The sequence below is a fragment of the Sardina pilchardus genome, chromosome 6 (genome assembly GCF_963854185.1).
Source record: "Sardina pilchardus chromosome 6, fSarPil1.1, whole genome shotgun sequence".
Classification (NCBI taxonomy): Eukaryota; Metazoa; Chordata; class Actinopteri; order Clupeiformes; family Clupeidae; genus Sardina; species Sardina pilchardus.
Window position 1 is genome coordinate 28825663 of NC_084999.1, and position 144179 is coordinate 28969841.

At 41.9% G+C, this 144179-nt stretch overlaps 1 long non-coding RNA gene across 1 annotated transcript; it reads left to right on the forward strand.

The window, feature by feature from the left end:
- Positions 1 to 68792: 68792 nt before the first annotated feature.
- On the forward strand, positions 68793 to 70039 carry LOC134082156 (uncharacterized). Its single transcript, XR_009939581.1, has 3 exons — positions 68793 to 68815; positions 69002 to 69092; positions 69772 to 70039. It is a non-coding gene; the product is annotated as an uncharacterized LOC134082156 (long non-coding RNA).
- The last annotated feature ends 74140 nt before the right edge of the window (positions 70040 to 144179 follow it).

Genomic DNA, 144179 nt, shown 5'->3' on the forward strand with positions numbered 1-144179 from the left:
CATTGGCCACATTTCCCAGATTCGTTAAGAAGCTCTAAGAAGTGCTAAGAACTTCTTAGGAGTGCTCTAAGGACGTTCTAAGAACGCTCCTAAGAAGTTCTTAGCACTTACGATCTTCTTAACGAATCTGGGAAACGTGGCCATTAAGAGTGGATCGACAGCATAGAATGGTGCTTTGAAAAGAGTTTTTCTTCTGTCATCTGGCTTGTTTTGTTGTTATAGACCCTTGGTTCCAAAACCAGTATTGACCACTCAAGATTCCCCTGGCCCATCTCTGACCACGATTTCTTTCATAATCCACTTTGCCTATATGAGAGTCATTCATAAATATTTAGATTTTTTTAAAAAATATATTTTCCGTCTCCTCCAGTTACACGAGGTAAATGGTTTTGAATGGATGACATGACGTTTTTCATAATTATATTAAACTATTACATGATTTTGAGATATTTACAAAAATGTTGTGTTTTCTGGCCTATGCAATAGTCTAGGTGTAGTGGTTAAACTTCAGTTTGGCAGAAAATACAGCCTGGCAGCCCAGGACAAAATGTCATCATTACATTTAAAATAAGAACCACACTACAAGGGGAGCAAAGAAAAGGTCAGCTAAGAAACTAACCCCTCTTGCGGCCAGTACCCATATGCGCGGGCGCACACACACACACACACAGAGGCAAACATGCACGCACACACACATACACACATACCACACACAGAGACAAACACACACACACACACACGCACACACACACACACACACACACACACACACACGTACACACAAGAGTCTCTATGTTTCATAACCGATGGGCTCTGTCAAGTTTGTTGAACATTTGCTGAATTGGCTTCAGCTCGACGCTGGAATGATCGCCTTGGGCGACTGCCCTCTCTCTCCTCCTGCAGTCCTGTCGGATCACACACTCCAGAGCAGTGACCACACACACACACACACACACACACACACACACACGTACACCACACACATACACATAAACATGTACACCACACCACACACACATACACATGTACACCACACCCCACACACATACACATAAACATGTACACCACACACACACAGACACAGACACACACACACACACACACACACACACACACACACACACACACACACACACACACACACACACACACACACACACACACACACCTCGCCACTCGTATACCTTCACTGCCAGAGGAGGTACAACACAGCAGGCAAAAGGATGCAGGAATGAAAAGGACAAAAGCAGAAGTCCACCACCAGAAGAGCACAAGTCCCGTTGTAGCACAGCATCACACACAGCAGCGTTGCTGCTGGACGTTGGCTGGACGTCCACCCCTTAGGGAGTACCTGGGGGGAGATGATGCGTCCCCCTGAGCTGCCCAAGCAGAATGCCAAGCCTCATTAGGCATGCTAAGAGGCTGCCTGCCGCACCAACTGACCTGGCCTGCCAGGGGCCTGGCCTGCCTAATTAACGCCTCGTTGCGCAACTCAGAGTTGATTAAAGTTTAAAGATCACAAGAATCTGGTGTGTGTGTGTGTGTGTGTGTGTGTGTGTGTGTGTGCGCGTGCGTGCGTGCGTGCGCGTGTTTGTTTGTGTGAGTGTGTGTGTGTGTGTGTGTGTGTGTGTGGGGGGGGGTTCTCTGTTCGACTCTGATGGGTCAGCTGTTCAGTGGCAAGGGTCACCACCTGTCCTGGTTTACAGGGTTTACTGTATTTATGAAAGCTTGCCATACTGCCCAGGCTGCAGTCTGCTGCAGGCATCCCCATCCTGATCAACTCCATGAGGGTAGTTGGTACTGGATGGTACAGTATGATGTAAATGTAAAAAGGACTAAGGAGGGAAGAGTACGACTTGCTACTGTAGTACATATATAAACAACTGTTACATATTAAACAATATTTGCCCTGGACACAAGAATTCTGATGGGCTATTTATTTTGTACATTTATAAGGTAGATCTGGGAAAAAAGTGTAGTTACCGATCCGTATCAATATTGTTTTGAATGATAACTGTAAAAGCCATAGTATTTTTTTTTTATTGTTGAAGCAGTAAGCAAGCATCAGTGGCATTCAATTCAATTCAATTCAATTTTATTTATAGAGCGCCAAAACATTACACATGTCTCATGGCGCTTTACAGAGTGTTAAACCTTCAAAAAGAGCCCATGAGCAACAGGGGCAAGGAAAAACTCCCTAGAATTGGAGATACATATAGGAAGAAACCTCAGACAGATCCACGACTCAAGGGCCCAACCCATCTGCCTAGGGTCAGTTACAGTAGAGTAAAGGAATCAACTGCAAGCTACAGTACCTACTATTATCATGGTTTAGATAGATAGACAGATACAGTAGATAGATAGATTGTTTAGATAGATAGAGTTTATTGATCCCTAAGGGGAAATTCAAGAATAAACTTTTTATAACCATAAGCATAACAACAAATTGTACAGGTCTGCTTCTTTTGAAAGTAAACTGAACGTCTCCTTTGTGTGCTATAAATGCGTAATGCCTACATAGGCTACATGAGTGGCAACCGGGATCCAAACGGGATAATGACCTCCGAGATATAAAATTAATGAACTTGGGCGAGGAGGCATCACTCTGCTTCACGTTGTGGAGCAATTGCCTCCACCTTGTCCATTAAAGACTGGTTGAAGAACAACATAGGGTCTATATTTGGATGATAATGAGCGCAAAAGTTTGTTGAGGAGGACAAACATGAAGTTAATCGAGGTAGCTTTAGGTAAGATCATAATTTGCATACAACAAAATACCACGCAGACTTTCTTCTCACAAAATGGTAGCAAACGGTATAATAGAGGGGTAATGCTCTGAATGCAAAAATAGTCCTTTTATTTGTAAGAGTACTCTCAAAGTAAACATTGTTGAATTGTTCAGGGACCCTTTCCACAGTACCACAGAAATAGAGGGATTTTTGGAGCCTTGTCAGTGGCAGCAATTTACAAGACATAGCGAGCTTGCCCTAAGGCTACAGTGCTATTTTGGTGTAAATGCATATTCTGCTCTTAATCACAACGACTCGAGATTAACATGGTTTTAGTCTCCAACAGAAATGTACACGTTATCATACAGATATACTGTATACTCTGTTGTTGTTGGCTGTTCTTAGATCAGTGATTTCCATTAATTCTGTAAATCGGGACACTTGGCAGCTGCTTTTCCTTACTGATCTATTAATACCCCCCTCACCCCGCCCCCAACAAAGATAAATAAATCGTCTGAGTGTCCCGGTTTTTCACAAATCGAAGGTGGCAACCCTGACTGTGGCATTGTTTGCCCACAAGATAAACTAAGAACTGGAAGAGGCAGTGCCATGGCAATCCCATTCCAGAAGCTTTCAGCAATTTTCTTACCATGGTTCTTTTGTATTCACGTAGAACCGAATTGTCAGGCGGCTTCCACAAAATGCTGTGGCCACTACTGGAAAGTGCAGCACAGTAGTGCACTCCAATCTTCCTCTTAGTCACCTCATCGCTGGAGCTTGTACATGTAAATATCTATTCAATAGCAGCTCTCCACATTTGCCCTTCATAACTGCCCACACATATTCTCTCTCTCTCTCTATGTGTGTGTTTGTCTCACTCTGGGTCTGTCTTTCTGTCTGTCTCTCTCTCTCTCTGTGTCTGTCTATCTGTCTGCCTCTCTCCCTCCCTCTCTCTCTCTCTCTCGCTGTCTTTCTCTCTCTCAACCCCACAGGCCTTGACTATGGAGGTTCTGCAGGAGAACTGAAAGATCATCACCGATGAACACGGTGGCCCTTTTTCTTGAAGTGGGGAAGAGAGGTCGTTTAAACTAAATTTAAACCGCTCCAACAGTGAGGGAGGAGAGACAGACAAATAACACTGTGGCATAGAGAGCCATGCTTTAACCTTGCTAATTACTGAAGCAGGAAGGAGACCCACAGTGGTGGTACAGTTATAATCACACTCAATTTTTGCCTCTCTGTTGCCAGTGGCAACCAGGCTCATTCGCTAGCTGTGTTCCTCCTGCATGCAAGGAAAGCAAATTGGCTGAAGACAGGAACATACTGTATAGCTACTGTAGTACAGCCGATAACTTCATTTATGTAACAAGTTACTGTTGATTTTGTCATGTCATCTTTCCCTGAGAAGTCCAATAAGGTTTTTGAATGTGTTATACACAATAATCTCCATACTAAACTCTGTTGAATTAGTTTTTCAATAAGGAACATGACTTTGGGCTAAAATGTGCCTTGCAAGGTTACAGACATGCCTTTTCAATTTATAGTTACATTTAGCATGCTTCAGGAAAGAGAGAGGGGGAGAGAGAGAGAGAGAAAGAGAGAGAGAGAGAGAGAGAGAGAGAGAGAGAGAGTGTGTGTGTTCATCTGCAGGCCCTAAATAAACTCAAGTGAACGACAGTCCTTTTGTGGCAGACTGACAAAGCAATTTCCTGCACATAAAGTGACTGGACAAGCCTTCAGTTCACCATCCCTGGTCTTTAGCATAGAGGGGATATGTAGCAGAATGTGCAGGCACATATGGAGATTTATAATCTCTCAGCACAAATCAGTGATCCAGGCCAAACCTTGTCTCCAAACTCTTCAATTCACCTTTCATTCTTGTTCTTATTTGATTGTATTAGGTGAGCGTGATGACTATTGAATCGACAAATTGAAAGTTGTCATCAAAAGAGCGACTAGTCATGTCTGAATAATGATGATGTCCTTTCCCTTATAATAATTCTGCCTAAGCGCTTCTTTTATCTGGCTGACGGTGTCGGGAGCAGATGCTGAAATTGCATTTGGTTAATTTCTCTCAGCTATCCAAGCCCTTTGTACACCACTCCGCAGGTTGCTATTGATCCTGATGGACCTAGTGCACACAATCACATATTCACTGCTCAGTACACAAATACACTGCTTACATACACACACACACACACACACACACACACACAGATGCCCACAAACACACAGAGAGAGAGAAAGAGAGAGAGAGAGAGAGAGAGAGAGAGAGAGAGAGAGAGAGAGAGAGAGAGAGACTACTTCGGTATCATTTGTACTCTGCTTTGACGGCGTGAGAGGCATTTGGATTCAGTAGAGTTGATGGGAAATCAATGTGTGGCCCAAGGTAAGATTAATGAAGGCCCATCTGCATGGAGAATGCTAACCAATGCTTCTCATTATCACATTCTTGGTCAACCGCTCACTACTGTTCTCTCAGAAAAGAAACATGAGATTCTGGGCCAATAATTTTACAACATAGCGTCAACTTCATTTGACTGAGTTGACTGGCTTGACTAGCTTCTGTATTTTATAGAACTTTTCCATTGGCTTTATGATAAACACCTTAACACAGTACATCAAACAAAATAAACAACACCAACAGACAAATTATTCCCGTCACCTTCTAAAAACTGTAAAAATCCGCTTTTGTCGTTTTCTCGGCGCGTCTTCCTCTGTGCCGCCCCTGAAAGCGCCGGGCGTCGGCTGGCCGCAGCTGTGATGGCTGGAGTCCGGCTCTGCGGCACTGACCCCGTCCGCTCCCCGCCTCGCAGTCTTTGAACAGTGGGCGCCTCGCTGTGCCAGTAATCCCGACTCTGGTCGAGCCCCGGAGCGGACATCTGTTGCAGCATTTGCTCTCTGATTATTTATCACTGATGACAGTAATGGTGGAGTAGCCCCAGCCGTGCAGCCAGGCTTTCAGATTCATTTGGGGCCTTTGTTGAACATTCTTCACTGGGTTTCAGTGACAAACATTTTAATGACTTTGTAGAGTCTCGGAATACATTTGCAAGGCTGTTATTTGTCTGAGATCAGACCACCACAAGGCACAGCACAGTCTTTTCTCAGACCTGAACTAACTCCAGAAGCCATTTGCCGATACGGCTGATTAAATAACTATGCCATAGCCACGTCATAGGAAATGCCACAGACTTGCACACATTTTTCATTCATTTTCCAGTTTGATATATCCGTGTTATTGCAGTGTAGTGCAATTTCATCACTAAGAGCTTGTCTTGACAATCTCTCATAATGTTTGATTTTACATTTGGTAGTCTGATAAGTCAGGTGATGATATGAGACAGACTATTGTCGTATGGATATGGCACCATGGTCACACATTCTTATGATAGAGGGTCTGTGGAAATGGTTGCCACCAACCCTGTCTGGCAATAGTGAAAAATATGCAAACCAAAACTAACCCACAAGAGAATGAGAGAGTGGACTCAGAAAAAAAGGCATTTCTGCTACTGAGGACAAAATAAGAAATGAAAGTTTCGCTTGAATGGTCAAATCAATATTGGCACTAAAACTCCTAACCCTGGCACTGATGGAAACGGAGCCAAACTTCTTATCACTTATTGATGTGGCTTCGCATTTGAAAAAAAAAAGGAAAAAAGTAAATTCACACCTTAATTGGGTCATACCTGATGCATGGGGAAGGAGAGCGCAGAGAAATCGCATACCACCAAAAGGCGCGTGTGAAGTTCAGATAAGGCCTGGCAGCATGGATTCTCCATCTTATCGCGTTCCACCAATAGCACAGCGAGATTGAATAATCTGGAGAGGTTTCAGAGCAATGGCCCGGGCATCTGGGGCCCTTAACAGAAATCTGACGACAGAGTGCCCTCTCAAAGGTTTAGAGGCACTGACTGCAAAGCATCTTCTCCACTCCAAAGGAGGCAGAGGGTGACAAGAATACCCCGCTGGTCTTATAATTCATTTCCAGTTGTAATTTGTTCCTGATTATTTCTGTGGTGGTTTGACTTTAATTAAGGAATCTGAAAACATGTCTCGTTGAAACCACGCCATAATGTGAATCAGTCAAACAGACAAGTTCACAGCCAAAATTGGTATTCAATTGAATAATATAGAATTTCAATAGTCACATAGATTATGGCTCCCTCAAGACCGAGAGTTGATATAATTTGTCTGAGGAGAAATAGGCTGCATACCCAGTTAGCAGGGGATCCAAGCAGATCTGGACCTGCTTTCTGTGACACACATGACTTTAAGATATCATTGTGTCAGGGTAAAATGTTTTGGAACACACAGTGTTATTGATTAGCATTGATTAGCATATTAGTTATCACACACACACACACACACACACACACACACACACACACACACGCTCAAACAAAAATAATGGAGAGGCTAATTATTTGGTAAGATATTAATAAATGGTGCATAAGAAAGTAAGATGGTGTGTGTGTGTGTGTGTGTGTGTGTGTGTGTGTGTGTGTGTGTTTGCATTGCGTGAGGGCAGAAGCTTACTTTCTCTCACCTCTCCTTCAACTACACACTGCCATATATGATTTCAGCACAAGGAAACACACATCCACCTGCCTGGGTTGGCGCTCTCGCTCTTCCAAGTCTAGGCTGTCGTATCGGGGGAAACGAAGTAGGCCACCAAACTAAACGGCTTGTCACTTGCCCTCACTGAGATCCTATTGATTTAGTGCTCCTCGCCCGGTCTCTCCCGGAGGGGATCGCAGGCGCTGAGAATCGTGGGAGCGGCTGGCGAGAGCGCGGACTGCGAAAGGTTCCCCGGGCCTGCGTCCCAGGAGCCTCTCCTCGCAGTCCGCCACCGGCCGAATCAGTCATTTAAGGAAACGAGCGGGGACACTGCGGAGCTGGTTCACAGTTTTAGCTCCAGGTGCAGTAGTCCATCTGCTTAGGGAGCTCCTAGGTGCAATAACGGAGAGTGCATTTGAGGTACAGTATGTGTGTGTGTGCGTGTGTGTGCGGAGAGGGGATTGGAGAGCCTGTTAAATCGTCCGGCAGTGTGTTGGCTAATGTGTTGATGTTCGTGTTATGTGTTTCTAACATGTGATGGGGTAATTATAATGTGTTTCATAATCATTTCATGTAATTCATTCTCCGCTTAGTTGGCTTTTCACACCTTTGCCTGTTGTGCAGTGCATTAGTCAAAATATCCAGAACCCCTCAAGTTTTACAGATTTGTCTTCATAAAATGAACATAAAAACATAAATATCACCTCACACACACACACACACACACACACACACACACACAATTTACAGGGAGAAGTGGAGGCTTTCGTCGTTGGCTATCCTGTATGGAATCAGATTAATTCAATTTGCGATTCAGCAATGCAATTTTACTATGTATTGTGAAATACATAAAATACGCTAAACAGCAATGTAATCCTCAATTCAGTTCAATTATTTTGGTTGAAAATTACAATGAATATGAACTGAATTACACTTCATACTGCCATGATGTTCTTCTTCTTAAGTTTTATACTTATTTATTCCCATCCCATTTTTTAAAGACGCCTCTTCTCCTAGAGCGTTTGAGCTATCAACGCCGTTCCAACACTAAAAAATCAGGCCCGATCCGGTGTAGCTTGCTTGTTAATGTCGGATGGCTGCCGGTTGACGTTTTTCTGGTATTCCCGTTTTTCGCCGGTTTTCGGTCCCATTGAAATGAATGGGAAATTATTTTTTTGGTATTTTTTTTTTTGGCAGCCTTTTTTTTAAGCATTGTTGACATAATATAAGTCATTAGCTAAGTTAGCTAATCAACCTGGTTAACATAGCTAGCATGGTTAGCATAGTTAGCATTTTTAACAAAACTGCTAGAAATCATCAGCTAAGTTAGCTAATCAACCTGGTTAGAATTGTTAGGTTAGCTAGCACTGTTAGCATAATTAGCATTTTTAGCATAACTGCTAGAAATCATTAGCCAAATTTGCTGATCAACCTGTTTAGCATAGTTAGCATTGTTAGCATTTTTGCAAGCCCACTCTTGCAGGTCCTTAGACATGCACATTTCTAGTTGAAATAGCACTTCATTGTGCAATATGATACTCAATATGCAACTATGTCTGGCTAGCCTGATGCCATCTTAGTCAGTTCTAGTCAGAATTTGAGTCCTATACGGCTTCATTGGGATGTGACTATGTGTTTCCACCGATACAGGGGGGAATGCCTCTTCGCTCAACTGAATAGACCTAACCAATCAACATATACACAATAGCTGACGGAAGAACACCAGAACCACCCTTACAAATGCCTGTGCGTTCAGACGAAGAGCTGCAAAATCGCCTGAAGTAATTGACTTTGAATGGGGACGAGCGACTACAGCGACCAAAACAACCAGAGCGACCAGCATCAAAACTTGAGTTTGAGTTTATGCAAATTAGTTATGACTCGTTTCGGATGCAAAACACTGACAACCAATCTGAATGCAGGTGTGCTTCGCTTGTGTGGATGTCATAAACGAAATTGAACGTTCTAATCTCTCACGTCATGAGCGACTTGCGCAGCAGAATTTTTTTAGCAGCTGCATTTCACCAGCGTCAAAAGCGACTTTGCAGCTTCGGTCGCTCTTGGCCTGAACGCACAGTTAAAGTTATTGGTGCCACTGCCGGCTAAGGTTGGACCCAAACGGAGGACAAGAGTGCAATATTTGGTTTAAACAAGGCTTTGCTTACAGCACACAGGAGAAGCAGAGCCACCACGTAACATACAACAAAGACCCAGCAAGATAACCACAAGACCTGAAATACACAGGAAGGTGATCAAAGAGCACAGATCACAGGGCAAAAACAAGTCCCAAAACACAAACCCCAAATCATGACAATTGCACTCTAATGACATGATAGATGAGGCACTGTTGCTAATCTGTCCATCGTCGTACAAAGCCCATCCTGAGAATTTGATTGGCCCAAACAGCTCTGGGTGTACTTCAACAGAACAATTCCGTACCGAACTTCCAGAGCTCAAATGTTGTGGGTGAGGCTAAGTTTGGGTGGCTTTCAGGCTAATGTCTTGCATTTTTAACAATATTTTAGCAATTGACAATGCAATATGCAAAGTGGCAATGCAATCCTCACATCATTCTGGATAATTCGGGGTAGAAATTAGGGTGAACAGCATTCAATACATTGCATTTCATTTTGCCAGGTTTTTGGCATCTTTATTCCAATAGATACAGACGGTTAGAAGGTTGCCGCCCATATATCTATGGTTGTCGCCCCCTCTGTGGGGGAAAACATGCTAACATCGCACAGTGAAAGTGAATGGGTGAACTCGCTAACAGTTACACTTTATATTCGTTTTACTTTCAAATGCAGCCCTGCTTGTTTCTGAACACAATGATGTGAAGGAATTGTGTTTACCTAACTGTCCAGTGTATGCTAACAACTTAACTCACTCTCAGTTTCCCAATTTTGATGACAAGCTTCGCTGGAAGCTAATATTCGATGGTAGCTTCATTAGGTTGCTAACTAGCTAACTTTAATATCATCAGTTTAACATAACCAACGTACACATACGTATTAAAACTATTCCCACGGACATTGTAGGAAATGTACATTCATGTGAGAATACATTTAGATGCAACTTATGTGTATGTGGTGTTATGGCATAAGACTTAGCTTGCTAAACCGAGCTACTCAGTCCGGCCATTGACACCAGTTCTACAATGGGTGTACTCGAGACAGTTCTGGCTATTTAACTGGAATTACCAAAATGAGGGAATTTATGTTACTCTTAACCTCGGTGATACAGAGATAACTATCAGTCCAAACGTGGTTTAGCCGTTTATTGATCTTTGTTAAAATATTTAATCTTTTTAAAGGTGTTTTCTGTACTCACACCGTCCACCTCCATTAGATTGCATGCAGTGGAAACGAATGTTTTCCCCCACGGGGATGTTTCAGTCATGGTAACCATGGTAACTGGGGGCGGGAACCATGAGTATGACGAGATGCCGTCTGTATGTATAGCGCCCCAACCAATTACATTACATTTCACTATGCTCGTTGAGCACCAACATTCAATTGAGAATGCAATCTGTTAGTCCTCTCATCAAGGCGGGTCTTCTGAAAGGTGAAGTCACTTCCTCATTCACTGTAGCAAGCTGAAGTTGTCGAAGTGCAGGCAGCAGTTGCAACTGTGTAGAACTCAAAGTGTTTTGTGTTTCATTTGCTTTGTGTTTCGCTTACATGATTTAAGAATAAAGAAATATTGAGCTTTGGAATCATATTTTTGTTGAGCTTTTTTGTAATTTTTTTCAAAATAAAAGGATGGATGGACAAAAAAAGAGAGAAACATCTTGACCCAAATTTTAATGACAAAATATTTTCCTGCATCCGAATCTTACAGATGGGAGAGTGGCTAGAAACCTCACAGAAGACCTGGAACTCACACAGCAATTAGAATTTGTTCGCATCTCTCTAATTCAATCTGTCTGTGATTACAGCACTCGGCCAAGTTGTGTGGGAGTGCACACACTGCATATGATCAGCCTAGCCCTCTATATACTGCCAGGGATGGTTACGGGAGTAGACTTATAACAGTGTTACCTGATGTTGTGGCCCACTGAGACCCAAGCAAAGATTGCGTTCATTTACCAGCCTCCAATTAGCTCTGAGTCTCTATCATCATCAATTCACACACTAATTGTGCCATGCTGCTTGCTCAGGGATAGCCACCATCTGTGTGCTTCAGCACTATACCGTTCATGGTGGTTTATTTATTTTTTTGAGAAAGAAAGTAATGTGGATGTATGATGGATTTTTTTTTTATCATTATGATCTTCAAAAACATTGCTGAGTAGAGTTAGTATGTTATTAAAGTCATTGCAAAAAGCAATTAAAATTCACTTAACAAAAAGGCATTTTATTCAAATAGAGCGAGAGTTTGCCAGTTTTTATTCAAATCTGAATAATGTAGTATTTTAATATCCCAACAACATATACTGCAGCAGTCCACCTTTCTTTTTTGGTATTACAGCTAAATACTTCCAAAATTCAAAATCACCTAATCTTAATATGTCACACTGGGAATGTGGCATCGATAGGATTTCCTTATACTGTAGCTGTGTCATTCAGCTGGTTCACAAGCTACCTCTGCTTCAACTCTTTCAACCAAATGTTCCCAGGGGGTAATCTAATTTCATGGGTTTGTTATTGTTTGACAATATTCCAGTGCATGTAAAATTATTACAGTGCATTGGAAAATCATGCTTGGAACATTTCTCCGAGGCACGGAATATTGTAATTGACGTTATCTAGACACCGGAAAAGGAACTCATTTACTGTGGAAGTGGAAACAACGTGTCGTGCAGGCTCATGCACTGAACATATGCAGGCAGAAAGGCTGCAGCATTTACACAGTGGATTGGTTGGTTTATCATTTTGATGGAATGCTTACAACAGCTCAGTGTCAATGGATGGTTTGCAGTGCTTTATGCTGGAATTCAAGTTAGCATAGAAATCCATTACTGTGTACATTCAGCTGATTTTTACACCATAAGCACAAGAATAGTTACATTTTCATGAGAAAAGAACTTTCTGTACATTGCCAACAATTTGAGGTGTTTGTGTAAAACAAACACCATGGAAAAAAATGCAAGCACTTCTCATTCAAAGGTTGTTTTCCAGATGTGTACAGTACTGGTCCGCATTATATTGATATTGAATATGGCAAACATCTTAGACATTCAGCATATGTAAATGAAAAAGGTGCCATCCTAGTCTAAAACGATGAACTGTTTCTGCGATGTAAACCTATGCACATCTGTCGTAAATAAAACCCTCAAGGTTTGTATTGAACCTCATTCTCATTCTGAGAGCCTTTAGAGACAGTGGCAAAGGATCACAAGACATGCTATGATGTATCCACAACAACAACAACCAAGGCACTTTCTTTTGTTGATAAAAAATATATATTATTATATTATCGCTATATATATATATATATATATATATAATATAAACGACAGGCAATTGGCTTTTATGTCATTTCATGGTCCTTTTTTGCTCTCACGCTTTGTTAGAAGCTCGGTCTTTTATGACAGTACATTAACTGACACTGTGCATTGGACATCACCTATATTAATGAAACGGCATCTTACAGATTTCAGGGGAGGAAACAAATACAAATAAAAAAGCTGATATGCATTCTTTATAAACATGTAATGCAAAGCCCTGGTGCTATAGTATAGGAAGGACTGGGGGTCTGCTGAAACACTGGCACTTCCACTGGCATCTGTGGTCTGCTGGGACATCATCATGAGAACGGAGAAAAAAAATAAATGCTCATTATTTTTATGCAGGCCACATAAATCTCCATTCAAGGGTCATTAATATGATTAAGAGCATCCATTATATTGCATGTATGCCCATGGAAATAATGGTACAAAAAAGGCCATGAACAATTTCAGGAGAAGACTGATCTGTCAGCAGCTACATATTCCAGAGCACCCTGCAGCTAAAGATTATTAATGCAGCTTTTCATAAAGTAATTCTTACTAGCTGTCAATTTGATTGCATATAATGTAAATGATGATGTTATCGTGGTGTCATCTGACCCTACCTTCTACGTCCATCTTGTGTGCAATTACCATGATTGAAGTCTGAAGCCCATGTGGACATATGTTTGCTAGCAGTATACTTTTCTGGATATGAATTGGATATGAAAGAAAGTAAATAATTAAATGTGTACATATTCAAGAAATTACATTTCTATTACTTATCCATGTACAGTGCATTGTAGACATTTGTTGCATTACTTTGTTGGTTACCAGAGCATGCCATGTGAGCAAATGAGGATCAACAGTGTTGAAATTAATTTAAAAAAAATGAACGTTATCAATTTGGACTTTTTTCTATACTGCTCTGCATTCCTATCCTGGCTCTCTCAGGCCTACGGGGCATTATGTGTGCATTATGGCTAGAATGATTCTGTTGTTTGTAAACATCTGATGTGTTGATGATTATTTCCAAAGTAATTATCTACAGGCACATGTCACAAATGCTGATTGGCATGTTGATTATCTCGAGTCCTCCACACAGACACGGTGGCAATCTCTTAGTCTCTTAGAGTGGTGGATCCAGGAGAGAGGTGGATCCAGGAGAGTGGTGGATGCAGGAGAGTGGTGGATTCAGGAGAGTGGTTGATCCAGGAGAGAGGTGGATGCAGGAGAGAGGTGGATCCAGGAGAGTGGTGGATGCAGGAGAGTGGTGGATGCAGGAGAGTGGTGGATCCAGGAGAGTGGTGGATCCAGGAGAGAGGTGGATCCAGGAGAGTGGTGGATGCAGGAGAGTGGTGGATCCAGGAGAGAGGTGGATCCAGGAGAGTGGTGGATGCAGGAGAGAGGTGGATCCAGGAGAGAGGTGGATCCAGGAGAGAGGTGGTGCCTGTAGCAGGAGAGAGGGTGAGATGCTGCCACTGAGAGTGGAGCTTTCATTTGGATCGGTGCAACTTTAGTTTAGAATGTCACTCAAGAGGGTATTCAAGATTAATGCAATTATGTACATTTTGATTGACATTTATTCTGAATGATCATCATTGCAGTGTAAAACCTCTGACAATCACATTTCTAAAATGAAACCTTTCATATAGTAAATGAATCAAGAATGAATAAATGAATGGGCTCTGTGCTGCGTGAAGGAAATAAAATAGGAAACCCTTATTGTGGTCCTGTCCAAATCCTTTTGTTGGTCTCAGAGCCAAATAATTTGATGTATCCAATGAGCCTCCCACTTTCTTTTCATTGCTTTCATTTGAGTCTGGCTGTGTGGTCTGTGCTCGGGTCAGTCAACCCCATTTCAGGGAATCCAACATCAATTTGTTTCCCCTTCTGCCTTCGCCACTGTCTCCACTTTCAAGACCTCAAAGAGAGCATGAAGGAAAGCCTAGCCCTAGCGAAAAGGACACTGCCATGAAATGACACCTCTTAAAGGTATCACAAAGCTTCCCTTATTGTTGTCATAATATGTGAAGTCAAACACAAGAAGACAAACTAGAGGAGTGAGTTGTCATTTGACATCAGTCTGTTGGTCTGTGATTATGTCATTTGACATTATGAGGACAATGTTAAATGGATACCAGAGACGACACAACACTAAGAAATAGCTGAATGCAAAATGTGGGATATACGGTATGTACAGGTCATTCTTCTCATTAACACTGAACAATCCAAAGAGCACAAGGACAAATACTGAAACCTACTGTATGCAAACATTATTGGCATTTTATCTATACGTTGTTGCTTCTCTTGCTCATAATCTCAGCTGTTCATCATTTTCTGGCTGTGTATAGTGTAGTTAGAGTGAAATGCCACCGTCTCCATATTGTGTGGGGACATATTATAAGGGGAATCTGTTCCCTCCCCTCTGGGACGTTGCAGACGGCGTGCTAGAGTCGGCTCGTTCAGGGCTCCCGTGCTTCAGCTCCAGAGGACGTGATTAGAGTTTGTCATGAGTCAGCACTTGTCACCAACTCTTTTGAAGACAAGGGTGCTACTCACTTTTTATCTAATGACCCAAAACCACTCGCACTGATGTGTCAACATCAAACAGATTCATTTAATGGGCCCTTGCACAGTTATCTTTTTCCACAGACAATGATGCCAGCACGGCGAAGCAGTTATGTTCCTCCATTAACAGTATATTCTCTTGGGCTAAATCTCTTTTGTTTTGAGGCAAAGCTCATCGTTAACTGAATTCTTTCACATAAACAATCAGTTGGGGGAAACATTATAGAAGAGGCAATTAGACAATTAAGAACAGTGTTATAAAATAATTATCAGTGATCATGAAACATTGGAAAGTCTTCACTTCTTAGGTCTTTGGAAACACTTCTTGCTCTTCTGACATTTAACCTTAACCATAAGGCAGCTCTGGTCAAAGAACAACCGCTATTTTAATACACAGACATTGACGGAACTACTGCTAAGTCACTGACAGTAGTTTGTGCACCATTTGCTAATTGACGGTGACCAGAAGAATAATTAAGGTAATTTATTGACTGCACAAACAGTCCCTTTTATATCCTGTCTTCATCACCGAAGTTAAAATTGTCTGTATAGGGACCCTCTCCACTGAGCGTTACTTTGACTTTTGAGGCTATCGCTATACAGTATGCTATGTTGTTGTTAATGCATATTCCGGTCTTATCTATCTATCTATCTATCTATCTATCTTTATCCATCTATTTATCTATCTGAGGCCACATCCAACAATCAGTGCCCCCCCCTCCCCCCACACACACACACACACACACACACACACACACACACACAAAAGGAAAGCATATAGAAAGTACTGAAACAAACCTACAACACGATACGTGGAGGACTCTCCTGTTGCTGTGTCAGCAGAGGAGAAGGGCCTCAGCGTACCACTGACGTGACGTACAGTAGCTAGGCTCAGGTTGGTGAAGGAGAATGCTCAATTATAGCCAGCTAGTTGAGCATTGTGACCTCAAAAGATTTAGCTTGGTGTGGTGATAGCCAGGATACATTTACTTCACGCTGTATTTTTGGCTAAGTCCTGAATGTTTTGAACTGATTGCAGGTCAGAAGGTCTGCATGCTAACCAGGCTAACAAAGCGTGGTATCTATCCACAGTAAATTATACTCTAAGTACTCAGTCATTTTCTAGTACTGTTAATCATTGTATATGTGTATGTGGAACATGCATGTGTGTGTAATGTGTGTGTAGGTATGTGGAAACAGTCATTTTAATAATTACTGTTATTATGGGACTGATGTTTCTCCTCCACTTTAGCCGTAATCCTTGGACTAAACCCTGCGCTCAGTGAAAAGCTACTGGGAGCTCAGCTGAATCCAGCACACATGTGGTCCTTTAGTTTACATTCTTCTTCAAAGACAATTACCGAGCAGCAACACGGGGCTAATCCTTTTAACCCACCTCTCAGTGGGCTTCCCGTCCCTACCTTGGTCAAGAGTATTGATCAGTGGCTTTCTATACCCGCAACAAAATTGGGTATTGATTTCCCCTTTTGACAGTTGTTAGCTGGAAACTTAATCAACTCGACTTACATTGTTTGTATGTGGTACTCTGTTGTTAAACATGAGCTGCTGGTTGCCTATACTTTTAGGGATGGCACTTGTATTGTGTGTGGCTGGGGAAATCAATATTACATCATTGACAGTGTCTTCTTAGCACTCTTTAAACATGACGAAAATCCCCATATGAATAGAATACAACTAGAACAAAAAACAGATTGAATAGAACATATCTGAATATTAGAAAAAAAATAGCTGTATGGAAAGGCAACACATGATTCAATATACTGTACTCGCTAATCGCTATAAGTTGTGAAACATGGATATTGTTACCCTGTTCCAATAAGAAACGTAATGGAGGCATCATCATGTAACTAAACTATACTTTTCCAAGCTCAGTACCACAAGGCTTTCTCTCTCCCTGTGTGCAGTGTGAACAATGGATTATACTAGAATAGCACAAACAAATATGTTAGACTGCTTTCAGTGTCAAAACTGTCCTAGTTTTCAGAAAACCAGCAGAGATACAACATAGAAAACATCAGCTCACAAAAGGCACAGTGGTGCAGCCACTGGTGAATAATATCTGCATATTTCCAAACAATGCTAGTTTGACTTTTGTTTCATGAAATGACTCCAGTCAAATACAGACAGGTCTTTATGATTCGAGAAGTTTTTTCTGATAATACAATTTTATATGTCTCTGATACTGCACCAACCAATCCTGCCTTACCTAACCTAGCATGCCACCTATAGTAGCCTAGGTCTAGGTAGGTCAAAAATGATGATTTTTACATAATTGAAAGCAGGAAGTCCAACATTGAAATCCGTATTTCTCCCATCTCAAGGCAAACTGAGGGAATGATGCATGACCATTCAAAAACATGACTGGTTTTCTAAAGATACAAAGCTTAATGCTAATCGGTGAAGTGTCCCTTTAATTCAACTGTGCTTGATGGAAGTATGGCATTCAGTTCTGAATGTTAGCAAGTTGCGGCAGGGGTCAGAGAAAAGCACTGATTAGCCGATGAACTGCAGGTTTGATAAATACATTAACTGAAGAATCAGTGTGTGCTTTCTGTGGGTTGGCCATGGCACTGAGAATGCTACGTTTGCAATTGTACGGACATCTGGCCCTGAGTCTCGCAAGCAAGCTGGCTAGTTTAAGGCACCAGAACTTAGCTGTTGTCAAATTGTTAAGGAAGAAATTAAGATCTCTTTTCCATAATGCTATCAATCCATTTTTAAAAAATAATAATAAGTCATGTTATTTAATTGTGTATTTCACTTCAAATCAATAACAGTGCAGTTGTGTCTTGACAGAGTAGGCCTCAAATGGTCAGTCAAATAATAACAACCCAATTACAGTTTCACTGAAAGTACTTGAAAAACTGAAAACTCATTAAAATTGTAGATACATATATATTTTTTTCCAAATTGACACGTCACATAAACTGTTGTTGATAGACAATAGGTAAATTGTGTTGTTGGACCTCAATCTGACAGCAGCTCAAGTTTTGAAGATACTAGGCAACAAGTGGGTACATAATTGGCAGCCAGCGTAGCTCTTTTGGTAAGGTAAAAGTAACAGCCGAAATGCAGTGTTGCAAAGAAGGGAGTTTAGCCTAGGCTAAAGTATATGATAAATATGCAAACACTGATCATTTGCAAACACTGGCACACCCCTGTGAATGAAGAAATCTCACACATTTTGAAAGCTAAATGCTAACGCCATGTGTGCGTTATTCACACAGAGCTGAACATACAGTATGTGTTAACCGTTTGGTTGTGCTTTATACTGGACATGTAGGGTAAGGCTGCACATGTTAGCGCAAAGAAAAATGTTAAGAATCTATAACACCTGCTCATTACAACTGTTTTATCTTAGATAACATTTCAGGAAAAGCAGCATATAGTCTGACAGTAACTACAGATGAGGAAGACCAGGGATGGAGAATGCACTGGGATCATAAGCGTCAACTGTGTATGTGGAAATTGTCAATGCTCTTTGAGATAATCTAAGAATAATACCAACACTGTACCGGATAGAATTGAAAAAAAAAATTAATAATAATAATAATAGAATAGAATATGAAATGATTTTATAGATTTCTTTATGCAATTCTGATGTTTACCTGAGAGAGCCAATTCTACAGGATCGTCTCTGAACACATTCACGTTCATTCACACTGACACAGTTACGTTTTGTGTTTCTTTCATGCCAGAAGGGTTTCTCTCGACTCAGTCCGTTTTCAGTCCGTTTATGAGAGCAAAATGGAGATGCAGATATTTCTCTAACCTTCCTGGGAGCCAAAGGAAGGCTGGTTGCAGGGAAGCAGCGGGTGGGTGGGAAAACATTATCTGAGCATCTAAAAAAACCCTGCGGTGTTTGCTGGCCACGTCAGGGCTAGTGCCTATTGCTATGCCAGGCTTACAGCTTACAGGAGTGCCCCTGCCAATGATGAAGCTGATAAAATAAATTACCTGTGCGCCAGGCACCATGCAGCCTAGGCACACGGTGACTCATTCAGGCCTCGGTGTGCACTTTACAAGAGAAGGGCCTGGATCCATTTTGAAAGCATACCGGTCCAAAGAGATTATCTGACATGTGCTCCATTACTCTCTGCTCACAATAATAACGCGCGCGCGGTTACCATGATGATGGCTAACTGGATTAACAGAACGACCAGATACTGTACCTCAGAGTGTGTGCCGCCAAACTCTTTTTAATTACCGGAACAGCGACACATACGATACAACAATGTTTTCTCGGTCGCTGCCGTTCTGCCGGTTGTCTAATGACAGTGTAGCGCAAACGCTGGTGCGACACCAGCGCCAACTCTGCCCAACTGTGCGTGCTTCGCGACTGTCACTGTAATATTTTGAAACAAATCTTTTTAAATAGACGGCAAAGACAATCCCAGGCTCACAGTTTGGCGAGGATCTCAAACACACATATTGTTAGGAACTCGCTGTGCGGCTATCTTTTTTTTTTTTTTTTTTTCCAAGCAGGCGTGTGCAGAATATAATTAACACGACTTTGCCCCAGTTCCACAGTTGTTCGGGCTCCTGCATGTGCCTCTAGCTTTGTAGTCTGGTGTCATTTCATTTTTTTCCCCCCACCTGAGGCCTCCTCTCACTGTCCCCCTGTGAAATTTGCTTAATTGACAGCATAGCCAACCTGCCACAAATGATGAGGGCATCACCCCCCCTCCCGCATTCCCTCGCCTCACCTCCGGCCATTTGACTGTTCTTGACCCCTACGGAGTAGGACACCTCGAGAGTGGGGAGAGGAGAGAGAGGAAATCATTTGGAAGGGATCCATTTAGGCATTCTCCACTCCTTGCCTTGACTGTGGGTTGTGGGGATGGTGTATATTATGCTGCCATCCACAGTGCGCTAAGCCTGTGGACCAGGAGGAGAAAGGAGAGCCCTTATCAGTTGCAACCAGGTCTGGATTTTGCTCTGTACTGTAGTTCAGTGCTGTGTGTGTGTGTGTGTGTGTGTGTGTGTGGATTTGAGAGAGATGGAGTGAGGGAGAGTATGAGGAGGAAAAGAAGGAGACTCAGAGTAAAGGAAAAAGGATCAACCCTTGGTGTGTTGACATGATTTTCCGTTATTTTCTAAGAAGTCAGTTACAGTATAATCACCTGGTCATCTTAGGCACAATTTGCACCGAGGACTTGTTCAAACATACAGAGGAACAAAGTCGCTTCACCTGTAATGAAGTTTGCTTTGGGGGCACTAGTTGTGGGAGTGGTACGAGTATTTGTGTGTGTGCAGGTGCGGCACTGTTGGTGACAAGGCATGCGCAGAACCATGCATGCAACACAATATGATCCAAGAGGCATTTCACTTTAATGATGTGAGGGACACATATATGGAAAAGGTCTCACCTCACCTCGGGGGTATTAAGTATTTGTGTGTCTTTCAGAGACTCTCCTAACACATGTTATTCTGTCCAAACCGTCACCACAAAACTCATTGGGACAACTCTCTCCTGGACCTGCTGTGGCTGCCCCTAATACTATTTGCAAGCCAGCGACACAGGAATGCGGCCCAGATGCCAGGTGTATGTAAGAAAATAAATGAAATCACTTCCCTCGCTGTCCTCCAGCAGACAATGTGATGACTGCAGTGAGGCTGACAAGGTTCAGCTCCCTGCGAATGAGAAGAGGTGCAGGAGTAGATGGTGGGGGTGGGTGGGTGATAAGGTGTGGGGCTGACGGAGAGGGATGGAGGGGTGGGTGGAGGCGGGAGGTAGGCTCCCTAGCCCTGAGGTGACCACTATGGGCTGGGCAGGAGAGACACTCACACCATCCCCCATCCTCCAACCCGCCCTTCTCCGCTATCCCATACCTACCCACTCCACCCCACCCCCCCACCTCCCCATCTTCCAAGCCCCACCTTCTCTGCTATCCCACGTGTCCTACTGCTGATTCGAAGACAGTATGGGTCATGTAAGCCACATTCTCATTTAAAAATCTCTCCAGGCGAAGATTAGTGAGGAAACCACGTCAGCAATGCCTCGCTCTCTCTTTTTTTGGGGTCGATGTACCTCAGCCTGCCTTTGTTTTCACATTGAACGGCCGCAAATATCTCTGCCTTTCTGCACGGATGGCTGAACCCATGCGGAGGCCCAGCGTGCTGATAATGAGCGTATTTATGGAACCGTAGGAGAACAGCATCACCTCTGACCAAAAGAGGTTTCATACAATTTGAGCCTCATCCTCCACCGCAACCTTAATGCCATCCTGTTTTTGTCTTTGATTTGTGAAGCACTTCTTAATCAAACTAGTTTAACTTTCAGAACGCGACTGATCGGTTGCGACCAAATCAAAGGGAAATATCTTCAGAGCAAACAGACAACGGTTCTGAATGCATAACCACACTGTGGCATTCATCTTGGCTTAGCCATTCTTACGGTCCCATGCTTTGAGTTTTCAGCAGTTATAGAGATTTGAACAACAGGGGCCTTAATCTTTTTAAATACATGTATTTTTTATTATTATTACAAAGAGGGAAGTAATTATTGCTTCCATTTCATTATTTGTTAAATTACCTCCCTCTTAGCTATGACTTCAATAAATGAGTCTTCAAATGAACTGATAAGAAGGACAGGATATGAAAATACACTCAGGCAATGGCAATAATAGACCTCAGAATGTATGAAAACATAAAACAAAAAAAACATCAAACATGATAACATTCTTGAAATACAAAAATACTGTTGAAAACTGCAGAGATTTGCTCTGCATTACTATGCGAATTTTGGTAATTATCATGCCATTTAAAACTTTTATTTTTTAACACCAATTGCTCAACCCTCTGCACTCTGTCATCTTCTCAAAGCATGGTTGTGACAAAAGCTCTAATCTACAGATCCTCACTCTTCCAGGTCCATCTAGGTGTATAAAGATGCACACATTTCATGACAGTTTTATAGAGAGGCCTTTCGATATCAACACAACACCAATAGCTTAGGTCACTAAATGCCTTATCTTATCTGAACTGCACTTTAAACTTAACAATAAACCTAAACATCTATTTTGGATGTGACCAGGGATGCAAAGCACTCCAATCAAATATATTGGACCATCAGCCACAGTAGCTAGTGTGATACGATACAATTGTCAAATTTTACTAGCCAGTAGATTTTTTAACAGCCACTTGATAATGGTAACAGTGACTACATTTGTTCTACAATTCTCACATTATTCTTGCATTATTATACACTAACTAGTTTATGGCTATTCATTTATTGATATTTACTGTATGGAACACATGACATGTTGTCTCAGATGACACAAGTGGATATAGTACATCTTTACCCTACTGTACATCTGGTGCTGCTGCCTCACACACGTCTTAACACAATGCTGCTTGGTGGCTTGGTCTTGGCCGCCCATAATCCCTTCCATGCCTCACAAACACCAAGTGTCTGAGGTGACTTTCAGGCAAGCTTGGCTCGCACCCATAATTGCAGGCTTTTTTATGACAGTGCGAAGCTGCCATTTTTAAAGAGCCTCTTTATGGCAGCGGACCCAATGAGGGATGTGTCCTCCATTGCTGGGAGGCTCATGTTTATTTCTGTCCATCGACTATATTGTTCGGGACGTACGGCATGGTGGTCATTTATTAAAAGTTGAGACTGTTTCCATTCAATTAGACCATGCCACCCCCCCCCCCCCCCCCCCCCCCATGCCATGTGAAATTAAGTGTACTGGTATATTAGACGAAACTGGCCTCCCCTGCTTTCTATTCTGCTCTAAGACACATCTCGGGTGTAATTTTGGACTTGGCCTGGGTGCCTCTGTGCCTGTTAATTTGCTGGGGGAAGTGTTTTCCAGTGCTGGTGTCATTCTCTAATGCCATTAGCTCCCAGGCCGTGACTACACTCTCCAACACAGTCCACGTTTCAGTGTGTCTCTGTCCAAAACTATTTTTATCGGGAGACAACAATGCTTCATTAAATTCCCTGGCTCGTCCCTTTTGCTTCACAGTCTCTCAAAAGTGTCTGTCAGTAACAGTTTTTTAGCACGACACAATCCCGCCAGCGGGGGAGTTGCTTTGGCTTTTCATATACCGCTATAGTGCTAACCAAGGTATTTTTTGATATTTGGATTTTCCTGTAGTCATTGCAATTGCAGCCTAGACGAGCCAGTGGACAGCAGGGTGTAAATCAGTCTCTCATGGGCAGGGGTGTGTGTGTGTGTGTGTGTGTGGGTGGGGGGTCGAGTCTCTTATACCTACCTCCCCTTGAAATGACAAAGCAGGGAGTGTGACTCATCATACTGCAGTCGCAGGTGAACCAAATCATTAGATTAGGCAGATTTATAGGTTCATGAAAGTTGTTATTACCCTCATCGTCCTCCACTGCCGCTTTGCCTGATGTCTTTATGAGCCTCTCGATGTTCCCCTCGCCCCTAAAAAGAGCCCACGCGGAATGGGGCGCTCTGACTAGATCATGACACGCAGCGGAGCTCAGGAGACAACGCCAGACAGACGGAAGGCCCAAGTCCTTTGGCTTTTAGATGTCATCTCCATCTGAAAGAGTTTTGGATTTTGTATTAATCAATTAAGAGGTGTTGTTGTTTTTTGCATCTATGGTTAAAGTTAGGATGCAAAGGACTAATAGATCAGAATAGTATAAACAGGCCAATGTAAAGTAGGCTATGCTACACAGAGATGCTGCCAATGTTAATCCTCAGATGCCACAACTGCCATATTTTATGCCACTTTTGTGGAATCTACAAAAAAAAGGTCATTCTAACATCATCTCCCATGTCCATTTTATTTGGCAGTAAAATGCTATCAGTACGGCTCATTAAAAATATGGTTTCTTGTAAAACTGTCAAATAATGACTAATTCATATTATGCCATAACTAAACAGCTGTTCACATTCATCTTGCACATATTGAGTCATTTAAAACAGACATATCATAGAAGATATGAAAGCATTGCTGAATCTTGTAGTATGATTAATACCTTATTGTCTAACTGTACCAGTGTGTGACAATAGCATGTTATGCCCATTTCCATATGATAATATAATGACATATCACATGCAAATCACAAGGTCCTGCTATGGTTCGTTTTGTGGACATAGATGTTAACGGTCAAATGGTTTGGTAAAAGTCTACAGCCTTCACAAAGCAGTGATCACACTTTACTTGAGAAGTCCTCAGGCTGTCTTAAGACTCCCAGATTATCAATACTTCTCTGTTAACACTATGCTCTAAGTAGTTCTTCAACAACCAGTTTGCATACTGAAATTTAAATCTTAATAACAGATCTGCTGAGTATCTGTGGATGGGCTATATTTAAAGTGTAGAGTGCTAGCCTTGTGTCAAACCAGCCATTGTGCAGACATCACAGGGGGTCAGCATTAGGGGCTCTACTATAACACTGGAGCGAAAGCTGCAGCAGGATGGCTCCTGAGAGAGAGAGTGAGAGAGAGAGAGAGAGAGAGAGAGAGAGAGAGCAATGATGACCAACTCAGAGCATCATAAGATATGTTCATTCACCATTAGAAATGAGGAACCCACGGGATGCAGGACTGGAACACAAACGGAGAACTGAACACAAAACTGAACGCAAGTGTGAACACACAATACAACACAACAACAACAACACATTTATTTAGTTATGCGAGTGCAATCAATCCCCCCGCGCCACATTTTTACATGATTGGCCTTGCCACTTTATTTATAGTTTGCCCAGGGAACAGTTTACCCTTCAACATGACGCCAGCGCTCTGACACATATGGCTTAGCATGCTTTGTGACCGCCACCTCCCCACTCTCTCGCTACGACACCTGGTATAGTTTAATGGCTTTATGGAAATGGCCCAGAGAACAGCAGTGCAGGGGATTCTGGGTCATGCTGGGATTTGTTACCTTATTACAGTGTCTGGAGTGAGGCCCTTATCGGCACCTGCCAAGTGTTCGGCGGACCCAGTGGGACTGCACTGACCCCAGAGGAAGTAATGGATATTAGAAAATCTGCCCCGCTGCGATGGCACCGGATTGGGTGACAAAGCGAAGGGAGCCGGTATATGGAACAGCGATGGATCTGGCCGGGAAGGACACAGCGGTCGAAGAGTCACAGAGGACGAAACGCGCCGCCGCCGCGTTAAATAAACAAGCCTGTCGGCTCGAACTCCAGCAGGCAGCTTTATTTACTTGCATTCTTAATGGACTAGTTAAAGAAGATCCGAGTTAAAGTCCATTTAAAGTCCTGGGATCGAGAAAAAAGAGGTTGTGCTTTGGAACCATTTTTTTTACGAGGTAGATCTCAGATTAGGGATCTGAAGGAGAAAGTGAAAGTGGAAAGACGAAAAAAAAGTCCTAAAGACTAAACGTTTGTTCATGCAGAAGAACTTATATAGATAGACTTTGGGCTCGATTTAAATTAGGGCCCTTAATCTAGTATAGACTACATACACTCACTTGAGAAATGTGTTGGCCTCAGGTGTCAGGTTAAGTTGATTTGGAATTGCCTACTCAGCGTATCCCCGTGCACTATTCACTCTCGAACTGGTTAGAGAGCATGGAGGCCTATACCACAACTAGACAACATGCGTTTCCACTGGCTTCTGTCAAAGCACACAGCAATGATGGAGTCTTGTATTATAAATGACAGCTACTGGTAGCGACGTGAGAGAAAGTTTCCACATAGCATCTGACTGAGTGGCAGGCGTATCACTGCCATCCAGTTGATCTGCAGTGCACTGCATACCGTGTGCCGCAAGCGAAGCTGAGAGAGAGGCCACAGCCATAAGGTCTGGACTAGAGCCATGCGGCTTGCTCTGACATGTAGAGTCTGCGCGATGTTTTGCTAAGTGAAAAAGACATGCAGTCGTCAGGCAGAACTAGCGATACATGTTCCCTTCCCCCTAGAGTTCTGCCAGTCTGATGTCCTCTGTGCTGACAACTAAGATGTCCTAGGTTAAGCTGATGGACTAGAGGAGTTGGCTCACCCTTTGACAGTTTGCAGATGATGATTGCATTAAACATGTCAAGCATAGACAAAGGAGGCTGTTTAGACTAGAGTATTTGGAAGAATGGTTGTTGAGAGATATTTCAGTTCAAAAGCAGCATAAGACTGTATTGAGATGTAAAAGTGATACAAACCAGAGAGATTGTGAAAATAATAGGTGAAGTGATTCTAAGCAATTTCTAACCTGTAACATTCTTTGTCACAGTCTAAATATCTCGACATGGTTCACTAGTTCTCTATTTTGTGAGTACGCTGTACAAAAAAAAAAACAATCTTTGTACACAGCACTGGCTTTGTGAACTGGAGGTAGAGCAAACATTTCCCTCAAACATGACCAAATCTTCCAACCAAACACCGAAAGGGGTAGGCGGGAGTTGGGGCAGCCGATTGGTGAGATCGCTCTCCTATGTTTTGTTGGTGTTCAGATATCAACCGATGTGACCTCGTCCAGAATGGCTGACGGTACCTTTAAAGTTGGCGAGTGATGTAGTGCGATGTGACGCAGATCCATTCGACTGGATCCTTATTGGCAGGTCTGTAATCGCAATGACACTGGCCCTTTCCGAAACCAGCCCCTAAATCCTAACACTACACACTTCCACTTCGTTTGCGCGTTCACGCGAGGGTCCGCCACATTAAGTATCATCCGAAACGAATTTTGAGTCGAGTGAAGTGCCTAGGGAGAGGGGCTACCACGCCTCCAGGAGCAAGTCAGCATCGATGCTGACTTGAAACGCAGGTGCAACCGTTTTCAAGTGTTCGTGCAGCTCGTGTATCTCCCTGCCAGTTGTTTTTTGGTCCGTATGACGGCATTTACAGACAAAAGCGTGATTTAAGCTACATTGTAACAACTCATGTTCAGTTTGATACTCAGTAAAATGTGCAAGATCGTACAGAAGTAGGCTGTAATATTTGAACAAATGGGCAGGTCGCATTTACAGCACTTTTATAATTTGATGTTAAATAAAGCACAAAATGCAACTCCTCACTTATAGTAATGAAAGGAGAGAAGAGGGATGTATATCCTAATACACAGGGGTGTCCAGAACATCTTAATTGGCGATTTAATATATATTGCCTTCATAATTTCTATGAAAACGAATATGACGTCAACTTCCTTCTCCCTTCAAGCGCATCCGAAATGTAGCGCTGTTTTAACCCCCTAACCCTTCAAATGCGAGTGTTCTCCGCACCCACGAGTGGACTTGAAAAGGAAGTTCACTCGCTAACCGAGTCGAAGTGAGTAGGGACTGGTTTCGGAAAGGGCCACTATGGTCAAAATGTCTCATTAGACTTGCTGTCCTTGGCTGAAGGTCATATTGCCAGAATCCAATAGGAAATGTGTAAATAACCTTTTTTTATATTAGTGGTGGGCCGTTATCGGCGTTAACGTGCTGCGTTATCGTGCAACTCTTATCGGGCGATAAAAAAAATATCGGCGTTAATCTATTCTCAAAGTTGGGCTGGGAGCTGGGTCTATTCATGGGTTTCATCAGGTCCCTTTCCACAGGTGTATAAAATCAAGCACCTTGATTATCAATGCAGACTTCATGGTGCTTGATTAATACATCTGTGGAAAGGGACCTGATGAAACCCATGAATACCACGCAAGCTATGATCACTTTCACCTTGATATCTTAGCGCGAACGCCAATGTTTAGGAGTGCGCCTGAAAAAAGTCTAGGTCGCACTGGTGCACCTGACGCTGCTCGGCTGTTTTCTTTCACAAGTTGTCATTGTAGACTATGCGTGCAACTTTACCAAACAGTAACCAATGATACATCCTCCCAACATGGACGATAAGCTCAGACCCCTCCCGAATGGCACCTGATCGCTCATTCCTAATAGAAGTAACCCCCCTCTCCTTGGCCCGCTTTCTCTCCCTCTCCCTCTCCCTCACTCTCCCGTGCGCGCTCAATGGACACTCGCAAGTCGCGACCCGCCCCTCGACATGCACATTTAATCCAAATAAAACATTCACTATCGTGAAAGCAATGATGCATATAGAAGACGTTAGCTAAATTAATATAAATTCCGGTTAGCATCATTGCTGCAGAAAGTTGATTAAAACTCTTACATTCAAGTCACTCTTGCATGAGTTGGAGGATGATCTCAATACCAATGTTTTCCAACTCCAAAACTCGAAAGGAGAAAAAGTATTAGCCCACATTGAAACTTAAGTAAACACACGTGGGGAAACTGAGCAGTCCAACTAGTAAACTATGATAAACTAGCCAACTATGCTAGGCTTTGTTTACATTTTGAGGTTTCAAGCAGACAGCTGAATTAAAGAGGCAGAGTTGTAATATAGCCTAGTAGGCTGCAATATGCATAAAGTGTGCCGTCATGAATATCAGACATTTCAGTATGTAGAATAGGCTTATATAAATAATTTTGTAAAGAAAAAAATCTTTTATTGTGTTTCAAGCTTTTTCTAGACTTTTTGTTGTTAAAAAATCATTATATGAAAGGACAGCAATAAAAAGGGGACCTTTTAGCGTTAAAGGCGATGCAATGAAAAATGTAGGTGCATCTAAATTTTGCGCTGGTGCACCTAAAATTAATCTAGATTAATCTAGATTAATTTCAAGATTACAGTGAGATTAATCTAGATTAACAAAATTAATCTATGCCCACCTCTATTTTATATATATATATACAGTCTCTTTTGTTTTAATCATGATATTATATATTATGATGGGATTTCATTTTTGTGCTCCCTTAAAACAATATCACAGGTTTTGCTCTGCAAATCGACGGTTTTGTTGCTGGTGATATTACAATCCCCATGACATAGGACTCTCATTCAGTACATAAAAGCTAAGACCAGGGCCTTTTCTATACCGGTGAGAATGGAGGCGGCAAACAGGCTGCCTTTTGATTCTAATCCTTTGGCCAGACACAGAAATGGCATCGCTGGATTGGGTGTCGGAGAAGAAAAGGCTGGAAGATAAAGTGACACCAAACTGTGATGCAAAAAAAAAAATAAAGCCCCCAAAAGAGTTCTTTGAGATGTGGACACTTTAATGGGGCCTTTCCTGATGTGCGAGGATAGGGTTCGTTGGAAAGGAGAAGGGAGAGAAGCTCTCAACGTTCTGGTCTTTTTGAAAGGGTTTAGCAGATATCCTCTACTCAACTGTTTCTTCTACGGCACTGCTTCAGGGACTTAAATCAAGTCAGAGATCCTCTGGAAAAAAACTCATTACCTTTTTTTTCCAACGTTGCTAAGAATCTGGATGTGCCCCAGGTGCATAGATTGAAGCTGAGAATGTACAATTCTACTTGTAAATCCTTGTAATTCTTTATTTACACACCTCACTGGTACTCTTAGTAACTAATACTTTCCTTTAAACAACAGGATAACAGGGTAAAACTCCCATGATGCTCTCCTCCATATTCCAAGTGTTCCGATCCACCCCCTCTTCTCCTTCGTGTGTCTGTCATCCCACTAGCCATTAATCACCAGTGAGCCTGTCTTGGATCCTGCCGTCAGATACGGTCTCTCCCGTCACAGGGCCTGAAGTAATGGCACGGAGAGGGAGAGAAAGACGGCGACAACGACGACGACAATGTTGCACAGATTGGATTCGTACATGTGAGATCTGGGCCCACAATGACCTGACCGGCCCCGGTAACATAGAGTTCCTGTCAGGGTGCTTGAGTGATAGTGGCTGTGCAGTGTGTTATAGGGAAAGAGACCAGGCAGGCACAGAGAAGCTCCTACCCACACTTTCTTTGGATGGTAAGATGACATTATTTGCCTGTTTTGGCCTTGCTTTTGAAAATAAGATATAGAACACTAAATAATAATATCTAATGAGTGTGCTCGAGTCAGTGATTGCTGGCTTTTATAATGCAAAAAAAACCTTGGGAAAATTATGTCTTTAACATGTCTAGTTTTTCATCCACAGGTTTTCTCTCTTTTTTTGTTTTTGTTTTAAAAGATTGAATACCGTGGGGCTGAAATGAGTTTGCTCTACTGAAGTCTTCAAAGGGCTCATCTAACAAACTGGAGACAGAATTTACATTTGCATGCTTGCTTAAACCACCCACACAATTTACCAAACTACAAGGGTGATCAAAGGTTGATTTAATGGAGGAGCGGCACCGGGAAGGAGTTTCATCACAAGCCCAAAATACTAACAAATGTTAGCAGGAGAGCTGCCGCCAGGAATTTGGGCCATCTGAGCTAACGAGAGAGTGGCATGCGTTTATTTGTATTTCTCTGGCTTTAGAGAAGTGAGAGCAGAGGCAAGTTGAGGATTGTGGTGGTGTGTGTGTGTGTGTGTGTGTGGGGGGGGGGGGGGGGGGGGGGTGCAGTAAGCTTCTCCAGACGCCTTCAAATCAATAAGATGTAATAGGGTCTGAGAATGGAGAGAAGGCGAGGTCCCCGGATGTCAATGAATTTGCTTATCTGTGTCTACCAAGCTGCAGCCGGCCAGTGCCGACGCGGGCCCAGCCACCTGTAGATCTCTGATACCGGACGCCCACTTGCCCAGTGCCAGACAAAAGAGCCGGGGAGCCAGAGCCAAGCTGAAGGCCCCCACCACCCCCATCCCACCCCACCCCACCCCACCCCACTACTGCCTCTCCAACCCCCGAATATACAGTGATATTGATAGGGTGAGGGTCATTGCAAGGAGAAAGACCAAGGCATGTGGGGATGGGTGTAGTTGTAGAGAGAGGGTGAAACACAACCACTTTACCATCTAGTGTGTATGTTTGTGCTCAAGCAGGCAGTCATGATATGTGTACATGTGTGTGTGCATGCCTGTGCGTTTGTGTGTGTGTTTGCCTGTGTGTGTGTGTGTGTGTGTGTGTGTGTGTGTGTTTGCCTGTGCCTATGCTTGCTCACACATGCAGAAAAGATTGACGAAAAAGGGTTTATGAATCTTGAACGACGGCCAAATGATCAAACTTAATTACTGCGCTAAGGTGGATGGTTTTTGGTCTGCTAATCAGTCGGGCATCGTTCCAGGAGAGTCCTATCTGGAGCTGATACATGGTAATAAATAGGCATTTCTTCACAGCCCCGCGCGTCCTCCCTGGCCCTCGCCTGGCCCAGAGAACAATCACGGGCTGACTTTTCCGTCTTCGTGCCGCCGTTTGTTAAAAGAGGGCGCAAACACACTCCTGCCGAGGTGTGATAAGGAGCGCGAACATGCGCCCTGCTATTTCGTTATCACACTGACATGCTCAGAACGCCCCCATGCCAGCAGCTCGCGCTACACGCGGCGAGCAGCATTATCGCCACGCAGAGAAACACGCCTTTATCCCGGGACGTGACACACATGCCGAAGGACGACAGCCTTTAATTGACTTTTTAGACTGATTTTTTTTTCTCTCCCTCCTTTCACAAAGAACCATATGCGGGTCTTTTTTTGTCTGTCTCTCTGTCCGTGCATGCATTCGTCTGTCTGTGTGTCCGACTGCTTCCAGCCAACCACACCAATCAGACGGAGTGAGTGACAGTTTGATGCTCCCTTAGCCCTGGTTCAGGAGCAGGGGGTTGGTCCAGGCGGCCATCGCCTCTTGAAGCGCTGCTGATTGGAAAGTGCCTGAGTTCAAGCTGAACTGATTGCCCCTTGCGCTGGCAGAGGAGTGTGTGCCTGGTGGGAGATACGGGTCCTCTGCTCCATCACCTCCAAGCTCTCTACTGGAACATGGTAAAAGTGGCACTCCTGCCATCAAAAAAAATCCAATTCATCAATGTTGAGTCTGTGCTTGGTTAAGAAATTTCACCTAACAAAAAAAAAAAAAAAAAAAAGAAAAGAAATTGTACTGTGCTGTGTTGATGTTTCATCATAACAAAGCCTTGCTTATAGTATACTCAACAGAAATGGAACTTTAAGATTCAATATTACCATTTTGAATACCTTCTTCTGAAACTGATGCCTGAAAATTCACTTGAAAGTATAAATGTTGGGATCGAATGAGTTTCAAGTTGTGTAACTAGCTCGCAAACGTGTGCTTGAATAAGGAGCATCATCAAAATGAGCTATTTCATATGTGATTTTGCCAAAAGTGATATTGATACACAAATTCGCAAGCTATAAGTATGTAATAAGCTCTAAATTCTCATTGATGAAGAGGGATTGCAATATGGATTGAATCCCTTTCACATGACAGATACAGAAAAGATAACCACATCAGGGTACTTGCCATCTTCTCCTTTGCATAAATATAATAACATTTCATTATTTCTTGTTCTTGAGGATTAATTTGTAAAATATATTGTCCCAGTGTTTACATGAGGAATTTTTTAGGGATTTAGTGAACAAAAAAAATATATATATATATTTCCATAGCCAGACAATAAAGTAATTTGACTGGCACACATTTGGGTGCTTAGTGTTATCCTTTATGCATATTGAATTGCCTTATGCTCCTCTAGGTAGATTATCTTGGAAATGCTTCAGCCTCGGAGTCCAGAAGCAGACTGTCACAGTGTCACATCTCACTCAAGGACACGTCCACATAAGGGCAGGAGGGGATGGACCCCGACCAGGAAGTCTCTGGCTGAAGGATGATTACTGCCACGACTGCCCAATCAAATCATCTCACTTGTGACAGGAGCTGATGGGAGATGACAGGTGGCTGGATTTTGTGTTTCAATTTGTTTGGTGCGGCATTGACTGGGGTCACTGTGTGCATGCTCGTACTCATTTTGGGAATTTGCCAAACTAACATCTACAGTAGTTGTATCACATGAAACCAAGCATGACCCTTAGAGAAAGCTTTTCAGTCGTAGTGTTGTCTGAGTCTCCCTCTCCTCTCTTGCTTAATGTCACATGCATAGTCAAAACATGTGCATGCTGGGCACACTCACATACACACACACAGGCACACACACACAGACACACACACACACACACACACACACACACACACACACACACACACACACACACACACACACACACAGACTGGCTTTAAGGTTATTTAGGGGACAATGATCAATAAGTTTCCCGTAACTCCTACTTAATCTCCATAATGAGCCTCATTGCTTCAATTAATCAAGGCCTAATGTGAACAACCTCCACTCCCTCTTTAGCACTACTCTGGCCATCCCCATACACCCTGTGCCCCCCCATCTCCACCCCCTCTTTAGCACTACTCTGGCCATCCCCATACACCCTGTGCCCCCCCCCCCCCACACACACACACCCCTCCACACCTGCTGCCCACTCACCACTCTTACCCCCCACCTCAACCCCTGCATCTCCCCTACACTCTTACCCCCCACCTCAACCCCTGTGCTTCGCCTACGCGCTTACCCCCCCACCTCCACCCCTGTCCACTGTCCACCCACTCGTCCATTCTCAACGCCCCCAGAGGGTCGGCTCTGCCCCGCCAGCGTCACCCACTCTACTCCACGAGCGCATGTGAATTTGCAATCTGATCTGTTCCCGTAAAACAACAACAACTATGCACATGGAATGATCTTATAATGGAATTAGTGCTGATTCATTCAGTGGGCACTTTAATTCGAGGCGAATCCGCAATTTATGTTACATACTGACATGTGCCAGTTATATTTAAAAGGCCATTCTCCCCAGAGCAACTCGAGGTTAAGTGCCTTGCTCAAGGGTACAACAGTGGAAGCTGGGAAGTGAACCCACAACTTTTCAGGCTACTGCACGCTAGCTTCACTCCTTAGCCACTGCACTACCACCGCCAAATTTTGGTCGTATCATTGAAAAAAGTGGTAACACACATATGTGGAGACTGCACCAGCTGTGTGTTATGGGTTAGTGGGTTAATAACCCTGTGACCCGGACGTCTTGATCATGCCGTGTGTATTCCCACCTGGTTGTGTAGCAAACACTTCTCAACTAAACCTGTCCCGTTTGTGATTCATTGACCTCCTTCCTTCACCCAAACTGGAGCTACGGTAGACACAAAGTTGTGTATTTATGCGACCACACCGCGTCCATTTGAGAGTTTCACTGCCTGTTTTAGTTTTAGTATCAATTGATTCCAGTATCCTCGTAGGCTACATGTAATACAATACATCACTAAGTGAACAGAGAGTGAAAAACAGAATGGATTTAAGAACAAACAGATGAACCACCAATGGCAAGTTGTCTCAGCTGTTGTTTCCAACTCCTCTGAACTACACTGTGGAAAAAAAGTGGCACTTTGAAGAAGACACATTTTCAACAACATTTCTGAAGATAAAAGCATTCTAATACATTCAACTAAAAAGTACATGTAACACATTAATTAAGCCGAAAAGCTTATTCAAATCAGATTTCTCTTTGATTAGTAAATCCATGTACATGCAGCGTTTATCTTCTCTCCTAATTTCCCTGCATGGCGTTAATAACTTATCTCAGCCAGACACATTTTCTCAGAGGGAAGGTGGCATGTGTATTCAGGATGCTCTATTTTAATTTGGCTAACAGGATCTGAATGGGTGTCAGTTAAGATTAAAAGCCAATCAGACATCCCTCTGGACATTTTGAAGATCTGCACCCATCGCTGAGGTTTGGGTGCGCTAGATATCTAAACCGCTCAGGGGGTGAGAAAATGTGAAACTGATGCAAAGTCTATGGCACCCACCTTTTACCAAGCAAGATTTTTTTTGCATGAAAAGGAGTCTCTATCGTTTTTGAGCCGTCTGAATTTATTTGGAGAGCGGAACAGATAGTTCAGGTGGATGAGGAGGGGCGACAGGCAACGTTAAAGCACCGGGCCTATTATGATGAACGATTCTGCCGCATTTAGAAAACTATCGATTCCGTTCCAGGCTCGTAACGCAGGGCGATGATCACACAGAGGCAAGGCCATTATGGCGAGGCAGACACTCGGACGACGCGGCAGGATAATGCACGTCCTTTTTGATTTGTCTCCTTTAGTGCTGGCCGTGCCTGGAAGAGGAGAGGAGGGCAGAGGAGAGAAGAAGAGGAGAGGAGGGGATAGGAGGGGAGGAGAGAAGAAGAGGGGAGGAAAGGACAGGATAGAGAGGAGGGGATAGAAGGAGAGGAGGGTAGAAAAGGACAGGAGGGGAGGAGAGACGAAGAGGAGAGAACAGGATAGAGAGGAGGAGATAGAAGAAGATGATGGTAGGGAACAGAGGACAGGAGAGGAGTATAGAAGAAGAGAAGAGGAGGGGGGAGAGGGCAGGATAGAGAGGCAGAGGAGGTGCGAGGTGAGTGAAGGAGTGTGTGTGTGCGTGGGGGGGGGGGTGTGGTTGGGTTGGGAGGTGGCGGCGACAACAGGAATTGTCCATTAATCTCCACAGTCCTCCCAAAGGGCAAAACACACGGCCGTGCATGGCCCATCCTCTGCTGCAGTCGCACACTGGGAGCCGGGTCCTTTCAACACACTAACACACAGGAGAAATGAAATTTTCCGCAGGTGAGACATAATATACAGTAGCGTCACAGCTTTAGCTGTTTTCTTTTCTCGAACGTGTCTCAAGATGGCCAGATCTGTCTGGCCTGTCCTGGCCTGAGAGTTGACATTTTCTCAGCTGTTTGTTTTTTGGGTGTGCCATTAATTTGCACAGCCAAACGCCAAGCTGCTGTGTCCACCATAAAGGTTTATGGACTGCAGTTAATAACCGCTCATGTAGTCCATTCCGTTTACAAGCAGGGGTAGAGGCTGGCTGTGTGGACTGAATGTTTGCTGATTGCTCTCGGTTATTCAAATCAAGGCATCATATGACTCAAGAACAGCATTACCCAGAGTACCTGTGTTGCGTTATACGCTTTAAATACTTTCATGTTTGTACATTTTCTTGATACAAGAGCAGGGAAATGTATTGGGGCAATTGCTCTGTTGCTAGTTTGGAGTTTAAACGGTTTTAACTCCCAACTCAAAATCCAGTTTAAAAACGTGTTAAACTCCAAACTAGCAGAGCAATTGCCCCGTAAAGTTAAAAAAATATATTGACCAAGCAGCCATTACATAATGCTGCAGAAACCTGGAGGCACTTTTGGATGCAATCATTTTACAAGCACATTTGTGAAATGGTAAACTGAATGCCACAAACAAAACAAAACAACAACAAAAAAACTCCTTGCGCCTGTCTGGTGGCGCAAAACAAATATTGTTTTGTCTATTGATTGAATCTGTGAAATCAAAAGATCTGTAAATCTAAATCCAGAGCATGTCCATTTGCCTGACAGCTTGTCAGCTCATGACAAAATGTCATCCCACAACTAGACAAAGCAGATGTCTAGACAAAACTGTGCAGCTCAGATGAAGGCCTTTTCCTATTATGTTTGCTCTCAGTGGTAACCAGACCAGACAACCACCTGGTGACAGCATACATTATGCACCTAGTATCAGTGATTGTATTTGCTATATGTCCTTCTAAATCGGCTCAACAGGTTTTAAGCTTACCAGGACATGTCAAGCTCCAATGAGAGAGGGGAATTGAGAAAAAACATCTGAGCACTTTAATACCACTTGTCTCTGCCGTCGTTATTAGCATTTGCTGCTATTCTTTCTCCAAGTCTAAATTAAAATTCCCCGGCTTTTTGTACACGCCGTTCTCTCTTCTTTATCTCGCCACGCAGCCTTTTGCTCGAGGGCGCGTTATTTTTAGCCCCTGAAAAAATGTACATGGCTTATTTACCGCCATCATAATCATCACAGCTGTCAAACAAGCATCCTTTCACAGCCTAGACCTTGCGCATATCTGTGTATTCATAATTGATTCTATGTTCTATCGCCACGGAAAATGCCGTGGAGATAACTCGGCTGGCACGTGGAGCAGACTGAAGGCGCCGTGGAAGTTGGATAGATTGTCATGTTTTTTATCAGGACTTTGAAATGCAGCGGGCGAGGATCAAAAGGCGATAGGAGTGGAGCAAAGCCTCACTGCAGTGTTCTAGATCCTTCCCTTATTTACAGGCACAACATGGCCCGTGAACGGTGCCCCATATTCATAAACACGTCTATATTTGGTCTCTCTAAGTGTTCATAGGGAATGACTGATATATTATTTTAATAAATAAAGCCATATTTGGCCTCTCTGACTGATTACGTGTTTTTAATTCAGAATAAATCTATAAGCCGGAGACGTTTTGCTGATTCTAAACTGTCATTAATATCTACACATTATCAACTACATTAAGTTGACATATAAATGAGTATAGTCTGCAAATAAAAAAAACCCTGATAATTATTAGGAGCACATTTTTCAGTCAGATAAGACCAAAATAAATTGTTTGGCTTATATAGCGTGAACCAACACGTGAGCCTCGTCAGGACAGTCATGATGAATGCATAGTCCTGGCCAAAGACGTTAGAGCGGAGCAAGATAGCTAGGTAGCCATGGACAGGAAGTGAGCCTCAGGCACCTTAGAGCTCTTTCGTCAATGTTGCGATGCAGAGGCCTGTGTGAACACACGATGAATTCATCATGAAATCACCTTTACTTCCCGCTTTGTGGACCCTGAAGTAGTCACACATGATACTCATTTGTTCATGCGTATTTAACTTATACACTGTATAAGCATTATATTATACATTATACAATATAATCATTTGTTAAATTGTAGTTCATCACTACTTACCATTATTGTGTACCCTGAAGTAAAGTCAAGCCCTGACACTCATTTGTTAATGCTTAGTTAACATACTTTCACTAGTAATAAGCATTTTTTTTTCAATAATTTATTATATGATAAACATAAGAAAACACGTTAGTTTTAGCATCACACTCAACACCTATCTTATTAGATGCATCATTGCACTCTGTCTTCTCCTTGTCAGCTGACCTGGGTGAATAGGCTAATCGTAGCTGAGAGAACGGAGACAAACAGAAAAAAAACAGAATTATGTCCTTTATCCCAATATCTGGTTTCAGGTGCTATATTTCTCATAAGTAGGAAGTTGTTACACGGATTGTCGCTGTATCCTCATACGTGTGTGTGTGTGTGTGTGTGTGTGTGTGTGTGTGTGTGTGTGTGTGTGTGTGTGTGTCTGTCTATTCTTGGGATGATGATGGAAGGCACCTGAGTTTGTATCATACTGATTAAATATGGGGTAATAATATAATATTCTAATGGGGTCATGTACAGTGCAACCGAAAAGTATTCAGACCCTTTCAAGTTTTCCACATTTTGTTACTGTATGTTTCAGACTCATCTTAAAATGGATTAAATTACTTTTTCCCCTCATCAATCTACACACAATATTCCAACATTCCACAAAAAAGGAGGTGTTTGGAGAGTTTTGTAAATGTATGAAAAATAAAAGATTTTTAGAAAAATGAAATTAACATAAGTATTCATACCCTTTGTTATGACACTTGCAATTGAGCTCTGGTGCATCCTACTTCAATCAGTGGTCCTAGAGATGCTTCTACAACTTGACTGGAGCCCACCTGTGCCTAAATTAATTCTAATTAATTTAGGCAATTAATTAGGAGAGGCACACATCTTATTATATCACAGTTAATGATGGTGTATCTCAAAGTTAAAACCAAGTCACAAGGTCGTAGACAGGGTTATGTGAAGACCTGGATCTGGGGAAGGATGGAAAAAAAACAATTTCTGCAACATTAAAAATGCCCAAGAGCATGGTAGCCTCCATCATTTTCAAATGGAAAATGTTTGGAACAGCCAACAGTCTTCCTAAATCTGACCGCTCAACCAAACTAATCTGGGACAAAGGGCCTTGGTCAGAGAGGTAACCAAGGACCCAATGGTCGCTATGAATGAGATCCAGAATTTCTCTAGAAAAGATCTGAAAAGTGTCCAGAAGGACAAACATCAGTGCAGCTCAGTGCCTGGTTCCTCTCACAAACGCCATTTGGGAATTGTGGCCAAATAGTTCAGTCTTCATTTCATGATTTTACTTCTCACGGTCTGAGAGTCGTTCAGGTGCTTGTTGGCAAACTCCCGGCAAAAAATGGCTTCCATCTGTCCACTCTACCATCAAGGCCTAATTGCTGGAGTGCTGCTCATGTTTGTCCTTCTTTACGCTTTTCTCATCCTCTCAAAGGAACTCTGGATCTCATTCATAGTGACCATTGGGTCCTTGGTTACCTGTCAGAGCTATGCATCCAATTAGAGCAGCATCTTTTTTGTACACAAATTCAACCCAAGCGCTGTTTGGTGACGTGGTTGATTATGTTACCGTAGATCATCTGTCCATCATCATATAAAGCCCGCCCTGAAAATTTGATTGGTCCGAATAGCTCTGGTTCGAGCATTGTTGCGCCACAACGGAGCATTGACAGACTGAACTTCCAGACCTCAAATGTTAAGTTCGGCAGGCACCCAGGCTAACTGTAAGGTGACTGAATAATGTGATATTTCTTTTTTTTTTTTTAAAGATTATTTTTTGGGCTTTTTATGCCTTTATTTGGACAGGACAGTAGAGAGAATGACAGGAAGTGAGTGGGAGAGAGTCGGGGTGGGATCTGGAAAGGACCACGGGGCGGGAATCGAACCCGGGTCGCCAGCGTACGGTGCAGGTGCCCCAGCCAGTTGTGCCACTGCCGGGGCCAATAATGTGATATTTCAGCGATATTTCACAGGGGTGTGCTCCCATCCTTCGTATAGTATATGGTAGTGAATATACTAAATAAGTCAAGTAAGCATAAGTATGCATATTACAGAAAACAAAACACTCATGTTAAGGGTAGATAATGTTCTCGCATCTGAGCTCATTCATGTTCTTTTTCATTTACCCAATTGCTCTGTGAATACATATAGCAAATAGAGATTTGTACTTTCTAAGGGTCTGGCAATTTAATGCAAAAGTTGTTTTTTCTTCAAGAGCTTGGCTGGCTTTGAACACTGAAACGTCATTAATCAGAAAGGTTATGATTTGAGCGAGTACACTTTGAAGTTTCTTCAAGACAAGAGGTTTAAAAGAAAGGAAAAAAAAAAGACATTTTGAAAGTGAACATCCTGTCATCCTGCCGGGCATTGCCCAAACAAACAATCTGAAATGAAAAGCCTGGTCCCTGGCTTCAGCAGGTGCTCAGTGCCTGGGGCTCTCTGTAGCCTTGTGTTGGAGAGCCCTGAGTCAGGTGGCACCCACTACCAACCCTCTTCAGACGCTGCCTTACGTGGAAAATATGATTTTCCTTAAAATAATGTTAAATTGATATACTTACATAAATAGCCTTCACAGACAGATACACACACACACTCACTCACACACACACGCACACACACACCTTCTCTCTCTCTCTCTCTCTCTCTCTCTCTCTCTCTCTCTCTCTCTCTCTCTCTCTCTCTCTCTCTCTCTCTCTCTCTCTCTCTCTCTCACACACACACACACACACACACAGGAAATAAACTAATGTGTGTGTGTTTGTGTTTAAAATGGATATGCATTAGTGTCAGTACAGTACTGAGTACATAGGTGTCAGTGTCATATAAATCCAGTTTCACTTCACTTTACTCGTGCAAGCAAATCTGTGTGTGCACTGTGTGTCCGCTCCTCATCCAGGTCACTGATAGTAGCAAACGCAGAATCCTGTGTAAGATGTCAGCTGTCTCTGACCCCCATCTGATTTCCCACGGCCTGACTCACAGTGAGCCACAATGTCCCTTGTCAAAAAAGCTTAGATTTACAGTGGCTATGTAACCAGCCGACACCATTGGACACCAAAGGCTGCTCTTGTCAAAAATACTTCAAGGGCCCAAAATATACATGCTTGCCATTTTTTTTTTTTTGCTTATTGACTTAAAATACTGCAAGCATGGTATATAGTGCACTCATGGTATTTACTTTTATTTTATGATGAATAATTTCATCTCACAACTCCAAATTCAGCACTAGCGGGTCATTCTAATGCAGAATGCAATGCTATTTATGGTCTCCACCCCCAGCCACTTTTATTTGTGATGCGCAGGCCTTAAGTATTTAAAGCACTAAAAGCATGACTATGCATAATACAGCACAGGCATCTCTGGATTGGGAAATGGTTGGCCTATTGACCCTTACCGTATTACAGTACATCCAGCACTAATTTACTGTGAAGACTTTAGTATTGCGATTTGCACAGTATTACTGTACCTGAGCCCAGGTGCATATCCAATGTACTGTATTCCTATGGGTTAAATGGTGAGGCATTGGGATTATTCACTTGACAGCCCGGCAAATAATTAAAAACACCAAATGAAGTACAAATGACATAATCACCCCAATCGCTTCCTTGTACACATAATAGTGTATTTTTTTTGTTTCATATTATTGTTACAATTTATACTGTACATCAATAATCTCTACACAAACATGGTTCCATGAACAGAGCTTAATCATTAGCATAGCGTGTGTTAGTTAATGCTATGTCAGGCAGCTATAGCAGGAATATGATCATCATGATCAAATGGAACTGACATTGGATGACAAGTTCTGATTTTTGTCTTCTTTAGAAACAAAGTGGCATGGATGTTTTGTTCACAAATATTGTTATTCACACATACAGTATGCTATTTCCATCCAAATACACTCAATTTGTATCTATGCACCCACCTGCAGTCTTTCATGTCCAGTGGCACAGGACAGTCTGACAGGCTATCCAGTCTGGTCACAACCAGAAACAACCTATACAAGCACAAACATGTTCTGTATCTCATATCAGATTCCAAGGCCAGATCACTCACTCACATATCAATGCAGCATTGGAGATAACTGTAACTGACATACCCACCATAATTATTGGCACCTCTGCTAAAGTGGATTGAAAACCGATATTTTTTTTTGTAATCTCACAATGAAAACAATGAAGGAAAATCCAGCCTTCAAGGGAGGACAATTTATTTTGAGAAAAGGGGAAATCCCATAAAGAAACAAATATATATATATACAGTATATATATATATATATATATATATATATATATACTGTATAGAGAGAGAGAGAAAACAGGCAATATAATATAACTGCATAATATTCTCCTCACCACACTGTTATTTACTGTCTAGATCAGAGGACTGAGATGACAATGGTAGAAGCTTGATTTTTGTTCAGAATAAATGTGCTTCCCTTCAAGGTTAGATTTCTCTTAATGGAAGTCAACTTTACCAGCGGTGCCAATAATTATGGAGGGCACTTTACTGTACATCCAGTTCCACCATATAGCTAAATCTGGCCTGACAGCAGAGTGAGAGAAGGAGAGAGCGAGAAAGGGAGAGAGAGAGAGAGAGAGAGAGAGCGAGAGAGAGATTTTGAGGTGTGTGTGTGGGGGGGGGGGGGGGCATGATTGAGACCTGATTGCTGTGACCCAGCGGGGCCTGGTGCATGAGTCTCCTCTCATACTTCCTCGCTTAATCAAGTCAAGTCATTACGAGTGGGGTGCTAATCACTTCCATTGTTTGCCATGCAAGTATGTAATCTCACCGCCACCTCTGCGCCGCATCCACGCCAAGCCTGGCCCGGCACTCCCCCCCGCTCCCCTAGACATTTTTGACATTACACCAAAGGGCTCCTGATTAGCTAGCGGGTTATTAATATGGATGGAAACCCACAGTGAGAGGAGCGCATGCACTCCCCCTCAGCAAGGGGTTTGTTATTGTATAGAAAGTGCCGGGTCAAGACACAGGAAATAAACAAATAAGAGCTGTTTTGATCAATCCAGAGCAGAGGAAGCGCAAACGGCAAAGCTGGTCTTCCATATATGGTGGGAGGGAGCTCGTCGGTGAAGCATCCTGATAGCACCGAATGTGCCTCTCAATGCCCCCATACATGCAGCCTACCTGGAGTGGATCAAATTAGCATGTAAGGGTGCATGCCCTGCCTAGCGGCTTTTGCCACATTTCAACCCCAGCTGGAGGATAATGAGAAAGGAGAAGGTCTGGGCTTGTTGAGTGACACCAACGGCAGGCAGAGAGACGTAAGTGATCCAGTCACCAGCAGAAGGTTTTTTTTTCTCTTTTTTTTTTTTAAAAGGACATCAATTTAACACTAGAATCATCAGCATGACGCACATAGTTCCCTTCCACGGCTCTCCCATTTGATAACGGAGACAGATTCTGTATGAAAGTACTGACAGCTTCTCTCTGTATTCACAATTAAGGCAATATATCTGAACTACGCATGGGCGACCAGAATTTCATTTCATCGTCGAGCCATTTAATTTCATCCAAATTTTACACCTGCAAATAAAGAGGAAATTATTCGCAGGACACAAGAAGAGCATATTGTAACAAGATTTACCCACACACTCAAGGGCAACGGTGAAGTTAATTGTTGAGTAAAAAAAATAAAATAAAAAAAAAATCAGTGTGTGAGAATGCATCTGCCTATTACCCCATGCCTGAATTGACACAGTTAATGAGCAAATTAAGAGAATATTAATTCAGCCAGAGGACCAGGCACACGGGAGAGAGAGAAAGACAGAGGAAGAGAGAGAGAGAGAGAGAGAGAGAGAGATGGAGGGAGAGAGAGGGAGGGAGGGAGGGAGAGAAATAGAGGGAGACAGATAGAAAGAGAGGGAAAGATAGAGAGTACTAGGGAAAGATAGATAGAGAGAGAGAGAAAGACAGAGGAGGAGAGATAGAGAGAGAGAGAGAAATATGGAGGGAGAGATATGGAGGGAGGGAGAGAAATAGAGGGAGACAGATAGAAAGAGAGGGAAAGATAGAGAGAGAGAGAGAGAGAGAGAGTGGGTGAACAATACGAGGCCCCACTCTGATTTAAAGGTTAATTTGGAGATGGAGAGAGACAAGGAGAAGTGTCCCCGATAATGTTTTGACGCACCTGGATTGATGCCAGCTGTTCTCTAAGATGGGGGTACCTTGGTGTCAGTGTGTGTGTGTGGGTGGGGTGGGGGGGGTGGTGGAAAAACAGAGCCAAAAGCCGGACCCACGTCGAGGCAATTATGAGTACTGGCCTCATCAATAATGCCGCGGGGCTAGACTGCCTTATGTCACGACTCAATGAGAGAGGCAGAAGCACTGAGGTGCATGCCAGTAGAGGGAAAGAGAGAGGGAGGGAGGGAGAGAGAGAGACGGAGGGAGGGGGGGAGAGAGAGAGGGAGAAGGAGAGAGAGAGGGAGGGAGGGAGCGGCAGTACTCAGAGGATGACTTTGACAAGGTCGGCCCGCAGAGCAGCAGGGGAAAGCCAGCATGTCACTGATGACCTAACGTCGACCTTCTGCTGACCTTGCCCCACCGTGCACCAACGCTGTTTCGGGGGCCCCATTGTGTCGCGTCTGATTGATGGGTTTCATCAACGCTGGACACACTAGTTTGACGGTTTGATTGTCTTTATTTAATTTGATCAACCATTTGGCGCCAAGCACAAAAAAAGCGAAGAAGCACGTGATCAGGGGTTGTATGTTGGGGGGGGGGATGTTGTTGTTGCTGCTGCTGTGGTATTGCTGGAGAATTGAACTGACATCTCTTGTCCACCTCACTGGGGAAGTGGCCCAAAAGAGTGTAAATTTACAGGGTTGGTGACAGGCACTGAAATGGATATGTCAGGAGGCTTTGTTTAATTACACTGAACTAGGCCCTAGTCCTTTCTTTAAGTTAATTAAATATGTACTTTGACTAATTAAAGTCCTATCCCTTGACATTTAACAAGCAAAATGGCACTGCACGTAATGGAACTTTATGATCCGTGAACAAGTTGTGGGGGGGAAGAAAAAAAGAAAACATGATTGCTTTAGACAAGCCTCAGAGTCTCCACAGTAAAACCAGCAATCGCTGTAACTTTGTTCACATGTAATTATACTGTTGTAAATAAATGGCTTAGGGCCTCCATAGACAGCAATTTATTATCAAGCCCAAATCAATAAACACCTAAGCATTTATGGACCTCACAATAATAATTCATTGCCATGACAAAACTAAGTAGGGTTGTGTTGCCCAAAACAGCATCTATTCTCATAATAGTTACATTACAGCATGTTTGGGCAGTTTTCTTGTTGATGACCTTTTCTGTGTTAAAGAATTGGAGAGAACATTCTGAGGTAAAAGCTAGTATACTGTCTGCGTCATAACTTGAAGCACTGAAACCATGAACAAAAATGAGTGTAATAGTGTTATCGGTAGTATCATATGAGTTTCTCCAAGATTGGGATGTCTGAATTGACTATCATAAACTCACTTTTGCCTCAAGGGACGTCTTTACTTGCTGACTAGATTCAAGCAATCAACATCCTTGGCTTTTCTCTGGATTCAGAGATGTGATAAAAAAATATTGTTCATCAGCAGCAGTCAACACACACACAAGGACTGCACACACACACACACACACATTCTGGTATCTTTCTCTGTGGTGGACTCCAGGACTTCCACTCAATTTACTGCCACACCTGCACTTAGTGGAAACCTCTGTGAGGTGGTTACCCAATGAGGGGAAAAGCTTTCCCGCCGCAGTGCAGTGCACGCTCACACATAGTGCAGTACAGGTTCACACAGTGCAGTCATGCTCTCTACTACTTAAATTGTTAAGCGAGTCAGCATTCTGACCATGACTTGAGAGAAATACCCACCAGTCACGTAGGGAACATCTACAGCACAACCTCGAGTAGCACAACAAGACCCAAACTGATATCATGGCAGTACAGTACAGTATAGTACGGTATGTACAGGTATTGCTTATGGCTGACCCTGCACATGTCAGATGTGGCTATTCGCAGCACTTCTTCCTCACAACATCGCTTGCCAGAAGACATTTCCAATTAGCACCACGCTGCAGTCAACTGTATTTAACAAAATGAACATTCAAGTACAAAGACAGACCATAAAATGGTGCGCATATAACAGAGTAACGCTGCAAGAAAGCAAATGTCAAGTAAAAGACATGCTTTCCTCCCAGAGGCCAGGAGACAGGCTTTGTAATGTGTGTGTGTGTGTGTGTGTGTGTGTGTGTGTGTGTGTGTGTGTGTGTGTGTGTAAAAGCCCATGGGATCCTGTTCCCTGCCCTGCAGCAGAGACCACCCGCAGACCAGCGCCAGGCAGAAAGATTACAGCGATAATTCATATTTATGCACCTTGTTAAATAACACAGATTCATATTAATGGGTCGAGTTAAATAATTCACTACCATCCCGTGCCGTGTAAGGCTTGTTTAATTGGGCTCCGAGAGGAAAGACCATTACTGACACACGAGGCGTCAACCAACAGCTAGGCCACCGCGTGGATGGCCTCCCTTGACTAAGCGTAGGAGATCAACGCAGACCTAAAACGGCATTTGTCTCTGCTCCCCACTGTGCTGGGAGCAGGCGCGAGCAGGGATGCTGGCTAGCAGCAAACACGGCGTCGGTAACAGCATCATTCCCAAATGAGTTTCCTCTTTTCTTCTGTCTTTATTGTGGCGTTCAGAATGATGAATGACTCCAACTGAATGCATGGCAGAAAAGCTCATTTTTATACTGGATAAAAAGTGTGGTTCTTTTCAGTAAGTGCGTCAAGTAGTAAATAGGTAACATTACAAGCTTTTATGTTCTTTTAATTCCATTTGATGTTCTATCTTTTAATTTGAACAGGTTCTTTTTGCCGTTATTTATGTAAAACACAGTGAATTGCCACTGTATTGCTACATGATATGGTACACAATCAGACCTGCAATGCTTTTGCTTTCACATCTGTGAAGTATTCTATATTCTATGACCACAACAACAAGGACAACAATGATAACAGAAAGCTTTTGCCTCTTAGTGAATAGACTGGCGGGGTGTGTGTGTGTGTGTGTGTGTTGGGGGGGGGGGAGGTGCTTTGGCCAGAGGTCAGGCTAAATCCTGCACTTTGATCTGTGAGAAGGAATGATTCTGATGCATCAGCAGGGGGCAACCTCCACTCCCCTGACCCTGCGCTAACGGACCTGGATTAGGTGTCCTCTCCTCTCCTCTCCCCCCTCTCCTCTCCTCTGTTCTGCTCTCCTCTCCTCTCCCCCTCTCCTCTCCTCTGTTCTGCTCTCCTCTCCTCTCCCCCTCTCCTCTCCTCTGTTCTGCTCTCCTCTCCTCTCCCCCTCTCATCTCCTCTGTTCTGCTCTGCTCTCCTCTCCCCCTTCTCCTCTGCTCTCCTCTCCCCCTCCTCTGCTCTCCTCTGCTCTCATCTCCTCTCCCTTTCTCCTCTCCTCTCCTCTGCTCTCCTCTTCTCTCCTCCTCTCTCTCTGGCCCAGATCCGGCGCTGACGTGGCCCAGGCGTGGGGGGCCTGTCCCAATTCTGGTCCTGATCCGCTCCCAGCTGCCGCCATGGGGTGGATGCATGCTCTCGGGCCGGCTGGCCGGCAGGCAGGCAGTGACACGATGTTCTGTGGTCACAGAGGCGGAGAGAGAAGCTGGATGGCTTCATTCGGTGCGTGCCGGATAAGACACACCCCACTGCTGTCTTATTACATAGCCAGCCACGACACACACACACACACACACACACACACACACACACACACAACCAACCCCCTCCCCACCCCCACCCAGCATGCCAGCCCTGAGAGCGTATTAAAACAGGAAAGTCAATTTTAGCTCCAGCTGACTGGACTGATCCATCCAGGCAAAGAAGGCAAACCCCCGACCTGCTCGGAGAAGAAAAATCAGCTCCGTGCTCCTCGGATCTGTCCAGCTCTTCTTTCTTTCTCCGCAGAAATATTGTGTTTTAGAGGATTTTATAAACACAAGGCTTGTTTAACTTTCTTGTCTTACTAAACAGAGCCTTATAACCATGCCTTTATGGTTTATGATTCCCAGACAGGTCCTTGCATTACATTTGCAAATAGCACGCATCTCAAATTTAACCTTGATATGGGTTATATCAGCCTAAATTAACCTAAGCAGTGTGTGGTCTCTATTCTCGAAAATATATTGTTCTTAAAGTCATGAATAATTTGCCAATATGCTCATCTTGAGAGAGCTGCCTCTTTTCAGACAAAACCTTTTCAGACTGTTATTTCTGCAGAAGATGATTTGTTTGCATTTAGTGACGCTTGTTTTCTATCCATTGTAAATACACCCATATTAGTTTTCAAATGGGGTTTTAGAAACCCATTCATATTTAATGAAGGTATATGTGGGGTGAATTTGGGGTACTCTGATGATAGCAGCACAAAGGAGAGTAGTTTATTTGGATTAACAACAAACAAGAAAACTCTGAAGCTTAATGCAGGGTCCTCCATTTTACAGCTTCTGGTTTAATACTGCCATCTAAAGATGTGACACAGGCAGGAGATTCAAATTGAGAATCTGTGAATCAAACTAAAGGCTTTTTAATGAGGTTGAATTAATTCTACCGATGACTGGTCTCCGAGTTCCTGTTTATTTATTTCATTTTCTTTTATTATTTTCTATGGAAAGGTGCTGTAAACCCAAACCCTCACATGAACACTGTTTTTTGTGTGAAACAGCAAAAGCAGCTCAATAGACTGACTGAAAGCTTATTAAAGATAGACTGATACTATTATTCATCCCGAGGGAAATTCTCTCTACATTTGACCCATCCGTGGTTAGTGAACATGAACATGAACATACACACACACACACACACACACACACACACACACACACACACACACACACAAACTAGCAGTGAGAACACACACGCTAGCAGTGAGCACACACACAAACACAGTGAGCAATACGATATTATGTGAAACAAAAAAATCCACAATTAACATTTGCGTCACATGCAGTCTCAAGCTTAGTCTTCTTACAAACCCTTCATTCACCCACACATGTGAGTCAAACCACCTCCATGTCAATGGTGTTTTGACTGCCTTTTACTTAGATGAATGACTTTGATATACGAGTGCAGGCTAGAGAGGAATAATAATAATAATGAAAAATGTCACAAAAGAAAATGCACACCTAACATTGTAGGCAGTGGGGACGGTCATGATCTGTGCTAACTACTGTTTTTTTCAGTATTTGAGTGCAGCTGTCCGCAGTTGTCAGTCTCATTATTCATACCCGTGCCCAAAGCCATCGCCTGCCTGTAGAAACAGTGCTGCGTGTGTCCACACTTGCTTTTAGCACAGCCGCCCAGTGCACCAAGGTGATCTTGCTGTTAACCAGTGGGGGAAATATGCCTAATTAAGACACTATTCCCCCTGGTGTTCACAAGATGTAAACAATGTTGGCATGTAATAGATGACTTGTTAGTTCCCTCCTTTGGGGACCTTAGCGTAGGCAGTGGCAGGAAGTCCAAAAATGTCATGGCGACCTTGCCAAACATTTCAGTCCCACCACTGCCACAGAAATCCGTCAGATATGATCCCTTTTGAGTCTGATCCAAAAGGTTTTTACCATGACGAGTACGAAAGGGTTTACTTTCAATCTGCGGGCCTAATAGAATTTCAAAAGGAAAACAGAATAAAATAATAAAACAAGTGGCACTACTTTCATGTCACCCGAAATATCTTTATTCCAGTTGAGCATTCACCAGGGGGATTGAAGTCTCGCACAGGACTCTCACAGGACAATCTTACTGAACAACTCAAGAGTCGTCTCAGCTTCTTCACGTGTAACTCCTCAAGAAACTCCCAACTCCACTCGATGTTTAGAGCTTTGTGTAGCAGTGCAAAAAAAAATCATACAGACTGTGGAGTGGCTTGAGAGTCTAGACACTGTGTAAAATACTCCACAGCACAGGCATCACTCAGCTCCAACAGCACACACTACAGCACCCCCCACCCCAGACATCCTTAAAAAATCTCCTTGGGTAAAAAAAAGTGAAGAGAAATAGAAGTTGAATGTCAGAGTAATTAATCAGCTCGCAGCTTGCGCTGAACGCTGCGCTGGGAGTCAAGAAACATCTGGTAAGTGCAGCAAGGTGCTGATTGTATCAAAGCCACGAGGAGAGACTCTCCATAAGACGCCGCAGTGCCATCATCTACACGGTAAACACTTATCATGCAACCGGCATTGATTAGGACGAGTTTCTCAATCAATCGTTAGAGCTCATTTCAATCCTCTAATAACATTGCCATCTGTACTCAGTGGGTAGCGGGAGGGAAACAGAAAAGGTGGAATTTCAAGCCAGCTTCTGATTTTTGGCATCAGCCTGAGTCTGATCTGCTCGTCACACCACCGCTTCAGTGCTACATCGCTAGTACGACAAAGATAGGGTGACCACACGTCCCCGGTTCCAGGAGACGGTCCCCGTTTTTGGTTGCCTTTCCCCGAAAAAATGCAGAAAAATTACCCATGTCCCCATTTTTGGAAGATAAAGCGTCTATTTCAATCAGATTGAGAGTCAAACTGAAAATATCCCAGGTTTTCCCACATTTTTGGGCTTATGTCCCCAATTTTGGTTTCGGACATCTGGTCACCTTAGTCAAAGAGCGCAGGTCTAAGAGCAGTGTCGGAATTTTTAGTTTGAAAAAGCACAATAAAATCAATTTCAATTTCAATAGTTATGTGTATATTGTCCAAAGAGATGTATAGGAATACTGTGGTAAGAAATCAAGAAATGTTATTGATGGTGCCTAGGTTTGGTTTTTGGGAATATGTATGTTTTCTCAGGACATGGAATGACTGAATGGTGTACCGCATTGCAATTACATAAAGAGACGCATTGAGTTTCACTGAAATCACTGACCTTAGTAAGCTTTACTGACTCCTTGGCTTCTCTTTTGAATGAACTGTAATGGGTTTCCATTCATCACACATGTTCAGGACTACCACCCCCCACCCCACCACACACACAAACATACCTCACCTCACCTCACCCCACCCAACCTCACCTCACATCACATCACATCTTGGTCTGGAAAAAAACATCAATTTTTGCGCTGCCTCTTGCTGTAAAAGAGGACTCCCTTTCAGTTTAGCATTTTACAACACTCCCAGTAAGCGCAGACTGTCACTTTCTCTTCAGCAGTGAGAATGAATGCTGCTCTTTCTTAGACACTCAGTGAGTGCACTTATCTGGCAAATATTAAATATAGATTAGGGGGCCATTGGGAGGTAAGCGGTGCCATAAGAAGGATTGATGGCCAGAGGAAGTGTGGCTCACACTGCAGCCATCACCTTGAAGGTCCCATCCACTTAATGATGTCATGAGCCATGTGCTTCCTTCCCTGAGGGATGGCAGCCATTTTGAAAAAGATTCTGACATCCTTCTTAAATGGCAATTGTGAGCAGTTAATGGCACTTTACTCAGCCCACGGAGGTTAGGCAGAAGATAGACATAGTAGGCTACAAGGTAGAGGAATAATACAAGTTCACCCATAACATTCACTTAGAAATGACACATATCTGGTGTTTTGCTTTTAGACAGTGGTACCAGTATTGATGTTCATTAATTTATTCTTATATCTAACTGAAGTATTAAACAAGGCTGCAGAAGGATTGTCTGGAGTCATATGCACACCATTGGTTGATATAGACAAAAGATCAGTGCAACTGGCCATTCAGTATAAGCACTCTGTAGTATAAGTGCCGCTGACTAATGCAGGCACGTTACACGGCCACTAAAACTTTTCAGCAAGTTAGTGATCTTGAAAAGGTGACAAAATACATAAAAAGTCTTCTGTCAGTACTCTAATTTGCATAGGCCTGGAATATTCCCATGAGCCTTTGGGAGCGCGCCGAGCGAGGTGGACGCGTGCCAGTTACGAGGCCGCTGTGGAGACGGCGTGTGCAATTAGGCTCCTCCACTGTAAAGAGGCGTCCGCAGTGGCACTGCCAGAGCGTTCGCCCAGACCCTGATCTCTGCGCGGTGCCAGGCCGTCAGCTCATGGTTTGAAAGGTGGCGTCTGACAGGGGAGACGAGGGGATGGGGATGGGGATTGGGGGGGGGGGGAAGGGGGGGCAGCATCCCTGCCAGTGGGCTTCTGAGCGGATTTGGAGGTGTGCGCGTCTGCGGATGGGAAAATCTCCCCCCATCCAGAAAGTCGATTAAAGGCGGCAGCTGTGTTTCAGGCCCTGCCAGGCCTGCTGCATCCCTCTCTCCTCTCTCTCTTTCCCTCTCTCTTGCTCTCTCGCTCTCTTTTTCTTTCTTCCTTTCTCTTTCTCCATTACTTTCTCTGTTCTAGGCCTCTTTTTCCGTCTTGACTTCAAGGAGCCGAGGGACACATCCTTTGAGGGGAGGGGGGAAAAAAAGAAGAGAGATGCTGGAGAGAAGCAGCCCAGCCATCTTGTGTGGAGGGGAACTTTGGTTAATCACCCTTCAAAATCGGCCCTCGACTGGCTCCGCTGGCCTGTCCCATCAATTAGTACAGGCGAGTCGGTGGTTCACTAACGTTCAATGCGTCTGTGAACTTAATGGCTCATTAAGGAGGCACACCTGGTTTGCCTGAGTAAATTATCATCAACGAGATCAAAAGAGAGTAAGACGACTGAGATGATCAGCGTCTGAAGCCAAAGGGACCCTTCTTGGTTAAGAAGAAGAAGAAGAACAGAGAGAATTTCCTGTGGAATATCCAGCAGAAAAGATTCAATTTGCTTCCCATAGAGGCTTGCGGCGCTACACATGGCAAGACTGAAATGATGATAGATGATAAAACATGAAGCTTTTTTCCATATTATTCTGTAGGGCTAACCTGCCTTTTATTTGAGTGTCTGTCACAGTGTTTGAACCACTGTTAGCTCACCTTTGCTTGCCCTTACCCCCAGCTTACAGTAACTAATGTATTTACTTTTACCCAGCTTACAAGGGTCCCTTTTCCTCTGCTGAGAAATCTAGTGGAGCCTACAGACTGCATTTGAGTGGAACTGCATTTGAGAGGACTTTCCTCGCTCAGTCTCTCCTTCCTCCGCAGGCACCAGATAAATTTCCAGCGGGGATTTGAAATCGATACCCACACTTTGTCTTCGGCCCGTTTTAGGGCCCTTGCGGCCTCTCCTCAGTGACTTTGAAAGTATGTTAATGTAATTTATTGAACCTCTTTCCTTAATCACATACATTGCCCATAATTGCATACCTAGACGGCTGCGGGACTTCTAATTGCTAATGCTTTTCCTGGAATTTGTCCTCTAATCCTTGTATGTACTTACTCCTAAAAAGAAAAGAAAAAGTGCTTCATGGGTAGTTTAAGATAGATACTTGCTCTGGGGCCACTGTGCCTGGTCATCTACATTTGCGTTTCCTTTGTTTTGATTTTTCCACTTGAGCAATCTCTTGTGAATAGCTTAGCTGCAAACAGTGATTTAACAAGGAGTTTGGATGAAGTGGCACATGTAGAAAAAACAGTTTGACTATTTGACAACATTCAACATGTGAAAAAAGGTACCTGCAGTGTAGGAAAAGTGAGAAAATTGTATCAAGCATCGCCAGACCAAATTTCCTGTTTAGGTTGCAGTTTTTCAGACACCCTCGAGCTCCCATTTAGACAGTTTTTTAAGGTAAAGGCTGGCTTACATTGCACGATTTTGGTCTGTTTTAACAGTCGCCGACTACTTTTCCAAAATTTTACCAGTTGTACTAGAATCTCGGCGCGCTCCCGTCATCTAAATCGTTTAGTGTAAGGTGCCAATCTTAGCGGTTTTAAGTCCGTCGGAGTCAGTCTTTTTCTAGTTTTGCCGTTACGACAATATCAAACATGTTTGATATTATCGTAAGTCTTTTCAGTCGTGGCTCATGCAAATAGTGACGTGAACATTAAAAACCAATAGTGACCTCGGTCGACGAACACGAAAACGGAAGGGGCAAAATAGGCGACAGCTGTAGCCTGTATGATTATTTGTTATTTAATTTCTTATAATTTATTAGTCGGCTATTCTACGTGACAGAACAACTCTATATCTGTTAGTGATGTCACACTATCAAACAATGCTGCAGAAACGCGAAAAAGTTACTTTGATATGAGTAGCCTATCATGTGAGTTCCTGTTGATGATGACGTATAGCCTAGTGCACGATGGAAATAATTTGAAGGAATCTAGCAGCAGTCTTGTAAATAGTGACCACAGTCTTTGCAAAATCCTAATCTGAGACTGGCCTGTGACTAGTCTGTGACTAAAAACTCAATGAATTGTCTTTAGATGTGAGAGGGTCTGAGACTGTAGTCTTTCAAAAATCTTTTCCAAATCTTTGCAAAGTCTGGCAATGTAAGGTAGGCTTAAGGTAAGGTAATTTTATTTATATAGCGCATTTAACTTGCACTGAGTGCAACCCAAATTGTATTGTATAATTGTATCATATCTGCAGCATACTGTAGCTTCTCTGTGTTATTATGATTATGTTAAGTTCCATGAGGATCACCCATTTACAATGGAATAGATTGACAGCTGAAAATTGATTGGCTGTTAGTGACCATTTTGATGAGTGAGCCAATTGGTACTTCAGGAAATGTAATCAATGGAAGCTGGCTTTAAGTACCAAATTTCACATCTTTACGTGAAGCGGTTCTTGAGATAGTGACATAAGACAGTTGTAGCACCCCTAACTGATGATGGGTGTGTGCATCCAGACAATGCTCTGATGATTTCATGTACCATGTATGATTGTATGATTATGTATGATTGTGCCTTTATACAGTAATCAAATAAATTAGCAGTATTAAAATTCCAGGTCATGCCCTAAAATTTGATTGAGGTGTAACTTCGGAAAGGAGTAACAAGTCAAAATCAAAAAAGCCAAGTAAGTCAGCATGATTTGTAGATTATGTATATAAAGTTCTGTGAGAATCAGGTCTGGCCTCAGATGAGAAAACAACACCTACAGCAATTAATTGTGATAGTTACAGACTGTTATGTTCAATGATCAATCATAGGCTACACCCCAGAAACATGTGTGGCGTACTCATCAATTTTCTCTGAGCAACTGAACATGTTTGAGGTGTCCTCCATTTCTGCCCCTTTGTCTTTCTCGCCACAAGTTTCCTCCTTTTCAGAGCCTCACCAGTGATCATCCTACTTGCAATGTCTTGCTATGGTCACTCTTGCTGTAAGGTCATGTATGCATCTCTAGTGTCGTCTGTAATCAACTGCAAAGTGTATCACAACAAGTACAGTATGGTGAGTGGCAGTCCTGACTCTCTTGTTCTTCAAGGTGAACGGAGAGAGGGTCACTTTATGTCTGGCAGAGAGGGCAGGGCATACAGTATATGCCTTAAGCAACTGAACTGCCAGTTGTGACTAATGCCGCAAACTGCCACTTTGTGTTCTTTCTGTTGATGTGTATTGCTCACGTCAATACATGTTACAATCGGCTGATAGGGTCTTGACCCATGCCACTGTTTGTTCTTGCCCACTGATGTATTTCTGCTGTCAGTGGACTATTCAGTTAGATGAAGGGTAGAGAAATAGTAGTCAATCACAGAGAGATCTGGACAAGACTTTGCTGGAAGGTACACTTATCCAAGAGCAGCAACCGCAATGGGGCGATCGTACCTTAATGGAAAACATTGACTTGAAATATATGGATGAGATGGAACTAACCGCTGAAAAACATAGTCTGATGTTGAGTCATGTTGGTTTGTGATGTGGAATGGAGATCACTCTTTCATTGCACATTGTTTAGAAAATTCAATTCAATTAGGTTATTTTCAATAAATTCCCTTCTTTTCGAGAGAAATTACCACCTTACCTAGACATTTTCAGTCTTACCTAAAACTAACCTATTATTCTCTGTGTAATACCTTGCAAAGATAAAGAGATAGCATAGGCTACTTGTTCAGATGCTCTTCACTGAATTTCAACAGCGTCCAATGTCAGCCTGTTCCCCATATCTTTTAGTGGCAGACTCTTCTTTTCCCTCTCTTTCTAAGACTGAAAGGGACATTTCCAATTTCCTGTTAACTACAGCTAATTCTTTGCATGGTCATTGATCCTCAAAGAGGAAACCTGGACCAAGAGAGACAAATTGATTTTAAAAACCTCTCTCTCCCCCTCTCTCTCTTCCCTGCCTCAATGACATCACACATGTTTGATCTCAAATGGCTCTTTTTTATGTTTTTTTTTTTTTTGTCAGATCCTTTTTTGTCATTGTCATATGTGTTATTGGGATATACCTAATATCAATGTGCTCATAACAGCACGGTGAGCCTCTGGGTTGATGTTTAAAACAACATATTCTTAGTTGTTAATATGAAAGAACAACACACACACACACACACACACACACACACACACAAATACTGATTGTATTAAAAAAGAAAGACTAAAATATGACAAGAAGGAGAGGAAGTAAAAAGAAAAGGAAGGGGAAAAAACATCTGCACCATTAGCTAAATTACCACTTTATGCGAACAGTGGGACACTTGCACATTACCACTGCTAAGCGGCAACCAACAGTGAGGCTAACAGTCTGTTTCTGATGTCAAATGAAACCCCCAAGAACCTCCAAGCTCTCAATAAGAAGCTCTCTGGAGGCATTCGCCTCATGGGTTAGCAATAGCTCATCTCAGCATTCAAGCAAGAAAACTTAACTGCTAATGAACTGAGCGTTAGCATAGCTGTCAGCATGGGTATATCTACATTAAAGCAGCATCTTGGGACTCAACTCCATTGTGAAAAAAAAACAAGTTTGAAGTTCGAATGAATTTTTAATGGAGTGATTATGAATTTGATGTGTGTGTGTGTTTGTGTGTGTGTGTGTATGTGTGTGTGTGTGTGTGTGTGTGTGTGTGTGTGTGTGTGCAAACTCAACCCATCATTACTTCATTTCTAAGAAGAGACAAGTTTAAAACATCACCATCATGTATTTGGAAGTTTTTTGATAATTGACTTCATGGTCCTCACAACCATTTTGGGATTAAACTGCTGGTGAGTTAACCTGCAGTGATAAAAAAAAAAAGATGACTATGAAAAACACAAAAGCCATGAGCTTCTATCATAGATAAATAAACATACTGTAGAATATTACTGTGGCCCCCGATCACCATGCCTACCTCTGCAGGAGATTACAGGCCTCGGACTGACAATGCGATCGTGCTTTCAAGCTTGTTTCAAAAATAACACATTGCACATCAAGGGGATGTGCTTGGCTTTGTAGATAAATGATAACAATATGGAGACATTTGGTCTCCTCCTGTCCAGCCTTTCCAGCCACTACCTCCTGCAGAGAGGCGGATGCAGTAATCACCGCTCTCTTATATATCCCTAGCCTGGGTGCTCAGCAGGGTAGTATTAGGACAACTGTGTGACTGGAGCTTTAATGTAATGAACAATGGGGAGAGCCTGCTGTCAAACAATACCAGCAAAATCAGAATGGATGTAGCCTACACACTACTTAGGGGACCTTTTGCTGAACAAAGCACTGTGTAAATATTGCGGTGGAAAAGTGGATACTTTGGATACTTTAGTTGGAGAGCAATCTGCTCTTCGCTCCCCTTTTCACTCTTTGTTCATTAAATATTTTCCCAGCGTGTTGAATCTCTCTCTCTCTAAAAAAATAAATAAATAATGATATAAAAAAAATACAGCGTATTGAATCTTCCTCTAAAGGAAAAAAAAAACAAGAGCTGACTGGAAGTTGCATGGAGTATTGACATGAACTTGCACCATGTCTTTTAAGATGCACAGAGAGGCAACTCCCTATAACCTTGAGAAACTGAGAAAAGGCTGGTTGTGTCTGGGTCAAAAGGCCTGTAGGGATTAAAAACAGCTCACAGATGAATTCCACCGCCTTCCTTCACAGTGATTAATTGCATGGATAAATTTAGCACAGCATTCACTTAATAATAGTGAACTGCATTTTAAATGTGAGAAATATATAATGACCCTTGAGCCTTTAATTGGTTGATAATGATAAGAGCAGCTGATGCTAAATCTAACAGGTTTCAGTTTCACTGTATAAACCTGCACCTGTGTATGACAGTCAAGACTATTTCCCATCATTGCACCAGCATGTATTTGGTGACATTGTAGGTGGCACCGAACACATGAATATACATTATGTTCATTCCCAGTGAATGACTGATGTGCTCTCTCTCTGATATCAGCTACACACTGTGTCACGACAGCGTAGATGAAAGACATTTGAATGATTTTAGCAACTCCTCACCAAATCCATAACACTGATTTGAGAAGAGTATCGATTATTAACTTTAGGCAACTACTCTAACCGGCATACAGACGATATATGCCAGCTAAACATTACTGTTCTTGGATCCTCTGGGATGCTGAAGACATTTCTAGTCGGAATATAACCTGAAAACATCACTTTTTTTGTCAATCATTATTCTGATATTAGGGTCGATATTATTTGCCATGACATTTTGGTATTACACATTATAAATATGGTAATCTGCTGATAATTTGATGTTACACATTCATATAACCTCACAGGTCAGGGTCTGTGACAAAATTGCATAACCACAACTCAAACAAGACAAGAAAAGAAAAACCGGCAGTAAAACACCAGCCTGTACCTTTGTGTTATTGTCAAACATTCAGAGCCTCAACCTCGACACACACACACACACACACACACACACACACACACACACACACACACAGACACACACACACACACACACACACACACACACACACACACACACACACACACACACACACACACACACACACACACACCCTGCAGATGTGACACAGATCGATGGCGTCCTCTCGGCGGTGTCTCAGAGCCGCCAGATGGCCGCTGGGCTCCAGCCCGAAGGCATCCATCAGCAGCGCTCCGTCAGATGCTCCCGCCGAGGTGGTCTGACCCCGGGCTCTGAGCTGGGGCTTCCCCCCGCCGCTGGCCCCTCAGCGGGGTGAGCGCGCCGGACACTAATGAAGCCTGGGCCCAGGGCCTGGGGCCGAGGCTGGCGCCCATCGCATGGGAGGGCTACTGGGACGTGACCAGTTTTAGCTGTGGCTGTTATCAGCCGAGTGTAAAGTGCATGTCTGTGTGTGTGTGTGTGTAGTTTGGTATGTGTGTCTGTGTGTATGTGTGTTTGTATGCTGTATGTGTGTGTGTGTGTGTGTGTGTGTGTGTGTGTGTACAGTATGTGTGTAGTCTTATGTGTGTGTGCAGAAAGACATGGGTGTGGGGCACGTACTCTGACACATGACTGAGGCCAGACAGACCCTACTCTCCATGAAGCAAGATGAGAAATACCAACTTTACACACGTTTTGTTTTCATGGCTTTGTTCCTGGGCAAGATCAGGTCCACTGGTTGCCAACACTGGGGGATCCAGTAGACCCTGTCAGTTCCTTGCATGCAATACCTTTGCACTCGGTGTTGTGCAATGTACTGTACTGTATAGCCTATACCATATGAGACACACTGAAACATTTACTCTTAAGCGGGGACAGTCACATCCTACTGGATACTCTCATAAAACATCATTCTGCTAAAACTATAGCCATGCAGACATACTAAGATAGATACACCACACAGGGTGGTGATGCAGGGTGAAAAACTGATGCACATTGAGGGCTGGAGCTGTGTGGTCCCTTAACTGCACAGCAATTCAGATGCGATGGTGACAAGCTTGCTCCTTTCGCCCGGCAGAGGGAATATAAAGTGTTTCTAATGGACCTTGGTGATAGTGTGACCATCTCCCAACAAGCCCCTCAGCGTTATAAAATGGGCTAGAAGAAACTCCCGTGGAGGCACATAAATGTCACAAAAATGCAATTCTCCCGCTCAAGCTAAGGGCTCTCTCGACTCTCTCGGCTCTGCTAGCGGTGGCCGCCTGCTCGTTTGCCATTTCTGGTAAGACAGGCATGACTGGAATCCCTCTGTCTGGAAGTGTTTCCCTTGGCATTTGCTCTCTCTGTGTCCAGCTAATCTCAACTATAGTCTGCACACATTGCCCTCCTCAGATTAACCCTGGAATATCAAACGAGGCAGCTGGTGGCAGTCAGATTAACTGATGTGACACGTCCAAGCTCCATCACAGATAGAGACTGTGTTTTTTGCTTTCGTCTAGTCAGTCATCGTTTTTGTTTTGTTGAGTTTTACATTGCTTTGTTTTATGGGATGTCTTTTCTCCCTTGTAGCCTAATAGGCCAACTGTGTGTCTTTTTAGAGTCTGCTCTCTTCTTGTCTACAGTATTGTCTATTTGTCTGCACCAGACAACACCAAGGACCATGCTGGAAATAAGTAGGCTATTGCACTTTTGCATGTCACCCTTTGGATTTGTCTTTTTGTCTTAATCCAGAATCAATCAATCAATCATAATCAATACATAATTCTTTGACTTAACAAAAAGACAGGCAATGCAACAGTCACACACAAAATTCAGTGTATTATTAGGCATAAGGAATTATGAAGGGACGAATGGCCAGTCTGGCATAACCGTGTTGTGTTTAACTGCTTTTTAAAAGCAATTTACATCACTTTCACCAGGCTCAGGGGGCAATTCAAACAAATTCCAAAAGCTTTTGTCTATCATGAGGACACCAGGTGAAAACATTGCTTTTCAAATATGCACACGCGCACACACACACTTGCACACACACACATACAGCAAATATGTGCAGGTAAAACTACTCTGTTAATTGATTTCATTTTTTGTATACATTATCAAACCTTTCTGTTTTTTCCCCCTCTCTTTCTCTTCCCCGTAGCTCCCAAACACTGAAGCCTATTCAGCAGCAGAGCTGTTCCCTCCAGATAAACAGGATTTTTTTGTTTGTTGCAATTATTGCCTGAGGATTGTTTCCAATGTGACTGGACTGTCAATGAGCAGGCAGATGGCGCAGGGAGGGAAGTGACGAGAGGGAATTCAGAGCAGGGCGACCACCAGGCAGCAGCGGTGTGAGCGCACACTCTCTGCCCGCTCGGAGCCACACCACATTGGGATTGGACTGCGCCGGGTCCAGCATGCTGCTAGCTGCTACTAACTCCAGATTGGAGGCTTTCACTGCCATACTCATATGAGAGCCAAGACAAGTTTTTTTGTTTGTTTTTTTTGTTTAATATTGGCTAATATTTGTATTAACTATGAAATGGAACACCAGAATGCTGCTCCTACTGCAGGTGTCCATGGTTTCCACTATGCAGAGCATCTATTTGCACCTGGGTACTTACAGCACGTACCAGACCGTGAGGTTACCGTAATTTCCCGACTATTAGCCGAGGTTCATACATTGATTTTGCTAAATGTCTTCAGCTAGGTTAACACATCGGGGCATTACAGTAATATGGTATGATATGGTTTCATTGTAATGTTTGTTGACTGCTGTATGTGTTGAGCGTGTGAAATGAAACAGTTACCTTTCGAAATTGGGTAGCGCCATGGCTATTTGATGGCAGCATAATGATGGTTTGTGTGGGTGGAAATCCACAGAGTACTGTGTCAAGTAAGTGGTCATCACCTCAGATTCTATTTTGCTCTTTCAGGCCTAAGCCATGGAAGACGCAACACACTGACACAACACGCATGGAAGACACAACACACTGTTCAGCAGTTTACACACAATGCTAATACACTACACTACAGGAAATAAATTTAGCTGCACCGATTACATAAAGAAAAGACTGCAAACACAACACAAGTGCAGATCTTCAAGTCTACCTATGACCGTGAAGCAGACACTCATGATTTCAGAAATTCTACAGTGATCACTGGGAGATGGTCTAGAATATGAACATAAAAAGACGGAGTAGCGTAGTAGGAGTATGAGTGGGTGGGGTGGTGCTGGGGTGTGTGTAAGGTGGTGTGGGTGGGGTGGTGCTGGGGTGTATAAGATGGAGTGGGGTGTGTGTAAGGTGGTGTGGATGGGGTGGTGCTGGGGTGTGTGTAAGGTGGAGTTGGGTGTGTGTAGGGTGGAGTGGGGTGTGTGTAAGGTGGTGTGGGGTGTGTGTAAGGTGGGGTGGAGTGGGGTGTGTGTAAGGTGGAGTGGGTGGGGTGGGGTGTGTGTAAGGTGGGTGGGGTGGTGTGGGGTGTGTGTAAGGTGGGGTGGGGTGGGTAGGGTGGTGTGGTGTGGGGTGTGTGTAAGGTGGTGTGGGTAGGGTGGTGTGTGTGTGTGGGGTGGGGTGGGTAGGGTGGTGTGGTGTGGGGTGTGTGTAAGGTGGTGTGGGTAGGGTGGTGTGGGTGGGGTGGGGTGGGGTGTGGGTGTCAGTACCCTGCAGAGCAACAAAGGGCCTGGTGGTCACACTGTCTCCAGGCTGTGACCAGCAATGTGGAGACGTGTTGCCATAAAGAATTTAATAAAGAAAACATGTCCAGTGCCAGCTGTGGCTGAAGCTAACTCCATTTTTTATAAAAACATATTTATACAGCTTGGTAAAAAAAAAAAACACATTCCCTGCAGTGCAAACAAATATAGCATGGGGAGACTTGACAAATGACATGTTTGTAACAACATTTAGGTTAGAAGACAGTTGACAGTTTCAATGTGGTCATCCAGGTAAGACCCCTCCCCCCCCCCCCCCCCCCCCCCTCCACACACACACACACACACACACACACACACACACACACACACACACACACACACCACCCTCTGTACACACACACACACACACACCCTACCTCGGTGTGTGCACTGTATGGCGGTCCTCACAAACTGTAATTATTTTGACATCCATGTTATATGCCTCTCTCCTCCAGCTCTTTTTTCCATTACAACTAATTCACTGAAACCCCATTATTTGTCAAATTTCTATCTCCATGGCAACCTGTTATCTCTCGGCAGTGCTTGAGATCAATACCAGTTTATGCTCAGAAAAGAAAATGATTGCAAAGCCCATGGTGTCTCTGGGAGGGGAAAGGGAACTGCATTAGTAATGTGGTTTCCAGTGCTTGGCATTTTAAGTTTCTCACATGTGTATGCTTTTTGTGTTGTGTCAGCATGGACTGTGTGTATCTCCATCTCATGACACAGGACCATGGATGCGTCCCACACGTCAGATGAATGGGATATGAGGATATGTGCTTTTAATGCATTTTTCAACCTTATTAAGATTACAATGCTCCAGTCATGGTGCTGCTGCATAGTGTATGTGTGTTCCACAAATACATAAAAATGAATCTTCTCTCTGCGTATCTTGTGTGCCTTAACCCTTGGAGACAGACAAATGCAAATTGCGTCCAAATTCACACCCATTCTTCTCTGTTAAGAGCATGGATGCTAATGATACATAAGGTACAACAATTCAGTGTTATCGTTACAGTCATTATTGTGCCCAAGCTGCAATGCATTTAAGTGCTCAAAAAACAGAACAAAATCTGCTTGTGGGCTGCTATAGAAATAATGCAGCATTCAAAACAAATGTTAAAAACTGCAGGTAGGGGGCACTGTGGTGCAACATCCATACCATGCTCAGATCCAAGTGCTCATGGAGACCCGGGTTCGAGTCATTTCCTGATCCTAACTCACCTACTCTCTCCCACTTGCTTCCTGTCACTCTTCACTGTCTTGTCTCAATATATGCAAAAAAAAAGCCCAAAGATATGCCTAAAAATGACCTGCACTAGGTGACTTTGCTTACCGAAGGCTAATGAAATGGCATGCTGGCTCAAATTGCTTGAATATCACGCAGTGCGTATCTCTTGCATAAATCCTTGCCAGGGTCGCATCTCAGTCAGATCTCCCAGACAAGTTACTGCAGAGCAAGGCAGAGATGCTTATTTTTGTGAAAAAAGAGCCACATGGTTATTTGTGCAAATAACAGCAATGGCTGTTAGAAAAAAAGGTAGCCCCATTCTCATTATTTCAGTTGAGAAGTCGTGTTCTGTGACTTATCAAGAACAAAACATGTGACGACCACATAACAATCTTATACGATTATTTATATCATGTGGCTGTGGGCTTATATTTCTCTTAGAGTTAAAAGCTCTGCATAAACTCAGTATTCCAGCAGCTCAATTAAGCTTCTAAATCTGCAACACCTAGGTCTGTTTGGGAATATGTGGGCAAGGCTGAGTGAATGTTGCATTATGGGAAAAAGGATAAAAGTGCTGCCGTAATTATCTGTGTTTTAGTGTTACTTAGCTGTCTGTGGGAAATGAGGGGACTGCGCTGAAAGTTTGTAATTACTGTGACAACTCGGCGAGTAAATTAGCTGGACTTGTCGAAGGCCTCACTTTTAGCTTTTCTTTGTTCTTCCTTTTTTTCCTGTTTTTTTTTTTCTTCTTCTTCTTCTTTTTGGAACCTTTTCTCCCAGTAATAGGCGGGTGGTAAATTGTTGTTTTGCTGCAACGTCAAAGTCATTTTCTGCTCGGCTATAAATAGGCGCTCTCAGTGTGCCCGAGGTCGCTGCGCGGGTGCGTGAGTGAGAGAAACCGCCGACGGGAGTCAGCTCAGCCAAGGTCGGGGAGGGGAGCTGAGCCGAGTCTTCCCGTGGAGGCATACGGCAGTCGAGGTGGTGGGGGTGGGGGTTGTAGTGGCAGTGGCGCGCGAGAGGGCCTCTTATCAGCATTTGCATGCATTACCTGGGCTGCGGCATCACCGGTGTGGGCCGTGAGAGCTTAATGCTTCACTGTCTTGGGCCAAGGCTGCAGGGCCATGCCCGCTGAGTCCAGAGGCCGCGCAATACACAGACCCGGAGTGCAGGCAGCAAAGATGTCAGCTCAAGTCGTGCACTGCACACACGCACACAAACACACACACACACACACACACACACACACACACACACACACACACACACACACACACATATGCGAGCACGCACACACACACTCACACTGAAACAAACCACAGCAAGCGGTATCACACGCATCGATTTTGACGGTTCAGCAAATATGAAAGTGCCTTTATGACTTCTGATGTTCCAAATAATCCAAATATGGGCTACTGACTTTGAAGCCAACTTCAGACACTTTTATATGCTATAATCAACATTTTGATTAAACTAAGCAAGAACAAGTATAAACAAAAAATAACTTTGGTATGTATTGTACACATAAGAGAGTCACATAAACATAATTATACATTTTTTTTGTATTGTTAACCATTATGAACAATTTTAGGATATGACAACTACATTCAATTACGATGTTATGTGGTTTTGTGAAAGATTACAGCATTTGTGACACATTCTTTTGCTTTTCATCTAAATAGATCTCTGTGAAATCTAGCAATGGTATTACAGTGATACCTTAATAGAAGGAAAAACACCCTCTTGCATTGCTCAGGGTCACTCTATTGAATAAGACATTCATATCTATGGTATCTAATATAAGCAATGTCAATATCAATGATACTGGAGGGTTACCTTGTACTATCAATTATAGACACTATTAATCGTTCATACCATTGATATAAAAGGTCTGTGAAGATGACTTATTAATGTAATAACATATTATGATGATATTGTGCACAACACACTAGTCCTTTTCCTGAAGAGGAACAAGGTTTATATTTGTCCAAGTGAAAATGGCAGTACTTCTTTGTCAATTAAAATCATTCGTAAAACATGTTCGAGATGTTTTATAGACTGGGGTTCTCCGCACACAAGCAATAATAGCAACAATTAGATACAAGAAGACAAATAAAAGCTGCACGTGTCTGAGACATTCATCAAGCTCCCAGTGCACTGGCTGCGACAGCTTTAACACGGAGAACCTTTTCAGACGCAGCATCCATGAAAGGATGACGGAGTGCAGGAGCAGAGACAACATTGTAGCCCCTATTATGGGCTAAATCATTTGTATCTGCACATACTGACGCACCCGAAAAACAAACAAACAAAACAGTACATTGCATCATTTTGGTAGCAGTGGCGAGGAGGCTGTTATTGTTTAGAATAATGGTGCACTACAAGAACTTCTTCCTGATAATGAGAGAAAACGTAAGCTGCAAACGCAAGATTTTGGAATCATCTACTGTATCTGTTAGTGACTGAAATGGACAGCAGAGAGAAGTTGAAGGCAAACTAAGGTATCATGAGGCATCAGATATCCATTAACAACTTGCAAACATCATCGACTAGCTGTACAAACATATGGGTGGAGCTGCAGGAACATCACAGACAATCGATTCGGCTCAGATTCGATTCCCAAACCCGACTTTGGAGTCCATCCTGCTTTAGATAAAAGAGTGCCTACTAGGCTACATACCAGTCACCTTTAACTTGCCAACTTTAACATGCCAGATTCAGCAGCCCAGCGCCCAATGATCAAAGACAAATGATAGCAGGATAAGATTTCTCGAGGATTCCAAATCTTGAATTAGACCCACATTAGCATTTGGGTTAGAGAGAGCATTGAGAACATCCATACATACGTTAAGCAAATGGGTTAAGTTGCGATTACTGCACTGCATATTTTTTCTTGTTTAACATGCGCATACTTTTTCTCGTATTTGAGGCATGGTTTACGAAAGCCCACAACCGTTTATATTGGGCGCTACGGATGTCTGTGCAAAGGCAAAGGCGTCTGTGCGTAGCTCATTGGCTAGCCAGTTGTATCAATTAACTTATACCAGATGACATACAGTATGTAAAGCATTTTAAAAATTCAAAATAACATTTGATGAACCTTACATTTTTCAGTATTTATAGGTGTGTAGATTTGAACAAAAGCTGGTTTGGTTCTTAACCAAATTACAAGCTTCTGTGTGTTGCTTAGACGTCGTCATCAACTTGCTGTCACCCCCATTCTGCAATTGGTTCCCTAGCTGATTTGAAACCGCTGACAAAGTTCAAACAGCCTTACATAGTGTCCATCTGGTTCCTACAGATAAATTAAAATACTGGAGAGACTATAACAAGGAGGGTTTCATGCCTTCTGCTCTTGCATCAAATCAGTGGGCACGTTCTACTTCTTCTAGCGTTGTGCAGATCTTGCGGAACATGACACATGTTTGCACTGTAAGATTCAGCCAGATGAGCTCAGTGCAGCAAGATGTCTATTCTTCAGAAACACTACACTGCAGAAATGCAATATCTGCTCTGTGCCTCCTTTGTTGACTATTTGACAGCTACTTTTGAAGTTGATAACGGTTGGCTACTAAAATGTGTTTCTTGGAAGCAGTGGAATATCATTCATCATCTTATCATGAGACAGGTTTTGATTCTGTAACATGACACGCTCTTGGCCAGACTCTCTGCAGCCCACCACTCTCTACCCCCAGATGCGTTGGAAGATGTATGTAGCAACTTCAGTGATGAAAATCAGGGGAGCATATTTAACCCTCATCTTGTCCTTGGGGTCAATTTGACCCCAAGCCATGTTTAGCATCATAAAATATATGGTTCACTTTTTTTGTTTTGCTTCAAGTTTCATGACTTTTCCTCATTTGAAGGGTACAACAGAGTAAACATGAAATTTGCACAAAAATATGTTTCCAATGTCCTGTAAAAAAAATAGTTACGTTGGTGTTCTTGGGGTCAATTTGACCCCATTTTTATGAAACATGAGGTAAATGAATATTTGACACAATATGAATATTATTATTGTAATAGTATGAGAACATGTACTTATTATCATTATCACATAAACAAGTACATATTACATATAAGTTTTTATGGCAGGTCTGAAAAAGGCCAAAAACTCAGCCTTTGGGCTGTTGACACTGGATTGGCCATATTGCCAGCCAGGGTTCCACACTGTAAAAAGTTTCTGTGAATTTACAGCCAGATTCCAACATTATTCACCTGTTATTTTGAATAAACATGACTTTCCTGTCATTGGTAAAATGAGTGGGTTAAATCTCACTAAAATACTGTTATTTAACATAGGCTAATGTTTTCCCCGGAACACAGACACTTCCTGTTATCCTACAACCGGACCTGTGTCATACCAGTGTCACACAGACACCACGCCACTTTTGGATTTAATGTTTGAATAACGTTATTCTGAAAGATAGCATAGCACACAATGTCTATCTTTAAATTCACTGTTGTTTCAAATTGTCGGGTTATATGTTAATTGTCAATTGTCGGGTTCACATCTGACGACATTAGCCTAGCAGCTACGTCGTCAGATGTCTCTGGAGTGAAGCCAGTGAAGTCCCCGGAGAACAATGGCTGCCTGTCAACGGTTGTCTGACTTCGGCAAACGGTAAGATTGACAATGTAAGATGTAGTTTGTCCGAATAGTTACTAGAGTAACTTAATCATTCCTGTCGTCTATGTCTAAACTTAACGTTTGTGCTGAGGATACTGTATAGCACTGGATTAACGAGGTGTCGGGGCAGCTAGCTGGTAACGTTATCGTTAGCACACTAGCTAGCAACTTTTAGCATGCCATATCAAAGCTGGCCAAACTCTTTTTTCTGTTAAATGTTGGGATTCGCCGGTCATGATTGAATTAGGAAATATAAGCGTTGGACATGTTTTACTTTTCTGTAAGAGACTGGGTTGATGAAGAAGCTAGCCTACTGTGAAGTTTCTGATAGCACGCTAGCATAACGTCAATGGTTAGCAATCTCGTTTAAAAGTCAACGAACTTTTCTGTTCAAAGTTAGCGTTCGCCCCCACCATCACTACGTTAATTTGAACGTCACATTTCGAAGGTTGTGTTGCCAATACAGGTGAATATATCCGCTGATCAGGTTTTAGCTTGCCGTTTGCAGGAATGTTTCATTGTTGTTGTTGTTTTTTATGTGTTAACGTCCTTATTTTTTTCCAATAAGGTTATCAAGGAACGTAGTGGTGTACTGGATGGAGCTGCAAAGCCTAGCACTACCTTACACTGACAGACTTTGACTAGATTTGGGAAAGAGTCTTGACAAGATTGTAGTCTTTTAACTAATATAATGCCCCTCATTCAAGTTTTAGGCTACTCAAAAGACTACAATCTTTCAAGAATCTTTCCCAAATCTTGTCAAAGTTTGTCAGTGTAAGGTAGGCTTAATTAATCAGGATTTCTGGAGCAAGGTAAGGTCCTAAATTATATGAATATCTACAATTAAAATTTGATATAGTTTTATTTTTCCCAGTCAAAGAATCAAGAATTCCAAGAGGTGAAACAATGCATTTTCTACAGCAGCCATTAATGTAGACGTGTAGGCTATATTATAACATTTTAAACGATTAAATGATCTATAAAACCTTTTCTTGCAGGAAGCTGAAAGAAACATTCCATGACAAATTGATTGATTGGTGCCAGGGACAGGGGTGGCAATTGCCTCTCAAGGCAGACACCACGTTTGAGGTAAGTGTCAAGTACATGTAGCACCACAGTCAAAGGTTTGGAGACGCATAGATTTTTTTTTTTATTCCACTCCATTATAGACAGAATACTAACTGATATCATTTGCATTGCTTTTTTACCCAGGGCAGCAGTTTTCAGATTACATTCTGTGCTTACATAATTGCACAAGGGTTTTTCAATGTTTTCTCAGTTAGCCTTTTAAAATGATGTTAGAGTAGTAAACAGAATGTGCTTTTGCAGCATTGGATGAATAGTTGTTAATAGTGGGCCATTTCTTTCTGCAACAGCCTAACACTTTTGCAAGTATGTAAGCACACAATGTAGTCTGAATCTGCTGTCCAGAACTATTTTTTGAGGTGGAGGATGAACGAACAGAAATAAACACTTAACAGTGAAAAATACTATTTTGTGTCTTAAAAGTATGTTAGTTGGCAATGGGACTGTTGTATAAAAGGAATATAGCGTAGTGTATTTTGCAAGGCTGTGGTTACTTATCCGCTATCAAGGCCGCGACCATGAGTGTTATATTGCTTTAAGAACACACCTCCAAGACACAACTGCCTTCCTTAGGAAGCTGAAATTTTTCCCTGCTTGAATCCTAATATACTCCATCAGTCTTAGTAACTCTCTCTCTCCCCCTCTCTCTCTCCCCCTCTCTCTCTCTCCCTCTCTCATGCAGAAAAAAGGCCCAGAAGAGATGTACAATCAGAAAGTACAGTAAAGTGAATGTTACTTGATGGGTTCTTCTTTAGGATTGCATACAGAACCACATAGCACACAATAGCCACAAGCCTAATGCAATGTTTTTGTTTTCTGTAATTATTCTTTTTCTAATAATACATACTGTACGTACACATACATTCTGTACATACACTATATTGCCAAAAGTATTTGGTCACCTGCCTTGACCCCCATATGAACTTCAGTCACATCCTATTCTTAATTCATAGGGTTTGATATGACGCCGGTCCACTCTTCAGGGAAGGCTTTCCACAAGGTTTAGGAGTGTGTTTTTGGGCATTTTTGACCATTCTTCCAGAAGTGCATTTGTGAGGTCACACACTGATGTTGGACAGGCTCTCAGTCTGTGCTCTAATTCATTCGTAAACACACTTCTAAACCTTGTGGAAAGCCTTCCCTGAAGAGTTGAAGATGTTATAGCTGCAAAGGGTGGACCAATGTCATATTAAACCCTATGGATTAAGAATAGGATGTGACTGAAGTTCATATGGGGCTCAAAGCAGGTGACAAAATACTTTTGGCAATATACTGTATATGAGCCTAATGCGATGTTTTCTATAATAATAATAATAATTATTATTTTATACACATACATACTGTTCATTCATACATGAGCCTAATGCAATGTTTTTGTTTTTAATTACCTACCTCTGTGCTTTATTCACTGATACTAAAAATATCATTATAGTAAATCTACATTTGCTTTAATCACTATGTACTACTAGATTTGCTGTTTGTGATGTGAAATAAAATACTTGTTAAATTTGTTATTCAGTTAAATAACAAATAAACAATTAAACAACAAACAATGATAACTGATGTGGAAAAAATGGATTTGTATCTTTGACATGTAATAAAATGAGTTAAATGTTTAATTAGTTATGCTTTGTCTATTATTCTTGGCATATGCTTCAGATATTCCCTTAACATTTCTTTACTATTTTCAGCTTTGGCACCGTTGTGCAAGAGCACAATTATGCAAGAGCTGGACCTTTATTTTAGGCTATAATGTCAGGTTGATGTTTCTAAATCCAGCTTTATTGTGAACATAGTCTAATATTGCTAAACCAACTTGTATTCTTCAAGGTTACAATAGTAAAGACACCTTTTAATATGCTGATTTGACAGTAGTCAAATGGCACTTATTTCCTGTAATTTTACAAATTCCGCAAGAAAGTTGTTAAATAACAGGAAGCTCCTGTAAATCTTAACAGTTGTTTCCTGATAATTTACATTAAGTTAATGTTGTTATTTTACAGGAACTTAATGTTATACCAGGCCACCGTTAAATAACAGGAATTGCCTGGAAACCCTGCTGCCAGTTGATTCCTGTTTTTTAACGGGATTTTTTTTTACAGTGCAGGGTTCATAAAGGGGTGTAGAGGGGTGGGATTGTTTTTTAGGGCTGTTGATGGTGGTTATTACACTCTTGTTAAGTACCTACCACAAAAAAAACTGGGTAAAAAAAATAATGTCAATCATTTTTTGAGAGTTTTGTTAGCTGGGGTCAAATTGACCCCAAGGATAACGAACGTCAGTAAGATTTGAGGACAACATGAGGGTTAAAGGTAGGGTATGGAATTAGCTTTGTTGGCCATTTTTGCAAAATCACTTGAAATCCTATTCCTAACCCACTTAGCCACTAAGTTGGAAGCACTGAAATGGAAATTAAACACGTCAATCATCTGCGGAACGGGCAGGGCTCGAAAAACTCCAGCCAATAGTATTCCTCACCCCATACCATCATTTCACAGCTCGTTCGTCAATCTAAGGTCTTACTCCTCTTCCTCCTCCCCCTCCCCACCGCGCGTGACCCTTTCGAAAGCTGGTGACCGCGAGTCAGTGCTGAAACGAAACCAACTGCCTGCTGCTGCACGTCCATGTTCCCCTCTTGTTGTATGTGTCACTTCATTTCTATACAAACTAACTAAGGCAGCGGATACCTACGGAAACTCAATCACCCACGCAATAAATAAGCTATGTAGCAAAAATTACATTTTACCGTGACACGAAGAGTGTTGTAAACATGAAATCGAAACTTAACAGCTTGGAGCTACAGTGGAATAGGCGAACCAACGGGCCAGCACTAAACTCGGATATTTCAGGAGATAATCGCCCTGGTAAGAACAAACCAGATTCTGTTCAAATATACACACCTATGGCTACTGAACCATATGTACTACAACCCTTTGGAGGTGAATAAAGAATGTAATTGGGGAAGTTGATGTGAGTGATTGTATGGAGACTAGAGCTCATAGTGCTGTAGACGCCAGGCTGGCATTTCATTTAGCCTGGCTCGCTCTCGCCCTGCACATTTGAATTGTCGCTCGTGCATGGAGGGCGGGACTTGAGGTTGTATATGTTCAAACTCTGCCGTCCGTTTTGCGAATTCCGTACCCAACCTTTAACCCTGCCACACCTTGCAAAGATGCTCAAAAGTCAGTGATGAAAGCTTGCTAGCATGTGACTGGTCTTATGGTTATAATGTAGTTGCCAGTGCCTTAATTGCTTTGAAGCTTTTGTCACATTTTGGTGGGATGTTATGTCCTGCCCCACAGCACAATATTGATAGTCTGGATGGGTTGTGGTGGGAAAGACCGGCATGTTATGTCGGTTAAACTAGTTCTCGACTAAACTATTTCTCAATGTAACAGACTGCTGCAGGGTGTTGCTTTGAGAACCAAGAACATGGGCCCAGTGAGTTGTAAGCTTATTGCATGATCGGCGCTCCACGCTGTGTTGGATGCTCTCTCTGTTGTGTCCAGTGAGTGTCCAGTGCCACAGGGGTCAGAGGCTTTGACTCTGCACATTGAATAAACTGTTTCTTTAATGCAGATTGACAGAGCGTGATACACCCAGACACAGAAGTGGAAAGGGGACAGTCTGATCTCAGCACAAAGTGTGTATGTGTGTGTGTGTGTGTGTGTGTGTGTGTGTGTGTGTGTCTGTGTGTCTGTGTGTGTGTGCGTGTGTGTGTGTGTGTGTGTGTGTGTGTGTGTGTGTGTGTGTGTGTGTGCATGTGTGTGTGTGTGTGTGTGTGTGTGTGTGAGAGAGAGGCTGCTGCAGGCTAAGAGGGAGTAGAGCGATTGTTTGGTTTCAGTCCTGGTGGTGAAACAGCAATCGGGGGAGAAGATTAGGAGACTATGCTAGTTTCACTTCCTCTGCGTGATCAAAGGGTGGAAGAGCTAGACGCTGACACGTTTGATTAGTGTTAGACGCGGATGGCTGGGGTGGTGTAAAGGAGAGCCATGTCCAGCAAATTGTTCTCCAGGGGCATGTCATCCTTTTATAGCCTAGTAAATAAGTTAATCACTGGATAACAAAACTAGTTTTAAATTTGATGACGGACAACTTGTTTCAGTTTCAATATTATGGTCCTCTTGTAATAATGAAACCATGTAAGGAGAACTCCTATACAAATAAAGCATATTTCTGTCTGCAGTCTCCATATTTATGTTCATGATTATATGAGTGCATGTTTTGCTCATCATATAGAGAAATAAAACTCATGGACAACATGACTTCTGATGACTTCCATTTTCTGATATATAAATATTTTTTTTCTTTCCCACAGCGTGAACCACCATTATCCTGCACTCAATAGCTTACAGAATGTCACATTGTTGGATAAATGGTGTTGCTAATATGCCCACCAGTGACTATGGATTGTGAATTTAATCCTGCATTACCTCTTTCCCCCCTTCTCTGCCTCATTCTGAATGAACATAATATGACCGCATTTATTCTGTGACATTTAATCATCGGGGGACACCCTGCCTCGTGAATTGGATTAGAGCAGCCTGAATTGAATGCAACAACACTGGGAGAATTCTATTCCTCTAGCAAACCTAGCAAAACAGCAGATGCATTCACTTACGCATTGTGCTGCAACTGTATTTCCGCAGTATATTATGCAAAGGCGGGAGGGAGAGGCAGCAGAGACAGAAAACAAATCCATACTCGCGTGGAAGCGTGACTACAACAGTGAGAAAATGTTTGTCTCCGGAGGCACTCTGAGAGACAAGGCTCCAACCAACATGTACAAACACACTGATATGCGCAGTGCGCACACTCATACATACACACACACACACACACACACACACACACACACACACACACACACACACACACACACAGACAAGCACACACTTCTGCTGAGGCTCGCATGCAGATGACATCTTCTCACTGGAAAAGATCCAATGGTGAGATCTTCTATTGAGTACTAGTTTACTCATCAGTGTACGTGGCAGACTATTTCCCCAAATGCTGGCTGTGAACAAGCAGCAATTGTTTGTTATTTGTTTGGTCGGTCTCGTAATGTCTAATTTGTGTGTAATTCAGAGCTGTGACAATGCTAGCAGAAGTCAGACAGCTTTTTTCTTTTGTTTCAGTTCCCTCTCTCTCTCTCTCTCTCTCTCTCTCTCTCTCTCTCTCTCTCGCTGTCTCTCATTTTGTGTGCAAGTGAAGTATATTTGTGGTTCCAAGGGACCAGTGCAGATCCCGGCTGCAAAGCTGCTGTGATTTCATCAGCGGTGAAGGCACAAAATTCTATCAGACAGCTCAGTGAAGAGCGAGGAGTCGGCCGCCTCAGCCGCGAGACTGGGAGATAATGAACTGAGGTGAGGGCGGCCAATAGCAGAGAGCCAGAGTAACAGCAACCACCACACCAGCAAGCAGGAGAGCATGGGACTGAGGAGGAGAGTTAGCCTAGCCATGAGCGCTGGTTAGCGCTTAAACAGGCCATGTGAGACACTATAGCATCTGGACTCCCTCATGAAACACTATGGCCTGACTCCTGTTTGCAGACTTGCCCTCAGCACTCCGAGGCAACACATTTTTTCTTTTTTTTGCTGAGAAAACTCACCACTTGTGTCCTGCTAGATGGCCGACTAATCCTGTGGATAATGGACTTTCTTCCCAAAAGGTCACAGAGAGTGGCGGTCAATATCACCTCCTCCAGCCTCCTACGCAGTTCAGCTGGGCCTCCACAGGGCTGTCACCTTTGACCTTTGCACTTCCTCCTCTTCCCCTGATGTCTGCAGGTCCACCCAGACAAACTGTCACTTAGTCAAGCTCTCTGATGACACAGTCGTCTTATCTCTGCTCGCAAGCCCCTCAAAGCACCATGCCACAGCGTTTGATGTGTCTATAGAGCGGTGCCTGCAATTTGAGAAACAAAATACAGGTGATAGTGCATGGTGACCTTCTCCAACAAGTGGAGGCGACTGGCAATACAGAGGAGATCCTCAGAAAATGGCAGCGGAAGAAGGATCCTGAGGAAGCTCAACATGGGGTCTGTAGGGGCAATGCCTCATTACCACCCCCCCCCCCCCCCCCCCCCACACACACACACACACACACACACACACACACACACAGTGAATGGCACATACTTTCTGCCCTGGGCTGCCACCTTGTCCATATGCTTTAAGGCAGACTAGTGTCACTGAATTATGCCTCAATATCGAGCATATAATATTGAGCTAATAATTGAATGTTAAGCCTTCATGTTCATGTTGCCTTAAAGATAGGCTTACATTTCCTGACCTGAAATTCATATTTTTTTCAGAGTATAATGCTGAAGAATAGTGCCTTGCAGAATGTTGATTGCTTGTGTTTGCTCAAAGAAAGGACTCAGCAGACAAACGATCAACTATCACAATACTATGCTAAAAAGTGGTATCATGCTAACAGCCTGTTAACACTGCTAGCCATTCTCTGTAGTCAGTTTTCGGGAGATGTTAGTGAGTATGTTGAGTATATTCCAGGTGGTTCTCAGATTCTTTTTGTCTGTTACACGAAAATGAGTGAAACAACATGATTGTTTGTCACTTGACAGAAACACTACCTCCGTGCAGTCCACCAGCGTGTCCAACCTGTCACAGTCCCATTCAGGCTGCCTGCTTCCTCCTGCAGAGAGACTGGAGTGTGTGTGTGTGTGTGTGTGTGTGTGTGTGTGTGTGTGTGTGAGAGGGGAGGGGGGTGGGTATAGACTTGGCACCGAACGTCCAGCCATTGTAATGTTTAATGCAGCCAGGTGGCCATGAATGCCCCATACGGAGTGAGATGAGTGGGCAGGCGTCTCGGCACCCTCCATTTCTCCATCTTGGCGCCCATATGTCTGCGCTGTGTCTCTGAGGCGGGGGTGAGATTGATCTATAATTGTGGCTCCGTGGGATGCCAGGATGTCTTTTAAGGAGCAAAATGCATTTGGAGTTGAGTTCAGTAATGACGGATTGAGATATCTCCTCCACAGAGAGGCATCGTGTGGTCCAATGAGGAATGAATGCTGAGAGCCTGCTTCGACATTGTATCCCACCACAGAAAAAAACATTGTCGACTATGAACAATGCATGTTGCTATTACATGAGGTTTTGCAAACGGGAAAGGCACAAAAAAATATGGTTGCCATTGTTTACCCATTGAGTCTAGAGTTCGCATCCCTCCATGTTGTTCCTTATTCAGCATTCTACTGCCATCTGTGGGAGGCTTGTGTGCGGCCGTGGATCCTGCGCCCCCAAGTCCTCCCGCGGAGAGAGACCATCATGAAAAAAAAAAAGCTCAGCTCACACTGTTCCATCACCGTTGCTTTGGGAGCAACTGTGCGTTCTCTCCCCCCCCCCCACGTCTCCTCTGATGTCATTACATCGATATCTCTGCACCATGAACCGCCTCAGGGGGGGTCCCAGGCGTGATTTATTCACATCCATTTCATATCACACACTCAGAAGACTGGGGGCGGGGGGGGGGGGGGGGGGGGGGGTGTTCCTTGGCCCCACTGCGCTCAGGTGAATTTCTTGTCCATGAAAATATCAAGTGAACTGGTACAATCACAAGCCGTATTGATCCATTATGCATGAGTAGATAGTAGACTGAGCCAGTCAATAATCATTGGGAAAAGAAAATTATGCTGAAGTGGTAAGTTTTTTTTTTTTTTTTTTTTTTTTTCACACAGCATTATTTCTCTGCCTCTTTCATTGAGATTTTAAAATGCACGCATGCCTGAGTATGGTGACAGCCACCACCATCACAATATCACACCAAAGTCAAATGAAACACCCCGCTCTTCCTGTTCATTTACTTGTCAAGCAGAACAAGTCAAGCTTTCGCTTATCTTTGCCTCTGATGATCCCCTACCCAGATACATATGCATGTCGTTTCCCTGGGCAGCTAAAGGAGGTTATCAGAGGCTCGTGTCTGACTTACTCGCTGGTCAATAAACCACAGGCTGAGCGTGTTCAGCAACGGTCCGTTATAACCGAAGGGGCAAGCCGATAAGCGCAGGTGTGTATTCATTCACACACTGGACGTGAACATGCTCTCCTCCTCTCTCCTCTCCCGTCTGTCAGAGTGGAGGGATCGGATGGGAGGCTCAGGCGTCAGCCCCTAGTGAACCCCCGCGGGCTGGCGGATCAATGGGGAAAGCAGTGGGATTGGCGTGAGGATGTGCTGATGGTTTCCTGAGCCACTCGTGTTGCATGCCCTCGGACACCCCCCCCCCCCCCCCCCCCAGCTTCCTGTTAGCTGCTGACACGCTCTGCGTGTTGCGAGGGCTTTACTAAGCATATGGGTGTACACAAACAGTGAAATGTACACACACACATGCACAAAAACACACACACACACACACACACACACACACACACACACACAAATATACACAGCACACACAGCTACATACACTCAGCACTATGCAAAAACCTCTACAGACATAAAAAACACACACACACACACAGAGAGAGAGATACAAAGATATCCTCACCCACAACAAACACACAGATACACACACACACACACACACACACACACACACACACACACACATACTGCCCCTTTCAATAAAAGGTGCATCATTGAGTGGCAGTGCAACTAATGACTAGTGCTTTTCTTCTGCCCTGCCTTCAGCACAGACGGGCCCGACTGGAAAATCTCACAGCTTGTGAAGATAGCAAAATCAATAATCTATTCCATTTAATGGGCTCAAGTGTCTGGGACTGGATGAGGAGAACTGTTCAGAGGTAAACCTTGCGAAAGGTTCACTGTTTCTCTCTACCTCTCACTCTCTGTCACTGTTTTTCTATTTTCATATTTTTTTGTCTTTGTTGTCAGGACTCTCTTGACTGCTCTGGGGGAAAAAAAAGGTGTAATTGAAGGCCTTTTTTCCATGCCTCATCTATAAGGAGGCTTGTGTTATGTATGAGAGCAAGGTAGAGTTGCCCTAGCAGATCCTCGGTTCCTCGGTGCCTGCGACGTTTCAAGCGTGTCTCTTCTCAGCTGGGTATCGTAGAGGAATTCTTGCACTACGTCTTCCTCGTTCTTCTTCAAAAACGGTGACACGTCCTCTTTTTTCTGGTCTCTGTAACGCTCAGCTCAAACGACACAACACAGGAATTTCATTTTTTCCTCTTTAACTTGAAGCTGGAAACTCATGCATGGTAAATCAAGTTGAAGGCTACATTTTGATTCCTGACACCCTCTGCTCTCTCTCCCTCTCCCTCTCTCTCTGTCTGTCTGCATACAGCCTCACATACCTATTTCAACCTGTCTGTCTTCGGGTATGTGCGTACACATTAATACCTGTGATTAAGCTATTCAACAGATGCACCATTTGCATGCTCTGTAGTGCCAACCTGGCGAATCAGAGGCAGTGTTTCTCGCTTCCTCAAAGGCAGACGCTATTGGCAGCTCAATGCTTTTTGCGCTGAGCTGATGGAAATTGGAAATCATTTCTCGAAACGGCGGTATCATCTGCTACACTTTTTGACTGCAACTGACGACGATGCACCGTGATGTGGGTTACCAATGAAGCTCTCCTCCCTCCCTCCCTCTCTCTGCCTTTTACACAGACACACAAGCACACACACACACACACTCACACCTGACAGCCCAGCAGCAGAAACCTGACCTTTCCTCTGCTCTCAGGCTTAATCCATTGTGTGATGGTTGTGTTAAAGTCTCTTCTCAACCCAGTTCTAAGTGCTGCAACATGTGCCCTGAGCAGCACACTGTAAGGATGCCGAGCGCCATTTGTACCAGGACGCTAAGGCTCACACCCTCTTCGGAGAGCAATTCGGTCCATATGCTTGCTGGCATGCACGGGCACCAACACATACGCACACAGGACACCTAACACGTAAGGAGTGTAAAACGCCCACATGCCTTTAGTTTACTCAATATGTTCGCACCGCTCATACGCACAACCAAATGGACCGATACACACACACAGACACACACACACACACACACACACACACACACACACACACACACACACACACACACACACACACACACACACACACACACACTCACACACTCTCTCTCACACACACACACACACACACAGACACACACACTCACACACACTCTCTCTCACACACACACAGACACACACACACACACACACTCACACTCCACAATTCCTGCTCTCTCCACAGCCCATAATGGGCTTTATTTTGTGCTACCCTCCCTGCCCCACTCAGGGCTCCCAGGGCCCAGCCGAAGCCTGCCAGGGCATCCACGGCCAGAGAGCTAGAGAGGCCCTCCAGCAGAGTCTATACCCTCCAAGAGTGCCATGCTGCCAGCTCGCCACCGCCGCCGCCGCTGCTGGTGTCCCGCATCACTGCCCACTTTGGCCGTTCTGTCTGGGCCGGCGAGGTCAGGAAAGGTCAGCTTCCAATCTGCTAGCCTTTGATGTGGCTGAGAAAGGTGAGTCTGGTCAGCACGGCGTTGTTCTCCTCACCTGCGGAGAGAGTTATTGATATTGTGAGGGTTATAACGAGGACATGGATTCACCCTTGTGGAGCCATCTCTTTCTCACGGTGATTTGGTGGTTCTTTTTTAAATCTCTTTCTCTCTCCCTCTCTCTCTCTCTTTCTCTTCTCTCTCTCTCCTCACGTTGTCTTCCTTGAATTGGAGAGGTCAATCTGTGTTGGCCTATTTCTGTGCATATCTGAGGCTAATTTTTGTGCTTTTGGCAAGAGATCAATAGGAATTTGCTCAGCAGATCATAAGGTTAGTGAAATATTAATGCACAGGTGGTCATTATTTTCTGCACAATTGAAATGAATTGACCCCATGTTATACCCTGGGAATTGCCGATATCTGAGTCTTTAATGTACCCGTTAAGTGATTTGAGGAATGATAACTCTTTTCTATTTGCCCAAATCTGACGTTAGGGCTCTGTTCCGCCTCCAAACTCACCTGTTCACAAACATACCGGTAGGGTGAAACACAGAGGGAGTACATACAGTGACTTCCTGTGTATAGCTGTATTGTGCATAAGCCGTAGACCAGTGCAAGAATGCAAGAATGCAAGTTACAGTAAAAGAAACAAAAAAATTACCGTATTAAAGAGACCCTATGCAACTTTTTCATAGTCATAAAATCGCTTAGAAATCGTTGTTTTGCTTGACTGACCAGTTTTATCGAAAACAGTCACATTCCTCCCGCCCCTGGTGTCCCTATCCGGTATTACAACCTTGCAACGATCGTTTGCTGTTTACATCTGGAAGTCAGAGACGCGTAAGGAACAAGAAGAACCACGCTTGCAATTTATATATTTATATATATAGCCTATATATGTAGAAATATACACGCTAAAGCTGTCGGGGAAGCTCTGCAGAGAAATATGCAAGCATAAAACGAGCGAAAACGAAAAACGAAACCGAAACCAGAGATGAAATCGCCAATCCTGCATTGTTCCTCTTTAACTGCCCCCGTGTATTAATCTCATAGCTGAAGAAATTTTGCAAAATCAATGTATAAGCCACAGCTACTTTTCTAGATGGAACGGCCCTCAGCTTCACGTCGGGCCGTTTTACCATCTAAAACATGTATTACAGTAACTTTGTACAATCAAACAACATGTCGTCCATTATCCCTTATGTGTATGGCTAATGCTTGTTGTCCATTCAGAAAGCCTGGACTGTCTTCGATTGAAAACACTGGACAGACAGTTAAAGCACCAAGAGGACCAATTCAACAACAAAAAAAAATTGCGGGAATAGAATTGCTGGCTGAATGTAGGAAATACAATTACAAACAATAAGCCCGAAGGTGTGACAGGTTAAACCTCTTCATCTGTTTTTGTAGTTGAGGGAGGTTTATGTGAAGGTCTTTTTATTGTCTAAGTTGATTAAATTGCCAGTGGCCAGTTAGGGGACTGTATAATTTGATTGGAGTGCTTTGTTCTCAGTGTAATTGGAATAATGGATTTGATGTTCATTTACTTACCAAACATAACATATCCACCAGTGATGACAGCGCTGCTACTCAGGAATGTCACACAGTAGAGGAAGAAAGACGGTGCTTTCCTAACACTACACACACACTTTATCTGATGTACAGTAGTGCAGATGGCCATTACACTTTCCTTAAATGTAATCTTTGCATTATGACGTGGTTTTCACAGAGACATGTACAGTAAATGTAGAAGTTGTGCTGTCTGTCATAATGTTGTTGTAGCTGGTTAATAGCACATGAAATTGACGGATCCCACTTGCCTCGTTTGTTTTACAATCCTGTCACAGTAGTTGATAAAAAAAAGTCCTATTTATTTCGACAGCGTTGTCACAAGCCTATGTTTCCAACATGCTCACAGACCGAAGGGGAAAAATCTCTGAAGTGTGTTACCATCAAAAGAATGCTTTTTACTTCCCATAACAAGGGATATATTGATTGAAAATGTGTCTTTGTTCCCATGTTGAAAGAGTTTCCTTCCTCAGGGAAGTAAAAGGGTCTCCAAACCATGAGCACAGAGAATCTTCAGCACCCTCCTCAGATCTCAAGCATCTACTGCGTCTCATCGGAAAGGGATAATACAGAGCGCAGGAGAGCGAGCGTCCACGCGAGAGGGTGCATGCATGCACAAGGACTGCATATTTGATGGCATAGCATGACAATGTCTTTTTTTGACTCCTTTTTCAAAGGGTAGAAAGACATCACATGCATATATTTTGAATTTAAAGTGGAGAACATTAGGCTGCTTCAAAACCCTTTGGCCTGGTAAAGTGAAAGGAAGGGAAGACTACTCTGCTGATGCCATCTCATAAAATAAACTCATACCAAACAAGCTTATTTGAATACATGCTAATAAGCAAATAGCAAATTATCTGGCTGGACAGAACATGGCATGAGATGTTAATGGACTTATTGATTGATTTTGTGCCCTTTTATGAATTAATCTAAAGTGTAGTTACAACAGAGAACTGCTGTGCATCTGTTCTACTGCCATATTCGAATGTGCTCTACCTCAAAGGACAGAAAATTGTGCTAATCCAACATTCGCTCAGTGCTAATTGTTTACAACAGCACAACAAACTTTTGCCAACACGCCGAGAGTGAGTCTCACTCCCAAAGGGGCCAGCGATTATCTCTGAGGAATCTGCCAATGCTCTGCGAGGCTGCATCCAAAGACAGCCGGAGACAGCCCACGATCTCAGGATGCAGACAGAAGACAGTGGCATCTGCAGTCTGCTCTGTGAGAAATAGGCACGGCCTCTCTTGAAAAAGCTCGCTTTTTGAGGAGTGCCTACATTAAGATGATGTTCTTGTTGTTGCTGTTGCTGCTACTTACTTGCCATATCCATTTCAGCTTTTTACAGGAAATAAACAGGTATTTTACATGGTGTTATTTGAATTAGCAGATATAACACGCCAACTATTTCTGTTATATTTTTAGCATATGCAATTCTGACCATTGTGGCATACATCAAAGGGCACACCTGTTTGTACAAATTCACTTTTTTTATCACAGATAAAATGACACACTTACCAATCAAGTCGAGATGCTGAACAGTACTGAAAAAAAAAAAAAATGTTCACTTCAATTTAACTTTGTCAACGTCATCGTGTTGCTTGACTGAGTTAAGTGCAGTATGCATAGTATAGTGAAATACAGTATATTTAGTGAAACACACACATAGCACACATGCTATTACTTAACTCAGTCCAAGCAAAGAGATTACTTGAATGAGTAACAGTGTATTGTGAAATACATTTTATACCGTACTGTGTGTGTGTGTGTGTGTGTGTGTCTATACTAAGTGTCTATACTTAAATATAAGACTGATATATCTGCAGGTGCTGTGATGAGTTAATGGGTGTGTTGCATAGTCCATTCGCCCCACCCTCCTCCCTCTCACCCATGTCCCCTGCTCCGTGGTGGGCTTCCTGTTTCTAAGACCACAGATGATGGTGTGAAGTGTAAAGTGCTTTGAAAAGTCCAACGCCAACTCCCCCCCCCCCCCCCCCCCCGTCTGTGGCTGGCCTAGTTTGCGGTGCCTCGCCCGATCTCCTCACATCTCACATTACACTGGGATGACGGGACTAATAGCCTTAAAACTCTCACACACACACTCACACACTGCCTTAAATCTATCTCTCACACACACGTACACACACACACACACACGTACACACACACACACACACACAAACACACACACACACACACACTGCCTTAAAACTATCTCTCACACACACACTCACACACACACACTGCCTTCTAACTCGCCCCAGAGTTCTCCATCTCCATCTGTCTCGGGGCGCGCAGGGCTGCCGTGTTTCATACATCTTTTAAAGAGCCAGCCTCTTACTAGGGGTGAAGGATCACTCCGCATTAAGAAGGCTCCACACATGTCTTTTGTTGTTTCATTGTTGTGTGTGTGTGTATGTGTGTGTGTGTAAGTATGTGTATTTTCATGTATACTAGTGGAGACTCACTGGTTCTTACACTCATTCTACTGTGATAGCGCTAACTTTTTTCTACTTTGTTTTGTGCATTTTGTTTGTGTCAGTGTAGCGCCTATAGACCTGGACCAGTAAATTCAGCACTAAACATCAACCTAGGCTCGAGAGAGGGGTAGGCATAAACCAAAACAACGAATGAATAAGTTGAACAATAGACAGTTTTATTGCCTCAACAGCAATGCAAATGTACCACATTGAATGGCAAACAGAGAATGAATTGTTAAAGAAGACAATTGAATGATAAAGAAGAGCTCTTCAAATAAAATAGAAATAAAGGAAACTTAGAATTCAAGATACTGGAATGTGTTCAGTCCTTGTATGAAATGTATTGATTCCGAAAGTTCAGTTCCTGTATGAAATGAGTGTATATTGATTCCAAAAGTTCAGTTCCTTGAACGTATGTGTGCGTATTGATCCCAAAAGTTCCGTTCCTTGAACGTGTGTGTGTGTATTTTGACTACAGTGTGGAAAAGCTTATCTGGTCGATGAACGAAAGAACAATCTTGGAGTTCTCTGAGACAAATCGTACGGTTGGCCACACCGCTTCCACGATCGTCCTTAGTCTCACTGGGCTGGGCTCGCCATCTATGATCCAATTCTGATCTGGTCGTTCAAAAAAACCAATCTACACAAAGTGCAGAATAATAAGAATTGTGTTCTACTTCTATTCTTAACATGAGACTCATTAACTTCTTTCTATTTCTCTTAGAACATCTTGTACTGTGTAACCAATAGCTAAGGATGCACTTATACTACAATGAGATGAATGACTTACATCACAATAAACAATAGTAATGAAAATATAAGTAAATACATTACTTATAAACATGTACTTTCCGTACAAATTCAATGAATTGCATAAATGAAATTACTATCATGTTTTTGACATCATTAACCAATGTACTTAATTATCTTTCATACACTTGTCTTTTTACTATAACATTCATTTTTAACCTTTTCAAATATCATGAATTACATTTTACCATTTAACTTATTCAAACCACGTGTGAAACTCAAAAGATATGCATTCGTAATGCATCTGCATTAAACTTATTAGCACTCGCTATTACTCTCAGCTGCGAGGCTAAAATGTAAACAAATGAAGCGCCAAGGATCTGGCATGGCTTACAACTCTTTTGTCTTATTTGTGTTGTGTTGTCTCTTTTTGTGTTGTGTTGTGTGATTTGCCGTTGTGTTTTCTCTTTTTGTGTTGTGTTGTGTGATTTGCCGTTGTGTTTTCTCTTTTTGTGTTGTGTTGTCTCTTTTTGTGTTGTGTTGTGTGATTTGCCGTTGTGTTGTGCACTTCGAGGCCGTTTTTTCTCTTTTTTGTGTTGTGTTGTCTCTTTTTGTGTTGTGTTGTGCACTTTGGGGCCGTGATTTCTCTCTTTGTGTTGTGTTGTCTTATTTGTGTTGTGTTTTGCACTTCAGGGCCACCGTACATCAGGTATACTGCAAGTGCTTTAAATGCAAGTTCATGGCATGGTAATGAATACACAGCTCTTTTCGGAGGCCTCAGGACTCAGGGGGGGCAAAAGGGCCTTTAAAGACCTTTATTCTCTCCTCTCATCCTTAAATTCGGTTGTTATCAGCTCCAGAGAATCAGTGCATCTGCACGCGCTCTCAAGCGTTACGCCAGTCAGCCGTCACTCAGCTTGCTGTCACAAACAAACACGGAGCTCCGCCAGCTGCCAAAACCCATCACGTCGCTCCTTCAGATGTCTGAGTTGACATTACAGCATGCTCTGTGATCGTCTGCCGGCTTCAGTCGAGGGAGGAAAATGTCATGGACACGTCGTGATTGCTTTCGTCTAGTGATGGAAAAGTGTTAGTACACTTGTGTGTGTGCAGTACACTGCAGCTGTGGACATCTGTGAGTACAGGACTACAGAGCAGGGAAAGCTGGATACACCTCTTGTGCATGCAACTGTCAATATGAAGTGTGTTGACATATACCAGCAGCATTAAGAAAAGTGCCAGTAGGAGAGTTTCATGTTCTGTAACAAGAAATGTGTTATTGCATATGCCGTGTTCAACATCTGTTTTTTATGATTTCATCCTGATGATTTGTGACAGCATGATGAATTCCCTTCTGAATACTGATGCCATATGAGCACGGATGCTCGAGTACAGGCTCCTGTAGCATTTTATCTTTCAAAAGGTGAAATTACTGTGATATTTTTTAAATGTTCACTGCCATGGTTAATTATTTTAGCACAGTATATAATGGCATGTTAATAACAGTTAAGTCAATCTTTATGTTGCTCGTTTACAGAGGGAGGTACTCGGGCAGCCAATCATACCACCTGGTCCCTTCATCTCTTTGTTTATCATTCTACCATGTTCACCAGTTTGTGTTATGGAACAAAAACATTATTCATGCTTCTCCTTCTTGACACAGTGACTTCCCTGAATCATGAAGCCATGCCACATTACACCTGCAACGAATACACAAGTCCTTGGACACTTGTGTTCTAGCTCCACATTCACCAGAAAAAGACCTGACCAGCACAGGCACAAACATACACACACACACACACACACACTTGTGCTAACATGCATGCTAACATTTCCGCTCAGCAGGCTCTCAGACGCTGTGTCACAGCCTCGATCCCCAGGTTGTATGCCTCCAACATCTGCAACTCTTTGGGGAGATAATTGGCAGTCACTAATTAGATAGTCAGCAAGGCGTGAAGCTCACTCAAAATACGGCAAGTTTAAAAAAATAAATAAATAAAGGTACGCAGCCAGAGCATGTAAATTGCTTCTGTTCATTTACCGTGTCTTCAGGGGTCAATGTGTGTGTGTGTGTGTGTGTGTGTGTGTGTGTGTGTGTGTGCTTCTCTCTCTCTCTCTGTGTGAGTGTGTGTGTGTGTCTTTCTCTCTCTTTCTCTCTGTGTGTGTGTGTGTGTGTTTCTCTCTCTCTCTCTCTCTCTCTCTATGTCTGTGTGTGCGTTTGAGTCTCTCTCTCTCTATGTGTGTGTGTGTGTGTGTGTGTATGTGTGCTTGAGTGTGTGTGTGTGTGTGTGTGCGTGGTATTGTTTTAAGTGGTCCCTGTGCCGGATTAGCCTGGTTGTAAAGCGGAGTAAAGAGAAGGCCAAGGCTGAGCGCTCCTGTCCATTAAGCCTCATTAGGAGCTGAGGGCTCTGAGGAGCAGCGCTCGGCGTCTTTTAGCCGCGATCCTGCAGCCTCGAGCCCTCCTCAGGTGTCACCGCACATCTCATTAGCAAACCAAATGCTGTCACTGTGCAACTACAGACTACACACACACACACACACACTATTCTCTCTCTCCCGCTCGCTCTCCGAAACCCAATAATGTCACTGGGAAACATCTTAAAATACTCAGATGCTTGGTCTCTGTGCCTTTCACAGTGTGTGTGTGTGTGTGTGTGTTTGTGTGTGTGTACATTTTCTACAAACGGCAAAATACATAGGCTACAGCACACTCACAGTGATAGCAACTGTATTCAGAAACAGACTTCAACAACATTAGAACAACAGTACTTAACCCATTTTTTGCAGGTTTTTGCATATTTTAATGACTTTAAGGCCTCAGGAAAGTCTTCTCAGGATCTTGTATCCTTGTCCCATGGTCAATTTACTTCCTGGTTGGTTTGTTGGTCAGACATGATAAAACGATGTTGTGTGAGTTTCCCCACGTTTTTATATCTATCTATTAATGCAAGGAACGTCTGTCTGTGTGTCACTCTGTCTGTGTGTTCCACTCATCCGACTGACCTAAAATTTGACACATGTATTGCTAATGACATGCGTGAGTGCAGTGCAAAGTTTGGTCGTTTTTGGACAAAAAAGATACAGATAAATTAAACAAAACACAACTTTACCGCAATCCCACAATTCTACCCCTCTCCACACTCTAGCCACTCCCCAGTTCTCACTCTGAGTTACTCCAGCATAGAAAAAAAAAGCCCATTTCGCTGACAAACTCACGTGTTGCCATTCATGGAAATTATGTCTCTCTTAAACAACGGACCATTTCAAGATTGTTGATCTTGGATAGACATGCTGAGTCTGACACATGCACCCATGTTGGTAAGCAGGCTGTCAATAACGTAACGTTGCATAGGCTTCTTCAAAAACCACGGTTGCCTAATGCCGGTTCTTGCCTGATCAGGTTGCTGAACAATTATGCCGACACACACACGTCGGTAGCATTCTATTAAAATTGGCATTTAAAACAGCCACTCTTGACTCTATCTGGACATCGACTATGGGCATAACATTCAAACATCACTTCCGAGTTAATAGCACTGGCATGGCCATGCTCATGCGGTTATTTCATCATTTCCCAAACAAAAGTAACAACGCACGGGTATTGTACAAAAGTCCATCAGCCGTGCTGTATTTTCCTTTTTATATCTGTTTTCTTGCACTTCTATTTTGTGTCAGGCTTTATTATTGAATAGGTCCTTCTATTATTTGATCAGGCACTGAGTTGGCCACTTAACAGTATAAAGTCTGAAGCATGGTTCAGGACCCTCCTTTTCCAGGGTCATTCCCCACAGTGAAGGGCAACCCCTATAGCTGCAGGTTGCCTCCTCAGAGCTAGTTTATTTTGTGTGCGTGCATCTAATGGTGAGTCTAATGACTTGTTGTATGTTTAGTTTTAATATTACTTCTGTTTGTCAGAATCACTACATTTAGACTTAGCTTATCTGCTACATTGTCCAAATGTATCATTGTCTAGCGAGCTAGTTCGCTAATGCTAGCTTGCTGTATCACTGTCTAGCGAGCTAGTTCGCTAATGCTAGCTTGCTGTAAATATAATCTAGCTAGTTTGCTAGTTTTGCTACTTGTTTTCATTGTTAGCCATATTAGCCTCTGGCTGTTTATTAGCTTAACAGTTCAGGGTACCATGTACGTTATGCTAGCTGCATAGCTTAATAAGACATTGACAGAAATTGTCTCATTGTTTTATTACAGAACCACACACACACATTCACACAGACACGAATACACATACATACATCCACAATCATATACATTCCATATAATTCCTCATCATTCAGCTGTGTTGTGGGTGTGAAGAAACAATAAAAACAACTCTTTGACCAACAATCTGGTTTCCGTGTTCTGACTGGACACCCTGTAGAGGTTGCTACCGGAAACTGCATCCCTCATCACCCAGAATCCTTTTCATGGTCCTTCGAGCCGGAGCAGCAAGTTCTACAGCCCAACCATGTCGGCCAAAGAGAAGAGTCAGTCACCCACAACACCCGAAGTCTCAGATGGAGGAAGATCAGCTGTTCCAGGCCTTGAGAGGTGTATACTCCTCCTTGCTGAAGAAAACACTGGTTTAAGACGCTGTCTAGAGGAAATGAAGGCGCAGCAAGAGTCTTTCTATCATCAGAGTTCCTACTACTCACTTCCAAGGCGTCATAGTACAGGGGCCAGGGCCTCACCCTCTAGATCGAGCTCGCCGATTTCACAGTGCATGGAGACGTCTCCAAGAGATCAACAGGATCCGCGTCCTCCAATGTATCGATCCGAATCGACAGCTACTGAGGGCAAGCTACGCCATGCAATGGAAAGAGAGGATGTTGATGACATTGCCCGTGGTCTGGAAAGGATGGGACGGTCATTCAGCCGGGATAGAGTATCCCCCTCTCGAGACCACAATAGCGGAGAGACAAGTAGCCGCCGTGGATTTCCTCTTCACCACAGCTACTCTTCACGTGAGTACCCTCTCCCTGACTCAACCTGGTATCATCGCTCTCGCAGATCTTCACCATCCCATGGATATCAGAATGCAAGTACACCTGCTGACCATCATCATGATTATTCGAGCAAATACAGAGATGACTCCTCAAGAGCTTACAACAGGAGTCGACATCCTAGCCCCAAACGCCGTGAACCTTCTTACTCACCTGAACGCCGTCCTCATGGAAATCTTGCAGGGGAAAAGGAGCTCACATACAGGGGCCCAAAGCCAAAGATTCCCGACTTTGTCAATGAAGATCCACGCGAGTTTGCAAGGCTCAAAGTGGCTCTTGACAACCTTCTCCCTCCTGACGCTACCGAGCGCTTCAAGTTCCAGATTCTACAGGATCACCTGAAACTGGAAGAAGCATTGCTCATCGCTGATTCCTACAGTCACAGCCGAGATCCATATACTGAGACAATGGAGGCATTGACTGAGATATATGGCCAACCTCACCAGCTTGCACTTCAGCGCATCTCGAAGCTAATGGAGGAGCCAAATATCAGGACAGGGGACACAAAGGCCTTTCGACAATTTGCTCTTAAAGTGCGTGCCTTGGTAGGCATGTTGGAACAACTTGGCAGCAGTGGACGGACGGAGCTGTGGTGCGGATCCCATGTTTCACGACTCCTAGGCAAGTTGCCTCATGATTTAAGAGCTAGTTTCAGGAGGTATGTGAATCCCATCAGAACTCCCATCCCTACTCTTCTTGACCTAGCTGAATGGCTAGAGTATGAGGTAGGGGTCCAGGTAGATGGTTCACAGTTCAATGTTGACCACAGCAAAGAACGCCAGGGCTCCAAAGAACAACGCAAGGACTATAAATCAAAGCCCAAGTCCACAACAGTTCTTCACAGCAGTCAGTCAAAAGCATCCCCGCCGGAAGCACAACCAAGTGGTTCAGATCAGCACAGGGAACCGCCAAAGAAGTTCTGTCCCTTTTGCAACACCACTCAACACTATCTGAATCAGTGTGTGAATTTCCAGATCCTCACCACAGAGCAGATCGTAAAATGGATCCGGTCCAATCAGAGATGCTGGAAGTGCGGAAGGGAACACCTGTCAGCCGAATGCACTTTGAAGGCCAAATGTAAGAAATGTGATAAGCGGCATCTGGAGATCCTTCATGAGGTGAACACACGTGGAGGTAAGGCTGCTACTTCCATGAAGTCAACTACCAGACCATCAGAGAGTGCCAAACCAACCTGCTCCACTGCTGAAACCCTCTATGTGGATAGACCCACTGGCAGCTGCAAAGTGCTACTGAAGATGAGCCGGGTCATCTTGAGGAACGGTGACAACTCTTTGGACACATATGCTCTACTAGATGACGGTTCAGAGCGCACCATCTTGCTGCATGATGCCGCTCAACAGCTTGGCCTCCAAGGAACACCCGAAGAGCTGTCCTTGCGCACAGTGCGCCAAGATGTGCGGGTTATCCAGGGAGCCACAGTGTCACTCACAGTTTCACCTGCCAACCAACCCAATCAGACCTTCCACATTCGAAGGGCATTCACTGCCAAAGAGCTCGGTCTGGCACCACACACTTACCCTGTCGCCGTGTTGAAGAAGTTATATCGGCACCTCAAGAACTTACCTCTCCAGCCTATTGACTGTGCACAACCCTTGCTCCTCATAGGATCGGACCATCCACATCTCATAACGCCAACTGAGCCTGTTCGCCTGGGCCCCCCAGGAGGGCCAGCCGCAGTCAAGACGCAGTTGGGATGGTCACTTCAGGGTCCCTCTAAGCTGCTGAAACACAGCCTGACCACTCAGCAATGCCTTCTGACATCCATTGACCTGGACACCTCAGAGTTACTCAGCCATGTAGAAAAATTGTGGCAATTAGATACTTTGCCCTACCGAAGTGAAAAACTTGTAACACGCTCAAGGCAAGACACAGAGGCCATCCGGATTCTGGAGGAGAAGACCATTCGCGTGGAAGTAGAAGGAATCCTGCGGTATGCTACTCCATTGCCGTGGAAAAGAGACCTACCTCCTCTGGTTGCGCCAAAGGAATCAGTTATGGCTCACCTGCGTGGTACCGAGAAGAGGCTTGCTAGTGATCCTGAGAAAGCTGCCACCTACAACATGGAGATAAGCAAGTTGGTAGAAGCCGGTTACGTTAAGAAGATCCCCATGGTGGAAGTAGCCACAAGTCCTGGGTGGTACATCCCGCACCATATGGTCCAACACAATGGGAAGAATAGAATCGTCTTCAACTGTTCCTTCTCTCACAAGGGCATCAGTTTGAACGATCACCTCCTGCCTGGACCTGTGTTGGGTGCTACACTGCTCGGTGTTCTTCGTTTCCGTGAACATCCCTTTGTGATCAGTTCAGATATAAAGGGCATGTTCCATCAGGTCCGCCTTCTCCCAGAGGACCAGCCACTCCTGCGGTTCCTTTGGAGAGAGATGAGGAGGAATGACCCTCCAGATATCTATCAGTGGCAAGTCCTGCCTTTTGGCACAACCTCAAGCCCCTGCTGTGCCACCTTCGCTCTCCAGAAACATGTGACCAACCACACGGAGGCTGGAGACAAGTTGCGTACCACAGTCGAACAGTGCTTCTATGTAGACAACTGTCTACAGAGTCTAAGCACCGCTGAGGAAGCAAAGCAACTGGTGGATGATCTTAGGCATCTCCTTGCGGAAGGTGGGTTCGATTTGCGGCAATGGGCCAGCAACTGCCCAAGCATTATCAGCCATCTGCCCTCAGAGTCCATATCTGAAAGTAGTGAACTCTGGTTCAACCAAGACACGACCGATCCAGAGGAGCGCACTCTCGGATTGATATGGCACTGGCAGTCAGACACACTTGGCTACAAGCATGGCCAGTTGGAGACGGACGCTCAGCCCACAATGCGCAGCATTTACAGGATCCTTGCCAAGCAGTACGATCCACTTGGATTCATTGTGCCATTTACCACCAGGGCCAAGATCTTGGTACAGAGGCTCTGGGATCGGAAGCGTGAATGGGATGATCCAGACTTACCTCATGACCTCCTTCAAGCATGGTTCTCCTGGGTAGAGGAACTCCCGCAGCTGGCACGCATCACACTGCCGAGATGCTACACCACAGCAGAGCTAGATGCCAACACCTACCACCGTAGCATCCACATCTTTTGTGACGCATCGGAAAGAGCATACGGTGCCGTTGCGTATCTACGCACTGAAGACAACAGTGGATGCATCCATGTTGCTTTCATTGCGGCACGCTCTAGAGTGGCTCCCAAACGGCAACTGTCTATCCCAAGGCTGGAGCTGTCTGCTGCCTTAACAGGTGCCCAGTTGGCATCAGTCCTGAAGAGAGAGCTAACCGTTTACGTCCACAGCTACATCTACTGGACAGATTCTATGACGGTCCTTACATGGTTGCAATCCGAATCTTGCAAATACAAAGTCTTTGTGGGTACTAGGATTGCGGAAATTCAGGAATTGTCTGATGCTGGAACCTGGCGCTATGTTGACTCACAAAGAAACCCTGCTGATGACATCACCAGAGGGAAAACTCTGACACAGCTGGTAGAACAACCCCATTGGTTCCAAGGCCCATCCTTCCTTTGGCAGCCTGAGACCTATTGGCCTGAAAAGCCATCTGGACGCTCAGCAGATGATCCTGAGGAGCTGCGGAAACTAACCTTTTGTGGAGCCACAACTGTCAACAGTGGTCCACCCCAGCTTGATGTTAGTCAGTACAGCACATTTCAGGAACTCCTTGAAGCTGTAGCCTGTCCACTACACGGGGCGGCTTCAGATACCCACAACCTGTCAGTAGACGACCTCAGGAAAGCTGAATTAGATGTTCTTTGTCAATCTCAGCTGGAGAGCTTTCCAGATGACATGGCCCAGTTACAGGCGGCGAATCCAGTCTCCACAAACAGTAGACTAGTCACACTAGCCCCTGAGCTTGACGGCAATACCCAGCTCATTCGGGTTGGAGGCCGCCTTCGTAGATGTGATCAACTAGATCCGGAAGTGCAACACCCAATTGTGCTTGATCCTGCTCATCCCATTACTAAGCTGATCATCAAACGCTACGACAACGACCTACACCACCCCGGTCCAGAAAGGGTATTTGCAGAGATTAGACGGCGTTTTTGGATCTTGAGAGGCAGGCAGGCAATTCGCAAGTTCCAACACGGCTGCCCTGAGTGCCGCAAGTGGCGTGGAACACCTGACATCCCACGAATGGCTGACCTGCCCCCCTCCAGTCTAAGGCTCTACAAGCCAGCCTTTTACTCCACCGGAATAGACTGTTTTGGCCCAATTCAGATCAGAGTAGGGAGGCGCAATGAAAAGCGCTGGGGTATCTTGTACAAGTGTCTTACAACCCGAGCAGTCTACATAGACCTTCTTTCAAGCATCGACTCAGACTCCTTCCTCATGTCACTCCGTCGTTTCGTGTCCAGAAGAGGCAAACCACATGAGATCCTTTGTGACCGAGGAACAAACTTCAGGGGTGGAGACAAAGAACTGAAAGAGGCATTCCAAGCCCTCCAGCCAGCCCTGAAAGAGCAATTGACTGCCCAACAGATCGATTTCCGCTACAACCCACCAAGTGCTCCTCACTTTGGCGGCTCGTGGGAACGGGAAATACGATCCATTAAGGCATCATTGTACACAGTTCTCGGAGCACAGACTGTGCCAGAAGAGGTGCTCAGAACAGTCTTGGTAGAGATTGAAGGCATACTTAATTCCAAACCTTTGGGTTACATGTCCTCGGATGTCTCAGATCCAGACCCGGTGACTCCAAACTCTCTTCTCATGGGGCGGCCGGACACTTCTCTGCCACAAGTGATCTATCCAGAGTCTGAGTTACTGACACGCAAGAGATGGAGGCACAGTCAAGTCCTGGCCGATCAGTTTTGGGCCAGATTCGTCCGCCAGTACCTGCCAATGCTACAGACCCGTCAGAAGTGGCAAAAGGAGAAAGAGAATCTGACCAATGGCACAGTGGTGATGATTCTGGACCCTCAGGTACCGAGAGCACTCTGGCTTGTTGGAACCGTCAAGGCAGTCCATCCCGGCCCTGATGGAAGAGTGAGGACCGCTGAAGTGCTGGTCAAGGACCGTACCTACCTCCGACCAGTGGCCAGACTCGTCAGTCTTCCAGCACTTCCAAACGACCATGGATAGATGGACTTTCGGAAGCAAATCTGCACAACATATTTGGGGGCGGCTGTACAAAAGTCCATCAGCCGTGCTGTATTTTCCTTTTTATATCTGTTTTCTTGCACTTCTATTTTGTGTCAGGCTTTATTATTGAATAGGTCCTTCTATTATTTGATCAGGCACTGAGTTGGCCACTTAACAGTATAAAGTCTGAAGCATGGTTCAGGACCCTCCTTTTCCAGGGTCATTCCCCACAGTGAAGGGCAACCCCTATAGCTGCAGGTTGCCTCCTCAGAGCTAGTTTATTTTGTGTGCGTGCATCTAATGGTGAGTCTAATGACTTGTTGTATGTTTAGTTTTAATATTACTTCTGTTTGTCAGAATCACTACATTTAGACTTAGCTTATCTGCTACATTGTCCAAATGTATCATTGTCTAGCGAGCTAGTTCGCTAATGCTAGCTTGCTGTATCACTGTCTAGCGAGCTAGTTCGCTAATGCTAGCTTGCTGTAAATATAATCTAGCTAGTTTGCTAGTTTTGCTACTTGTTTTCATTGTTAGCCATATTAGCCTCTGGCTGTTTATTAGCTTAACAGTTCAGGGTACCATGTACGTTATGCTAGCTGCATAGCTTAATAGGACATTGACAGAAATTGTCTCATTGTTTTATTACAGAACCACACACACACATTCACACAGACACGAATACACATACATACATCCACAATCATATACGTACATTCCATATAATTCCTCATCATTCAGCTGTGTTGTGGGTGTGAAGAAACAATAAAAACAACTCTTTGACCAACAATCTGGTTTCCGTGTTCTGACTGGACACCCTGTAGAGGTTGCTACCGGAAATTAAGAACTGCATCCCTCATCACCCAGAATCCTTTTCAGGTATGTAATGTGTCTAATATTGCCATTAGCTGCAAGTCAAACGCCTTTCCCCTTCACTCTTTTACTTTGCAAAGTCAGTAAAAAGTGCTAACTGCACGGGCCTGATTGTAGGCCTACATCATCGCCAATCTAACAAGCTCTACCTGCATCACCGTAATTGGGCAACAAGTTTCTTGGAAAACATTGTTTGTACGGGCACTGCACTAGTTTTCTTAATGTATTGAAAAAAAACAAATATTTTTAAAAAATGACAACATATTGGTTCTAGTTCATGGATCAGAAAACCAATTATAGCTTAGTAAAGGCTCGTCCAGACAAAGAGGATAAGACTATCAAAGTTAACCATATCCCAAAGTTGTCTGTTCTAAGGGTTAAAGGCACTCTAAAGGATGTTGGGAAACGTCACTTCGGTTGTCGTTCAAACAAAACAGAGAGCTATCTTGCTACTCCCTCCCCCTCTCTCCTGTGAGATTGAAACTCTCCTAAATGTGCATCTTGTCTGTGATTTCCTGGAACAGTTTGTCAGGTTTTTATGATACAGGTTGGACCAAGTTATTCTTGTTGCCATTTTTGGAGTCCTGTCCTCAGAGACTGTTTTTTTACCGTGTATTCAGGGCATAGACAGCTAGCGGATGGTGATGTTACTAAAAAAATAAAAAATATCTTAGAAACCGCTTAGAGCACCTTTAACAACAACAACTCAATTGATAGTAAAACATAATATAGTACTGTGGTGTGGATAAATGTATGCCATGAGTTTGGAAGGAGAGTAGCCTTCGTCAGGTTCTTAGTTAAGTATTGGTCACTCCAATTCATTTACATGTATCCATTTAGCAGACAATTTTTCCAAAAGAAAAGCAACTTGGGGTTAAGTGCCTTCCTCAAGGGCACAACGGAGGAAGCTGGGAATTGAACCCATATGTTTTCTGATTACTGCAAGCTAGCCCAGCCCACTTAACCACTACACTACCAAAACCCAACTACTGTACACTATCGTCGGCCTGTTCCTATACCCCATCCCCACCGTGTTCATGTGCTGTGCTCCTGCAGTGCTGTGACTGTTGTTGTTCTTACAGTATGTGTCTGTCGCTTGCTACGCTACGCAAAGTAAATCAGCAGTTCATGCGTGTTCATTTGATACCCCCGTCACAGTACCATGCAACTTCTGCCTCGGTCTCTGTCTGTCTTTATTCTCCGCAACTCTCTCTCCACTATTCGCTCGTGCTTATCTGAGTTAATGTATGAAGAATAAAACTAAATGCCAATGATCTGATTTCAGTTTCAATTCAAAGGCAATGTCTTGGTACTCTTTTCCTCAATGCCAATGTTTTGTCACTCTTGTATTAATCAAATTAACCAGATAAACGCAACCCAGACAGCATAAATAAATACAAAAGATTGAGTGCTAAATATAGATCCAGTCATCTCAAGGTCATCTCTCCCAGCCCTGCCACAGTGCCATTGGGAGTTTGGGACCATTTGAGAGCACTGTGGTGCATCTCCAATACTGTGCAGCTCGGGGACCATTGGACGGATATCCACCCAGGCTTCTGCATCTCTGATGAGGCCTCTGGCCTTTCAGGACCCTCCTTCCCTCCCCTCCCCTTCGCCACGGAGACCGTCCTGAATCACTGTCCATGTATATTTTTAGTCGGGCAACACAGCAGATTTCCCATAATAGCTGACCTGTGCTTCAGAGACTGACCTGAGGCTGTGGAGGTTTGTTGACAACAGTGCACCCCAAGACAGTTCAGTAATGGACTTTGTTGATCTGCTTTGTTGTATAGACTGCAACACACACTACTGGCTAAAAGTGTGTAGATCAAAGTAAGAATAAAATGTGATTTTTATACAAGTCATCTCCTTGACATTTTAGTCAAAATTGAGTTATTGACCAATTATTATTCTGTGATAACATTTTTTTATATATATATATATAACTTTTATTTTTGGTATTTATTAATGCATATACAAATACATTTCAAAGTAGACCATAGCCCTCCCACCCCCCACCCATTCTGTGATAACTTAATGAGATGAGGTGAGTTGTTTCTTGAAGTTGTGAGATTTTGGACATTATACCTAAAGAGCCTTGTTCCACTTATCAATATGGAATTCTAGACTGTGAAGCGCAATATCATAGAAGTGCGCAGAATTCAGATAGAGCCTTACAATTCCAAGGGGATGATATGTAAACACACACACACACACACACACACACACACACACTGTAGCATGCCCATTTATTTCTCTTGTCCCTCTATAACCTCACACCAATGCTGGAGGAGACAAAGCTCCCCTTTGCATTCAGGTCACAATGTCTTCTGGCGCCTTCTCTGTCTTTACCCACGCTGCTTTGTAATTTCCCATCCCCTGCCTGGAATTAGCCCGTGTACTCTGTGGCCTCCAGCAACCCCTCCAGCCCAAGGCACACACACTCCTGGCCACAGGGAGGCCACGGATCAGATGCCCTATCGCAGCGGGCCGCCCAGCCAGGGCTGGGAAATGGGGACGTGAGAGCAGTACAGAGAGAGAGAGAGAGAGGGAGAGAGAGAGAGAGAGGGAGGAGAAAATGGAACGAGTCAGTGAGCAAGACATCAGCATAAAAGATTCCAGTTATGAAGGACTAATGAGGAGAGAGGTATGGGTAGAGGTGTGTGTGTGTGTGTGTGTGTGTGTGTGTGTGTGTGTGTGTGTGTGTGTGTGTGTGTGTGTGTGTGTGTGTGTGTGTGTGTGTATGTGCGTGTGTGTGTGTGTGTGTGTGTCTCGGTGTGTGTGTGTGTGTGTGTGTGTTGTGCACGTTTGTAAGAGCGTAGCTTGACTCCTCTGCGGCGGAGCGAGCCTCATCTGGGGTTTGCGGTCGAGGTGAGGAGCGGCATTACACGCCGCGCTGACATCATTGTCTCCGGCTCCGCTTTTCCATAATTATAGAGTAACGCGTGAAGACCCCAGCCCCGGCCCACCCTCCCCACACACACACACACACACACACACAGACACACACACACACACACACCCCAGTGGATTGCTACTGATTATTCTGAGTAGGGGTCTCACCAGCCGTGTCTTCGAGGGAAAGAATACCCGCCGAGCGAGTGCTGGGGGACCCTGTCTGAAGACAGGAAACTGATAATTACACATTGTTTCTGTCTTTTTTAATATCCTTCCCTAGCGTGAGCGCTGGGCATTTGCAAGTGACTAATAGATAAACAATATGTAATTGCATAGACCTCTCTCTCTCTCTCTCTCTCTCTCTCTCTCTCTTTCTCTCTCTCTCTCTACCCCTCTCCTTACTCATCCTTTCCAAATGCCATATGCTTGAAAATTCCCTCTTGGCCTCATCTCGGCGAAGAGAAGAGCCACATCAGAGTTCAATTATTTCCTGAGGAATTGACAATGCGGAGAGCATCACCGTGTTGACAACGCGGCAAAACCTGCCACAGTCCTCCAGGGGCCTCCCCCTCTTATTTACAATACTGCAAATTATTTCCATCACTTCCACCAAAGTGACATTTACAAATGAGGCTGGCGAAGGTGTGCCAGTGGGGCTGAAACTGGAAAAGCACTGGACTGGAGATGATTTCCTAGGTCCACATTATCAAACTGAATAACTGAAAATGTCAGTCATGATGCAATATTTACACATGCCACAAGTGGATGATGTCAACCTCTCTTCATTAATTTTACATGTAGTGTTAGCCACAGGTTAATTCACTCTCTCTAGTAATAGATTAACTTACACAACAGTGTATGTGAAGGTACAGGTTGTTACAGTTTTATAAGGTTAAAGAAAAAAAAAACTCACCTAAGAATTTTGGTCTGAGCATCTTTGGATGTGTGATGTGAGGACTATACTGTAGGTCTACAGAATGTTGAGTGTAGTTTCCATACAAAGAATCTAAATGTCAGAAATGTGTATCCATTAAGTGCCATACATTCCACTTAGCTATTTTACAATGTCAAATGCTTGGCTGGTTTAGAGAATCCACTCCACAGTCTGTATAGTGGAATGGCAGCCATATAAGTAATGGCTGATGTGTGTTGCCTTGTCAGATTGGGAAGCCATGAATATATTGAATTTAAATAGAAGCAGTTGACGTTACCCATCACCTCGCTATTTTAAACATCACCTTGTGGCACACTCTTCTAATTCCTGTGCTACAGGTTGACGTTGACTGCTGACTGACTTGATATTCAGCCGTATTTTGGGGGCGAGCCATGTTCTAAAACGAGGAACATTTTTACATTCAGTTTCAGTGATTCGACAGACAAAATGTATAAATAAAAAGGCGATAAAGCAGCACAGTAACTGCTGCTTCATGTCCTTCAGCCGCTTTCAGTGTCCCCATGGAAGAGCTCACCTGTTTGTAATGCCAAGCCTCTCCCGCCATCATTTTTTTCTGTATCAGAACATTCATGCTTCAGCAAACCCCAATTTCACTTTTGATTTTTTTCCCCCCTCCCCCCCGACTGATATATTTCACATTAATCCGTGAGTTTGTAATTCAAGATGCTGTGCTGGTTGGGTAATGTATCCCCACAGTCGAATGTTAAAACACTATGACACACAAAATTATACTCAACGGGGACAAAAATCCAACAGAACTTGTGGTGATTTGAAGAAAAGAAGGCCAACCTGATTTTCTCTCTTTCTCTTTACGCAAACTCATGAATGCTCTATTTGACTGAGAACATGAAACAATAAGGCAGGGTCACACTAGCCAGCGGCAAGCGGCAGGTTTCCTATTGTTCTCTATGGTTCGCCAGCGGACCGGTGACAACACTGGTGTAACGCTAGCGTTGAACAAACTGGGAGTTGACTTGGTTCAACTTTGAAGCGCAACGCTCGGCTCATCACAATCAGATTTAGAATATTTAGGTATTTTGACCAATCAGATTCGTCAAAGAACGTAGCAACAAAGATTTAACTAAGGAATGAGATAGAATGTTATGGATTTATTCTTATGGTCTGAACGTTGCGTTACGCTTGCTGCTGCCACTTGCAGCTGGCTAATGTGATCCCCGCCTAAATGTCTAGAACAGGCTCTACAATGCAGTCATCACCAAACATGATGCCTCACACCTTCCAGTTTTGATCGAGTCGGATGTAAATCGATGTGAGTTCTTAACCCATGCATGCCCCATATATTTCCACATACACAACCACAAATACATACACACGAACACTTACATGCGCACACAATCACAATCTCACACAAACTTTTCGCACATTTGGCCACAGACCCCCCCTGCACACGTCACCACACACAACTCCGTATACTCGGATGTGGTTTACTCCAGAGTGGTTTACCGCCTTTTTTGATGTGAGATTTGTACTACTGTAGCTTAGCACGCCGGTGCACGAGGAGGAGGGCTGTTGAGTGGCAGCGCTGCCTGGTGTACTTCCACGTGGGGCCTGAGGCAGGCGAAGCAGATGCTTCATTAGGCTTCTTCTGCTCTGCCAGGTTCAACACACTCCACAAACAAGGGGGGCGAGGGAGCGCTCGAGAGCCAGCGCGAGCGCAGAGTGCTCACACATCACTACAAATCAACAAATGGAGATTCACGTTGTGCCCCGCGCCGAAGCATCTCTGGCGACTGATGGCAGCTGCTGTTGCCGAGGCCATCACGTTCAGGGCCCCTGCTCACACACACACGCCATGTCGCATTCAAAGTTCTTTAAGAAACGCGCTCCGTTATTCCATTTCCATGGCTGTTGGGAGTGCCACGGTCACCACTTACTGTAATGTAATGTAGACATAAGTTGTTTTGTTTGTATAAGTTCATGACGGATGTCACAACATCGTATAGCTCAAGTTTCCTCTGAAGCCAAATGCACGAAGCAGACAAAACAAGACGAAGTATGAACGGAAAGAGAATCTTCACTTGCGGGTAAAACAAACAGCACAGTGACAGGAAAAAAAAAAAAAAAGCCTGGCTCCGAATCTAGAAGGAGACGAGCCAGGTTGTGATAGCATATTACTGTATCACTGACTATAATTTATAGTTTTATAATACATTTTAGCAGACACTTTTATTCAAATGTGATCATAAATGTAGCCTACACCAGAATTTCGGTAAAGTGTTGCAGGTGCTAAATCATCTCCACATGTGTCTAACTCTTTCCTGAAATAACAGCCCATGCACCTCTAGAAATGACAATATGACATGTGTGCCCTATCTGCCACACACACAGTAATAAGTAGCATTTGCCTCTATCGCTCTCACCTGCTGTCTGGGCCACGGCTGGAGAGGGTGACATTTGTGAGAGGCCTCAGCTGCCCTCCATCAGATAGGAGGTGGTGTGTGTGTGTGTGTGTGTGTGTGTGTGTGTGTGTGTGTGTGTGTGTGTGTGCGTGTGTGTGTGTTGGTGTGTGTGTGTGTGTGTGTGGTGTGTGTGTGTGTGTGTGTGTGTGTGTGTGTGTGTGTGTGGATCCCATGAAGACTGCCTGCATGCGTCAGTGGTGGGGTTAGTCAGACACGATAAGAGTGAAGTGAGACAGTGAGTGGCCAATAGCCCCAGATGTCTATACGCACCGGCTGCCTCCTCCACCCCTGCATGCTCTAGCAGGGAGATCACGTCGCCAGGAACACATACTCGTGCTCCAGTTTCAGCTTCAGCAATGAACACAAGCACTGTGTGGGTAAAATATACCACTGTGATATACTTTGTAGCCTATATGTTTTACTTCTGTTGGACACATGCAAAAGTAAAACAGACACAAGTAGACACAAAGAATTCAGCTGCATTTGGAAAAGTTGGAAAAGAAGCATGCCATCTACCTCAGTCTCTAGCTATAATGGAGCAACAACTATGGGGAAAGCTGGCAGCAATGTTGATTTTATTGATAGAAATCATCATCATTTTGACCCCATCCCTTTCCTGCCTTGCTTTTGAGTAAATTCTATGTTGCGAGCTCAGCGTGTGTTTGGGTTCAGTCCTTTGGACTGAGTATCAGCCTTGACAGAATTAACCAAAATGAATCTCAACTGACTACATATACAACCCCCCCCCCCCCCCCCCCCCCTCACACACACACACACACACACACACACACAGTCACACACACACACAGATCCAATTATTTTTTCTTGTCTTGCATCTTTCTGTCTTCCTCATGCAGGTCTTTGGCAGTCATGACATCCCTATTGTAAGACGTCACTTTTCTGAACCAATGAGGGAACAGGAAGTGGTCGAAGGAAAATCCGTGAAGCAGCCGCGCGCTGTTTGAGACATTAAATGATAACCCCTGTTGAATCCTAATAAAGCTGACTCCGCCAAATATAAGAAGGTCTAGTTCAAAGTAACATTATTCTCAGGGGTCAGGCTGGTGAGCCTGGTGGTGCCTTCGAAAGTAACATTGTGAATTCTCCGGGATCAGGCTTATGTGGGCTATAAGCGCGTGATCAACTATTTACTGTGCAATGCCACCAGTCATTCTTACCGACCCCGTATCGTCAGGAATATGCTGAGGGTCCTATTCTCCTCCACTGCCGATTAATTCGGGCGGTTCCCGTACGTTATCATTGTTACTAGTTTCTAGAAAGGATTCAGTGTCTGCCCCGGTGACCTGGACTATTAATACTGTGATACGTGCTGCTCCACAACCACATACTAGCACAGAGGGTTCTGGCTGTGCTAGGACGCGATTACTCGATACAGATCACCATAGACATTTCTATGGCAGCCCCCGTAAAACATAACGGCCCATCGCTTCATAATATTAGTCAATTTCGAAGACAGTTTGCCCTTTCCAGATGGTTAACTCCTACGGCGGCGGTAGTTAGACCCTAGCCATCCATAACGCTAGCACGTTACCTGGGACCGGACACAGCCGCATAAGTACATAATGGCTACGCGGATCAGCATAACAAATTTATTGGACAGGTACAAGCTAGTCATCCAACACATTACAGAAGTACATCTAAATGCAAAGCGTGAAAGTTACTTAAACAGGTTCAAGAAATACTTAGGCTAAGATACAAAAACAGACAGAGAATGAAACATACTTTACCAGCTCAGAGGAAGATGACTACACACCGAAGTGTGGGAGTTCATAGCTAATAGAGACTCCATGAATAATGTTTTGTCTACGCTTTTATAGGCTACAAAGTTTGTGATTGGTTCACACAGTGACAGGGGTTACATGAATGGAGATCACATGATGAGTACTGTAGGTGAAACTGAGACCATTGTTGTAGTGAAACCACTTGAGTAAATCAATCAAGACATGACAATACATTTGGTTACATTTCCTGGTCCAAGTTAACTTCTGAGGACTTTGGACAAACGTGTGACAGGAGGTCCACAATAGGCCCACACTCAGTAGCTAATCAAGAGTCCATATATGATTGAAAGGAATGTCATCAGCCTGGGAACTTAGATCCTTACAGACCTCCCTTTGACCCCTCTGGGTCATCATAGGATTGGACCAAGTGGGGTTATCAGAGTAGGATCGTTAAGGGCTGATGATTGCAGTTTCTGGAGAACCAAGGTCAGCTCTTCTGAAGTTGGAGGATGGGGTGTCTGAAGTAGCAGCTCTGTGCCAGGTTCAGGAGTAATCCATTTGTTGAATGACCTAGCAGGATTGTGCCAGGTCCAGGTAATAGTCCAGTGTTGAATGTTTCATGAGACTCATGGTGTCCTAGAAGGTCTGTATCTTGTTCGGGGTGTCCTCCCACCAGGGAGAAACATCAAAGTCCAGCAGATGTTGTACTGAGTAGATCAACCCCCCAAGAGTTAATCTTTCTCAGGATACTCCATTGTGTGCTCGACACCTGGATGGCATCAGCATATCCACGTAGTGATTGAACATTGATGAGCTTTGTGTTATTATGGGAGAAAGGTTACCAGATATTACAGATATAACATATTTATATGTTTCATGACAACAAGGTAAAATAGAAAACAAGGTCTCAGTCTCTTTTACAAGTACTTTAAAGATAATGTGATTCCATTTGAGAACTTGATTATTTACCACTATGCCGTGTGGGCGAATAGTGGTGGAATTGAGAAAATTCTGTTTAGAGTGGATTAAGGGATAAGAGGTTAGTGTAGTTGGAACATACATAGATACATCATGAATACTGTTAATAACTGAATATTTTTTCTAACGCCAGTCACCTATTGGGATAAAAGATTTCTATAAGATCACGTAAAGCATTTCTAGGTGACTTGCGTAGGCACAAATTTAATATGTCTTGTCTAGAGGCAGTAAATAAATCTGATGCATAATACTTTACAAACTAAGGCATGTTCGATGGCATTGATATCTTTGGAAATGGTGTGACTAGTGGTTAGAAACGCCTGCGCTTCAAATGTAACCACTTTGATAATATTCTTATTACTAATAATGAAGTGTTGAAAAACCAGTGGCGCCCTGATTTACCAACCATATTGAAAATTAACACAAAATCAACACAAGCCTATCTCTATAGTTTTCATCACATTTGTTACAGTGCTATACATATAATGACAATACATTGGAGATGTTTAAAGTAATTCAAACATAAAAACACAGGATAGCTTACATGTGGAAAATAAAACTGGTTAGAATAAAAGTTCATTTGATATCCAAATTGTTTAGTTTTGAGGCTGAGAAAATCAGTTATGTTAAGGCAATGCATTCTTGTTTTTGGACATTAAGCTGGAAAGGCTACACAGATTACAATTCAGCTTTAGGACAATTGTACTACCAACATCTGTACAGTCTATGCTTTGTATCAGAAGTAATTTACAGAGTCTATGCACTATAACTTTTCAGACAGCAGCATGCAACAAAGTCAGCTTGAAACAAATTGTCTTTAGCTAAACGTATCTTTGGCAATGTGCTTGGAATTAATTTTACAATGATGGCTAGGTACATATGTAAGGTTACAAAACTGTAAAGTTGCAAAACTGAGTTTGTATTGTACTGTTCGCACTATGTGTCTGCCATTCACGTAATCAACCATGTGTGGATGTCCGCCCCTTGGCAGACTATTGTGCATTTAAAAAAGAAGAAAAAAAAAAAAAATAGGCTATATAATCAGATGGAAACGTCTGTGTTTCCGAATGTAATTTTATATTTTATCAATTAAAAAAGTAAATCAAAGTATCTTACTATGTTGTTGAATGGTGGAATAATGTCAGTCGCATTGTCCGTCTTACTATGTTGTTGAATGGTGGAATAATGTCAGTCGCATTGTCCGTCAGTGAAAGCATGGATCAAACTGGTTAAAGTAGGCTATTTGTAAACAGGAATTCTTAAGGTAAAACAAACAACTGGGCTATAAAGCTACCTGGTATACATTTACAAAGGTTATTGAATAGATGGTTCACTCTGAGCATAGGCAACTATATGATCATATCTCTGTCTGTTAAGGATCTCACCAAAGCTTTCTCTTACCAGATTTCTAAAGTTTCCGGAATAACAGAGGGTATGTTGACCCATACTACAAATATGTCCAACTATAAATGGATTGGCTTGTCGTAACTTGCCCTCAAGAACAAGAACAAAATAGAAAACAAACAACAAAAAGATAAACTCACCACAGTGGCTGTAGACAGGAAAAACTAAAAAAAAAATACTGCTACTCTCACTCAGCTGTCACTGCGTGAAACTGAAGGTTGCGCGGTGCTTACGTCTTTGCACGTGATTGGTTGTTAAGAGGTCACGTGTCCTCACGCCGGGGCACCACCTGTAAGACGTCACTTTTCTGAACCAATGAGGGAACAGGAAGTGGTCGAAGGAAAATCCGTGAAGCAGCCGCGCGCTGTTTGAGACATTAAATGATAACCCCTGTTGAATCCTAATAAAGCTGACTCCGCCAAATATAAGAAGGTCTAGTTCAAAGTAACATTATTCTCAGGGGTCAGGCTGGTGAGCCTGGTGGTGCCTTCGAAAGTAACATTGTGAATTCTCCGGGATCAGGCTTATGTGGGCTATAAGCGCGTGATCAACTATTTACTGTGCAATGCCACCAGTCATTCTTACCGACCCCGTATCGTCAGGAATATGCTGAGGGTCCTATTCTCCTCCACTGCCGATTAATTCGGGCGGTTCCCGTACGTTATCATTGTTACTAGTTTCTAGAAAGGATTCAGTGTCTGCCCCGGTGACCTGGACTATTAATACTGTGATACGTGCTGCTCCACAACCACATACTAGCACAGAGGGTTCTGGCTGTGCTAGGACGCGATTACTCGATACAGATCACCATAGACATTTCTATGGCAGCCCCCGTAAAACATAACGGCCCATCGCTTCATAATATTAGTCAATTTCGAAGACAGTTTGCCCTTTCCAGATGGTTAACTCCTACGGCGGCGGTAGTTAGACCCTAGCCATCCATAACGCTAGCACGTTACCTGGGACCGGACACAGCCGCATAAGTACATAATGGCTACGCGGATCAGCATAACAAATTTATTGGACAGGTACAAGCTAGTCATCCAACACATTACAGAAGTACATCTAAATGCAAAGCGTGAAAGTTACTTAAACAGGTTCAAGAAATACTTAGGCTAAGATACAAAAACAGACAGAGAATGAAACATACTTTACCAGCTCAGAGGAAGATGACTACACACCGAAGTGTGGGAGTTCATAGCTAATAGAGACTCCATGAATAATGTTTTGTCTACGCTTTTATAGGCTACAAAGTTTGTGATTGGTTCACACAGTGACAGGGGTTACATGAATGGAGATCACATGATGAGTACTGTAGGTGAAACTGAGACCATTGTTGTAGTGAAACCACTTGAGTAAATCAATCAAGACATGACAATACATTTGGTTACATTTCCTGGTCCAAGTTAACTTCTGAGGACTTTGGACAAACGTGTGACAGGAGGTCCACAATAGGCCCACACTCAGTAGCTAATCAAGAGTCCATATATGATTGAAAGGAATGTCATCAGCCTGGGAACTTAGATCCTTACACTATTGAGTCTTCTCCACTCATGCCAGCCTTCAATATCGGATGGGTGAGACGCTGCACATCCGCCCATAATTCATTCCCCTTGAGAGGATTAGTGGGTTGCCCTCCACCTAACACTAGTGTCCTAGCTCCATCACCCTGCGTGCTGCCACAGCACCATGTCTGTTTTTAGATGGAGGTTTGTTTGTGTCGCCTCGCATTATCCTCCATCCATGTGTTTCCGTGGCACCGTGTGAACGCCATGCAAAGAAGCGAGCCCTCCGTTTCACCCGACCGTTATTATTTCACGGCGACTGCGGCCCTTGTTTGCCCTCTGCAACCCCAGGCCCAAGGTGATTCGGTTCCCATGGGAACAGAGAGTACACACGCTTCGGAAGGCAAAAGGGTAGGCTTTGAGAGCAAAAGCAGCCAGTGAAGTCTTTATACCGACAAACCAGAGCCCATCTCCCCCAAAACACACACACACACACACACACACACACACACACACACACACACACACACACACACACGTGTGTGTCCTCAATTTTGAGTAGGTGAGTGGAGTGAGATGAATGGGAAGAGCAGGTAAAAGGTTCACTGAAGAGCAATATTAATGATAGTGTGCTGAATACAGCGGGCACATCCACACCAACACAGAGCCATGTTTTTCAGGATGAGCATCCTTCGTGCTTGTGTGTGTGTGTGTGTGTGCGTGCGTGTGGTAATGTTGATGTACAGACAGTGTAGCCTTGCTTCCTGTTTTGCTCTGAGTGTTTGTTTGTTGGTGTATCCGGCTCTGAGTCCCTCCATTAAGGGAAGGGTGCAGTCGAGGAGCCACTGCTAATATAATTTCAATTGTTTTCTCCTTGTTTTCCAAGAGATGTGTGTCTGCTCCCCAAACCACATACAAACATGTACACACACACACACACACACACACACACACACACACACACACACACACACACACACACACACACACACACACACACACTCACACACACACACACACACACACACACACACACATTTTTCCTTTCCATTAATGTATTAGGAGGTTTAACCAAATCAATTGTCATGGAGGAATGTTTCATTGGTTGTTTATCACTAGCCTGGCCATGCCCTCCTAGATCTTCTCTCGGAGAGATATTAGTCTGGAGCTGCACAATTCACTAACGTTTCCATCAGACTGGTGTTAACACCTCCACCTGAACATTTGTGTTGGGTTCCTGTAGCTGAATGAGGAGAACTGATAGCTGTTGGCATACTGTAAACAACTTGCTAGGAGCTATGGCTGATACAATAAATTGCATCGCTCTTACTTACCCAGTGCTTAGCACACCAACATGGAATTCATCAGCTTGCCTCAGTTTATGTTTTAGAGTTTGAACTTTCCATAATGTATTCTGGAGTTGCTCCAATCAATACCTTGAGGATCAATTAGGCAGCTATGTGGAAATCAATACACTCTGATCTTTGATATTTGGAAGAAAATAAGCAAATAAAAGTTTCAGAACAAGCTCCAAGGTTTCATTGTATTCTTGCCCTGTGGTTCGCTACGATACTTGTTTTGCCATCATTACTAATGATTTTCTCATTTGCTTCTTTTTATGCCAAGCGGCGGAGGCGACTCCCACAACTGTGAGCTGTGAGCACTTACGGCTGTCAGTGATAAAACCCTCAGGTTAAACAGAACTTCTCAGGTAAGCAGAGAATTCTGTGTATTACGTGCTACTTGTCATTTCCTGGAGACCTGTGTCAAAAGCTCTGCATAACCACAGTATGTCATAATCTTATTGTGTCATTCGCTGTTTTAAGTAGGTTTGACTGTCAGTGTCTAGATATGAATGGGTTATAAGTCATATTATTATAGTTATATTGTAATATAATCATAATATATTCCAACTGTATAGGAAATTGTAATGATAGTGTGATGTTATAACACCTTAGTAACATGTGACACAAGATGTAATGGCAAATACAACTAGAAATGCAATTCCAAGGAATTACCAGTGCATGAAAATGCAAAAATAGATAGATAATGTAGATATGGTTACTAAGGTGTAGCTAGGGTAAACATGGTGGTTGCATAGTTTACAGAGAGTTGATAGTGTGAAGGTAGACAGTTTAAAGATGAAACATTCCAGTTCTAACTTAACTAATGATTTCTATTCATGTTAAAATGTTGATTAGCTAACTTAGCTAATGATTTCTAGCAGTTACGTTAAAAATGCTAATTATGTTAGCAATGCTAACTTTACTAACAATGCTAACCAGGTTGATTAGCTAACTGAACCGATGATTTCTAGCAGTAATGCTAAAAATGCTAACTATGTTAACAATGCTAAATTTGTTAACAATGCTAACCAGGTTGATTAGCTGACTTAGTTGATGATTTTTTGCAGTTATGCTAAAAATGCTAACTATGCTAACAATGCTAACTATGCTAACCATGCTAACTAGCTAACTTGCTAGTGAGGACTTTTATTTTGAAACATTTGTTGCTAGGGTATCCATGGTGGCCACTATCAGGAAACAAGAAGTTACTGCAGTATAATCATGTTGGTTGCTATGGAAACGGTCATAAACACTTAATTTTAATGGTTGCTATGTTGGTTGCTAGGTACATGGAGGTTTCATGTAGTTGACTGGAGGCATAGTGGATGATAACTGACAGTTGGAATGGTTGAACAGTTCAATAGTTGAGTAGTTTCAATGGTTAAATGATTTAATAGTGTATTATTGCAGTGAGGACTTTTATTTTGAAACAGTTGTGGACAGAGGAAACAGTTTAACAGGATATGTGTAGTCTTCTGAGAGAATGTATGCTTAAAGCCAGAGAAACTGACAGTTGGTGCCCAGGTGGCCGGCCACCTGGCCTAAGATTCTAACTGCTGCCGTGATGTCATAATGAGCAATGTTAAGTCGATGGGGGAAATTGTAATAGTTTTTAACTAATAGTTTAAAAAGTATAAAAGTTACAAAGTTGAAAAATACAAAGCACACATGGCATAAGCAAGACCTACGCAACAACGTTTAAATGAAGTTTCTACGTTAAACGGTTGAAGCTGAATTGCGAGCGTTAGAAGAAGAAGTTTAACTAGAAATGCAATTCCAAGGAATTACCAGTGCATGAAAATGCAAAAATGTATAGATACAGTAGATAATGTAGATATAGTTACTAAGGTGTAGCTAGGGTAAACATGGTGGTTGCATAGTTTAAAGAAAGCTGATAGTGTGAAGGTAGACAGTTTAAAGCTTAATTTCTAGCAGTTATGGTAAAAATGCTAACAAAGCTAACTATGTTAACAATGCTAACCAGGTTGATCAGCTAACTTCACTAATTTCTAACAGAAATGGTAAAAATTTTAACAATGCTAACTATGCTAATGTTAACTAGGTTGATTAGCTAACCTAGCTAATGATTTCTATCAGTTATGTTAACTATGCTAACAATGCTTACTGTGTTAACAATACTAACCAGGTTGATTAGCTAACTTAGCTAATCATTTCTAAAAGTTATGTTAAAAATGCTAACTATGCTAAAAATGCTAACTATGCTAACAATGCTAACCAGGTTGATAAGCTAACTAAGCTAATCATTTCTAGCAGTTACGTTAAAAATGCTAACAATGCTAACCATGCTAACTTGCTAGTGAGGACTTTTATTTTGAAACATTTGTTGCTAGGGTATCCATGGTGGCCACTATCAGGAAACAAGAAGTTACTGCAGTATAGAAATTCTAATCATGTCGGTTGCTATAGAAATGGTCATAAACGCTTAATTTTAATGGTTGCTAGGTACATGGAGGTTTCATGTAGTTGACTGGAGGCATAGTGGATGATAACTGACAGTTGGAATGGTTGAACAGTTCAATAGTTGAGTAGTTTCAATGGTTAAATGATTTAATAGTGTATTATTGCAGTGGGGACTTTTATTTTGAAACAGTTGTGGACAGAGGAAACAGTTTAACAGGATATGTGTAGTCTTCAGAGAGATTGTATGCAGCCTGAGAGAAACTGACAGTTGGTGCCCAGGTGGCTGACCAGCTGGGGTAACATTCTAATTGCTGCCGTGATGTCATAATGAGCAATGTTAAGTCTATGGGGGAAATGGTAATAGTTTTTAACTCATAGTTTAAAAAGTATAAAAGTTACAAAGTTGAAAAATACAAAGCACATATGGCATAAGCAAGACCTACGCAACAAATTTTGAATGAAGTTTCTACGTTAAACGGTTCAAGCTGAATTGCGAGCGTTAGAAGAAGAAAAATAATAAGAAGAATACTAGGAAGAACAGTACAGTGCATTTTCATGCACTGTAATAACTAGAAATGCAATTCCAAGGAATTACCAGTGCATGAAAATGCAAAAAAGTACAGATAGATAATGGTTACTAAGGTGTAGCTAGGGTAAACATGGTGGTTGCATAGTTTAATGAAAGTTCATAGTGTGAAGGTAGATACTTTAAAGCTTAAACATTCCAGTTCTAACTTAACTAATGATTTCTAACAAGTATGTTAAAATGTCAACTATGTTAACAATGATAACCAGGTTGATTGGTTTACTTAGCTAATGATTTCTAATAGTAATGCTAAAAATAATAACAATGCTAACAATGCTAACCAGGTTGACTAGCTAACTTAGCTATGATTTCGAACAGTAATGTTAAAAATGCTAACTATGTTAACAATGCTAACTATGCCAACCAGGTTGATTAGCTAACTTAGTTGATGATTTCTAACAGTTACGTTAAAAATGCTAACTATGCTAATTATGCTAACAATGCTAACCAGCTTGATTAGCTAGCTTAGTTGATGATTTCTAGCAGTTATGCTAACAATGCTAACTATGCTAACCATGCTAACTAGCTAACTTGCTACTGAGGACTTCTATTTTGAAACATTTGTCGATAGGGTATCCAAGGCTGCCGCTATCAGGAGTAAAGAAGTTACTGTAGTAAAATCATGTTGGTTGCTATGGAAACGGTCATAAACGCTTAATTTTAATGGTTGCTATGTTGGTTGCTAGGTACATGGAGGTCTCATGTAGTTGACTGGAGACATAGTTGATGATAACTGACAGTTGGAATGGTTGAACAGTTAAATAGTTGAGTAGTTTCAATGGTTAAATGATTTAATAGTGTATTATTGCAGTGAGGACTTTTATTTTGAAACAGTTGTGGAAAGAGGAAACAGTTAACAGGATATGTAGTCTTCACAGAGAGATTGTATGCTTAAAGCCTGAGAGAGAGAGAGCTGCTGCAGCTGGCCTGGCCACCTGGCATAAGATTCTAATTGCCCTATTATGATGTCATAATCGCAATGTTAAGTCTATGGGGAAATTGTCATTTTAATTAATTAATAGTTCAAAAAGTATAAAAGTTACAAAGTTGAAAAATACAAAGCCCGGATGGCCTAAGTAAGACCTACGCAGCGCAGTTTGAATGAAGTTTCTACGTTAAACGGTTGAAGCTCCATTAAGTGCGTTAGAAGAAGAATAATAACTAGAAATGCAATTCCAAGGAATTACCAGTGCATGAAAATGCAAAAATAGATAGATAATGTAGATATGGTTACTAAGGTGTAGCTAGGGTAAACATGGTGGTTGCATAGTTTACAGAATGTTGATAGTGTGAAGGTAGACCGTTTAAAGATGAAACATTCCAGTTCTAACTTAACTAACTTCTAACTTAACTATATTCATGGTAAAATGTTGATTAGCTTACTTAGCTAATGATTTCTAACAGTTACGTTAAAAATGTTAATTATGCTAGCAATGCTAACTTTACTAACAATGCTAACCAGGTTTATTAGCTAACTTAACCGATGATTTCTAGCAGTAATGCTAAAAATGCTAACTATGCTAACAATGCTACATTTCCTAACAATGCTAACCAGGTTGATTAGCTAACTTAGGTGATGATTTTTTGCAGTTATGTTAAAAATGCTAACTATGCTAACAATGCTAACTATGCTAAAAATGCTAACCAGGTTGATTAGCTAACTTAGCTAATCATTTCTAGCAGTTATGCTAAAAATGCTAACAATGCTAACTATGCTAACCATGCTAACTAGCTAACTTGCTAGTGAGGACTTTTATTTTGAAACATTTGTTGCTAGGGTATCCATGATGGCCTCTATCAGGAAACAAGAAGTTACTGCAGTATAATGATGTTGGTTGCTATGGAAACGGTCATAAACGCTTAATTTTAATGGTTGCTATGTTGGTTGCTAGGTACATGGAGGTTTCATGTAGTTGACCGGAGGCATGGCTGATGATAACTGACAGTGGGAATGGTTGAACAGTTAAATAGATTAGTAGTTTCAATGGTTAAATGATTTAATAGTGTATTATTGCAGTGAGGACTTTTATTTTGAAACAGTTGTGGACAGAGGAAACAGTTTAACAGGTATATGTAGTCTTCATAGAGAATGTATGCTTAAAGCCTGAGAGAGAGAGAGAGCTGCTGCAGCTGGCCTGGCCACCTGGCAGAAGATTCTAATTGCCCTATTATGATGTCATAATCACAATGTTAAGTCTATGGGGAAATTGTCATTTTAATTAATTAATAGTTAAAAAAGTATAAAAGTTACAAAGTTGAAAAATACAAAGCCCGGATGGCCTAAGTAAGACCTACGCAGCGCAGTTTGAATGAAGTTTCTACGTTAAACGGTTGAAGCTCCATTAAGTGCGTTAGAAGAAGAAGAATAATAACTAGAAATGCAATTCCAAGGAATTACCAGTGCATGAAAATGCAAAAATAGATAGATAATGTAGATATGGTTACTAAGGTGTAGCTAGGGTAAACATGGTGGTTGCATAGTTTACAGAGAGTTGATAGTGTGAAGGTAGACAGTTTAAAGATGAAACATTCCAGTTCTAACTTAACTAATGATTTCTATTCATGTTAAAATGTTGATTAGCTAACTTAGCTAATGATTTCTAGCAGTTACGCTAAAAATGCTAATTATGCTAGCAAAACGAACTTTACTTACAATGCTAACCAGGTTGATTAGCTAACTTAACCGATGATTTCTAGCAGTAATGCTAAAAATGCTAACCATGCTAACAATGCTACATTTGCTAACAATGCTAACCTGGTTGATTAGCTAACTTAGTTGATGATTTTTTTGTAGTTATGCTAAAAATGCTAACTATGCTAACCATGCTAACTAGCTAACTTGCTAGTGAGGACTTTTATTTTGAAACATTTGTTGCTAGGGTATCCATGGTGGCCACTATCAGGAAACAAGAAGTTACTGCAGTATAATCATGTTGGTTGCAATGGAAACGGTCATAAACACTTAATTTTAATGGTTGCTATGTTGGTTGCTAGGTACATGGAGGTTTTCATGTAGTTGACTGGAGGCATAGTGGATGATAACTGACAGTTGGAATGGTTGAACAGTTCAATAGTTGAGTAGTTTCAGTGGTTAAATGATTTAATAGTGTATTATTGCAGTGAGGACCTTTATTTTGAAACAGTTGTGGACAGAGGAAGTAGTGAAACAGGATCTGTAGTCTTAATGAGATTGTATGCTTAAAGCCTGAGACAGAAGGTGCCTCTCATATATAGCGTTTACGCGTCCTCTCTCGCTCCTCACTGATCTACATAAAGAATGATGGAGCGGCAACAATGGGATAGTCTAGCCCTTCTTCTATCTTTCTTTATGTAGATCATTGAGGATCGAGGAGCGAGGGAGGACATATAAACACTGCTTGAGAGGGACCCACAGTAAATACTTTAAAAGTTGTATATAGTCTAATTAATGTTGATAGACAGAATGTTTAATGGATGTTGATAGGCAGATTGTTTAATAGATATTGATTGACAGTTTAATGGGTGGATGAGTGAATGGTCTGAAGAAGATGAATGGATAGAAAGTTGGATGGAATGTGCCTTATATTCTTGTTAAGAGAGACACTGATACAGCTCTCTGAGAGTAGTTGACACAGGTGTAATCAATTTAACTGGCTAGTCTTAAGCGAGCCAGAGTATACTCTTAAAGCCTGAGACAGAGTAAATAATTTAAAAGTTGAATGTAGATAGTCTAATTAATGTTGATAGACAGAGAGTTTAATGGATGTTGATAGACAGATTGTTTAATAGATGTTGATAGACAGTTTAATGGGTGGATGAGTGAATGGTCTGAAGAAGATGAATGGATAGAATGTTGGATGGAATGTGCCTTATATTCTTGTAGAATGGAGAGACACAGAGAGTAGTGGATACAGATACAGGTGTAATCAATTTAACTGGCTAAAGAGAGCCAGCCTGAGACAGAGTAGATTGTTTAAAAGTTCAATGTAGAGCGTCTAATTGATGTTGTTGATTGATAGGCAGACTGTTTAGAATGGGTGGATGAGTGAATGGTTTGAAGAAGATGAATGGATATAAAGTTGGATGGAATTAGGAGGACTTATTTTGATACTGTTGTGCGCAGAGGATACAGGGGAACAGAATATGTAGTCTTCAGAGAGGAGCCTGAGAGAAACTGACAGTTGGTGCCCAGGTGGCTGACCAGCTGGGGTAACATTCTAATTGCTGCCGTGATGTCATAATGAGCAATGTTAAGTCTATGGGGAAATTGTTAATAGTTTTTAAGTAATAGTTTAAAAAGTATAAAAGTTACAAAGTTAAAAAAAACAAAGCAGGCATGGCATAAGCAAGACCTACGCAACAACGTTTGAATGAAGTTTCTACGTTAAACGGTTGAAGCTGAATTGGCTGCGTTAGAAGAAGAAGTTTAATAACTAGAAATGCAATTCCAAGGAATTACTAGTGCATGAAAATGCAGAAATAGATAGATAATGTAGATATGGTTACTAAGGTGTAGCTAGGGTAAACATGGTGGTTGCATAGTTTACAGAGAGTTGATAGTGTGAAGGTAGACTGTTTAAAGATGAAACATTCCAATTCTAACTTAACTAATGATTTATATTCATGTTAAAATGTTGATTAGCTAACTTAGCTAATGATTTCTAGCAGTTACGCTAAAAATGCTAATTATGCTAGCAATGCTAACTTTACTAACAATGCTAACCAGGTTGATTAGCTAACTTAACCAATGATTTCTAGCAGCAATGCTAAAAATGCTAACTATGCTAACAATGCTAAATTTGCTAACAATGCTAACCAGTTTGATTAGCTAACTTAGTTGATGATTTTTTGCAGTTATGCTAAAAATGCTAACTATGCTAATTTTGCTAACTATGCTAACCATGCTAACTAGATAACTTGCTAGTGAGGACTTTTATTGTGAAACATTTGTTGCTAAGGTATCCATGGTGGCCACTATCAGGAAACAAGAAGTTACTGCAGTATAATCATGTTGGTTGCTATGGAAACGGTCATAAACGCTTAATTTTAATGGTTGCTATGTTGGTTGCTAGGTACATGGAGGTTTCATGTAGTTGACTGGAGGCATAGTGGATGATAACTGACAGTTGGAATGGTTGAACAGTTCAATAGTTGAGTAGTTTCAATGGTTAAATGATTTAATAGTGTATTATTGCAGTGAGGACTTTTATTTTGAAACAGTTGTGGACAGAGGAAACAGTTAACAGGATATGTAGTCTTCTGAGAGACTGTATGCTTAAAGACAGAGAAACTGACAGTTGGTGCCCAGGTGGCCGGCCACCTGGCCTAAGATTCTAATTGCTGCCGTGATGTCATAATGAGCAATGTTAAGTCTATGGGGGAAATTGTAATAGTTTTTAACTAATAGTTTAAAAAGTATAAAAGTTACAAAGTTGAAAAATACAAAGCAGGCATGGCATAAGCAAGACCTACGCAACAACGTTTGAATGAAGTTTCTACGTTAAACGGTTGAAGCTGAATTGGCTGCGTTAGAAGAAGAAGTTTAATAATAATAAGAAGACTTGGAATAACAGTATAGTGCATTTTCATGCACTATAATAATAAGAAGACTTGGAATAACAGTACAGTGCATTTTCATGCACTGTAATAAGAAGTTTTGGAATAACAGTACAGTGCATTTTCATGCACTGTAATAACTAGAAATGCAATTCCAAGAAATTACCAGTGCATGAAAATGCAAAAATAGATAGATAATGTGGATATGGTTACTAAGGTGTAGCTAGGGTAAACATGGTGGTTGCATAGTTTACAGAGAGTTGATAGTGTGAAGGTAGACAGTTTAAAGCTGAAACATTCCAGTTCAAACTTAACTAATGATTTCTATTCCTGTTAAAATGATAACTATGGTAACAATGATAACCAGGTTGATTGTTAACTTAACTACTGATTTCATGCAGTTATGGTAAAAATTTTAACTATACTAACTATGCTCACAGTGCTAACCAGGTTGCTTAGCTAACTTAACTGATGATTTCTAGCAATAATGCTAAAAATGCTAACTATGCTAACAATGCTACAATTGCTAGCAACGCTAACCAGGTTGATTAGCTAACTTAGGTGATGATTTTTTGCAGTTTTGCTAAAAATGCTAACTATGCTAACAATGCTAACTATGCTAAAATGCTAACCAGGTTGATTAGCTAACTTAGTTAATCATTTCTAGCAGTTATGTTAAAAATGCTAACTATGCTAACAATGCTAACCATGCTAACTAGCTAACTTGCTAGTGAGGACTTTTATTTTGAAACATTTGTTGCTAGGGTATCCATGGTGGCCACTATCAGGAAACAAGAAGTTACTGCAGTATAATCATGTTGGTTGCTATGGAAACGGTCATAAACACTTAATTTGGAAACGGTCATAAACACTTAATTTTAATGGTTGCTATGTTGGTTGCTAGGTACATGGAGGTTTCATGTAGTTGACTGGAGGCATAGTGGATGATAACTGACAGTTGGAATGGTTGAACAGTTCAATAGTTGAGTAGTTTCAATGGTTAAATGATTTAATAGTGTATTATTGCAGTGAGGACCTTTATTTTGAAACAGTTGTGGACAGAGGACGTAGTGAAACAGGATCTGTAGTCTTAATGAGATTGTATGCTTAAAGCCTGAGACAGAAGGTGCCTCTCATATAGCGTTTACGCGTCCTCTCTCGCTCCTCACTGATCTACATAAAGAATGATGGAGCGGCAACAATGGGATAGTCTAGCCCTTCTTCTATCTTTCTTTATGTAGATCATTGAGGATCGAGGAGCGAGGGAGGACATATAAACGTTGCTTGAGAGGGACCCACAGTAAATACTTTAAAAGTTGTATGTAGATAGTCTAATTAATGTTGATAGACAGAATGTTTAATGGATGTTGATAGGCAGATTGTTTAATAGATATTGATTGACAGTTTAATGGGTGGATGAGTGAATGGTCTGAAGAAGATGAATGGATAGAAGGTTGGATGGAATGTGCCTTATATTCTTGTTAAGAGAGACACTGATACAGCTCTCTGAGAGTAGTTGACACAGGTGTAATCAATTTAACTGGCTAGTCTTAAGAGAGCCAGAGTACTCTTAAAGCCTGAGACAGAGTAAATAATTTAAAAGTTGAATGTAGATAGTCTAATTAATGTTGATAGACAGAGAGTTTAATGGATGTTGATAGACAGATTGTTTAATAGATGTTGATAGGCAGTTTAATGGGTGGATGAGTGAATGGTCTGAAGAAGATGAATGGATAGAATGTTGGATGGAATGTGCCTTATATTCTTGTAGAATGGAGAGACACAGCTCTCTACTGAGAGTAGCCTAGTGGATACAGATACAGGTGTAATCAATTTAACTGGCTAGTCTTAAGAGAGCCAGCCTGAGACAGAGTAGATTGTTTAAAAGTTGAATGTAGAGCGTCTAATTGATGTTGATAGGCAGACTGTTTAGAATGGTTGGATGAGTGAATGGTTTGAAGAAGATGAATGGATATAAAGTTGAATGGAATTAGGAGGACTTATTTTGATACTGTTGTGCGCAGAGGATACAGGGGAACAGAATATGTAGTCTTCAGAGAGATTGTAAAGCCTGAGAGAAACTGACAGTTGGTGCCCAGGTGGCTGACCAGCTGGGGTAACATTCTAATTGCTGCCGTGATGTCATAATGAGCCATGTTAAGTCTATGGGGGAAATTGTAACAGTTTTTAACTAATAGTTTAAAAAGTATAAAAAGTTACAAAGTTGAAAAATACAAAGCAGGCATGGCATAAGCAAGACCTACGCAACAACGTTTGTACGAAGTTTCTACGTTAAACGGTTGAAGCTGATTTGGCTGCGTTAGAAGAAGAAGTTTAATAATAACTAGAAATGCAATTCCAAGGAATTACCAGTGCATGAAAATGCAAAAATAGATAATGTAGATATGGTTACTAAGGTGTAGCTAGGGTAAACATGGTGGTTGCATAGTTTACAGAGAGTTGATAGTGTGAAGGTAGACAGTTTAAAGATGAAACGTTCCAGTTCTAACTTAACTAATGATTTCTATTCATGTTAAAATGTTGATTAGCTAACTTAGCTAATGATTTCTAGCAGTTACGCTAAAAATGCTTACTATGCTAGCAATGCTAACAATGCTAACCAGGTTGATTAGCTAACTTAACCGATGATTTCTAGCAGTAATGCTAAAAATGCTAACTATGTTAACAATGCTAAATTTGCTAACAATGCTAACCAGGTTGATTATCTAACTTAGTTGATGATTTTTTGCAGTTATGCTAAAAATGCCAACTATGCTAACAATGCTAACTATGCTAACCATGGTAACTAGCTAACTTGCTAGTGAGGACTCTTATTTTGAAACATTTGTTGCTAGGGTATCCATGGTGGCCACTATCAGGAAACAAGAAGTTACTGCAGTATAATCATGTTGGTTGCTATGGAAACGGTCATAAACACGTTTTAATGGTTGCTATGTTGGTTGCTAGGTACATGGAGGTTTCATGTAGTTGACTGGAGGCATAGTGGATGATAACTGACAGTTGGAATGGTTGAACAGTTCAATAGTTGAGTAGTTTCAATGGTTAAATGATTTAATAGTGTATTATTGCAGTGAGGACCTTTATTTTGAAACAGTTGTGGACAGAGGAAGTAGTGAAACAGGATCTGTAGTCTTAATGAGATTGTATGCTTAAAGCCTGAGACAGAAGGTGCTTCTCATAGCGTTTACGCGTCCTCTCTCGCTCCTCACTGATCTACATAAAGAATGATGGAGCGGCAACAATGGGATAGTCTAGCCCTTCTTCTATCTTTCTTTATGTAGATCATTGAGGATCGAGGAGCGAGGGAGGACATATAAACGCTGCTTGAGAGGGACCCACAGTAAATACTTTAAAAGTTGTATGTAGATAGTCTAATTAATGTTGATAGATAGAATGTTTAATGGATGTTGATAGGCAGATTGTTTAATAGATATTGATTGACAGTTTAATGGGTGGATGAGTGAATGGTCTGAAGAAGATGAATGGATAGAAGGTTGGATGGAATGTGCCTTATATTCTTGTTAAGAGAGACACTGATATAGCTCTCTGAGAGTAGTTGACACAGGTGTAATCAATTTAACTGGCTAGTCTTAAGAGAGCCAGAGTATCTTAAAGCCTGAGACAGAGTAAATAATTTAAAAGTTGAATGTAGATAGTCTAATTAATGTTGATAGACAGAGAGTTTAATGGATGTTGATAGACAGATTGTTTAATAGATGTTGATAGACAGTTTAATGGGTGGATGAGTGAATGGTCTGAAGAAGATGAATGGATAGAATGTTGGATGGAATGTGCCTTATATTCTTGTAGAATGGAGAGACACAGCTCTCTACTGAGAGTAGTGGATACAGATACAGGTGTAATCAATTTAACTGGCTAGTCTTAAGAGAGCCAGCCTGAGACAGAGTAGATTGTTTAAAAGTTCAATGTAGAGCGTCTAATTGATGTTGTTGATAGGCAGACTGTTTAGAATGGGTGGATGAGTGAATGGTTTGAAGAAGATGAATGGATATAAAGTTGGATGGAATTAGGAGGACTTATTTTGATACTGTTGTGCGCAGAGGATACAGGGGAACAGAATATGTAGTCTTCAGAGAGGAGCCTGAGAGAAACTGACAGTTGGTGCCCAGGTGGCTGACCAGCTGGGGTAACATTCTAATTGCTGCCGTGATGTCATAATGAGCAATGTTAAGTCTATGGGGGAAATGGTGATAGTTTTTAACTAATAGTTTAAAAAGTATAAAAGTTACAAAGTTGAAAAATACAAAGCACATATGGCATAAGCAAGACCTACGCAACAAAGTTTGAATGAAGTTTCTACGTTAAACGGTTGAAGCTGAATTGCGAGCGTTAGAAGAAGTTTAACTAGAAATGCAATTCCAAGGAATTACCAGTGCATGAAAATGCAAAAATAGATAGATAATGTAGATATGGTTACTAAGGTGTAGCTAGGGTAAACATGGTGGTTGCATAGTTTACAGAGAGTTGATAGTGTGAAGGTAGACAGTTTAAAGATGAAACGTTCCAGTTCTAACTTAACTAATGATTTCTATTCATGTTAAAATGTTGATTAGCTAAATTAGCTAATGATTTCTAGCAGTTACTTTAAAAATGTTTATTATGCTAGCAATGCTAACTTTACTAACAATGCTAACCAGGTTGATTAGCTAACTTAACCGATGATTTCTAGCAGTAATGCTAAAAATGCCAACTATGTTAACAATGCTAAATTTGCTAACAATGCTAACCAGGTTGATTAGCTAACTTAGTTGATGATTTTTTGCAGTTATGCTAAAAATGCTAACTATGCTAACAATGCTAACCATGCTAACTAGCTAACTTGCTAGTGAGGACTTTTATTTTGAAACATTTGTTGCTAGGGTATCCATGGTGGCCACTATCAGGAAACAAGAAGTTACTGCAGTATAATCATGTTGGTTGCTATGGAAACGGTCATAAACACTTAATTTTAATGGTGGCTATGTTGGTTGCTAGGTACATGGAGGTTTCATGTAGTTGACTGGAGGCATAGTGGATGATAACTGACAGTTGGAATGGTTGAATAGTTCAATAGTTGAGTAGTTTCAGTGGTTAAATGATTTAATAGTGTATTATTGCAGTGAGGACCTTTATTTTGAAACAGTTGTGGACAGAGGAAGTAGTGAAACAGGATCTGTAGTCTTAATGAGATTGTATGCTTAAAGCCTGAGACAGAAGGTGCCTCTCATATAGCGTTTACGCGTCCTCTCTCGCTCCTCACTGATCTACATAAAGAATGATGGAGCGGCAACAATGGGATAGTCTAGCCCTTCTTCTATCTTTCTTTATGTAGATCATTGAGGATCGAGGAGCGAGGGAGGACATATAAACGCTGCTTGAGAGGGACCCACAGTAAATACTTTAAAAGTTGTATGTAGATAGTCTAATTAATGTTGATAGACAGAATGTTTAATGGATGTTGATAGGCAGATTGTTTAATAGATATTGATTGACAGTTTAATGGGTGGATGAGTGAATGGTCTGAAGAAGATGAATGGATAGAAGGTTGGATGGAATGTGCCTTATATTCTTGTTAAGAGAGACACTGATACAGCTATCTGAGAGTAGTTGATACAGGTGTAATCAATTTAACTGGCTAGTCTTAAGAGAGCCAGAGTGTACTCTTAAAGCCTGAGACAGAGTAAATAATTTAAAAGTTGAATGTAGATAGTCTAATTAATGTTGATAGACAGAGAGTTTAATGGATGTTGATAGACAGATTGTTTAATAGATGTTGATAGACAGTTTAATGGGTGGATGAGTGAATGGTCTGAAGAAAATGAATGGATAGAATGTTGGATGGAATGTGCCTTATATTCTTGTAGAATGGAGAGACACAGCTCTCTACTGAGAGTAGTGGATACAGATACAGGTGTAATCAATTTAACTGGCTAGTCTTAAGAGAGCCAGCCTGAGACAGAGTAGATTGTTTAAAAGTTGAATGTAGAGCGTCTAATTGATGTTGATAGGCAGACTGTTTAGAATGGGTGGATGAGTGAATGGTTTGAAGAAGATGAATGGATATAAAGTTGGATGGAATTAGGAGGACTTATTTTGATACTGTTGTGCGCAGAGGATACAGGGGAACAGAATATGTAGTCTTCAGAGAGATTGTAAAGCCTGAGAGAAACTGACAGTTGGTGCCCAGGTGGCTGACCAGCTGGAGTAAGATTCTAATTGCTGCCGTGATGTCATAATGAGCAATGTTAAGTCTATGGGGGAAATTGTAATAGTTTTTAACTAATAGTTTAAAAAGTATAAAAGTTACAAAGTTGAAAAGTCATAGCACACATGTCCTAAGTAAGACCTACGTAACGCAGTTTGAATGAAGTTTCTACGTTAAACGGTTCTAGCTGATTTGCGTGCGTTAGAAGAAGAATAATAACTAGAAATGCAATTCCAAGGAATTACCAGTGCATGAAAATGCAAAAATAGATAGATAATGTAGATATGGTTACTAAGGTGTAGCTAGGGTAAACATGGTGGTTGCATAGTTTACAGAGAGTTGATAGTGTGAAGGTAGACAGTTTGAAGATGAAACGTTCCAGTTCTAACTTAACTAATGATTTCTATTCATGTTAAAATGTTGATTAGCTAACTTAGCTAATGATTTCTAGCAGTTACGCTAAAAATGCTTATTATGCCAGCAATGCTAACTTTACTAACAATGCTAACCAGGTTGATTAGCTAACTTAACCGATGATTTCTAGCAGTAATGCTAAAAATGCTAACTATGTTAACAATGCTAAATTTGCTAACAATGCTAACCAGGTTGATAAGCTAACTTAGTTGATAATTTTTTTGCAGTTATGCTAAAAATGCTAACTATGCTAACAATGCTAACTATGCTAACCATTCTAACTAGCTAACTTGCTAGTGAGGACTTTTATTTTGAAACATTTGTTGCTAGGGTATCCATGGTGGCCACTATCAGGAAACAAGAAGTTACTGCAGTATAATCATGTTGGTTGCTATGGAAACGGTCATAAATGCTTAATTTTAATGGTTGCTATGTTGGTTACTAGGTACATGGAGGTTTCATGTAGTTGACTGGAGGCATAGTGGATGATAACTGACAGTTGGAATGGTTGAACAGTTCAATAGTTGAGTAGTTTCAATGGTTAAATGATTTAATAGTGTATTATTGCAGTGAGGACCTTTATTTTGAAACAGTTGTGGACAGAGGAAGTAGTGAAACAGGATCTGTAGTCTTAATGAGATTGTATGCTTAAAGCCTGAGACAGAAGGTGCCTCTCATAGCGTTTACGCGTCCTCTCTCGCTCCTCACTGATCTACATAAAGAATGATGGAGCGGCAACAATGGGATAGTCTAGCCCTTCTTCTATCTTTCTTTATGTAGATCATTGAGGATCGAGGAGCGAGGGAGGACATATAAACGCTGCTTGAGAGGGACCCACAGTAAATACTTTAAAAGTTGTATGTAGATAGTCTAATTAATGTTGATAGATAGAATGTTTAATGGATGTTGATAGGCAGATTGTTTTATATTGATTGACAGTTTAATGGGTGGATGAGTGAATGGTCTGAAGAAGATGAATGGATAGAAGGTTGGATGGAATGTGCCTTATATTCTTGTTAAGAGAGACACTGATACAGCTCTCTGAGAGTAGTTGACAAAGGTGTAATCAATTTAACTGGCTAGTCTTAAGAGAGCCAGAGTACTCTTAAAGCCTGAGACAGAGTAAATAATTTAAAAGTTGAATGTAGATAGTCTAATTAATGTTGATAGACAGAGAGTTTAATGGATGTTGATAGACAGATTGTTTAATAGATGTTGATAGACAGTTTAATGGGTGGATGAGTGAATGGTCTGAAGAAGATGAATGGATAGAATGTTGGATGGAATGTGCCTTATATTCTTGTAGAATGGAGAGACACAGCTCTCTACTGAGAGTAGTGGATACAGATACAGGTGTAATCAATTTAACTGGCTAGTCTGAAGAGAGCCAGCCTGAGACAGAGTAGATTGTTTAAAAGTTCAATGTAGAGCGTCTAATTGATGTTGTTGATAGGCAGACTGTTTAGAATGGGTGGATGAGTGAATGGTTTGAAGAAGATGAATGGATATAAAGTTGGATGGAATTAGGAGGACTTATTTTGATACTGTTGTGCACAGAGGATACAGGGGAACAGAATATGTAGTCTTCAGAGAGGAGCCTGAGAGAAACTGACAGTTGGTGCCCAGGTGGCTGACCAGCTGGGGTAACATTCTAATTGCTGCCGTGATGTCATAATGAGCAATGTTAAGTCTATGGGGGAAATGGTGATAGTTTTTAACTAATAGTTTAAAAAGTATAAAAGTTACAAAGTTGAAAAATACAAAGCACATATGGCATAAGCAAGACCTACGCAACAAAGTTTGAATGAAGTTTCTACGTTAAACGGTTGAAGCTGAATTGCGAGCGTTAGAAGAAGAAGTTTAATAACTAGAAATGCAATTCCAAGGAATTACCAGTGCATGAAAATGCAAAAATAAATTATAGATAGATAATGTAGATATGGCTACTAAGGTGTAGCTAGGGTAAACATGGTGGTTGCATAGTTTAAAGAGAGTTGATAGTGTTTAGGTAGACATTTTAAAGCTTAAACATTCCTGTTCTAACTTAACTAATGATTTCTAACAGGTATTCTAAAATGTTAACTATGCTAACAATGATAACCAGGTTGATTGGTTTACTTGGCTAATGATTTCTAGCAGTAATGCTAAAAATGCTAACAATGCTAACCACGTTGATTAGCTAACTTAGCTAATCATTTTTAGCAGTTATGCTAAAAATGCTAACAATGTTAACTGTGCTAACAATGCTAACCAGGTTGATTTGCTAACTTAGCTAATCATTTTTAGCAGTTATGCTAAAAATGCTAACTATGCTAACAATGTTAACTATGCTAACCATGCTAACTAGCTAACTTGGTACTAAGGACTTTTATTTTGAAGCATTTGTTGATGGGGTATCCATGGCTGCCACTATCAGGAATAAAGAAGTTACTGTAGTAAAATCAGGTTGGTTGCTATGGAAACGGTCATAAACGCTTAATTTTGATGGTTGCTATGTTGGTTGCTAGGTGCATGGAGGTCTCATGTAGTTGACTGGAGGCATAGTTGATGATAACTGACAGTTGGAATGGTTGAACAGTTAAATAGTTGAGTAGTTTCAATGGTTAAATGATTTAATAGTGTATTATTGCAGTGAGGACTTTTATTTTGAAACAGTTGTGGAAAGAGGAAACAGTTAACAGGATATGTAGTCTTCACAGAGAGATTGTATGCTTAAAGCCTGAGAGAGAGAGGGCTGCTGCAGGTGGGGCTGGCCACCTGGCATAAGATTCTAATTGCTTAATGATCCGATTGTGATGTCATAGAGGCCAATGTTAAGTCTATGGGGAAATTTGTAATAGTTTTTAATTTATAATTTAAAAAGTATAAAAGTTACAAAGTTGAAAAATACTTAGCAGCCTTCCCCTATTTAAGACCTACGTTGCGACGTTTGAATGAAGTTTCTAAGTTAAACGGTTCAAGCTGAATAGAAAAAATGAATTTGATCAGCGGAATAATAATAACTAGAGATGTAATTCCAAGGAAATTACGAGTGCATGAAAATGCAAAAATGATGAGGACTTTTATTTTGAAACAGTTGTGGGTAGAGGAAACAGTTGAACAGGATATATAGTCTTAAGAGAGCCAGAAAGCCTGAGACAGAGAGTTGCTGCCAGGTGGCTTTGAACACCTGGCTTAAGATTCTAATTGCTTAACGACTTTATTGTGATGTCATAATCCAATGTTAAGTCTATGGGAGAAAAAATGTTTTAAAAAATTCATATAAATTAAACGATAAAGTTTTCAAAGATGAAAATTACATAGCTGAAGTCACCTAAGTAAGACCTACGCAGCGCAGTTTGAATGAAGTTTCTACGTTGAACGGTTGAAGCTGAATTGAACGCACAAAAAGTGTCTGAAGAAGAATAATAATATCGATAATAAGAATAAACAGCATAACAGTAGAGTGCATTTTCATGCACTCTAATAAGAAGAAGAAGCCTTGGAAGAACAGTACAGTGCATTTTCATGCACTGTAATAACTAGAAATGCAATTCCAAGGAATTACCAGTGCATGAAAATGCAAAAATAAATTATAGATAGATAATGTAGATATGGCTACTAAGGTGTAGCTAGGGTAAACATGGTGGTTGCATAGTTTAAAGAGAGTTGATAGTGTTTAGGTAGACATTTTAAAGCTTAAACATTCCTGTTCTAACTTAACTAATGATTTCTAACAGGTATTCTAAAATGTTAACTATGCTAACAATGATAACCAGGTTGATTGGTTTACTTGGCTAATGATTTCTAGCAGTAATGCTAAAAATGCTAACAATGCTAACAATGCTAACCACGTTGATTAGCTAACTTAGCTAATCATTTTTAGCAGTTATGCTAAAAATGCTAACAATGTTAACTGTGCTAACAATGCTAACCAGGTTGATTTGCTAACTTAGCTAATCATTTTTAGCAGTTATGCTAAAAATGCTAACTATGCTAACAATGTTAACTATGCTAACCATGCTAACTAGCTAACTTGGTACTAAGGACTTTTATTTTGAAGCATTTGTTGATGGGGTATCCATGGCTGCCACTATCAGGAATAAAGAAGTTACTGTAGTAAAATCAGGTTGGTTGCTATGGAAACGGTCATAAACGCTTAATTTTGATGGTTGCTATGTTGGTTGCTAGGTGCATGGAGGTCTCATGTAGTTGACTGGAGGCATAGTTGATGATAACTGACAGTTGGAATGGTTGAACAGTTAAATAGTTGAGTAGTTTCAATGGTTAAATGATTTAATAGTGTATTATTGCAGTGAGGACTTTTATTTTGAAACAGTTGTGGAAAGAGGAAACAGTTAACAGGATATGTAGTCTTCACAGAGAGATTGTATGCTTAAAGCCTGAGAGAGAGAGGGCTGCTGCAGGTGGGGCTGGCCACCTGGCATAAGATTCTAATTGCTTAATGATCCGATTGTGATGTCATAGAGGCCAATGTTAAGTCTATGGGGAAATTTGTAATAGTTTTTAATTTATAATTTAACCTCCTGAGACCCTGGATGTAAATTTGAATGCATTTTTCATTTCACTCCATTATTTTGGCTTAGTAGGGCATCATAAACATACAAAAAAATTTCACCTCTGTACATCAAGTAGTTTTTGAGAAAAACAATGTCCTCGTATGAGGACATTGGGTCTCTATTACCATAAAATACAATGAGATTGCCAATCCAGAAAGAATGTGAATATTCATGTGTGTACTCCAAGTGCCTAAGATTCAACTATTAAGAAAACAGTTTGTTTTTATTGAACAGAAATGTCCTGTTATTAATTTGGTTAAGTTTAGTGTTTATTTGTAAATGTTAGTTGTACGTATGGGTCACACCCATGTGGAGAGAAGTCTATCCACAATCAATTGAAGCAAAACAGTTCTGCTCTATTTGTTTCTTATTTGTTTATTTATTGGGGGCCAAGCAGCGAAGCTGCGAGGAACCCATTGTGATTCTTAGTTTTCTTATTGGGGGCCAAGCAGCGAAGCTGCGAGGACCCCATTGTGTTACTCTGTTTTCTTATTATTATTATGAATCCGCCATGGGAGTCAATGGCAGCCCATAGAACCGACTGGTGAAAAGTTGTAAAATTTGGCACACTGATTAGGGACAGTCCCATTATTCATGTCACCAAATTTCATGTCGGCACCTCGAACCCTCTAGCGCCACCAACAGGTCAAAGTTAGAGGTGCCTTCATGCACGTAACTTTTGACCCGTTGATCCGATTTTCAAAAGTCAGGTATCATTGGAATCCTTGGACCTGCCCGAGTTCAACGCACCCTATGACGTCATTTTCCGCCATGATGGATTTTCCGCCATTTTGGATTTCATCAAAAACACTTGAGAGCCTACTCCTCTCACAAATTTTTTCCGACCGACACCAAACTTGACGTGGAGAATCCACAGAATATGTTTTGCCAATGCATTGCTTTTTTTCTCCGGAAATATTACCGTTTGCTCAAAACAGCGAATCGAAATTCGTGGCGAAGCCGCCAAACAGGAAGTTGGCTCATATTTCAGCAACCCTTGCACGCATGAAAACCAAACTTAGTACATGGACTTGTGACTCCATCAGGAGGACGCTCAAGAAATTTGGTGACCTTTGACCTCTAGGATGCGCTGTTATTCAGAAACATGCTTTTTGGCCTATAACTGCTGTTGTGCTTAGAATTACAATGTACTAGTGATGTCTAGTAATACTTTGGAAGATACTTATGTCGACAGATGACAACTTGTGACATCAACCTAATTGATTCGGCCGCCATATTGGACTTAATCAAAAACACTAACACATTTCCCTAGGTCACAAATTTCCACTGATCCTCACCAAAATTGGCACAGACCATCTTCAGACCATGCCTTGTTAGTGTTCTGATTTCTGTAACAATTGACAGAAGCGTTTGCCCGTCGCAGCCAATCGAAATTCGCGGCGAAGCCGCCAAACAGGAAATGAGCCCATATCTTAGCTGCCTTTGCATCTATCAACACCAAACTTAGTATATGGACTTGTGACCCAATTGGGACGAAGCCCAATAAATTTGGTGACCTTTGACCTCGAGGGTATGAAGCCGCCAAACAGGAAGTGAGCTCATATCTCAGCAACCTTTGAATCTATCAAAACCAAACTTAGTGCATGGACTCGTGACCCGATCCTGAGGACGCTCAAGAAATTTGGTGACCTTTGACCTTTAGGATAGCTTCAATTAGCAAAAATGCAAGTTGGCTTGTAACTTTTGACGTGTTAGACATGAAACTTGTTCTGACTGCTTACGGCCATATGTCTCATTGCCGCATTGAGCCAACAGCGTCGAGTTGCCGTGGTTACTCCGGCCTACTGCTTGGCCCCCACATTGCTGCTTGCAGCTATATTTATTATTATTCCTCCGCCATGGAAGTCAATGGCAGCCCATAGAACCGACTGGTGAAAAGTTGTGAAATTTGGCACACTGATTAGGGACAGTCCCATGATTCATGTCACCAAATTTCATGTCGGCACCTCGAACCCTCTAGCGCCACCAACAGGTCAAAGTTAGAGGTGCCTTCATGCACGTAACTTTTGACCCGTTGATCCGATTTTCAAAAGTCAGGTATCATTGGAATCCTTGGACCTGCCCGAGTTCAACGCACCCTATGACGTCATTTTCCGCCATGATGGATTTTCCGCCATTTTGGATTTCATCAAAAACACTTGAGAGCCTACTCCTCTCACAAATTTTGTCCGACCGACACCAAACTTGACGTGGAGAATCCGCAGAATATGTTTTGCCAACGAATTGCTTTTTTTCTCCGGAAGTATTACCGTTTGCTCAAAACAGCGAATCGAAATTCGTGGCGAAGCCGCCAAACAGGAAGTTGGCTCATATTTCAGCAAACCTTGCACGCATCAAAACCAAACTTAGTACATGGACTTGTGACTCCATCAGGAGGACGCTCAAGAAATTTGGTGACCTTTGACCTCTAGGAGGCGCTGTTATTCAGAAACATGCTTTTTGGCCTATAACTGCTGTTGTGCTTAGAATTACAATGTACTAGTGATGTCTAGTAATACTTTTGAAGATACTTATGTCGACAGATGACAACTTGTGACATCAACCTAATTGATTCGGCCGCCATATTGGACTTAATCAAAAACACTAACACATTTCCCTAGGTCACAAATTTCAACCGATCCTCACCAAAATTGGCACAGACCATCTTCAGACCATGCCTTGTTAGTGTTTTGATTTCTGTAACAATTGACAGAAGCGTTTGCCCGTCGCAGCCAATCGAAATTCGCGGCGAAGCCGCCAAACAGGAAATGAGCCCATATCTTAGCTGCCTTTGCATCTATCAACACCAAACTTAGTATATGGACTTGTGACCCAATTGGGACGAAGCCCAATAAATTTGGTGACCTTTGACCTCGAGGGTATGAAGCCACCAAACAGGAAGTGAGCTCATATCTCAGCAACCTTTGAATCTATCAAAACCAAACTTAGTGCATGGACTCGTGACCCGATCCTGAGGACGCTCAAGAAATTTGGTGACCTTTGACCTTTAGGATAGCTTCAATTAGCAAAAATGCAAGTTGGCTTGTAACTTTTGACGTGTTTGACATGAAACTTGTTCTGACTGCTTACGGCCATATGTCTCATTGCCGCATTGAGCCAACAGCGTCGAGTTGCCGTGGTTACTCCGGCCTACTGCTTGGCCCCCACATTGCTGCTTGCAGCTATATTTTATTTTTGTAATTCCTTCAATGGATTTATTTATTCAGGCTACTCTATTATGTCTATGTCCACACTTTGACTTCCATTATTGCTTTACAGTAGTTTGATATGGCCAATGAACGTCAATTTCCAATGTAATATGTAGCCTAAAAATTAAATTATGCGTACATTTCAGTCCCGATGTCCTCGTATGAGGACATGAAAGTTAAACACGTCCTGGTCTGTTTGCAATGATCGAAATGGGGGAAACTTGATGCCATATCATACTACAACTGTTCACAAACATATTAAAAAAAAAAAAATGTCATAACGTTCACTGGCACGTTACCATGACGATAGTTCTCACGCGTATGCCGGTAAAGCGTGGAGGTGGATTTCGACGCCATATTGCTTTTTCCCAAAACATTGTATTGTGTGTCTGATAACACTAGAGGGTAAAATGAAGTGTCCACATATAAGGACAACAGGTTTTTATTCAGAAAAAGTAAGCACAAGGTAAAGCAGAGCCTAAATGTAATGTCCTCATATGAGGACGCAGGGTCTCAGGAGGTTAAAAAGTATAAAAGTTACAAAGTTGAAAAATACTTAGCAGCCTTCCCCTATTTAAGACCTACGTTGCGACGTTTGAATGAAGTTTCTAAGTTAAACGGTTCAAGCTGAATAGAAAAAATGAATTTGATCAGCGGAATAATAATAATAAGAAGAAGAAGCCTTGGAAGAACAGTACAGTGCATTTTCATGCACTGTAATAATAAGAAGCCTAGGAAGAACAGTACAGTGCATTTTCATGCACTGTAACTAGAAATGCAATTCCAAGGAATTACCAGTGCATGAAAATGCAAAAATGTAAAGATATATAATGTTGATATGGTTACTAAGGTGTACTGTAGCTAAGGTAAACATGGTGGTTGCATAGTTTAAAGAAAGCTGATAGTCTGAAGGTAGACAGTTTAAAGCTTAAACATTCCAGTTCTAACTTAACTAATGATTTCTAACAGGTATGTTAACATGTTAGCTATGCTAAAAATGATAACCAGGTCAATTGGTTAACTTAGCTAATGATTTCTAGCAGTTATGGTAAAAATGCTAACTATGCTAACAATGCTAACCAGGTTGATTAGCTAACTTAGCTGATGATTTCTAGCAGTAATGCTAAAAATGCTAACTATGCTAACAATGCTAACTATGTTAACAATGCTAACCAGGTTGATTAGCTGTCTAAGTTGATGATTTCTAGCAGTTATGTTAACAATGTTAACTATGCTAACAATGACTATGCTAACAATGCTACCAGGTTGACTAGCTAACTTAGCTAATGATTTCTAGCAGTTATGCTAAAATGCTAACAATGCTAATTATGCTAACAATGCTAACTATGCTAACCATGCTAACTCGCTAGTGAGGACTTTTATGTTGAAACATTTGTTGCTAGGGTATCCATGGTGGCCATTATCAGGAATAAAGACGTTACTGTAGTAAAATCATGTTGGTTGCTATGGAAACGGTCATAAACGCTTAATTTTAATGGTTGCTATGTTGGTTGCTAGGTATGTGGAGGTTTCATTTAGTTGACTGGAGGCATAGTTGATGATAACTGACAGTTGGAATGGTTGAACAGTTAAATAGTTGAGTAGTTTCAATGGTTAAATGATTTAATAGTGTATTATTGCAGTGAGGACTTTTATTTTGAAACAGTTGTGGACAGAGGAAGTAGTGAAACAGGATCTGTAGTCTTAGGCTGTGTCCAGAAGTCAAGCGTGCACGCTGGATAGTACCTTCTTACCAGTAGCGTCTTAGTTAGCGTGCTCCTCAGTATGCGTCCCTACCTACATTTGAACAGCACTAACTAGTTGGCGTCACCTGACTCGGGGAGGGGGGTGTGTTGACAATTTGCATGACGTGTGGAGCTTGACCTGCGCTGCGCAATGGATTATGGGATACCTGAGGGCAAAAAAGATGCATCGATGCACGCTTGGAAATCACGCCAAACGAAGTACCCAACTAGTGAGAGCGCTTGACTTTCGGACAGTCTATTCTGACGTAACTTCCGGAAAATGCACACTGCCCAGCGCGCGTACTGATGTTTCAGACACAGCCTTAATGAGATTGTACACTTAAAGCCTGAGAGAGAGAGAGCTGCTGCACCTGGACTGGCCACCTGGCATAAGATTCTAATTGCCCTATTATGATGTCATAATCACAATGTTAAGTCTATGGGGGGAATTTTAATAGTTTTTAATTAATAGTTTAAAAAGTATAAAAGTTACAAAGTTGAAAAATACAAAGCACACATGGCATAAGCAAGACCTACGCAACAAAGTTTGAATGAAGTTTCTACGTTAAACAGTTCAAGCTGAATTGCGCGCCTTAGAAGAAGAAAAATAAAGACTAGAAATGCAATTCCAAGGAATTACCAGTGCATGAAAATGCAAAAATAGATAGATAATGTAGATATGGTTACTAAGGTGTAGCTAGGGTAAACACGGTGGTTGCATAGTTTACAGACAGTTGATAGTGTGAAGGTAGACAGTTTAAAGATGAAACATTCCAGTTCTAACTTAACTAATGCTTTCTATTCATGTTAAAATGTTGATTAGCTAACTTAGCTAATGATTTCTAGCAGTTATGCTAAAAATGCTTATTATGCTAGCAATGCTAACTTTACTAATAATGCTAACCAGGTTGATTAGCTAACTTAACTGATGATTTCTAGCAGTAATGTTAAAAATGCTAACTATGCTAACAATGCTAAATTTGCTAACAATGCTAACCAGGTTGATTAGCTAACTTAGTTGATGATTTTTTGCAGTTATGCTAAAAATGCTAACTATGCTAACAATGCTAACTATGCTAACCATGCTAACTAGCTAACTTGCTAGTGAGGACTTTTATTTTGAAACATTTGTTGCTAGGGTATCCATGGTGGCCACTATCAGGAAACAATAAGTTACTGCAGTATAATCATGTTGGTTGCTATGGAAACGGTCATAAACACTTAATTTTAATGGTTGCTATGTTGGTTGCTAGGTACATGGAGGTTTCATGTAGTTGACTGGAGGCATAGTGGATGATAACTGACAGTTGGAATGGTTGAACAGTTCAATAGTTGAGTAGTTTCAGTGGTATTATTGCAGTGAGGACCTTTATTTTGAAACAGTTGTGGACAGAGGAAGTAGTGAAACAGGATCTGTAGTCTTAATGAGATTGTATGCTTAAAGCCTGAGACAGAAGGTGCCCCTCATATAGCGTTTATGCGTCCTCTCTCGCTCCTCACTGATCTACATAAAGAATGATGGAGCGGCAACAATGGGATAGTCTAGCCCTTCTTCTATCTTTCTTTATGTAGATCATTGAGGATCGAGGAGCGAGGGAGGACATATAAACGCTGCTTGAGAGGGACCCACAGTAAATACTTTAAAAGTTGTATGTAGATAGTCTAATTAATGTTGATAGACAGAATGTTTAATGGATGTTGATAGGCAGATTGTTTAATAGATATTGATTGACAGTTTAATGGGTGGATGAGTGAATGGTCTGAAGAAGATGAATGGATAGAAGGTTGGATGGAATGTGCCTTATATTCTTGTTAAGAGAGACACTGACAGCTCTCTGAGAGTAGTTGATACAGGTGTAATCAATTTAACTGGCTAGTCTTAAGAGAGACAGAGTGTAGCCTACTCTTAAAGCCTGAGACAGAGTAAATAATTTAAAAGTTGAATGTAGATAGTCTAATTAATGTTGATAGACAGAGAGTTTAATGGATGTTGATAGACAGATTGTTTAATAGATGTTGATAGACAGTTTAATGGGTGGATGAGTGAATGGTCTGAAGAAGATGAATGGATAGAATGTTGGATGGAATGTGCCTTATATTCTTGTAGAATGGAGAGACACAGCTCTCTACTGAGAGTAGTGGATACAGATACAGGTGTAATCAATTTAACTGGCTAGTCTTAAGAGAGCCAGCCTGAGACAGAGTAGATTGTTTAAAAGTTGAATGTAGAGCGTCTTATTGATGTTGATAGGCAGACTGTTTAGAATGGGTGGATGAGTGAATGGTTTGAAGAAGATGAATGGATATAAAGTTGGATGGAATTAGGAGGACTTATTTTGATACTGTTGTGCGCAGAGGATACAGGGGAACATAATATGTAGTCTTCAGAGAGATTGTATGGTAGAGAAACTGACAGTTGGTGCCCAGGTGGCCGGCCACCTGGCCTAAGATTCTAATTGCTGCCGTGATGTCACAATGAGCAATGTTAAGTCTATGGGGAAATAGCTCAATGTTAAATCTATGGGGAAATCGTTTTTTAATTCATAGTTTAAAAAGTATGAAAGTTACAAAGTTGAAAAATACAAAGCACACATGGCATAAGCGAGACCTACGCAACAAAGTTTGAATGAAGTTTCTACGTTAAACGGTTCAAGCTGAATTGCGTGCGTTAGAAGAAGATTAATAACTAGAAATGCAATTCCAAGGAATTACCAGTGCATGAAAATGCAAAAATAGATAGATAATGTAGATATGGTTACTAAGGTGTAGCTAGGGTAAACATGGTGGTTGCATAGTTTACAGAGAGTTGATAGTGTGAAGGTAGACAGTTTAAAGCTGAAACATTCCAGTTCTAACTTAACTAATGATTTCTATTCATGTTAAAATGTTGATTAGCTAACTTAGCTAATGATTTCTATCAATTATGCTAAAAATGCTAACTATGTTAGCAATGCTAACTTTACTAACAATGCTTACCAGGTTGATTACCTAACTTAACCGATGATTTCTAGCAGTAATGCTAAAAATGCTAACTATACTAACAATGCTAAATATGCTAACAATGCTAACCAGGTTGATTAGCTAACTTAGCTAATCATTTCTAACAGCTATGTTAAAAATGCTAACTATGGTAACAATGCTAACTATGCTAACTAGTTAACTTGCTAATGAGGACTTTTAATTTGAAACATTTGTTGATAGGGTATCCATGGTGGCCACTATCAGGAATAAAGAAGTTACTGCAGTATAATCATGTTGGTTGCTATGGAAACGGTCATAAACGCTTAATTTTAATGGTTGCTATGTTGGTTGCTAGGTATTTGGAGGTTTCATGTAGTTGACTGGAGGCATAGTTGATGATAACTGACAGTTGGAATGGTTGAACAGTTAAATAGTTGAGTAGTTACTATGGTTAAATGATTTAATAGTGTATTATTGCAGTGAGGACTTTTATTTTGAAACAGTTGTGGACAGAGGAAGTAGTGAAACAGGATCTGTAGTCTTAATGAGATTGTATGCTTAAAGCCTGAGACAGAAGGTGCCTCTCATATAGCGTTTACGCGTCCTCTCTCGCTCCTCGATCCTCACTGATCTACATAGAGAATGATGGAGCGGCAACAATGGGATAGTCTAGCCCTTCTTCTATCTTTCTTTATGTAGATCATTGAGGATCGAGGAGCGAGGGAGGACATATAAACACTGCTTGAGAGGCACCCACAGTAAATACTTTAAAAGTTGTATGTAGATAGTCTAATTAGAGTGCATGAAAATGCACTCTACTGTTATGCTGTTTATTCTTATTAGAGTGCATGCAAATGCACTCTACTGTTATCCGACATCTTCTTATTATCGATATTATTCTTCTTCAGACACTTTTTGTGCGTTCAATTCAGCTTCAACCGTTTAACGTAGAAACTTCATTCAAACTGCGCTGCGTAGGTCTTACTTAGGTGACTTCAGCTATATATTTTTCAACTTTGAAAACTTTATCGTTGAATTTATATAAATTTTTTAAAACATTTTTTCTCCCATAGACTTAACATTGGATTATGACATCATAATAGGGCAATTAGAATCTTATGCCAGGTGGCCAGCACCACCTGCAGCAGCTCTCTCTCTCTCAGGCTTTAAGCATACAATCTCTCTGAAGACTACACATATCCTGTAAAACTGTTTCCTCTGTCCACAACTGTTTCAAAATAAAAGTCCTCACTGCAATAATACACTATTAAATCATTTAACCATTGAAACTACTCAACTATTTAACTGTTCAACCATTCCAACTGTCAGTTATCATCAACTATGCCTCCAGTCAACTACATGAAACCTCCATGTACCTAGCAACCAACATAGCAACCATTAAAATTAAGCGTTTATGACCGTTTCCATAGCAACCAACATGATTTTACTACAGTAACTTCTTTATTCCTGATAGTGGCCACCATAGATACCCTATCAACAAATGTTTCAAAATAAAAGTCCTCACTAGCAAGTTAGCTAGTTAGCATGGTTAGCATTGTTAGCATAGTTAGCATTTTTAGCATAACTGCTAGAAATGGTTAGCTAAGTTAGCTAATCAACCTGGTTAGCATTGTTAGCTTTGTTAGCATAGTTAGCATTTTTAGCATAACTGCTAGAAATCATTAGTTCAGTTAGAACTGTAATGTTTAAGCTTTAAACTGTCTACCTTCACACTATCAGCTTTCTTTAAACTATGAAACCACCATGTTTACCCTAGCTACACCTTAGTAACTATATCTACATTATCTACTGTATCTATACATTTTTGCATTTTCATGCACTCGTAATTTCCCTGGAATTACATTCTCTAGTTATCGATATTATTATTCTTCTTCAGACACTTTTTGTGCGTTCAATTCAGCTTCAACCGTTCGACGTAGAAACTTAATTCAAACTGCGCTGCGTAGGTCTTACTTAGGTGACTTCAGCTATGTTATTTTCATCTTTGAAAACTTTATCGTTTAATTTATATGAATTTTTTAAAACATTTTTTCTCCCATAGACTTAACATTGGATTATGACATCACAATAAAGTCGTTAAGCAATTAGAATCTTAAGCCAGGTGTTCAAAGCCACCTGGCAGCAACTCTCTGTCTTTCTCAGGCTTTCTGGCTCTCTTAAGACTACATATCCTGTTCAACTGTTGCCTCTACCCACAACTGTTTCAAAATAAAAGTCCTCATCATTTTTGCATTTTCATGCACTCGTAATTTCCTTGGAATTACATCTCTAGTTAATGTTGATAGACAGAATGTTTAATGGATGTTGATTGGCAGATTGTTTAATAGATATTGATTGACAGTCTAATGGGTAGATGAGTGAATGGTCTGAAGAAGATGAATGGATAGAAGGTTGGATGGAATGTGCCTTATATTCTTGTTAAGAGAGACACTGATACAGCTCTCTGAGAGTAGTTGATACAGGTGTAATCAATTTAACTGGCTAGTCTTAAGAGAGCCAGTAAAGCCTGAGACAGAGTAAATCATTTAAAAGTTGAATGTAGATAGTCTAATTAATGTTGATAGACAGAGAGTTTAATGGATGTTGATAGACAGAGAGTTTAATGGATGTTGATAGACAGTTTAATGGGTGGATGAGTGAATGGTCTGAAGAAGATGAATGGATAGAAAGTTGGATGGAATGTGCCTTATATTCTTGTAGAATGGAGAGACACAGCTCTCTACTGAGAGTAGTGGATACAGATACAGGTGTAATCAATTTAACTGGCTAGTCTTAAGAGACCCAGAGTGTGTCCTTAAAGCCTGAGACAGAGTAGATTGTTTAAAAGTTGAATGTAGATCGTCTAATTGATGTTGATAGGCAGACTGTTTAGAATGGGTGGATGAGTGAATGGTTTGAAGAAGATGAATGGATAGAAAGTTGGATGGAATTAGGAAGACTTATGTTGATACAGTTGATACAGGGGGACAGAAAATGTAGTCTCAAGAGCCTGAGAGAGAGAGAGAGAGCTGCTGCACCTGGACTGGCCACCTGGCGTAACATTCTAATTGCTGCCGTGATGTCATAATGAGCAATGTTAAGTCTATGGGGAAATGTTTAATAGTTTTTAATTTACAGTTTAAAAAGTATAAAAGTTACAAAGTTGAAAAATATATTGCACAGGTCTCCTTAGTAAGACCTACGTAGCAAAGTTTGAATCAAGTTTCTACGTTAAACGGTTCAAGCTGAATTGCGAGCGTTAGAAGAAGTTGGATTAATAACTAGAAATGCAATTCCAAGGAATTACCAGTGCATGAAAATGCAAAAATAGATAGATAATGTAGATATGGTTACTAAGGTGTAGCTAGGGTAAACATGGTGGTTGCATTGTTTACAAAGAGTTGATAGTGTGAAGGTAGACAGTTAAAAGATGAAACATTCCAGTTCTAACTTAACTAATGATTTCTATTCATGTTAAAATGTTGATTTGCTAACTTAGCTAATGATTTCTAGCAGTTAAGCTAAAAATGCTAATTAAGCTAGCAATGCTAACTTTACTAACAATGCTAACCAGGTTGATTAGCTAACTTAACAGATGATTTCTAGCAGTAATGCTAAAAATGCTAACCATGCTAACAATGCTAAATGTGCTAACAATGCTAACCAGGTTGATTAGATAACTTAGTTGATGATTTTTTGCAGTTATGCTAAAAAATGCTAACTATGCTAACAATGCTAACTATGCTAGCAATGCTAACTATGCTAACCATGCTAACTAGCTAACTTGCTAGTGAGGACTTTTATTTTGAAACATTTGTTGCTAGGGTATCCTTGGTGGCCACTATCAGGAAACAAGAAGTTACTGCAGTATAATCATGTTGGTTGCTATGGAAACGGTCATAAACACTTAATTTTAATGGTTGCTATGTTGGTTGCTAGGTACATGGAGGTTTCATGTAGTTGACTGGAGGCATAGTGGATGATAACTGACAGTTGGAATGGTTGAACAGTTCAATAGTTGAGTAGTTTCAATGGTTAAATGATTTAATAGTGTATTATTGCAGTGAGGACTTTTATTTTGAAACAGTTGTGGACAGAGGAAACAGTTAACAGGATATGTAGTCTTCTAAGAGACTGTATGCTTAAAGCCAGAGAAACTGACAGTTGGTGCCCAGGTGGCCGGCCACCTGGCGTAAGATTCTAATTGCTGCCGTGATGTCATAATGAGCAATGTTAAGTCTATGGGGGAAATTGTAATAGTTTTTAACTAATAGTTTAAAAAGTATAAAAGTTACAAAGTTGAAAAATACAAAGCACACATCGCGTAAGTAAGACCTACGCGACATAGTTTGAATGGAGTTTCTACGTTAAGCGGTTGAAGCTGAATTGCGTGCGTTAGAAGAAGAACTAGAAATGCAATTCCAAGGAATTACCAGTGCATGAAAATGCTAAAAAAGATAGATAATGTAGATATGGTTACTAAGGTGTAGCTAGGGTAAACATGGTGGTTGCATAGTTTACAGAGAGTTGATAGTGTGAAGGTAGACAGTTTAAAGATGAAACATTCCAGTTCTAACTTAACTAATGATTTCTATTCATGTTAAAATGTTGATTAGCTAACTTAGCTAATGATTTCTAGCAGTTAAGCTAAAAATGCTAATTATGCTAGCAATGCTAACTTTACTAACAATGCTAACCAGGTTGATTAGCTAACTTATCGATGATTTCTAGCAGTAATGTTAAAAATGCTAACTATGCTAACAATGCTAAATTTGCTGACAATGCTAACCAGGTTGATTAGCTAACTTAGTTGATGATTTTTTGCAGTTATGCTAAAAATGCTAACTATGTTAACAATGTTAACTATGCTAACTAGCTAACTTGCTAGTGAGGACTTTTATTTTGAAACATTTGTTGCTAGGGTATCCATGGTGGCCACTATCAGGAAACAAGAAGTTACTGCAGTATAATCATGTTGGTTGCTATGGAAACGGTCATAAACACTTTTTAATGGTTGCTATGTTGGTTGCTAGGTACATGGAGGTTTCATGTAGTTGACTGGAGGCATAGTGGATGATAACTGACAGTTGGAATGGTTGAACAGTTCAATAGTTGAGTAGTTTCAATGGTTAAATGATTTAATAGTGTATTATTGCAGTGAGGACCTTTATTTTGAAACAGTTGTGGACAGAGGAAGTAGTGAAACAGGATCTGTAGTCTTAATGAGATTGTATGCTTAAAGCCTGAGACAGAAGGTGCTTCTCATAGCGTTTACGCGTCCTCTCTCGCTCCTCACTGATCTACATAAAGAATGATGGAGCGGCAACAATGGGATAGTCTAGCCCTTCTTCTATCTTTCTTTATGTAGATCATTGAGGATCGAGGATCGAGGGAGGACATATAAACGCTGCTTGAGAGGGACCCACAGTAAATACTTTAAAAGTTGTATGTAGATAGTCTAATTAATGTTGATAGATAGAATGTTTAATGGATGTTGATAGGCAGATTGTTTAATAGATATTGATTGACAGTTTAATGGGTGGATGAGTGAATGGTCTGAAGAAGATGAATGGATAGAAGGTTGGATGGAATGTGCCTTATATTCTTGTTAAGAGAGACACTGATACATCTCTCTGAGAGTAGTTGACACAGGTGTAATCAATTTAACTGGCTAGTCTTAAGAGAGCCAGAGTATCTTAAAGCCTGAGACAGAGTAAATAATTTAAAAGTTGAATGTAGATAGTCTAATTAATGTTGATAGACAGAGAGTTTAATGGATGTTAGACAGATTGTTTAATAGATGTTGATAGACAGTTTAATGGGTGGATGAGTGAATGGTCTGAAGAAGATGAATGGATAGAATGTTGGATGGAATGTGCCTTATATTCTTGTAGAATGGAGAGACACAGCTCTCTACTGAGAGTAGTGGATACAGATACAGGTGTAATCAATTTAACTGGCTAGTCTTAAGAGAGCCAGCCTGAGACAGAGTAGATTGTTTAAAAGTTCAATGTAGAGCGTCTAATTTATGTTGTTGATAGGCAGACTGTTTAGAATGGGTGGATGAGTGAATGGTTTGAAGAAGATGAATGGATATAAAGTTGGATGGAATTAGGAGGACTTATTTTGATACTGTTGTGCGCAGAGGATACAGGGGAACAGAATATGTAGTCTTCAGAGAGGAGCCTGAGAGAAACTGACAGTTGGTGCCCAGGTGGCTGACCAGCTGGGGTAACATTCTAATTGCTGCCGTGATGTCATAATGAGCAATGTTAAGTCTATGGGGGAAATGGTGATAGTTTTTAACTAATAGTTTAAAAAGTATAAAAGTTACAAAGTTGAAAAATATAAAGCACATATGGCATAAGCAAGACCTACGCAACAAAGTTTGAATGAAGTTTCTACGTTAAACGGTTGAAGCTGAATTGCGAGCGTTAGAAGAAGAAGTTTAATAATAATAACTAGAAATGCAATTCCAAGGAATTACCAGTGCATGAAAATGCAAAAATAGATAGATAATGTAGATATGGTTACTAAGGTGTAGCTAGGGTAAACATGGTGGTTGCATAGTTTACAGAGAGTTGATAGTGTGAAGGTAGACAGTTTAAAGATGAAACGTTCCAGTTCTAACTTAACTAATGATTTCTATTCATGTTAAAATGTTGATTAGCTAACTTAGCTAATGATTTCTAGCAGTTACGCTAAAAATGCTTACTATGCTAGCAATGCTAAAAATGCTAACCAGGTTGATTAGCTAACTTAACCGATGATTTCTAGCAGTAATGCTAAAAATGCTAACTATGCTAACAATGCTAAATTTGCTAACAATGCTAACCAGGTTGATTAGCTAACTTAGTTGATGATTTTTTGCAGTTATGCTAAAAATGCTAACTATGCTAACAATGCTAACTATGCTAACCATGGTAACTAGCTAACTTGCTAGTGAGGACTTTTATTTTGAAACATTTGTTGCTAGGGTATCCATGGTGGCCACTATCAGGAAACAAGAAGTTACTGCAGTATAATCATGTTGGTTGCTATGGAAACGGTCATAAACACTTTTTAATGGTTGCTATGTTGGTTGCTAGGTACATGGAGGTTTCATGTAGTTGACTGGAGGCATAGTGGATGATAACTGACAGTTGGAATGGTTGAACAGTTCAATAGTTGAGTAGTTTCAATGGTTAAATGATTTAATAGTGTATTATTGCAGTGAGGACCTTTATTTTGAAACAGTTGTGGACATAGGAAGTAGTGAAACAGGATCTGTAGTCTTAATGAGATTGTATGCTTAAAGCCTGAGACAGAAGGTGCTTCTCATAGCGTTTACGCGTCCTCTCTCGCTCCTCACTGATCTACATAAAGAATGATGGAGCGGAAACAATGGGATAGTCTAGCCCTTCTTCTATCTTTCTTTATGTAGATCATTGAGGATCGAGGATCGAGGGAGGACATATAAACGCTGCTTGAGAGGGACCCACAGTAAATACTTTAAAAGTTGTATGTAGATAGTCTAATTAATGTTGATAGATAGAATGTTTAATGGATGTTGATAGGCAGATTGTTTAATAGATATTGATTGACAGTTTAATGGGTGGATGAGTGAATGGTCTGAAGAAGATGAATGGATAGAAGGTTGGATGGAATGTGCCTTATATTCTTGTTAAGAGAGACACTGATACAGCTCTCTGAGAGTAGTTGACACAGGTGTAATCAATTTAACTGGCTAGTCTTAAGAGAGCCAGAGTATCTTAAAGCCTGAGACAGAGTAAATAATTTAAAAGTTGAATGTAGATAGTCTAATTAATGTTGATAGACAGAGAGTTTAATGGATGTTAGACAGATTGTTTAATAGATGTTGATAGACAGTTTAATGGGTGGATGAGTGAATGGTCTGAAGAAGATGAATGGATAGAATGTTGGATGGAATGTGCCTTATATTCTTGTAGA